The following is a 144,179-nucleotide window of genomic DNA, read 5'->3' on the forward strand; positions in this document are numbered from 1 at the left end:
CGACGGACGACGGACGACGGACGCCAAGTGATGAGAAAAGCTCACTTGGCCCTTCGGGCCAGGTGAGCTAAAAAGGATAACAAAATCATAAGACGTAACAGATCATACGAATTATTCGAATGATCACCTATGACTTACGCCAGAAGGCTACATGTAGGAATTCAGAAGGGACATATCGACAAATTTCGATATAGCCAGGTACATTACTATTGAGGCTATTTCTATCTTGATAAATTATGTTAAAGCATACGCCTCAAGAGCTGTCCTGTTTGGGTTGGTCATGAAAAGAAATTCATTCATAATGTAAGGTCCAAATGCATGGGAGATGTATTTTGTAGTATCATTTCGTCAGGAACAGATATTCACCATTTCCATTCTAAACTTCATTATGTAGCATTTTTTATAACAAAATTTCCAATGAAATTTCTTTTGTTAAGCAGAACAAATATACGTTTACAGGACCTGCAGTTGTAGACAATATTCATCGTTGGATACATATTCTGACCAAGTTGATTATTTGTTAATTTCCAAACCTATCAATAAAAAATAAATGTTTTTTCTGTACATAGATCACTATTTCAATGTCAAAGATGACAAGATAACAGCCTGGTAAGAAAGTAAAATTGCAGTACCGTATAAAAGCTGTTTGTATCAAACAGCTATATAAGAAATTATATTGCACGATACAGTACATGTATATCAATGACGAAAGGTGTGCATGCAACTTAATGTCTTACAAGATGGCTCATTTCCATGAATGTTGTTAGGCATAGAGGTAATGTTCAATTCCAAGATGGATTTTTCAAGTTTAAGTTATGCTTCAAGTTGCCATAAAAGCGTAAGGTTTGGATAGCCACAAAACCAGTTTCAACCCACTATTTTTTTTTCTAAAAACGCCTTGTACCAAGTCCGGAAAATGGCAGTTATTATCTTATAGTTCGTTTCTGTGTGTTTGATGCATGGTCGTTCACTTTTTGTTGCACTTCAGTATTTCTGTTTTTTCGTTGTTTTCCTCTTCTAGTTGACGTTTTACCCTCGGTTTTAGTTTGTAAACCGGATTTGTTTTCTCTTAATCAACTTAAAACTTTTGAACAGCGGTGTACTACTGTTGTCTTTATTTAGAGCTCGAACCAAAGTTCGGGTACCAACCTGAATGCTGACATAAATGTGAAATTGAAATGCCAAGAGAGAAATCTCAATACTTAAAATAACAATGATTCTAGAATAAATGAAATCCACATCAATGCCTATATAGAACAGTTTGTTGTTCTCATTTGCCATATCTTTATGTCCGTGTTATTTGACAAAAATGGAGTCATACGTTTTTTGATTGAGTTAAGTCTGCCAATTGATATTTTATCGTATGTTTTTCTATGTTGTGATGTTATGCTATTGTTTCAGAAAAAGGGAGAAGGTTTGGATCCATTAAAACGTTTAATCCCGCTGCAAATGTTTGCACCTGTCCTAAGTCAGGAATCTGATGTACAGTAGTTGTCGTTTGTTTATGTAATATATACGTGTTTCTCGTTTCTCGTTTTGTTTATATAGATTAGACCGTTGGTTTTCCCGTTTGAATGGTTTTATACTAGTAATTTTGTGGCCCTTTATAGCTTGTTGTTCGGTGTGAGCCAAGGCTCCGTGTCGAAGGCCGTACTTTAACCTATAATGGTTTACTTTTTTAAATTGTTATTTGGATGGAGAGTTGTCTCATTGGCACTCACACCACATCTGCCTTTATCTATTGATTATATATCTATAAGTATATGTTATATAAGTATTTCCTCTGATGGTTTACATCTTGACATAGTGTATGGACAATTATCTATCGCTGATGACCACATGTTGGGATATTGGTGCTTTTACGAGTGCTGACTGTTGTTTTAGTTGTTGTCTATAAAAGATGTAAACCCAACCTCATTTTTATTCATATACTTTATTCGAACTAGAGATAAAGGATACTACAGATACAGTTAAGTCGGTCTCATATCTTGACTTACATCTAGAAATTGACAATGAGGGTCGGTTGAAAACAAAACTTTACTACAAAAGAGATGATTTCAGCTTTCCTATTGTGAACTTTCCATTTTCCAGCAGCACCTGCATACGGGGTATATATCTCCCAATTGATACGATATTCCCGTGCTTGCATTTCCTATCATGATTTTCTTGATAGAGGGTTGCTGCTCACAAGGAATCAATTAAACCAAGAGTTCCAAATGGTGAAGTTGAAATCATCCATTCGTAAATTTTACGGACGCCATCACGAGCGGACGCCATCACGAGTTAGTTGACTGTTATGGAATAACCGTTTCACAAATGATATCGGATATGTTCCTTACGTCGTAACTACAATCCCTTTCCCTTTCATGGATGTGACCTACCGAATTAGACTATTTACCGGATTTGTTATCACATAAGCAACACGACGGGTGCCACAATGTGGAGCAGAATCTGATTACCCTTCCGGAGCACCTGAGATCACCCCTTGTTTTTGGTGGGGTTCGTGTTGTTTATTCTTTTGTTTTCTATGTTGTGTCATGTGTACTATTGTTTGTCTGTTTGTCTTTTTTCATTTTTAGCCATTTCGTTGTCAGTAATGTTTATTTTAGATTTATGAGTTTGACTGTCCCTTTGGTATCTTTCGTCCCTCTTTTATTTGAGTATTTAGATAATTATCAAAAATACCAGGATTATAATTTAATACGCCTAAAAGAGCAATTTTCCAGTGGATTACAAAATATGAAAATTAGGAAACAATTGTATTGTATTTTAAGCGCATTATCTTCAGCAACAAAACAATGTGACGCCATAAGTATACTCACGATACAAACATAAACGCGACGTTTTTTTTTTCTACCTTTCGTACGCTACAGAATGCATTCAATGTTGAAAAAAAGAACACTTTGAGGCTCAAAATGTGACTTTTATGTTTATTTTGTGAGAAATTACATACTTTAAAAAAATCGGAATTCAAAATGGTGGCTATTCATTTACTATTCTTCAAACTATGAATTAGAAGTCAAGTAGGCAGTTTACTGGTACCTTATACTGTGACTGCTGGTGGTTCCATTGTTCGACCTAACAAAAGTGGTATATATAATGATAAAATAAATGTCAGTTGGAACTAATATTATGTTGCCTTTATTTTGTGAGGAACCCATACTGTAATATTTTTTTCCAAGAATGTTTATTCTATTTTAAACTTATTAAAAAAGCATAGAAGTTTTAATATATAACATCCCGCATGTCGTATGCACCACATATATGGTTTAATTTTGTTATAATTATAGTTAGTCTTTTCATCCTAATTTTACTCTGACAACTCTAAAGCAAGCACTGTTATTACAATACCATAGAACACTAGACACAGTCCATTGTTTATTTGCGCTATTTATTTACACCCTAAAAACTTTGCTTGAACATGTTTCTTATTTATTTATTTAGTAGAATAAATACTAGTTTGACAATTCCTTGTGCAGATGAGAGTTGTCTATCAAATCTTATTTCACAAAGAATGAAACGCATAACAATGAACTGAGCTCAAAGCAAAGCACTTTAATAGTACACTTAGACAAAGAGCTTAATCCAGTGAAATACTTTGTACTACAGGTCCTTCACGAACATCCATCCGCCATAACCATATCCCACAAACACGCCATACCACATGGTTGGATCAGAAGTCCTGAAAAAGACAATTTCTATTATCATATTGTCAGTATATACACCGGTTAAAATTTTCACAAATTTGTGGTATAATCATTCGGTATCTAGAAAGTACCAATCGCTTCATGCACAAATTGATATACATGTAGGTTGAGTGCCCCTCTTTCGGAAATAAGAACATACCTCCCCCCCCCCCAATCTTAGTTAAACTGGTAAAGAAACATTCAAAACTGTAAAATATTCTAAGACTTCGTCAGAGTCTATTTAATAATAATAATAATAATAATAATAATAATAATAATAATAATAATAATAATAATATTAATAATAATAATAATGAAAATTTATAGAGCACCTATATAAAAAATAAAAATCACTCTAAGGCGCTGTACATTCAGCATGGTAATTAAAACAAAACACAGACAAAAACATAAAACATACACTGTGTACCATTAGCAATGAATCAATAATATGTGTATATATACATATATAAGACTAAAATTTACTTCTGGTCTTTACTTTATCTTCATTCCTCAAGTCGATTTTCAAATCTGACTTCATAATAAAATAAGATTCCAAATCTACGACCAATGCAATACCCCTCTAATAGACTAGTTACAATGAAATCACAGTTTTCTAAAATGGTAGGTGAAACCTAAAACTGAAAAAACAAATAAAATAACAAAATATTTTAAATCTTACAAATACATGTAATTATCATTAATCTCAATAATTCGCTGTATTTTTTTCTTATTTTGTCTATTGTTTGAGACTGTATATTGATCTCTAGATGTCTCTCATTTACATCCAGTTTTGTGTTGGGTTGATGTCTGATTGTTGTACATGTAAAATATCGACGTAGGATTTGCTTATATATGAGCCAGTACATGCGAAAAGGTACAAAAAGTCCTTTTGATAAACTTTACAGGACACGTTATCAAAGTTTGTTATAATATTTTTGAAAAACGATTTTATCCGAAAAAAAGTACATTTATGTAAACATTCATAAGATTGTCAATTCTATCCCGAATTTGTCAATCAAAACAGCAAAAGACGTAGAAATATCTGAATTTTTAGTATTTAAGCAAGTGTAAAATCATTTGTTCCCCGGACTAATGCTATACCGACCAGAAACTTAAAATTTTACGACACTAGAGAGACGAAAGTCAATAATTTTCTTCAGTTTTACCGGTTTAAGGAAAGTAAGACAATATTAAAACATGAGGGAAAATACAAAAAATATGACCTCTTGTGTTTTAGAAATTTAAGTTAAGTTAAGTCATTTAATATTATATTAATCAACCGTCGGTGCACGGGATTCGAACCGTTGTCCGATCTGATTGCATTGATTTCAGCATCGTAAGCGAGAGCCTTATATCCCCACTGCTACCGGGGTTAACAATAACATTTGGCAAATCAAGCCATTTAATCTGTACTTTGAAAATGATTGAAATATATGAAATAATTCATTAAAAATCTTGATAAAACTAAAAGGGGGGGGGTCTCAACACTTGCAGGTGCGTGTAGCTCACAGCTTAAGGATATGAGGAAAAGTAAATGTGTTTTATAAATCACAAGTCTACTACCAATAATTATGCACACTTTTTAAAATTTCGTAAAATTTTCGTTTTTGTACCTTTTTGCATGGACTGGCTGATATATAACAACTATCCCCTAATTAAAAAAAATGGAAGTTTAGAAATTATAAGCAACTATACCATCTTCAAAATTGAGAAAACCCCATACCGTATATTCGGCTGTAAAATAGCCCAAGATGTTTCTATTCAGTTGCGATATTGTTTTAAACTTTATATTGATAAGATTCAAGATTTATTCATTAAACAGCTGCGGCATGTGCCCGTTGCATTTTCAAAGAATAAAGTTCAATAACTTCTCAATGTCATATCAGAAATTGATCAAAAAAACTAAAGGGATGTTATCTTAATAGATATAAATCGGTCACCAAGGTTTATTGAAAACTGCTCAAGCATTTTAAGGATATTGTCAGAATATATACTTGAAAATCGCCCCTTTTTATGGATAAAATCCCACACCTCGGAAACTTATAATTACAACAATAGATATAAACAATTCACCTAAGTTTCAGGAAAACTGCTCTAAGCTTTTTGAGTTCTTGTCCGAAAACTGGAAATTCCCACTTTTTAATGAATAAAACCCCACAACTCAGCAACGTAAAATCTAAAATTTATAAAAATGGAAAGAGAGCTCATGTCAATACACATAAACTATTCACTAAAGTTTCTTACAAATTGGTGAAAGTGTTTTTATAAGTTATTGTCCGAAAACTGGAAATCCTCCCTTTTTGTATTAAATAAAACCCCAAAACTCGGTAACTTAAAATCTAAAATATAAATAAAAAAAAGATAGCTCACGATAAACTTTCACCAAAGTGTCATGTAAATTGGTTAATAAATATAAAACAGATGTTGCATGATTGCCAATGAGACAACTTCTCACAAGAGACCAAATGAGACAGAAATTAACAACTATATGTCACCGTACGGCCGTCAACAATGAGCAAATTTCTTTCCGCATAGTCAGCTATAAAAGACCCCGAAATGACAAATGTAAAATAATTAAAACGAGAAAAATAACTTATGAACACTAATAAATGAACGCATCAACAAACGTCAGACTTACGACAGACACATGCATGATAAAGCTGAATGTGCCAGAGATAAACATCTTAGCAGGATCCAAACCCATAAACATGGCCAATATCAGAACAGAGTTTACACACTACTTGTTAGTGGATCTTTAGTTTTAGTTTCCCACTGCCAAGAAAACTTATTATTATCATTATTTGAATAAACTTGAAGCACATATTTCAATCAAATTATGGATAATTCTGAGTCTAGATTTTATATATGTTCAGTACACATTATCATTTTGGTCATCCGTTAAAATTGATGCGGTGTATACGCATTGAGATAAAAATACCCAACGGCACGATTTAAAACAAACTGATGAGATATTCAGTCTTCAGAAATCATTAATAATCTGAGAAGTCTAAAATTTCAGTAACGTTCAATTTCTTATAATCGTCAAGGCAAAAGAATACAATATTTTTTTTATAGAGTTGATTTGAAGTTCTTTTGTGTTACCAATTCATGAATATCCACAACGACAGTGAATATTTTCTTTTTATTGTGGAACACTATGGTCATCGATATTAGTATATAAATAAGAGACCAGGGACTTTCTATACTATAGTGACTTCAATATTATACTATAGTATAGAAAGTCCTTGTAGGAGACATATAATTAAAAAAAATCAAATTCTTTAATTTCCTACTCACGAGGCTCTTTTGAGCATTACAAATTCAGAACGTTCATTCACTATTTCATCTTATTTTCTCACTCTGATTATGTTAATTAGGTACGGCACAATCAAACTTATAAGCAGTGGTCATATCAGCAGTTGGTGTGGAGGAGATATCTAAGTTTGTTGGATAAAGAGAGATAACTCTAATTTACAAAAAGGTATTCAGATATATCAGCGGAATCGTACTTTGAAATGGTCCCTTTGGGATACCGGAAGTTATTTATATCAATGAGTGGCCATTTTGCCGTATTTCGCCAGACAAGTGACACTTTAAACAGACGATAATATGTTATTTTCCCACTTATAATCAAATGACAGGTGTTTAACCGTTGAACAAAAGTTAGCAGAGGTATGCACATCATGCACAAATCCAATATCAAGTGAATTGTTAGTTTCAAGGGCAGAAAACTCGTACTCTGCCACCGGAACATCACAGTGTACATAGTGACATTTTCTTTACTTTAGTTTACTGTTCTATTCGTATCGTATATATTGCACTGATAGATTTATATTGTCAAGATGTTCAGCCGGTTTGGTCACAAAAGTAAAGATAAGGATCAAAAGGAAAAGAAGGAAAAAGATGAAAAGAAAAAGGAGAAAAAAGAGAAGAAGGAAAAAGAAAAAAAAGATAAGCAAAGAGAACCAATGACCCAGGAAGAAATGTCCCGACTTGATGAAGTTAAGAAGGGTATATTCAGGCGTGTAAGTGATCGTGATAAGAAAAGATCTATCCGTAAGAGCTCGCCCCAAGAGGAAGGCGTACCTAGAGATAGCAGTGATAGCAGCATAAGTTCTGGAGGTCATAAAAGTCCAAGTGTGGAAGAATTACCAAAACCGCAATCCGTTAGACCAGTTCCAGAACCTAGAAAGTTTCCACCAACAACAGCACCAAAACCAAAAAGTATTTTGAAAGCAAAAACAAGCAATCCACAGTCTATCACAGCTGACCCCCAGAAATTACAGGAGAATACACTCAGCAACTGTCTGAATGCTCATATTGTTGGGGAACAAAATGGAGAAATTAAGCATTCTGTAATTAATGGCACTGGTGAATCTTCACCACAGCTTCCAACATCACCACCTAAATCTCCGCCAGAAACTTCCCATGAAAAGTCTTTTAATGCCAAACTGAAGCTGCCCGATATTATTCCTCCAAAACCACCACGTATCCGTGAACTTATGTTACAGAGACAGCCAACAGGTGGGTTTGGATTCAGTCTGAGGAAAGGGATAATAACAGAAAAAGGAGGTGGCGATAGTGAGGAGACCAAACACTTTGTAATATTTGCTGAACCAGGCAGTGGTCCAAAGGCTCCACAAACTGGACTCATTCCTGGTGATCGTTTAGTAGAAGTGAATGGTGTCAATGTTCAGACCATGACAAGGGAAGAAGTTGTAGAAATCATCCAGAAGTCAGGTGATATATTGTGTATAAGTGTCCAACCCATACCAGAACTGATAGAACTGAGTGTGAGGCCAGCATCAGATGGCGGTAAAATAGAGATTCAAGATGAAGTTGTTAAAGGTGGAACCCTCAAGAGAAGTGTTAGTCTACGATATCAGAAAGGGGTTTGTATAATTTAGATATTGTCAAAATATAAACACACACATTTGTATTTTCAAAAAGTCAAAATGCATGTCATCATCAAGATGCAGTTTCATACACGTACATTGTATATATAAAAAGACATGCAAGTGTGGCCAAATTGTCTGTTTTGGAGTTCAGTCAGGTACAATGTAAATATACATGTATGTTTTATTTTAAAGGAGACTGAACACATAAGTCTATAAGATTTCGAATAGAAATGGGAAATATGACAAGTTGTAAGACAACATTTATCTATCAATTTATATTTACTAGGAACAGTTTTACATACATGTACATTGTGTAATATGTGATTTCAATAATTCATTGCTAAAGCTCTCAGTTTGAACAGCTTTGAACATTGTGGGTTATACATTCAATGTTACAGCTTTAAAAAACCAAAAACATGATAAATACAGAGATCAAACCACATCTTTTTTTTTTAATCACATTAAATTACTGTTAATTTAAAAAAAAATATGCATGTATATATTTACAAAGATGCATGTACATTTGATAAGTGTACAATTTTATAATTTTCTTGGTTCAAGGTGTACATTTATTTCTTTTCTTTGACGGTGATAAAATTAAATGTTGCAACTCAATTCTTTCTGTAAAAGTACATGTACAAAATGTAGTACACACACATGTAGGTGCTTTTTCCCCTGGTCTTTTTGCTTGTACAACTGGATGTTTTATATCTGACATATATTCAAATGACAAAAATAATGAAAAGAGAAGGACACAGTGTGTTATTTACCAGATCTGATTTAAGTAGCACAGACTTACTTTTTCATTTTTCAGACATACAATGTACATATACATGATATACATTTAGGTCTAACTAATAGCCCTAACCCTGAAGATAAAACATATAAAGTAAAAAGTACAACCAAATGTAGCTACATGTGAAAGAGACTAATGATCTCAAATGCTAATGATCCCAATAGGTTATAGAAACAATAATAGTTTATTCTTAAAACAGGATATTAAAACCGACATACTGGTTAATAATCAGGAAATCTTTAATTTTCCTGTTTAGTACAAAATACATGAACTTCTTTTAAGCAAGTGCAAAAATATATCCTTGAGAAAGAAAAAATTCTTATTTGATCTTAATTAATGAAAAAGATATCTGTTCGAGTTAAAATCACATCATAATTATGTAATCAGGAATGTTGGTTACATTTGTGTATTGATGATAAAATCAAAATTCATATTTTATCTCATTAAAATCAAAACGACTTATCAGTTTCAACTGTAGTAACATTGTCATTGATACAACCAGAAATGTGGGAAACAGATGTAAAATGTTGATTTACGTTAAATATTTTGTGTATTTAAGTGAGAAAAAAATTATATATGTATACATGTATAACGTTCAGATTTTAAATCATGTCATCAGACAGAAATGTTGTACTCTTTTCCGATATATATACAATATATATATATATATAGATATATATATGTGTGTAACATATACATGTACTTATCTTAAAATAAGAATATGTGATTTCATTGCCAATGAGAAAACTCACCATCAGAGACCCATGATGGAGAAATTAGAAACTATAGGTCACAGCAATGCAATCAACATAAGCAAAATCCCTAGCAAGTTTTAATAAGTCAGGAAATGTCAAAATAATGACATTTAAACAAGGAAAATTATAACCCTTGGACAGTGGTGTAACAGTACAAATAAAAATCAGATAGACTTCAATTTCACTTTAGTTCCTTTCATTGCAAATAGAATTTTAAGAATCAGCATTGTATTAATGATGTCCTTGAATTATGATAAGATAATTTGGTCATTTCAATGTGTTGTTAGGTTGCTGACGAAATGTCAATACATTTTACTTATCCAATAAATAAGATATATTGACAAACATAACCATGATAACTATGACCAAATGGGATCAAATGTTATACATGTACTGAAATGTTCATGACAAACAATTATGTTTTGGTGAAATTGTTTGCAGAACTTTGTCTTTACAGAATGTCAAGCTACAGTGTATTGCCTATTGGTTGGCAAAGTCTAAAACAAAACTGAATTTCTTACATTGAAACTTTCTAGAGCTCATATCTTGTTAACTGGATCTCCCTTGTTTGTCATTTGTCATCATACCTATAATGGACATTATGGCACAGATAATTGTTTTTTGTATCTACATTTATTGTCATTTGTCATACATGTACATGTACCTTAAGTCATAAAACAGTTGTATTTGTTTCTGGTTACATGTATTACTTAAAGCAGGTAGGGACAGTTTTTTTGAAAATCAATATTTATTATAGGATATATTTATATTTTAATTAAAATACATTATATCAAGATGGTTAAATTATTTCAAAAACAGTATTCCTCTATTCAATACATTTTTTATGACATTGAAGAACTTCTGAAGTGCTTGAAAATCATTTCAATATAACAATATATGAACTGAAGGTGATTTTGACCTTGACATATGGTAAAGAAACTGATCTTATTGAAGACTCATGTTGCCAGTGAGATTCTTTTTTGGGTAAGGGCTTCTATCATTGACACATACATTGTAACCCTCTTTTTATCCTTGAGTAAGATAATTGAATGACTTCTTTTTGGTTAAACTTTTTCAATTGATCTTTTAAATGGCTGTTTATATTCCCTGGGGTATTGCATTTGGATACCAAAACTTTGGAAGAAAATATCAAGAATTATTGCTATTCTGTAATTGTTTTGGCCAGAATAAATTTTGTAGTGTAAGCACAGATTTGTAATATCACGAATATAGAGTTTTTCTTTCATAAACATGTCTTTGTAATATAGATTTCTTAAATTCAAGAGTTTAAAAATATTAATTGGAAATCTTCACCTGCAGAAGATTGAAATTGAACTTAACTGGGAAGTTATATTTATTGTTAGTCCAATTATTTTGGAAATTCAAGTGTTTACTTCGATATCATACAATGACACCCAGATTAGATATCAGATTTACAATAGTAAAGGATCATATATCTATTTACAATTATATTACTTCCTTCTGGGTTTCATTTAAATTTTAAAATGTATTTTTACATCTGTGAATTTAATCCTATGTATGTCCTCACTTGTGAAACAATTTAAATTTTAGCCAAGATCTTAGTCATTTAGTCAAACAGTATATGTATCTCTCAAAATTTACATTATAATTTTCTGTAGTGACGAAATGAATTATTATTTTTATTTGGAACCCATTAATTTCACATTTGAACAGTATTTAATATGAAAAAGGTTTGATTTCAAACATGGATAACCTAGGAAGGGAGATAATTGAATGATTATATAATCTACAAAAAAACACAGAAAACAAAACAGATTTTAATTTAAAAAAAATTGTAAACATTTAGACCTGAACATTCAATGTATCAGCCTTATATTTCTTTCCAAAATTTTATAGTACATGATATGATTACATTTACATGTATATTCAAATGGTGAATGTTTAATCAATAAAAGTTTAATGTAAGTTTTATGACCACTACAAATTACTAGGTAGTACTAACATCAAAGGGTCTAAACAGATAACCAGGTCTTGACCATCATATATTACACAGATAACATACTATTATACAAAATTAAAGGATTTTATTTGTATTAGATTCCTTATTTGAAATTTGCAAATTGTTTTAAAGGGAATTCTTTCTTTCTTCAAATTCCAGATTTGAATAACATATCATATATCTATAATAATTATAATAGTCTATATACAAAATCTTATATCAAATAAGTGTAACTAAAGAAGGGGTCTATCAGTTTATATTTATTTAAAGAAATTTTAGATTTAAGAATTTCTTATAAATACCAACTCAAAATGTTCTACAATGTAGTGTTCTCCCCACAATTTTCCTAATATAACATCCTGGGAAACAGTGAATTTTGAAATATCTTGTGAACTAGAAAGCATAAATTCCATAAAAATAATGCTATAACATAATAATCTCAGATACTACCACAATGTAGCAATATAGCATCACATTACCATGATGGGAAAAGACCCTGGGGAGAACACTGGTACTAATTATTCATTTATTAGCGATCAGCCAGCATTTTTAGTTGATTATGTCTCAACTCGCATGATGGAACTCAATATTCCTACATGAAACATGTAATTATAATGTTCCACATTTGATTACATTTACATGTTATCATCTCTTACTTTACATAATGGGTTTTGCACATTGTTAAAGGGGGTATATTAATACAATTAACTGTTATTTTATTATCTTGGTTCTTTGGTCGTATTGGATATACATGTATGATGTAGTTGTCTCACTGACATTCAAACTTAAATACCAAATTCTTTTTATTTTTATGATTTTGCATTTAGATTTAGAATATTGTGGTTCAGCTAAAAAAAGATGTTCAGCTAAAAAAAGATAATTATTTTATAACTTGATATCTGTCTGAATAGAGTAATAACTCAGTATTGATCTAGAAATGATTTATCTTCATTTTGGAACCACAAAATTATTTTTTAACATATAAAGGGTGGTACACTAACTCAGTAAAAATGTCATTATTACTTATTAAGAAAACTTGATATCCTATATAAAGTTACATGGTAAAAAAAAATATTGATAGAGTACAATGTAAGTGAAGATAGGACAGACAAATTAAGGTATAACCATGGTTCATCTTGCATAAAAAAAAGTTTTTTCTTCAGAATATTAGTTCAAAGGAAAGTTTTTATAGATATAGGAATATGTGTTGTGAGTGCCAATGAGACAACTCTCCATCAAAATAACAATTTATAAAAGTAAACCATTATAAGTCAATGTACGGCCTTCAACAAGGAGCCTTGGCTCACACCGAACAACAAGCTATAAAGGGCCCAAAAATTACAAGTGTAAAACATGGATCTGCTTGTGGACAAAATAAAGCGGATGAATATATTTATGTTGTGACACTTTCCCTGTACTTATTATTGTTGAGTAATGTATCATAAAGGTGACATTCACAGGTGTGGAAGATGACACTTGTGACTTAATTTCATTCTAAATGAATTATTTAAATACCATACATAATAAACTAGCTTATCAAAAATATAGAAATGAAATGGTGATAAAAAAACTTTACTGCTTGTAAAAAGATTCAAGACCGACTTTTAATGTTGTATTTTCATCAATTTTGAGACGTCCCCCCCAAACTTTATAACATAAAAAGATTAAAAAAATGAAACTAGATCAGTTTTAAGAAGTTTATCTTTCCACCTGTTGGTTCAATACAGGTAGTTTACTACTTTAAAACTAGAGTGGTGTAGTGAATCCGATAAAACTTCATTCAAGCTTTAATTTTTGATAACATTGTTCTCTGGTTTTAGAACAACATTTATAAATAAATCTTAACGTTTACAAGGGAGAGCAAAACAATTGAAATCCAACTCCAGAATTTATTGTTCCGTGGCGGACTTGCAAGAGAAAACAAGCAATGATCCAGAATACTTTTAAACATGAAAATGATGTTTACTTTTTGAGTGAATTAATCAATAAACTGGAAATTTTTAACACTAGATTTTTGTTAATTTGGATTTTATGCTGTTCATTTTCAAAACGCTTCCCAAAATATTCAAGAATAAAAGACATGTACAAATTAACATTGTCTTGCAAATTTCTTATTACAAGTGAAGTTAAATAAAAGTGCATTGTAACACAGCTTTAGGCTATTGATTCTTCGCCCTTTCTTTCATTGTAACCTCTGGTCTCAAATTATTTAACCCTTACCTCCATAATGACGCCTTTTGACGCCACCCCCTTTACTCCATAATGACGCCATTTGACACCTGTGGATTGCCTCTGTTGAAAAGTCTTACCAAAGACAAATCTGAATCAAGACTTAAAAAAATTGTAACTCATATATAAAGGATATTCATGAGAATATCTGACTGGAATTTCATTGATGAAATATTCATTTTACCAATGCATTTTAATACTTTAAACCTGATGATTTTTTTTTATTGAAAAAATACTATGTGAATCAAGTATGTTAAAAAATAATTTCCAAGGAGGAAAGGGTTAAACAGAATATTAAGAAAGCAATCTATGGACACAAAAACAACTGAGGGGCATCTAGAGGTCAACACAGAGTTGTCAACTTTTCAGTCCAACTTCAAACTTCCTCAGTGATGGGATAGGGAACTTTGTAAACACAGGTTTTTGGAGGATCTAATGCTGCATACCCCCCCCCCTCCCCCCTCAAAAAAAGGAAAAATACTATTGGTATTTCTTGCTCCTTTGAATAGCACACAATTAAAGTGCAAAATATAAAAGACTGGTCAGCTAGGAGTTAAATAGTGTGTCTAGTTAAGGTGCAATTGCCAATGTCTTCCTGTGGTATGCTACCTTGTGAACAAACACTTTTAAAAATCATGCTTAGTTTGTTAGTCTAGTTCAAATTCATAGGATTCATATCTATATTACATTAAAATGTTGCATCCTAATGCATGTAAAATTTACCACTGTATGTTTTAAATACCAATCTTTTTTCATCATCACTATCAACCTTTTATAAACCTGTCCTTATGATAATTTCTGAAACAGCTTGAGGAACCCATGCATGTTGAATGACCTACTTTTAAATTTCAAATTTCTTTGAATAAGATGACAAAATAATAATGATTTTTCATGGAAGTATTAATACATGTAAATTTGTGAATTTGTGCATGCATCACAATGCTTGAAACATATTGGTCATCATCTGGTCAATGCAATTTTGAAGAAATTCAAAGAATTTTACATATTTTGCAGCTGTGATATCATTTAGAACACACTAGCGTTATGTAAATTGTAATTCGTAATACTCAGGCATACAGAAACATTAAATACTGGTAAACGAATTTAGATAGAGTTATCTCCCTTTTCCCAGTAAATATCTGTATTGGTTTATATGTCTTATTTGGACAGTCAAAGAATAAATGGCTATTTTTCACAGACTTGATATTGATTATTTTAAAAAAAAATATTGAAAGGATTACATTAAAAACACCACATTTATATGTAAATGAAATGTCCTGGAAAATTTGCGTTTGAAAATTATTACAAATGGAAAAAAGTTTATAAATTCCAATTATTTTCCTCTTAGAAAATTTTGATTAGGTATAAAAAAAAATAGTAATTTAAATTCGAAGTAAATGTTACATAAATAAGTAGTCTTAAAACACTTAAAAAAAAATATCATAGAATTAAGAATCACAAAAATAATGTACAGTTATACAGAGAACACCAAAAACCACCACATGACTCCTTTAGAAACATAGAAAAAGCCTGTCTAAGAATTTCTGAATTCAATACGGCTCAATTAGTTGCAACAGTATTGTTGGATTTATATTCTCCCCTTGAGACGGAAAGGGGCTTAATATTTCCCTGGTCTGTAACACCTTCATTCTTAATTCAGGTTAAAGTTTTGGGATATATGGTACAATAATGTATTGATCCAAGGTAATGTGTGGTCACTGGTCACCTCAACTTGAAATTAAGAGTGCAAGCTGATTAGGGAATAAACTTTTGAATATTTATACCAATAAGTGTTTTGCCTGGATGTTCACTGAACAAGGATATTGAGAGTATGGCATGGTGCCAGGGGTCGAAATTAGCGCTGGTCCGATGGTCCGGGACCAGTAGAATGTGCGTCGGACCAGTAGATTTTGTCAGCTGGTGGTCCGGCGGACCAGTAGAAATTTGTCGATAAAAATCACAAAACCCTTTGAAGGAGTTAAACCGCCAGACAAAAAAATTAAAAGAAGTGAAAACCAAAAGGAAGATCGAAATTAAGTATATGAAATTGACCAAAGGAAACGCAAATACCAAAAATCATGGGTAAAAGATTGCGAATGGTTGAATTATATAGTAGATCGGAATTTAATGAACTGTACAACATGTGGAAAAAGGACCAGTAGATTTGGAGCCGGACCAGTAGAGTTTTTATTCCACTGGTCCGTCTGGCCAGTACACAAAAAAGCTTAATTTCGACCCCTGCATGGTGCCTTGTGGACACATATTTTTGTTTAAGACCAGATTTATGACCTTTACCCATCAACTTTCCTTTTAAAGTGACAGTAAATTTGTTTATCTTACACCTCTCATATTTACTTATACATGTAAATTAAACTTCATTCCTATATAGACCACTGGCAGTTAAAAACACACAAATAGTTGAATAAAGGAGTTGGTAAAATATTTTGATAGAAGATATGTTTATTTCTGTCACAGTTAGAAGTATATATAGGTACTGTAAATTAAAAAAATATTGTGGGCATTAACAAAGCCTCGCAATAGATCTAAATTTACAGTACTTACAATGACCATTTTCACAAAGCCTTTTCTATTAGGACCTCCATTTTCATTTCCTTTTCCTAGAGAGATAATTTTAAGTGCTGTTGCTTTAGTTTTCATTTGCTGAACACAATGATTGTCTTATATTGTAGTGTGAAGTCTATATTATGCCCTTTATACCAAATGGGACTGATGGGGTTATGTCTGAGGCACTGAATTAAATAGATTTTACTGATATATAGTTTACCTTATTTGGCCTCTTGCAAGGGACTTAACATTACAGATGACAATTATTATACGACCGCAAAATTTGAAAAATTTTTCGTCGTATATTGCTATCACGTTGGCGTCGTCGTCGTCGTCCGAATACTTTTAGTTTTCGCACTCTAACTTTAGTAAAACTGAATAGAAATCTATGAAATTTTAACACAAGGTTTATGACCACAAAAGGAAGGTAGGGATTGATTTTGGGAGTTTTGGTCCCAACATTTTAGGAATTAGGGGCCAAAAAGGGCCCAAATAAGCATTTTCTTGGTTTTCGCACTATAACTTTAGTTTAAGTGAATAGAAATCTATGAAATTTTGACACAAAGTTTATGACCACAAAAGAAAAGTTGGGATTGATTTTGGGAGTTTTGGTTCCAACAGTTTAGGAATTAGGGGCCAAAAAAGGGCCCAAATAAGCATTATTCTTGGTTTTCGCACAACAACTTTAGTTTAAGTAAATAGAAATCAATGAAATTTAAACACAATGTTTATGACCACAAAGGGAAGGTTGGTATTGATTTTGGGAGTTGAGGTCCCAACAGTTTAGGAATTAGGGGCCAAAAAGGGACCCAAATAAGCATTTTTCTTGGTTTTCGCACCATAACTTTAGTATAAGTAAAAAGAAATGTATGAAATTTAAACACAAGGTTTATGACCATAAAAGGAAGGTTGGTATTGATTTTGGGAGTTTTGGTCCCAACAGTTTAGGAATAAAGGGCCCAAAGGGTCCAAAATTAAACTTTGTTTGATTTCATCAAAAATTGAATAATTGGGGTTCTTTGATATGCCGAATCTAACTGTGTATGTAGATTCTTAATTTTTGGTCCCGTTTTCAAATTGGTTTACATTAAGGTCCAAAGGGTCCAAAATTAAACTTAGTTTGATTTTAACAAAAATTGAATCCTTGGGGTTCTTTGATATGCTGAATCTAAAAATGTACTTAGATTTTTGATTATTGGACCAGTTTTCAAGTTGGTCCAAATCGGGGTCCAAAATTAAACTTTGTTTGATTTCATCAAAAATTGAATGATTGGGGTTCTTTGATATGCCAAATCTAACTGTGTATGTAGATTCTTAATTGTTGGTCCCGTTTTAAAATTGGTCTACATTAAAGTCCAAAGGGTCCAAAATTAAACTAAGTTTGATTTTAACAAAAATTGAATTCTTGGGCCTCTTTGACATGCTGAATCTAAACATGTACTTAGATTTTTGATTATGGGCCCAGTTTTCAAGTTGGTCCAAATCAGGATCCAAAATTATTATATTAAGTATTGTGCAATAGCAAGAAATTTTCAATTGCACAGTATTCAGCAATAGCAAGAAATCTTCAATTGCACAGTATTGTGCAATAGCAAGAAATATTCAGTTGCACAGTATTGTGCAATAGCAAATATTTTCAATTGCACAGTATTGCACAATAGCAAGAAATATCTAATTGCACAATATTGTGCAATAGCAAGAAATTCCAATTGGATTTCAATTGGAGTTATCTTTCTTTGTCCAGAATAGTAGTTGAATCAACTTAAATCATTGTTTTATACAATATACAATGTATATTCACTTTAACTACCAACTGATAGATTAAAACAATCTTTACCATTCAGTAATAACAAGCACTTTTTTTTACATTTTAATATTTTATGATGTATTTAAATGAGTAGTTATTGTTGCAAACTTCATTAGAAATTTGAATTGAGATCAGTTTTGAAATAAGGGAAAGGGGGATGTGAAAAAAAAATTGGGGGGTCAATTTTTTTCATTTCAGATTTCATAAATAAAAAGAAAATTTCTTCAAACATTTTTTTGAGAGGATTAATATTCAACAGCATAGTGAATTGCTCAAAGGCAAATTTTTTTGCTTAAGTTCATTAGACCACATTCATTCTGTGTCAGAAACCTATGCTGTGTCAACTATTTAATCACAATCCAAATTTAGATTGAATGTTGTGTCCATACTTGCCCCAACCGTTCAGGGTTCAACCTCTGCGGTCGTATAATGCTGCGCCCTGCGAAGCAACTGGTTTATATTGTAAACATAAAATGAATACTTCCTTAAAAACTTCTAAACCAACCCAAACCTTAGGTAAATATATTTTAAGAGATGGTATTTATCTTGATCATGAAATTGATATGTCGCTTTTAGTACTTCCATGACTACCTTGTTTCAGTTTCTTTGAAATACATGTATAATCATTAATGAAAGATAGCAAGTCATAACAATTATAGCCACAGTGATGCAATATTTTGCTTTGGGCCTATGTAAAAAAATTATAATGAACTAGTCAATCTATCAACATGTTTTGTACTGTTATATTTTATATATAAATCCCAGGTCCTGTAGTCAGGATGTCTCTCAGTGGGTTATTTTGGTGTTATTAGCTCTGACTGGGACTTCTTTCTGAATTTTGACTTTAATTGCCTCAAATAGTAGTAGATATATTTGTTTTCAGGCTGAGTTGGGTCCTCAGAACCCCCCACCCCCATTACCCTGGCTAATGGTGTGATTCCTTCCCCAGTATCACTTCTTTGATATTAAAGCATTATTAAGTATCAAAAATGTAAGCGTGGATACTTTGGGTGTAGCCTTTCCTTTTAGCAGTTGATGTACAAATGGCAGGTTGTTTTTATGCCCCACCTACGATAGTAGAGGGGCATTATGTTTTCTGGTCTATGCGTCCGTTCATCCGTCCGTCCGTCCCTCTGTCTGTCTGTCTGTCTGTCTGTCTGTCTGTCTGTCTGTTCGTTCGTTCGTCCGTCTGTCCCGCTTCAGGTTAAAGTTTTTGGTCAAGGTAGTTTTTGTTGAAGTTGAAGTCCAATCAACTTGAAACTTAGTATACATGTGCCCTATGATATGATCTTTCTAATTTAAATGCCAAATTATAGTTTTGACCCCAATTTTACGGTTCACTGAACATAGAAAATGATAGTGCAAATTTCAGGTTAAAGTTTTTGGTCAAGGTAGTTTTTGATGAAGTTGAAGTCCAATCAACTTGAAACTTAGTATACATGTGCCCTATGATATGATCTTTCTAATTTAAATGCCAAATTATAGTTTTGACCCCAATTTTATGGTTCACTGAACATAGAAAATGATAGTGCAAATTTCAGGTTAAAGTTTTTGGTCAAGGTAGTTTTTGATAAAGTAGAAGTCCAATCAACTTGAAACTTAGTATACATGTTCCCTTTGATTAGATCATTCTAATTTTAATGCCAAATTAGAGAATTTATTCCAATTTCACAGTCCACTAAACATAAAAAAATGATAGTGCGAGTGGGGCATCGTGTACTGTGGACACATTCTTGTTTTTAAGATTCAAGTTAGTGGGAGGGTGTTGTGTCTAAGACCAACAAAAATAAATAGTGAACTTTGAACTTTGAAGATTTTGCCATATGAAAAGGCAATGGAAAATGGCATAGGTGAACCTTTAATTCTATTCATATGATCAATTATTAGCTAATTTCATGAAATTGAAATTAATTTTATTGAATGATATTGCAGTAGATCTAGAGTTGTGAGTGTTTTAAAAAAGAGCTAGTACACAAAATTTCTAAAATGAGATATTTCACATAATTGCAATCCTCTGACAAAAAAATGATATCAAAAACTTTTTGAAAATGATGAAAAATGACAAGTTTGTTTCACAGCAGGTATATGGTAACACCTAGGTAGTTAATTTACAGGTATATTAATGTCAATTCACAATACACACCCAACCAGGTGTATAAAAACCCAGGGTATCAAGTGAATGAAAGCAATGCATTTTGTTACCTAATAGCATACATTTATAAAATTTTGTTAAAATAGTATTTCATACAATTCTAAATCACCATGATCACGATGGACTTTTAATATAGCTAAGTGTTATCTATGGATAAATATTTCCTTGCATGTGCAGTTTATAAGATAAAACGTAAATCGTCTGTTAATCGGTAAAGTACATTTTTGGTGATCAAGAGTTTTAAGAAAAGAAGCTTCAAAGACACATGTATCATGTTTCGTTCACACCTTTTATAAAGAACAAAAACTTGTATTAGTGATCACTGACCTTTATGGTTAAAGTTCTCAGGGAGTCTTATTGTCATTTCATTGAAGAAAATGAGAAAAAAGTGGGACAAGATAATAATGAAATATAGGTGAAATGAATCCAGGTATTCTATACATCTTATGATAATCAGTGAAGGGATAGTTATAATGATGGGATATTATTGACATTCTTGTGAATGGACAAATATCTGTGGTCAGTTTGATATATTTTGATAATGAGCACAGGTAGACATGATTATGACGAACATAGATAGTTCGTCAACAGGTGCTCCACTAATTGGTTGTTAATAGGACATAAGGGCAGTTATGTAAATATACACAGGAACCTAGTTTAATAGGGGGATACCAGATATTTGAATAAGATGGGATAAAATGTCACTTGACGATATCTGACATACAAAGATATAGCTTATTTGGATACATTCCGATTAAAAGAAATAATTATTTGTGTTACTCAAGGGTAAAATTATATTGTAATGGTATGCTGACTGGAATTAATTAAGGAATATATTAAATGTTTGTAAACAAATACACCTTATGGGATTACAAAGACTCATTTTGTGCTTGAATTCAACATTGACTAAAAGGGATAAGATTGAAAATTAAGTATGAAAACAAAATATTTGTATCAAATATTTTTGTGCAAATTAGTGATTTCATAAATTGGAGATATTTTAATTAGTTCTTTAACACACAAAAAAGTTATAATCTCTTACAGCTGGGTGACGAAATAGTGTGCAAAATAGTTGAAACAATTCTCAACTTAAAGAAGTGAAAACATCGAAAATTGAGGCTATATATCTTTTGAAGTTTGAATTGTGTACTTAGTGATGATGGATTAAGCATAGTATTTATCTGTGAGTGAAACCTCATGTTTAATCACTCTGATTTTACAAGGAACATGTCTAATAATTCATCACAACTTTATGGATGTAAGAATTTTTAAAAAGTGTAAAATATAAAAAAAATGTCAACAAAGATAGTCCGAAAACCAAGTCCAAGGCAGAAATCAACGCATGTTAACAATGTCAAAAAGTTACGCAGGGTAAGTCTTTACCATACGTGTTTTATGCAAATGAGGTTAAAGTAAAATGATTTATTATTTTATCACATCATAAATTCTCAGAGATCAAGACCCTCAGTATTCCGTTCAATAAGATTAAGATTTTTGTAGTGATTGTGTCCCCTGGATATAGATGTAATGATTTCTCAGTCAAATAAATTATTTGTGTTTTAAATAATGATTGTCATCTATGTATAAATAGGGCAATAATAGGTCGATTAGCCGTTGGCATGCTAGGCATAGGCATGTTGTTGTCTTTTTTATGAAAAAATTGTAGATCATTTAGTGATTAAATATTTTAATTGATATAAAGAGTTTTTATTTATCAAAGATTCAAATCAAGTGTAAAGGTGCAGGGTTTTCTTTTTAAAATCTCAAAGGATATGTCATTTCATATTTAACAAAATGATACCCTTTACATTTTTTTTTTCTAGAATCATTCAAAATATATAATGAAAGATTGTTAAGTATTCATCATTTAAAAGGCCAAGCTAAACATATATAAATATAAGTTGATGTGGTATGATTGCCAATGAGACAACTATCCACCTAATTACAAATAAAGTATAATGTAAGCAATTATCTTACAGCTTTCAGCAATGAGAAAAACTCTTATAGTATTGTCAGATATATCAATGTCTATTTAGGGGTTATACATGTACAAATGTATTAGAAATCAGAATAGGGTAGGATATTAAGCAAAAGTTCATTGGAAACTGAATGAGTTAGTATTGGCACTCAAATAAGAAGAGGTTGCAAGGGAAACCCTGAGTGTTTTATTTTGAGTATTTGTTAAGTCAATATCAGACAGAAATAAATTGTTAAATGCATGAATATTTTTCACTTATTCTGAATTTTTGCATTTTTAACTTGGTGATAAAGTTGTACATTGTGCATTTTACTTTTTAAAAATGGGGAGAGGGGGAGGGGGGATAACAAAGAGACAATTAGAATTCATAAATCAATGAGAGACACTCAAAACCTTGTCAAAAACAATATTAATAATTTCTTAAAGATAAACAACATGTAAAAAAACACTACATAGACAACTAAAGACTGAGCAACATGAACCCTTCCAAAAGCAAGGGGTGGTCTTGGGCACTCATGGAAGGGAAAGCATGGACTAAATTAATGCCCAACATATCGCATGTCTTATTATGATCAGATGTATCTCCAATATGAAACACTGTTTTAAAATAACACGGGCAGAAATACAATGTGGCTAAGCCATGATTTACAGTAATCAAAATTGTAAAAAAAAATGGCTCATATGTGATAGTTGTATTACAAATACAAAAGTTAAGCAAGGGAAAACTTAAAGTATAATTGATGTTCTCTATATCAGCAATGTAAAGTTATATCAAGTTGTCACATTTTACTTTTACAAAGCTGACTGATATTTGATGGCTTTTATCTCTCTATCAAACTGTCAAAGTTAGCATTGAAACTTTTTCATATACAATAATCTTGAATTCATTTGAAAAATATGGTATAAATCTCTGAAAGAACAAACTGTACTGTCTTCAAGACTTTTCGGAAATGTTATAAATAGGTTAAGAAAGAATATTATGCTTACCTGTATCTGTTCAAGACTGCTACCTGTAAGATAAATACCTTTATAATTGACATTATGTGATGGGAAAGTGCAATTTATGGTTGATATAATAGATATGTGAACAAAAAGCCTAATTTTCGTTTGAAAATAAAGTAGCATTGAAGTTTAAAGACTGACTATTCTCCTTGCGGCAGTTGAGTTTTAGAAGAGATAGTAATGTTATTGATCATTTAACTGTCTTTTTATGGTCGGGGTTAATTTGACATTTTGTCATGTGATTTTCTTTTATAGTTTCTAACATCCAGGTCTATATGAAAAGAAATTTGATTATATTAAACTTGATTTGGCTTTCTAGAGGTTGATAGTTCTGGAACTACAGTTGTTTAAATTTTCAAAAGTATTATTATTAAACACAACTGTTACACATTGTGGAATTGGCTGAAAGGTTACTAGTTATACATTTTTGGGTTGGAAAATGCTGTGTAGGTTGTTTGGAAAGTAATACATGTATCTGGAATCTTGTATGAAAAGCATTTTTCATTGTGGAAACTTATTTCATCTTGGATCTTGCTGAAGTGAATCAACAAAACATTAATCTCCTCTAGAAGACTAGAAGAAGGGCACATCTTGAATGAGAAAACTTCTGTAATATTAATGATGTGATGAACATATATACCTGTAGGGACACCAGCTGACTGTTGAATAATATGAATTATTTTTTAACGTTGACATGCATTCCTAATTGTTTTATCATTATCATATTTTGTGTAAAAAATGACATCTTCTTTGAAATTCGTAAGGGCAACATTTTTAATTAGGATGTGTTTGGATAAAAGTGATTTAGTTAAGAGAAAAATTTTATCCAGAAACAAGTCGTGTGAAAGTAAATGATCGATGTTCGCAAGTACAAATAAAGTACAGCAATAATCAGTTGTTTTATGCTTGGATATAAAAAGATGATTTCAATTGTGATTTAGTTGAGATGAAAACTTTTATCCAGCATCGAATGTAGTGAAAGTAAATGTTTGCTGCAACTACAGCATCATCACATATATGTGCTTGGATAGCAAGACATCCTTATTAGTCGATTTAGTTGAGATGAAAACTTTTTTCAGCCTCAAGTCTTGTGAAAATATAAAATGTTCGCTTTTAGTTTGATGTAAAGAATGAAGGGAAATGTAGGTTTCAAAGCAAGATAAAAAAGTGATATTTCATGCTTAAAACTAATGATCCTCATTATGAAATTAATACATACCTCAATTGATGTTCAAGCTGTAGTGATTGACAAGAGATGCAGGATTTTAGCATTAGTTAGCTGTGGTATTGTGTGGCCCTCATATCTGGATAGCATGGAAAACATATTCTTTATTTAGCCTGAAAAGTGAAAAGTTCATAAACATTTTTTAACAATGATAAGGAACAGGGAAAACTTAACAATGTTAAACATTGTATTGGTATTAATAGCAAATAATTGAAAGTCCACAGCATACAATGGCTTGTTTTGTAAACCCTATATTGACTCAGACTTTTAAACTTTGCTAAAGAAAATATAGTCTTCTTGTATACCAAAATTGTTTGAACTAAACGTAAAAAGTTGTTAAAGGATCGAATTGATTTCTGATCGTAGAAATAATCATTTCGTTATCACTGAAATAGTATGTCATAGTAGTTCGAAGTGATTTATTAAATGATTTGTTAGAACGAACTGACTGAAATTAAAGTTAATCCAGATTTATGTCCGAGCAGTACTAATCTGTTAACTTTTTAAAAAGGAACAAATCATTTTAATCCTTTAATTTATACCGTCAGCGAATGCCTTTTTAGGGAGACACTTCACCTGTGACAATGAAATTCCATATTGTTGCAATTTAATACAGTAGTTTAAATAATACATTAAAAAGTAATTAAGCAAACTATTTTTGCAAACGTTGCAGAACATTTTAAGTTGGATATTTATAATGGACACTAGGAATTAACATGGAATCAAAGTTCTTTAGACAGAGCTCAACGCCAAATCCAAACATTATAAAGTTAAACAAGAGGAGACGTGGAAGTGAAAGTGAGGCTGTTTCAGGAAATGTTAAAACAATACATAAAAGGAGGGGAAGTGTCAACGTTGAAATTAGTGATAAAAATAATATAAATCGGGAAGTAGGTGGTCGTCGAAGGAAACATTCTTCAGGGGCAGATAATTCAATTCCAAGAAGAAACAGTAGTGCATTTGATTTAGAAAAATTCATTTTAAATGCAAAAGTTATTCCAGAGGTAATGTATAAATTTAACAAACTTTTTTGTGTGCATTCTGGTAGCTCTAGACAGGAAAATACAGATCCACCAAAAGTTTTAAATGGGTTATTAGTGTCATAATTTTGGGGATTTTTACTGTAAAATGCTGTCCTTGAATACAGATAAAATTCAAAAAATTTGAAACAAAGACCACCCTGACCTATATATCATAATTTTGCATTTAAAAAGTACTATATTGTTTGTAATAGAATAGAGGTTTTAAAGTTTCTTTGAGAGATTGTAAAATGTATTTGGCAAGTTAAACAAAGGTACATAGTAACATTATTTTAACCTACTTTTCATAGATGACTGATCATTTTGTTAAAGATGCATAGTGGACAATAATTTAAAAATATGAAGGGATTTAATGACACTCTTGAGAGAAAAAAGTCTACCATGAAGTATACTTCACATTATTGATATACTTTTGAAATGGATATCTATATTTACATATGAATTCTACCACACCATCCTTTTATCCACTAGAGATGCTGGTAGTTTTACTGTGTATTTGAAAATTTAACTATCAATAATAAGAGTGGATAAATATTGTTGTCAACAGTAAAGTGGTAGAATCTGTTTCTCAAATGATTAATGGGAAAATACTGACTGTAACTTTTCAAATATAGATATCAGTGGCAGATCAAGAGGTGGGTGGGGGAGGGTTTTGGGGTTGCCCCCTTCTCTTTTAGATGATCAATGCATTTGAATGGGGACATATAGTTGGAATCCCCAACCCCATTTATCCTGGGTTGGGACTCCCCCTTTTTAGAAATAGCTGGATCCGCCCCTAGATATTTAGGAAATTTACATATGGCAGATTCCATGTCAGAAATGGAAATGTCTGTCAAAATGAATAAATAGATAAAAATAATAATTTCTGTTATTTGAAACATAATCTGTAAATGTTTTGATGAGTAATGATGTTAGATGAAATTATAAAAATAATTTTTGGATATGATTGTTTCTGTTTAAAGTAGAAATGATTAAAACAAGTTGAAAAAATGCAAAAATTTGACAGAATTAACTCCCATTTTTTTACACAATGTTTATGTGTCACAATGCTTTATGTTAACACTTGTATACTGGTATTTAATAGTGTAGTCAGGTTATTCAAACATCCCTGTTCCCAAATCTGTTACTTTTTTTAGTCAAAAACATCTGTGATATATATTTTTTTCACTTTCAAATATCTTGCTTTATAGCTCAGTGTCTGTCAATAAATCTTATGTCAGGAACATCGCTGTAAAATCTTTCAAAATCATTGTTGGTTCCAATTTCTTCCAGTTAAAACTGCAAATCATGATGTGCATAAGAAAAAACACATGTTGATTCTTTCATTTAACTTTATTCAAGCAATAGTTTAAACTTATATGTTTCCTACATAAGATCTGTCAAACTTGTTTTCTTATGTCTGAAACATTTGAATGTGCTAACATTTAGAATTATTTGACCTGAGGTGAAATCTTGTTAGATGTTAAGCTGCAGTATTTTCCAGGAGTTTTAAAAATGACTTTCAACAAGGATTTGATTTCCAATGTCCATGATGTCAGTAAAAAAAAACCAAATATATATTGTCTGTCAAAATATCTTATGTATGAAAAATCTTATGTCAGAATCAAGTCTGTCAAAATCTTATGTCAGAAACTCAATTTGTCTGTCAAATCTTATGTATGAAAAAATAAAGTCTGTCAAATCTTATGTATGAAAAAAATAAAGTCTGTCAAATCTTATGTATGAAAAAATAAAGTCTGTCAAATCTTATGTCAGAAATAATAAAATCTGTCAAATCTTATGTCAGAAATAATAAAGTCTGTCAAATCTTATGTCAGAAATAATAAAGTCTGTCAAATCTTATGTCAGAAATAATAAAGTCTGTCAAATCTTATGTCAGAAAAAATAAAGTCTGTCAAATCTTATGTCAGAAACATAACATTTAAGGCTTCGTTTATTGAAAAAGGATGATGCTCATAATTTTTTTGTTGGTCAAATTGTCTTTATCTTTATTAGTAAAGCATGTATTCAAAAACAGAAGTTCATTGCTTATGATTTTTGCCTAACATGCTTATGGGAGTTGTTTCACTTTCTTATATGGAATCTGCCATATTGTAAATTATACAACTGTGTGGTATATCAATATTTATCAAATTAGTCAGAACAGGTTTAGATGCATACAGAATTGGAGAAGTTACCATATTGTGTTACATACATCATGAGTACTTTTCATCCATGATACATAAATAAAATATACATTTATACAATGATATAATATGCATCTATATACCAAGTATCAAATATATATATATATATATATCATTTACATATTATAATTTTGATGAAAGCACTTACCTGAGTTAAAGTTGTAGACTTTTATATGGTGCAAAAACTTCCATAAAACATTGAAATTAATGTGTTTTCATACAGCCGTAACGTAGACAAATGTATCTGTCAACTTATATCTTGTCAACATCCAGATAGTTGTCATTCTCAAGGTCCAAGTAGTTGTTCCTCTCACTAAAATGGGTCTCATTTTCACTGGAATTTGAAGTGTAAGAGTAAATAGCAAAAATTGTTGATTTTGACTTGATGGGTGGAAGTGATCATCTCTTCTGTATATTATTCCTTATAGCCAAGTGCTCCAGGCTGTTACCCAGTTGATGAGTTGATTTAATAGCTGTGGAACAAAACTTATTTGTGTGCACTTGATAATGGCAAGGATTATCCATTTGATATACCCAATACGTCGTCTTACTTGCTATTTTGGCATCGCTCAAACTATTTTTTTCCATCTTATTTTGTTTTTTCTTGATACGAAATATTCTCTGTTCTCTGATAGAATGTTGATTTAAAAATTCACAAAAACAATGCACTGTTTACTTAACGATTTTTACAAGACACTCTACATTCCTCAAGTCCATGTTGTAAGAGTTGTATAATTAACTGTTATATCTCTAGCTATTTACGGAGAAACTGTCTGCTCACACATTTACATACAGATAGATAACCTTTACGATTCCCTAATTAAAACCTTGATTAAAACTTTGTTTAACTATCTCTGGTGAAAACTTCTGCTCGTTGAAAAACTTTCTCTGTCGACTTGTACAAGTGTTCCCCGGCAGAATAATTACATCCTAAGATTTGACACCATGTAACGACTAAGAGCACTTTAAGTGCCTCCTTTTGAAGATGGAGTTTCTCTAATTGAATATTTCAAGTTCTTGCACTGAGTGGATGTAAATTAATAAATCTGATTTTGCTGAATTTATGTTTTATCAATGGTCAACTTGTGAACTATATTCAATGTTAGAAAGATGAAAATGTGAATTTTATACAAATATAATGATGAGACCTTGCATTCTGTACTGTGTTAATGCAGGTCTATGATCTGTCACTGTTTGCTTAAAACATTTCTAAGCATTTTCATTGCATTGTGTTATTGAGAAGTTAGACCTCATTACAGGATAAAGGAATAAGTTTTATGAATAATCATGTAATGAAGTGAACTCACTGTTAATAAGATGAATTCATGCTGGATATTTAGAATATAAAACTGGACCTTTGCTTCTTCAGATATTCTCTTAAGTCTTGTGACCATGTGTCTTGACTTTCACTGTCATCTGGCCTGCTAACCTGTTCAGTATGGTTTTTCCTGTACCATATCTTTACGTAGAAAGTAGAAATAGCATACTTTCCTGAGATGTAACACGTTCATCCTGATACACAGTAAAAGGTATTCCGAAATATCTTGAAGATATGAGATTATCTTTGAATGAAATAGTATATATACCCGTATTTTCCTGGGGATTAGTTCCAGTTTTCGCTTCCTTTGAGCTGACTATTTATTGAAGTGAATGTCAATTGATAATTCAACGGCTTTTGAAAAAGTAAACTCTTCTTTGTCACTACGTTAAATAAGACGTCACGGAAAATGAATTCACATCAATTCTTCACATTAAGGTGTGAGAACATTAGGAACAGTTCTATTCAATAATGTTTAATGTAGATCATATGTATAAACATGATTTCTTCTTGTTCGGAAGTAAGCAGTCTCTACTTGTAGGATAGAAATCAATTATTACGGGACAGACCATGTAACTGTTTGAATTGGGAGGAGGTGTTTATTTTCTGTCACACCTGTAATTAGCACCTATAATTAACATAGATATCAATGGGATCTTTTATTCCAACAATTTGATCTTTAAAACAAATATATACACATCAGATTAGGACTTGTTTGTTGTAAACTTTTTTGCAAGTTGACGAATTTGTTATTTGGATAAATTGAACCTGTCATGACTTGGACTAACTTTTAAAATCTGGCTAATTGACCTGTGCCAATATCATGTCTTATGGAATTAGAAATAAGTCATTAAAACAAGGTTCTTTCAAGGTAAGCTAAGTTACACCTATTTAATTACCTGTGTCAATATCTATTCTGTCATGTAATATATGTATCCTAACTTGAAGGTTTTGGGTCAGGGTAAAAAGATAGTATGTAGGTAAAGAATGTCTTTGAAAATTGTACTTGACAGTTCAAACATTTCTTGTGGATTGTCTAAGAGAGGTCACTCTATATAAAAACAAAAAAGGGGTATGATTGTCAATGAAACAACTCTTCACCAGGCACCAAATGACACTGAAGTTGTATCTTAACTTTAAAAAAAAATGATATTGCAATTTTGTGTTTCTGTTCTATTAAATGGACAATGTCTTTTACAATATAGTCCCAAAATTGTGTTCTTCATAGACTTACAGAATAGAAGCATTGGAATGGCAAAATTATGCCATAAGATACTATTCAATTTTGAACAGATCATAAGGAGGAAACACTGGTCAATTTTGTCCTTATATATAATTTTAATGGTGTATAACTATGAAGTTTCTTGATTCACATGTATTTACGGTTTAGACTTCTGTCAAATTTCATTTACAACCCCAGCCTTTTTTCCCCTGAAAATGTTTGTCCACAATCTGGAAAGACAACTGACATTTTCCAACCTTTGTATTTGTACATTTGACCTTAACTGCTTCCCTTTTGCCCCAAAATAAACCCGCTGACCTTCATTCCTTTCCTAACCCCCTCCTCCATTTTGAATACATGTATAAATCTACTACATCTTTTTGCTAGTAAGTTACAAGTATAATAGATTTTAAACCTTATCAATAACAGAACTTGATCAGTGTTTACTTGTATGTTTACATTCCAAATAATCTACAATTGATAGGTTTACAAATTAAATATTTCTGACATAATATACTAGGGTAAATTAATATTATATCATAAAGTATATAATCTGTTGTGCCTAAGGTAGAGAAATTAAAAGGCCAGTTGTTTTCGTATAAAAGTAATACTTAATTTACAAGACCTAGCTGTTCAATAATACTACACAGTACTCCTTTTCCATTTCAATACAGCTAGTGTCTTACATTTTTCATTTTTGAGCCTTTCATAAGATTCTATGCTGTATGAGTTTTGCTTCTTATTGAAGGCTTAAAGTTGTTCACTTTTACTTCTATTCCCTTATGGTGGAGAGTTGTCTTATTGGCAATCATACCACATTTTCTTATTTTCATATTTCAGCCTTTTATTTTCAATGAGCAAAATTAGCTCTGCCATACATTGAGTCAAGCATAGAGTTAACAAAAAGTCTATATGTATAAAGGCCTCCAAATACAGATGGGTGAGCTTTCCTTAACTGCAGTCCATGTATAAGACAGATTAATATGGCTGAAACTGAGTTTTGATATCAATTTGACATCAGGTCATGGACATAAAATGTTAAATACATCCTTTGGAAGAGTAATTTGGTGCTATCAATCAATATTGCTTTGACAAAGAAACAAAATTTTGGATACCTGTTTTATTTTGATAAATCTTTTAGCATGTTACTGGTATGGATTCAAAGTCAACTTCTAGGTTTAAAATTGTTTATATAGCCCTTAATAGTGGGTCTCATTGGGGTCTAAGCGTGACGCGGGATTGCCGATTTTTTGTAAGCGTGACACGTGATTATTGTGTCGGGGAAAACGGGAAATGAGGTCTTAAGCGGGACCCGGGAAATGACAAAAGAATGAGAATTGCTTATGTACATAGTGTAAGCGGGATACAGGAATCTGACAAAACAGTAAGAGGGATCCGGGATCGGACCCCCCCAATGAGACCCCCTTAATATAATCATGTACATAAACAGTTTCGTTATAAGAAGCGTTTATGTGATCGATACACGGTTCCTCCACCATGTTATATACCTGACTTAGGTTTGGGAGACTAAAGAATAGTCTAATGTAAATAAAACGAAGAGCTTTCAATTATGATCCTTTTACTTTGGATTTAAACACAAAAAGAGGCTGATGCATGTAATAATCACAACAATCATGGTTAAAACAATACAGTTCTGGAAAATACAGATTCAACATACAGATATATAACACTAGAACCGAGTTGAAACTTAAGACAATATGAAATCTGTATATTATTTTTTTTGCGTATCTAATTTTTTTCTTTATTTCACCAGTTTACAATTCTCTTCCATTAATAAGCATATGATTTAAGAATTGACTCATGATGTTGTTTTATGTTGAGAAGTTAGTTCATTGAATGAAAGCTTTGTTTCTTAAAATAGACTGTTTAAAAAAATGCAAGGAATTGTCCAGCCAACATATTAAACAGTTATTATTACAAATGAGGATAATGTATTATAAGTCAGGATTAAGTGGACCATTAAAAGATTAAGATCATAAAGTTAACAAGTGCTCTTTGTATAATATATATATATTTGACACTGTTTTATAAATAGTGAATTGACTTAATATACGATGCATGATTAATGCATATAAATATAATGGCTTAATAAACAATAAGGTAGTACAAGAAAATGTATTCTGTGTGTTCCCTCTACCTTTGGCATAATTTTGCTGTTTTGTACTGTTTAAAAGTATGTAGATTTTCTAGTTGAAAACGATTCTCTCAATTTTGAGAGAGGAGTTTTCATGAGAAAAAGATGGTCCTTTTTTAGGCATTAACATTGCAATTTTACTCTTTTGCACCAAATTTTGCATGCATTTTTTTACTCTTTTGCACTAAATTTGACAAACAACTTTTGAAATGGAACAGTATTACTCAGGAAATTTACCCTATACCAAATGAGTCACACAAAGAAATATGAAGTCAAATCTAGCTTGCACAAAGTCATGCTTAAAAATAAATGCTTCTTAAAATTGAATATTCCAGCCTAGACATTTTGGTCAAGTAAATTATTGAAAGGAGCTTTTTCTTTATGGCAGATAAAAAAAAAAGGGGGGAGGGGGTGACACACCCATTTTTTTGGACGATCAATGCGTTTGAATGGGGACATATAGTTGGAACCCCCTCTCCCCCTTATACTGGGTTGGGAACCAATCAAAATGGCTGGATCCGCCCTTGGATACTTGACTATTTGTTGCAAGGTATTGGTTTCTGGCTAAAGTAACTTGAATATGATAAAGATTAAACACAAGTTTGTTTAAAAAGAATTAAAATAAAAAACACATTAGTAACAGAAATATGTATGATATGATATAACAGTGTGAAGTAGCAAATAATGATGTCAGATGAGCAGTTTATGATAAATTAGTTTTTGAGAATTTATCAAGGAAAGAAAAATATAAAACCTTTAGATGACAGGCATGATAGATAACTTTTTATTATTGATAGGATGAGCTTTTGATATAATGAAAAGAGTGAGAAATTTGTATCCTGTTGTATTTAAAGCAATATTATGTTGATTTTTCTGGAATTGATAGATTGAGCTTTACATTAACTAATACATGTTCATGTAATGGCTAATGCACTAAAGGACTACAGAATATTATTACCTACAGCACTTTTGTTTTTGTCTAAAATTTATCCTGATTTTATTCTTCACCTTTATTTAAAATCTTTTTTTATTTTGATTTTAGGCTCGTTCTGAAACTGAGGTCCAGACAGAAAAAGAATGGATGGAATCAGAGAAGGTATGGCTTGTCCACAAAGGTGGTTTTGCCTCAGCCTGTGTCCTCAAGGCCAATGGAATGTCTGTATTACCAGAGGGCCGTCTCAGAATCAAATTAGATCATGCTGGAGATACATTAGATGTGGATGAGGATGATGTAGAAAAGGTAATATGGTGATCCTTTATTTATTTTTATTTTATTTTTTTTGGGGGGGGGGGGGGGGGGGGCTACAAAAATGTACTTTAACTTTGTGGTTGCAATTCAAAGCACTTTCACAAGAACACATATAATGTAATAAGCAAAGAAAAACTCAAGGAGTACCATTGAAATAAAAAAAAATATACAGTATAGACCTCAACAAAAGCCAGGTGCTAATAAAGGCACTTCAGCAAGAGCAATGTGCCTTAACAGTGTGTTAAGCTCTTAAAATTGTAAGGTGTCTTAAAAAGTGGCAAATACATTTAATACTTTCAAAGATTTGCTGACAATGCCATTTTTCCCACATGAAAAAAAAACATTAACTGACAAGGTTCTTGATTCTGGACAGGCACATGCTGTTGTTGGTTGAAATTAGTTTCTTACAATCTCAACCCTCCTTGTACCGTATTGATCGGTGAAATGACCAAAGGTACAAGAAGGAACATGTAATGAAAAGTAGCTCAGGAAAAGCAGCTTTTGTTGTATAATTAATAAAAAAAAATACAAATTCAAGAACAACAAGAACAGCAATATGTAATCGGAAAAATGTGTTGGTGTAGTCTGTTATCATGTCAGTGTTCATCGTTGTTTCTATTTATGCATATTTTCTATTGATAATCTAGTAGTTGTGTATAATATTATGTTTTGTGTTGAATAAACTCTTGGCTATTGAAAAGTGGTTACTTGCATCAAGTTGAAGGCTAATGGTACCTCAAAATAATTTTTCCTTGATTCAATTGTTAGATTGCTGTCTCGTTAAACTTTAACCCACATTGTCTTTTAATTCATAAAATATTCACTAATATTCTTTTGTATCATATTTAACTGAAGACATTGTTTTATTTGCGGCAATGACCGATTGATTGTCTTGAGGACTGACTGAGTAATAGGCTTTATCGGTGTTGAAGCACTTATGTAGGTGTGTTATGATATCTACTATAGATACTATAATGTATAGGCACCTGGCTATTGTAGAAGACTCTATAGACACGAAACCCATTATTAGTTGTACCATATAGCAGTAAATTCTTCTTCTCTATACATACATTAAATTTCAAGAATACTTCAACTATCAAACCATATTTAACCAAGGATTTCTATAAGCTATACTTAATACAAGAGCAAACAAATATTAGTCACAAAGAAAAATATAAATTCACCAATGATAAAATTGGGCCTCAAAATAAATCTGACCTCATTCCGGTGATCCTCAGCGACTTTAAATTTATACTTTATAGTAGTTATTAAGGTTTAACGTATAGGGGGTCCTGTCAATCAAGGGGGACAACCCTTGTTTTTAGAGCCATAAACGACTAATTTATTGGTTACATATCATCACTTTGTTAACATTTTCCATTTCTGTTACTTTTATTTGACTTTAGTATTCTAATCCTGCAGCACCTGTCTTAAGATGGTATATGTTTGTTGTACCTGTATTTTTACCTGTTTAACATAAACATGTGATCCCTCAGGTGTGAATTGTACAATAGATAGAATAGATAAGATAGATAATTAATGTCTCAAGGAGAACCTAGATGGTTCATATACACTGTATTATAATTCATTGTAATCAGTCAGGCGTGACATTACCACAAATTATTGTTAGATGGCTATTTGTACCTAGTAATAGTAGACTATTTATTTTGATAAATTAGCTGAAGCTCAATTTATTCTGTTCATTTAAAACTTATGATTTCTTTGGACTTTTACCAACTTTATTTACATAACAGTATATGTATTATCAGACACTTAAAGGAGAAAATCACATGCAAATTCTTAATAAATAACTGAGAAGTTTGACAACACCACAAAAAGGGGCTGTAGATTTCTATAAGATAGAGCAATCAAAAATACATGCCAACATGTTTTAAATATAACTTTATTGAGTTTTTGTTTTTGTCAGTTTCTGGTTTACTTTAATGTTTTGAATTTAATGGGAGATTTATTAAAAGAAACTTATAATTGATTGGATTCAATAAAGAGAAGCATATAGTTGTTCTTTTCTTTTTATCGTCAATATATGGGTTATTGCAGATGATAGATAACCCATGTACAATAAGGAAATGTAGTTTCATTGCCAATTATATAATTTTCCTAACAAACCAATAGAAGGGGATGTAAAATACTATAGCACATGTTATGGCCTTCAACAATGAGCAAAACCGGTACGATACAATAAGTCATAACAAAATGTGAAATTATTCTTAAGAGAAAATCAACTGCCAGTTTCTCCCACATCTCATTATATTCATATACACTAATATTCTTATAAAATACTAGTCATCATATTAAACATTGAACACATTTCAGTCATATAGGTTTGAAAAAAAAGACTCATTATAATCATTATGATATTTCATGATCAGATGATACTAAAATGACTTGTTAGTTGAAACATCCATACTGATTGGAATCATTTAACCCAAGGCAATTAATTTAACAGAACAACACATTTCTATATTTCTTCAAATGCAACAGTGTTGTATTGCTTTATTTATGTATTAGTTATTATTTCTTTTGTAGGCTAACCCTCCTCAGTATGATAGAGCAGAGGACATTGCTGCACTACGTTTCCTCAATGAATCCAGTGCCTTACACATTTTACGTCAGAGATATGGAGCCAATCTTGTCCATACATACTGTGGACCGTCCTTGGCTGTTATCAACCCCATGCATCCTATATCAATTTACTCAGAGAAAGTCATGCAGATTTTCAAGGGATGTAAGCAGGAAGATATGCCGCCACACATCTACGCGATGGGACAGATGACGTACAGAGAAATGTTACAGTCACGCTCTGATCAGTCCGTAGTTTTTATGGGTAGAAGTGGTAGTGGGAAGACGTCAAATTCCAGACATGTTATGCAGTATTTGATCACAGCAGCTGGAAGTGTAGGAAATATATTTACAGGTTTGTTTATTTCTATGAAACATTTCTACAACCTGAGGGACCAAATATTTCTAAAGGAGCACATTAGAAATTATTTTCATATTAGTACTGACTTCTGGTGTTACGCTGAATTTCAATGGAAGCCTGAAATGATTTCAGTGTTCTGGAAAAGAGAGTTGAAAATACTTTAAGGATACTCAAACTCTTTAAGTTGATAACAAACTGACAAAATCATGGCATAAAACCAGTGAAAATGACCAATAGATAAACAACAATATATACCAAACACAACATAGAAAACTAATGACCAACCAAAACAAACCCTACCAAGGGGATTTATGGTAGATTTACATGTGGACTTAGTAAGTCTTCAAATCTACAAAAAATCCCCTTGAAAGGGGATGTAAAATACTATAGCACATGTTTATCAGAGGTTTCAATAGACCTGATAAAAATCTCTAAAACAATATATCCATGCTTACACTTATATAAAGGCATGTTTTGACATTGAAAAATTCTTTACTTATAGTTAAAGCAATATGAATATTAATTAGAAAAAAGTCCTTGAAGAATTAGATGTTTAAATGAATATACTGGTGTATCAATTTATTAAGACCACACCTTTTCCACAGCATAGAAACCAGAGCATAAAAATTTGATAAATAATTGTGTCGATATTTCTATACATACTAACCATCTAACAGAAAGTAGATTTAGATAAATGAAAAAAACAAAAAAAATTAGTTACTTTATCTAGAAAAAAACGTTGAAAACTGTAAATAATCAGTCTAACAGTAGATTTAGTAAGACCTTGTTTTATTATCAGATAATTAAATTAAGGGAAGTAGTAATTGACTTCAATCATGTTTTTTTTCTCTCTGCTGATAGCAGTGCAGTTAGTTGCATGTTATATGTAAATTATAAAGTAATCATTAGATAAATCATAACCTTGTTTTATTTTTACAACCCAAAAAATGTAATGAAATGTAAATGTATGCACTTACCTTTTTGGTTTGCATAAAGTTTGACCTTTTGTAATGACAAGGTCAACTTTTAATAAAATATGGCCTTGAATTTCAACTTATATCATAACTTATACATAAGGCCATAATTATGTTTATAATTTGAAATCTTTCAAGGCTCTGAATGCTAAGTAAAAAGAAATCTATTTATTAGAAAACATTGAGTACATTATAGCCTACTAAGTCAGCACATTTTGGAGATGTTAAAATGCAATTATTTTGTGCATTTAATGGACCTTAAAGCTTAAAGAAAACCTTTTCCACAACTAACGTTTCGAAAAAGTGCTATAAAGGTTTTAGATTAAATCCCTCGGTACACAAATTGTGTTGAGCAGGGTTTGTGGTGCAGTAAACTGGGCTAAAATCTGTTATAGATTATTAGAAAATTGTAACAAAACTGGCAATACAACACCAAAAAACATAATTATGGGGTCATAACTTCGTAAAATATTATGTGATGTGTTAAAATTAACTTCATTTGTATTTTAATATAGTTATTTCACTCCTATTTCTATATAACTAGTGTAGTATTTTAACTAGATTTATAAAAAAACACATAAAAAATCTTAGGCCAATTTTAATCTTTGTGAACAGTTTAAAGTTCTAATTCTTTCATTTTCACTGTATATTTAAGGAATGAATGTAATATTTTTTCTGTCTATGAAGAAATAACATTAAAAATTTGGTGCACACTGAATAACGCGTGTAGCAGGTTATTTAACAGTGTGCACCACATTTTTTATGTTATTTCGAATAGACAGAAAAAATATTACAGTCATTTCTTATAATTTAATTCTAAATTCCATTTTAAACCGTAGAAAACCATGAAAAAACGTTGATGACGTAACGGTCACATGACTAAATTATGTCTATGGGCTCATAACAAAATAAAGTCAGCCAATCAGAAGACGAGTTACATCCAAAATTAAATTATTTCATTATATTAGAAACTTTTATACAATTGATGTCTTTTTCAGTTGAGAAGTTAACAGCAGTAAGCACATTAATGGAGGCCTTTGGTAACAGTAGGACTATACTGAATACTAATGCTAGTCGGTATGCACAGCTGACCACATTAGATTTTGACCACTCAGGACAGATATCCTCAGCTTCAGTACAGGTAGGGGCTTTTAGCTGGCAGTATTGAAAATTCCTAAATGCATAATTTACCACTAAAAAGAAAAGCTATGGCGACAATATCTGTAAAGTCTTCAAATTCTATGACTCTTCAAAATTTTATTAAAAAATTGGTTTGCTCTACATTCAATGGCAAATGTATATATGTTCCAGACCATATGAGTATTTGGACCGTACGCGTACGGTCCGGACCGTATACGTATACTCGTACGGTCCGACCATACGCGTACGGTCGGACCGTATGAGTATACGCGTATGGTCCAGTACGAGCTGACCATACATGTTATTGGATCATATGGTTTAAATTTAAACAAACATTTATCACAATCTTTATCTTTAGTTTTACAAATTGCTATTATTTCAATTACTAGTAGATAGATAAAATGAACAAACGAACAATTGAAATTAAATATTTGTTTAATTGTATATCTGAATCCTGTTTTGGTACTCTCGCCCAAGGTGGCACTTGCTACCACAAGTAACGTAATATTGTTTTCGTTTACATGTTTGCAGTTCATGCATGTTCCTTTGCATTTGCATTTTTTTGTAAAGTTGCTAAATATTCTAAAACAATTGTCCTTCCACATTATGTTTACTTACGATATCTTCGATTTCAGTGATCAGAACTCAATTAATGTATTACTGATCGACATGCTAAATACAAGAGATTAACAGATTTAATTAGCGTGAATTTTTGAAATAGTTAAAATATAAAGTTTTTATTTCAATTACCATTGAACTTTTTTAAATTAATTTGAGCGTTAAGTTATGTTGATCTGCTATATGCATTTGTATCTAATAAACTTGACCAACTTCCTAATATCAGTCAGACCGTACGCGTACGGTCCGACCGTATGAGTATTTTGAAAAAGTACGCATACGGTCCAGACCGTACGCGTACGGTCCAAATACTCATACGGTCTGGAACATATATACATGTATATAATTAGGATGAGGACATATTAAACTATAAATGGGATGAAGGGAGCTGAATTATTACTGCCTCCTTTTGGCTGATTTCGACATTAAAAGGACAAACAAATATATGATACAAATAAAAATGATTGCTAATGAATACAATTTATAAGTGGTATTAAAGTTTAACTCAAAAATTAAATAAGAAAATATTACTGTGGTGTTATTTCAAGTTGATATATGAAATATAAGTTTTATCTAAATTTGTTTAAGTAGTAATGATTATTAAAATTAAATTGTAGGTTTTCATGTTTGAGAAATCCCGAGTAGTGAGAAGACCTGAAGGAGAACCTAGCTTCCATGTTTTCTACCAAATGTTGGCTGGTCTAGATTCTGCATTAAGGTATTTATTTACATTATTATCTTTAATGAAAACAAGATGTTCATCTTTCTAGATGTCTTATATTTTTTGTCTGACTTCCTCCACCTATAAAAATTGGCTGCCATGATGGAATGCTGAAAGTGGAGGACTGTTTTAAATTGTAGGATAAAAACAGCACATACATTGATGAAAAATGTATTTCATTTCTACTTCCTACAATTCGGTAGAAAACTTTGGAAAATCCCAATTGTTTACATGTTATTAAACCTAGTTTGATTTTACATTGCCTGACCATCAATGTATATTGAATAAATGTTAAATCTTCTTTATTTCCAGAACTGAGTTACAGTTAAATACTCTGAATGAACCAAATATGTTTATGACTCCATTACAGAGGGTATGTATATCCCTAATATTAGTTACAGGGAACCTGCTGTTATTATTTTTTGGCTGTTATCAATTTATGAATTAGTTTATTTTATAGTACAAGCATTTTTTTTATGAATTCCGACTAAAACTATTGACAAAGGAGATTGAAGGGAACACACTTTATTTAATATTTATATGCAGGTTCCCTTTAAAATGTGATACTGAGACATGTACTGATCTAATAATCAAACTTCTAACCTTATGAACTTAAATTGCATTTAGAAATATATGATTTGTTTCAGTTTGTTTTTAGTGTTATGAAACTTCTTCAAACTTAACATTAGACTTTGCTAAATAAGTTGCCATTACAACAATCTATTAGTTTCTTTAAGAAATAATTCATGTAAAGCATAGATTTGTTAAGAATTTTCACATCGCCTGGGCCACTTTATTTGGATTTTATCCTGAGCCTTAGTGAGTGATAACATTAACAATTATAACTAAGTACTTCAAATATAAGGCTTGCATGATCTACATATATTTGGATTTTAATAGGACAAATACAGTCAATTTAAATAAAAGAATTGAGGTTAAGTGTACTTTTTGTGTTCTTTTTTACACTCTGTTTTAAAGATAATGGGTAAAAATTCCAACAAATCTATGGCTTGCATGAATTGCCCCTCAAAAAAAAATATAATAGAAAGGCAAAAACTTTTTAAAATTACTTTTCAAAGGAAAAGGATTATTTTTAATCCCACATAGCTTGCTGTTTTAGCATGGTTTTGTTCCTTCCTTTGTAAGTACCAACAGCTTTTATACATTTTTTTTTTCATTTTTTTTTACTATGGATTCATTTCTTTTTCGTTGGTACCAATTTTCCTGGTGTGAAATAGTGTATTTGTGGATGTTTGATTTATTGATTCTGCTAAGTCTGCATATATTTAAAATTAAATTTGAGGTTCACCTTTAAATTTTGAAAATTGGTACCCAACAAATACAAATGAATCCACAGTATGCATATGGTGAAAGCTTAAACATCTTTTCAGTTTCTTGCTTTTCTTGGTTTTATTGCAGTTTTCTTTAAATTTGTTTTGCAAAACATTTTTTATGTTTATCTTTTAATGTGATCAACTTTTCTTAATTTTAAAAAACAGAAAATGACAATTGTCACAATAAAAAATTGTAATTGCATTATAAATTAAAACAAAATTTATGTATTCTTATGATGTTGATTCTTTTATATTGAAAGCATTATTTTATTTTGATTATGAATGGTTTGTTTCAGTATTCAGTTTTGAGTGTTAGAAAATTAAAAGCAGTAGTGTGGGTGTGGTAGGCAAGTGCTAGGGCTTCACTGTGTTTGTCAACAATAATTTTCAATAAATGAAATTTGCAAGATTGACAAAGTTTACTTTTTAATAAAAAAAAGAATGGTTTGATGATATTTTTCTCTACCATATTGTCTGTATAATTTATCTTTTAAACACACACATGCATACCAATGAGTTAAATAACAACCAGATAGTTCTATGAAAATATCAAACATATTCATGATATTAAAAACTGCAGACTTTCTAGAGAGTATAAATGTATGGATCAAAGGGGGAAATGCAACTTGATTTACAGAAAATGTGTTAAAAAAATCTTTGAAGAAAGCTGCAGAAATTTCTTATAGGTTGCATGTGTAAGGGAATAAATATCAAAAAATATATACTGACAGTGAGTCATGTATTTTAACAATATCAAAATATATATTTACAGACAGAAGATAAACAGAAAGCTATGATGCAGTGGGGCAAAATCTGTACTTCCATGGACCAAGTAGGCATGACTGAGGATGAAAAGAAATCTATATGTCATGTACTAGCAGCTATATATCACCTTGGTGTGGCTGGAGCCATCAAAGGTATGACAAATGATTTTTAAAAAGCCAATGTCATTTCCCGACAGTTTTGTACCAGGTTGAATAAGGATATTATGTCTTTCACTCACAAATTCTTAACGATGTGCATTTTGGTTATTCGTTAAACTTGCAGAAGGACTCACTTTCTCTCAGAATATGATAAAGTGGATGAATATTTTTCTCAACGAAGAGAAGATGATTCTGACAATAATAATATAAAATTGAAGCAAATATTTATAATAAAACTTAAAATGAAAAGAAAAGCTCCGGCAGTTGCAATGTTTTCAGTATGTTAATTAAAGTTTTAAAAGCTAAGTTTATAATTACATGTATTAAATTCTATATAATGTATTTGATGGAACTAAATGATTTTAACAAATCATGGTAAAGTGATTTTGTAACAATGCTGAGAATAAACCTCTTTTATTGCTCTATTTATCAGGGCAAAACAACAAGCCACAGTTTGCTAAGCCTGGTTCTGCACAAAAGGCAGCTTCGTTGCTTGGTTTATCAGCAGAAGAATTACTACGGCAAATATTCTCTTCTTCTGGATCATCTACATTGACACGAGGGGCCTCAACTAGGTTAGTGCTGATATTCCTGGAAATACAAGTTTTGTTCAAACTGTGTATTAAGTAAACAAACAAAAAAATCATTCTTTTTCTTGTCAGACTGCAAGCTTTATTATAAAAGTATCAGCATTCATTCATGAGGGAAGGTAGGAGGGGTCCTGATCCCGAAATCCTGGGCTTGAAAACATGAAATCCAGAGGTTCCGAAATAAGAAAAAAGAAATCCCAGATCCCGAAAGGGTAAATCAGGAAATCCTGAGCTTAAAAAATCTGATCCTGACGTCCCTAAAAAGATCCTGCCCCCCCCCCCCTCATTCATCTGTCAGCTGCTACTCATTGACAACGAAGTTGGAAGAAGAGGCTGATCACTTCCAATGTAGCAGACATTTTACCCAAACCCTCCTCTCTTGCGCAACTTTCGCGATTAGAAAAATAACACGAATATAAATCGTTGCGAAAATGTAAAACTTGGATCTTTCTTTCTCAAACTACATCATATAAATTTGAAAATTGCGAAACTAAATAGTCGTGAAGAGGACTAGAAAGGGTATAAACAAAAAACAAAAACTATTAAGATATAAAAATAAAGAGATGTTATCTCTAGAAAACAATAGAATAAGAAGATATGGTAGAATTGCCAATTTTAACATTTTAAGATATATATTGTAAACCAACTTATTTTCATGATTGATTTATTTGCGCAACTTTCGCGATTAGAAAAATAACACGAATATAAATCGTTGCGAAAATGTAAAACTTGGATCTTTCTTTCTCAAACTACATCATATAAATTTGAAAATTGCGAAACTAAATAGTCGTGAAGAGGACTAGAAAGGGTATAAACGCGAAATAAAGTATCCGGGAAAATAAGTTGGTTTACACTATAGGTTCCAGTTTGGACTCAAATTTCATTGTTCCCAAAATAAAAACCTGATAGCATGACATTATTACTTTCTCAAATTAAAGTATTTGGAATAGACAGATTTCCATGAAGTTTTAGTCACATCACATGAAAACACTTGTTCCATGTGTCAGAGGTAAACTTTTAAATTACCCTATAGCGTGTTATTTTCACAGAGTGCAAATTTTAGCTAATTTTCGCAGACAGAACAAAATCGACAAAATAAATTCTGCCAATTTAAAACTGCACATACAAAGATATTGATAAAAGTTTTAATCCGCCAAAGTAATAACCGTCAAAATTTTTCTTATACCTTAATCAATTAAAATCCTGAAATTTTACACCTGGGAAAAACAACCCGCTTTACTTTAATTGTGGCCCAAATTTCATAATATACTGAAAAAGGAAAAAATCAAAACAGTTTAACTTAATGTTATGTAGTTTGTTAAGTTTTATGACCAAATAACAGATGAATGCATAGTTTTAATGTTATTTCTTATTCAGTTGATTTCTTTTACATTTCAGGGGAAGTCCTGCTCACAAACAAGAGGAAGGACTTACAAATGCAATAGAAGCTTTAGAAGGATTTGTTATAGGGCTGTACTCAGATGTTTTTAATGCTGTTGTCTCACTCATTAACAGGTAAAATATAAAAAAGGATTGGATACAGGTCTATTTTCTTAGGTATCTGATACAATTATCTCCCTTCACAACTTGAAAAGTTGAAGATAGATTTCTTCAAAGTCTATATTCCTATATATCAAAAACTGTTGTCTGTATTTTAAAAAGCTAAATCGTCAGAACGATTTGAAATAGGCTCTAATAATGTTTATAGATTATTTGGTATGGTTTGAAAGCAGCCACTTTTTCAGCTTCTCAATTGTTGTTGTCAAACTTTGAAGGAGATGGTAAAGTGTTTATGAACATATAAGTGATACACAGAAGAGCATGTGCTGAGCTTGTAATGAGATATAAGCAAGATAAAATTGAGAATGGAAATTGGGAACCCTACAAAAGAGCAGAAAACAGCTGATGGCCACCTATGGGTCTTTAATACAGCCCGAAAAACCCACACCTGTAGGCGTGCTTCAGCTGGCCAGTAAACAAAAATATGTACTAGTTCAGCAATAATGGAACTCATGCTAAACTCTCAAATATATAAAAGAAACTAAAATTAAAAATCATACAAGACCAACAAGACTCCAGGTTAACCTTGAAACTAATATAAGTAGTATTTAGTGGTTGATGAAATTGTGTAAGAAAAGTTTTTTCAAATGTCAATGAATTTTGATGATGCAGGATTTCATTTCAATTACATAATTATTTTTTCCAGATCATTATCTTCCAATTATCGTACATCAACATCCATTTCAATCCTAGATACTCCAGGCTTCCAGAATCCCTCAACATGTGGCCGTCAGACGGGAGCGACGTTTGAAGATTTATGTCACAATTATTCACAAGAGAGATTACAACTGTTATTCCATGATATCACATTTACTATGCAACAAGACAAATACAGTCAGGTACTGTTGACTAAAATGATATCTTGGGGACGATGTCGAGTAGTTTCAAAGAGAACCACTTAAAAAACTATAGTTTGTACCAAATATACATTCTGATTCAAACAGAAGATTCTTTGAAACTGACATATTCAAAATTCTATTCTATTTCATCAATTTGGTGGATGGATATTATCATATTTTATCTTTGCCATGGATTCATTATTGTTCGTTAGGTAACAATTTTCCATGTTTTTTTAGTGTATCTTTGAAGCATAAATTCAAGTTTTCAATATATAATATATGACATATAGGCATAGAAATTGTTCAACCACAAAATGGATAGCAAGTACATGTATAGGCATCTAGGATTTCAAGTTTTTGATAATATTTGATCTTTTGGTAATACTGCAACTCATTGCATACTCTATATTTTTCCAACAGGAGGGTATAACATGTGATTTTGAATTTGTAACAAGTAGTCCTGCTTCAATGGTGTCATTGATAGATAAACCAGCACAGCAAAACTTGGTAAGATATCAGAATAGATATTACTCAATGTAATCAATATATGTCTATTTTATAACTACAATTTATAGAGCTACATGTCTAATCTTCTGTTTCTCAAAGAGATCCTGGGTGATTTGGGGTGATTTAGAAACGACTTAGGTGAACAGTTGGATTATAACATTAGGTATTTTTTATAGATCTGTGAATCTAATTTAGAATCTGCATTTTATCACTTAATAATTTAGTAATTCAGATGTTAAGCTTGCTTGCCTCATCTAATCAATGTGGTCAATATTTGTAAAAAAAAATGGAAAGTTAAAAGTATGCATGTAGATACAAAAGGATATTTACTAGTGAGACAGAACTTAACATTCTATGTAATTCTTAAAATAATAATAGTCCTATCAAAAGAGAACAGTGTCATAGCCTGGATTAAATCTTTACTTTAAAAATGATATTTCTATCTTAAGACAACTGTACGACAGCCAGGATTGACAAGACACACTCATGTCAATCATCATCATGATGGCGAAGAGGTATTTCTGATTTATAACATCACAAGTCTGTTTGACATTTCCAGATTGTCTCCCCTTGTATACTTCCTGTAGAATTGTAAATGTCTCAAAACACAAATTAATTGGGATAATTGAAGCACTTGATTTGTTCTTAGTATGGTTGTCTTGTAGAATTGATTCACCTGATCCCAACCTGTGTATGTCTTGTTCTAGCACACATTCTGTCCAATCAAATCTCTTATTATAAAATTGCATTTCTATGTATGGAAATTATAATTAGTATCGACAACTTTCAGAAAACTATTTTCAGTCTGCTTTACATAATTATAGCTTTACATAACAAGCAAGCACTTGATCTGAAATTTTTCATTAAAATTATTATAAAATATATATCTATATATTTCACATCTCTTTATATATGTATATCTTTCTATGTATTCTTTATATCATCTTTAAACATATACTTCAGACATATACACATGTATGTATGTATGTATAATAGGCTAAAAAATACTTGCTTTATGCTGTAAATTATAAAAAAAATATGTATATTGTCCAGAGAGTAGTTTTCACTAATTTATTTAAGATATATTCAGGCACACAAAATCTACTCCCATGCCAGTAATGATGTATGTCATATACGGCAAAAGTTAGAATATGAAAGCATGTTGATTTTAATATTTCATTTTTTATATTAGTATTTTTCATCGATACTTTCAAAATTCTAAAGCAAAGGGAGATTAAAATTATAAAACTGTTCAAATTAAAAGTATATAATGATTTCAAATTTGTTGACCATTAAGTTATTTCCAAAGCATGTAAAAGTTATATGTGATTCACTTGTAGTATATTGTTGCCAATTTTAAATGTATCAGGATAAACGCAGAAAGCTTGGGCTAACATTCTTGTTATAAAGTCCTTATTTGAATTTTCTTTCCTTAAGAATAACACAAAACAAGGTTTGACAAAACACCAAGGGACAGATCACCATCAGGTACCGGCTTATATCACAAAACACAAGTCTGTGGTGTGCTATCTAAACCAGAGCTTGCTTTTCACTGCTTCATGTCATAATACATTGTGTTTGGATTGTATTTGAGATAAATGTATGGAAGTTGTGTTGAGCTAGATAACTGAAAAGTTAAATTGTGTGATACCTTAATAAAATATATGGTAATATTAATCATTAAAAAGCTGCGTTAAAAATCACAAGTTAAAAAAAATTATAATTAGCAGCAGATTTTTTTTTTTAAAAAGGCTGACTTCTTTACATTTAAAACGATTCTCTGTTGGTGGCTAACAAGTATGGTGTTTCTAAAAGTTTACAATCAAAGCTAAAATCTGAAATTTTACTTTGAAAAATGAGGATATTTGCAACTCGAAGGCAACAAAGGTATGTAATTCATGATGCATCAGCCCTCCTCAAAAGCAACCCTATTAGTAGTTCCAAATCCAAATGAAGCTTCATATAATGAATCCATAAATTTCACATTCATCACAGTGCATACTTTTGCTGCAAACATGCACATTAAAATTTGTTACAATTGGAGTAAAATATCTTAGGGTGGAAGAGTAGTAGAATTAGTGACAAGAACTCAGAAATAGCAAACCTATCTTTTCACTATAACTTACATGCTTAGCTGGAAACTGATATTGATAAGGTAATTATTGTCATAATGGTGGGTATTTGGTATTAAGGGTTATGGTAACTTTTTGTTTGACATGCATCGTTAAAATTCATTGGAAATTGGAAATTTATAATTGCAATAGTGTGTTTCATTGGTTTGTTGGGCCTCCATCATAAAAGTTGCTTGTATGGATTTGTTTTGCTCAGAGGTCATTTTACCACAAACAAATTGGAATAAATACATATTGCTGGCAGTCTGTGGTAAAAAAAAAATACAATGATTTGGGAATTGTTAAAATCTTTGTTATGCACTTAGTAGAATGTTGGAAATTATTAAAAACAAGATAAATGAAATTGATATATGTAACATGCATATCAAATCCATCATTTTGAAGAATGATGAAAATTGTCATCAATTATAAATGCCATTTTATAAAATCTGACATGATTTACGACATATTATTACAATGTGAAGTTATTTCCTGATTATTCTTACTATTAAACAGCACAGGGGGTCTAAATTCCAATGCACCGTCATATTCCCTCTTGTTGCTTGTTATAAAATATTACAATCAGATATGCAATTTGTGGTATGGGTTTTGCTCATTGTTGAAGGACGTACTGTGACCTATAGTTGTTTAATTCTATGTCATTTTGGTCTCTGTTGGAGAGTTGTCTCATTGGCAATCACACCACATCTTCTTATTTTATATATAATGTAAAATCATGAATTGATACTTGTCTTGGGTCAAAGATCAAAGTTCAAAATGTCAGCAAGACATAACTTAATGGAAGTTTTTATCTGGAAAAATACTCTAATAAATTTATGAAATGAACCATTTACAACAGAATATTGAAAGCATTTTTTTTTAATATCGGCATTATATCCTTATAAAGTGAAATTGGTGTTAATTAATGGTGTTGGATTTTGTTTAATGGTTTATCAAGTGTCTTTTATTAATTTATGATTATTTTGTTAACAATTTCATTACACCATCACCATGATATCTACCAATCAATCAATCAATCAATCAATCAATCAACAATAAATCCATCAATCAAAGTATAGATACACATACAAATTTAAACTATGGCTTCCATTTTGTCTTTTTTGCTCTTTTCTTCATAGCCACCAGAACTGCATGAATTTGTAGAATAAACTGTTTTTGTTTTTCTTTCTGTTTATAACTATTAACGTTAAAGATCAGACAGGTTAAAAAAATATGCTGCTGAAATTAAATATGCATGAATTTTCATGTTGCTTTATTTTTTTGTTTTTTGTATATGTTCTTATAAAAAAGCCCTTTTTATAGATCATAATTGAATTTGAGACTCAATAAAAGTTTAATTGATTTGATTTATTATTCATTAGATAAAGAACACATCACAAGAGATGAAGGACAGTGAAAGAAAAGGGTTACTATGGATACTTGACGAAGAGAGTATGTTTCCAGGGGCAACAGAGGACTCATTCATGGACAGATTCTTTACACATCATGGAGAACAGAAAGTTAGAAGTAAGAATAACTGGGGAAACTGATTTTCTATTGTACTCTTTTTGATATTACTTGATAAAGGAAGAAGATTTTGTACATATTTTGAGGTAAATAATATGTGTTTTCCACAAGTCTGATAAAGCATGCATGTTACATTTAATACGTATTTAAGTACCCCAGGTTAAAGATACATATACTCTCATTGAAAACAGAAGAACTTAATGAAATCTAGTAATTTAAACTGCCGTACAAGGGAAATGTTTTTATTCATTGTGTTTGAATCCAAATTATTTGTTAAAGAGAGGTAACTCTTGCTAGCATCATGATACAAGTCTTTGCTATATATCAATATTTACAATTTTATCATTATAGGAGATAGTTTACTGAGGAAAGCATCTACACTAGGCAACACATTTATTCTGAACCATTTCCAAGGAACCAACCCTGTACAGTATAATGCTAGTGGTTGGCTGAGGGGCTGTAGGGATAATCCAAATATGAAAGTAGCAACTCAAGTCCTACAGGACTCTAAAAGGTCAGTACAAACCATAAGCCACTCAAGTCCTACAGGACTCTAAAAGGTCAGTACAAACCATAAGCCACTCAAGTCCTACAGGACTCTAAAAGGTCAGTACAAACCATAAGCCACTCAAGTCCTACAGGACTCTAAAAGGTCAGTACAAAACATAAGCCACTCAAGTCCTACAGGACTCTAAAAGGTCAGTACAAACCATAAGCCACTCAAGTCCTACAGGACTCTAAAAGGTCAGTACAAACCATAAGCCACTCAAGTCCTACAGGACTCTAAAAGGTCAGTACAAACCATAAGCCACTCAAGTCTTACAGGACTCTAAAAGGTCAGTACAAAACATAAGCCACTCAAGTCCTACAGGACTCTAAAAGGTCAGTACAAACCATAAGCCACTCAAGTCCTACAGGACTCTAAAAGGTCAGTACAAACCATAAGCCACTCAAGTCCTACAGGACTCTAAAAGGTCAGTACAAACCATAAGCCACTCAAGTCCTACAGGACTCTAAAAGGTCAGTACAAACCATAAGCCACTCAAGTCCTACAGGACTCTAAAAGGTCAGTACAAACCATAAGCCACTCAAGTCCTACAGGACTCTAAAAGGTCAGTACAAACCATAAGCCACTCAAGTCCTACAGGACTCTAAAAGGTCAGTACAAACCATAAGCCACTCAAGTCCTACAGGACTCTAAAAGGTCAGTACAAACCATAAGCCACTCAAGTCCTACAGGACTCTAAAAGGTCAGTACAAACCATAAGCCACTCAAGTCCTACAGGACTCTAAAAGGTCAGTACAAAACTAAAGCCACTCAAGTCCTACAGGACTCTAAAAGGTCAGTACAAAACATAAGCCACTCAAGTCCTACAGGACTCTAAAAGGTCAGTACAAACCATAAGCCACTCAAGTCCTACAGGACTCTAAAAGGTCAGTACAAACCATAAGCCACTCAAGTCCTACAGGACTCTAAAAGGTCAGTACAAACCATAAGCCACTCAAGTCCTACAGGACTCTAAAAGGTCAGTACAAAACATAAGCCACTCAAGTCCTACAGGACTCTAAAAACAATGAGAAAACCCTTACACTTTAAAGTAATAGCCGACAGACTCCCTTTTAACAAAGAAACCTAGCTGCTTTATTAACAAAACAACATTGAAGAAGAAGACAAGAAAAAATAAATATATGGATATAAATAAGAAGATGTGGTATTATTTCCAATGAAACAACTCTCCACAAGAGACCTAATGACACTGAAATTAACAACTATAGGTCACCTATAGGTACCGCCTTTAACAATGAGCAAAGTTAATATCGCATAGTAAGCTAAAAAAGCCCAGAAATGACAAATGTGAAACATTTCAAACGCCAAAACTAACCTCCTAATTTATGTACATAAATAAGCATGTTTTAAAAACAGATGTGACATGTCAAGTATCTTGATAGTTATCTAGAATTAATTGAGTAATGGTGTTTTCAATCATTGGACATTGTGATATCTTTTTAATTTTATTGTCATCTATTTCAGGCAAAATATAAATGAGTTATTTAACAGTGTAAAAGCTCCAGTGGCTGGGATGGTGAGTGGATCTATAGTTGGAATGGAAGGATCAGCTTCATTACGGCGAGTTGGTAGTATGAGACGGACATTTATGTCAGGAACTGCAGGACTTAAAAAACGTTCAATGTGTTTACAAGTTAAATTCCAAGTGGACTCAATTATTGAGACTGTGCGGAAAACTAAATGTCATTTTGTACATTGTATTCTTCCTCAGCATAATGCAGGACTCTGGGAATTGAAAACCCCATCCGTACCTCAGGATAAACCTGGAGCGACAGAGGAAGTACTTATGAATGTAACACTCGTCAGATCTCAAATTAGGGGCAGCGAACTCTTAGACTCAGTCAGGATATTTAGACAAGGTAAGAAACTCTTTGAATCAAATATTTGAAACCATGATGATCTAAATTTTTGAAAGGTTTTACAAATATTAAGATGATTGATTTTCTACAGCTGCTAATCGAAATATTCATTAATATGAAAGTTGATATACATGTAGTAGGTCACATATAGTTAGAGGTTATTGGTATTGAGGCAACATTTTCAAAGGTCATATTTTAAGTTTCTATATATATAGACAGATTTTTTGCAAAAAGAAGTTTATGATGCAAATGAAGAATTACAAATTGGATTGTATCTATACATAAAATTGAGAATGGAAATGGGGAATGTGTCAAAGAGACAACAACCCGACCAAATAAAAAACACAACAGCAGAGGGTCACCAACAGGTCTTCAATGTAGCGAGAATTTTCTGCACCTGGAGGCGTCCTTCAGCTGGCCCCAAAACAAATATATACTAGTCCAGTGATAATGAACGCCATACTAATTTCCAAATTGTACACAAGAAACTAAAATTAGAATAACACAAGACTAACAAAGGCCAGAGGCTCCTGACTTGGGACAGGCGCAAAAATGCGGCGGGGTTAAACATGTTTGTGAGATCTCAACCCTCCCCCTATACCTTATGGATACATCCTTAAACTTTATGAGAGAATATGATCAATTGGATTTGAGGTCATTGTGTCTGAGCTCAAGGTCATAGTATCAGAAAAAAAATAAAAATTTGAAAAGTGGTTTCAGGTTGTACAATGTTGCAGGAAATTGCAATTTTACTTGGATATGTGTATATTAAGAGTACATGTATGCAGAGAAATATTCCTGTTGACCCCAGGTCAAGGTCGTACTTACTTAATAGTTATTGGCAAAATACAGTATCAAATGTACTGTCATAAATCATAATTTATTTGTGGACAATGGATATGAAAGCTTGGTTCTTTTATTTCTTAGGCTTTCCTGATAATATGGGTTTTGGAGAGTTTCGACAGAGATTTGAAGGATTACTATCACCAAATAATAAACCAGCCAAAGATTTACCAGAAAAACAAGCAATATTACATATACTGGATAATCTGGATCTAGATAAACTTAATTACAGAGTGGGACTTAGTCAGGTTAGTAACGGGTTAGACAATATATTTGAATACTGTGGATTCATTTATTTTCGTGGGTACCAATTTTCGTGGATTGGTGAAAACTTGCATATTTCGTGGATATTTGATTTCTTGGTTTTGGCAAAGTCTGCATATTTTTCTGTAGAAAATTTGTATTTCGTTGAACATTTAAATTCGTGGTTCCCATGTACCCATGAAATCCTCGAAAATTGGTATCCAACAAATATTAGTGAATCCACAGTAACTTGTAAGTAGATTTAAATGAGTTGCGTTGGATAAATCGATTTTATGCAAATCAACATCAATACATCTGTTAACCTATTTAGGTTTTGAAAAAAATGTTAACGGAAAGTCTGGAAGACTGTTTGCAATTTTTGAATTGTTAATTGAATGCTACATACAGGAAAAAATTTCATCTTTTATTTCATTGTATTTCGTATATCAATGTTCCAAAATTAATCAAAGTCTTATACATGTAAAATTGAGAAAGGAAATGGTGAATATGTCAAAGCGACAACCACCCGACCATAGAGCAAACAACAGCCGAAGGCAACCAATGGGTCTTCAATGTAGCGAGAATTCCCGCACCCGTAGGTGTCCTTCAGCTGGCCCCTAACGGAAAGTCTGGCCCCTAACGGAAAGTCTGGAAGACTGTTTGCAATTTTTGAACATATTTATGTACGCTTGTATAAGGTCCATTCCTATCCAATGCATCTCAAATTTGCCTAGTGAGATAATTGATCTGTGACATACTGTAAATTCAGATATTATTGCGAGGTTTTTATTATTGCGAAAATTATGATATAGTTGTAAACCTAAAAATTAAACTCACATTTTAAAATATTTTATTTATGAATTAAGCAGGATTTATCTCAAAATAGTAAAAATTAAAATCGCTTTTTATTCTAAAATGACAAAATTGAAATAATAAATGCAAGCAATAATTTCTGAATTTACAGTATACAGAATAACCAGGAACTAAATTATGCTTAAACTAAAAGCTTGGTTTTAAGTATGGTGAGAAAATATGTTATACCTATTTAAAGGTAAACAGAATTTCAGGTAGAATCAAGTCAGGTGAGAAAATGTCACATTTTATAATATGTGACTAAGAAACTTGGAACTGGTCTGTTAAGAAACGGCTTTATGTCTTGTTAAACAGATACTCCGTTTGGTGAGACTTTTTTCTCAGTAACTGTACATGGACTGCGTTCGATAGAAATCGACCTTATGCAAATAATTATCAATACATCTGTTAACCTATTCCGAATTGAAATTATCGCTTTAGAAAGTGTGTAACTTTTTGAAAAGTGAGTTGTTATAAGAACCCTACTAATTTCACCAACATTCAGTTTTCATTTCTCATTTGAATGTTAAAAAAAACAAAACAAATAGTTATTTATGTATATGTATACGTGCATTTGCATAAGGTGGATTTCTATCAGATGCAGCTCACATGATAGGCATCACATAATTATACCCCCATTTAAAAAAGTAGGTGTATACCAATTCACCTCTGTCTGTCAGTCCGTGCATCAGTCCGTAGGTCACATGAATGTTTACGTCCCATTTTTCTCAGGAACTACATTACAGGGATTTCTAAAATTTGGTTTCAGGGTTTATATAAATCAGTTATATCGTGTGATGCATTTTCAAATTCATCATTCAACAACTTGTATCATTTTACACATGATATCCAAGTTATAAAGTTTCGTCACTTAAGTGCTTCCTGTTTACTCAAACATTTGGGGGGGGGGGGGGGGGGGGTATTCATCAGTGAGCAGTAGCACACAGTTTCACATGTTTTGACTCCTTTGATCAAAAATCTGTTTTACTTTTGTAGACATATTTCTTTGTAAACTTTTTTTACAAAATTTTACTTTGTAAAACAATTTCTGAAAAACTTTTCTTTCACATTTTACTTTGTATACATTTATTTTTCTGTAAACTTTTCTTACAAATTTTTTACTTTCATGTACCTTATGATTAATGAACCATTTCTTTGGTGCAGTTTTCAATTCTTAGGTGAATGAAAAAATAAAAAACTAGAAAAGTTAAAAGAAATCTTAAAATAGAGAATCAAGTTTTGGACCAGAGTCAATATATTTTTACCACATCCAATAAATTACCTTCTGGGCAATTTAATTAGATTAGTGGTTAATAATGTACATGTTCAATAAAAACTTTCAGCTTTTTCCTGTATATCAAGATTAATTATTAATAAACAGTAAAACATAACAGACATATAAGATTTGTATTGATTTTATATCTTGTCAGACAGGTTAGAAAAAAAACCTTATTTACTGGTAAATTGTTTCCTTTATCTTTCTTTGATAATAAGCAGAAAGTAAATGTTTTAAGAAGCAGAAATGTGGTATTAAGTAATTGTTAAGTTTTATGTGGATTAGAAAGCAGATTGGTAGTGATATGCAGTAGAGTAAGTATAGTTTCATTTATCTCACAATACATGTATAAAATTGGATATTGAACTTTAATAGTTTGGGGAAAGATGTTCCCACAGTGAACACTTAGTACTCTAACTGATGATAAAGTACCATTGCTGGGAATATGTTTTTTTTTTATACAAGTTGAACAGATGTATTTTCATGACAGAAATTTTCTTTTTCAGGTATTTTTCCGAGCTGGTGCACTGAGCCAGTTAGAAGCAGCTAGAGATGAAAAAATTACGGGAACAATTGTAGCATTCCAAGCTCGTTGTCGAGGAACCTTAGGCAGGAAGAAGCTAAAAGAATTACGGGTAGGTTATAACATCCCTGTGTTTTAAAATGGTTTCAGATACTGTGGACTCATTTATTTTGTGGGTATTATTGCTGAAAACTTGCATTTTAGTTGATATTTGATTTTGTGGTTTTGCCAATTGCTGTATACAAAGTCTATTGAAAAGATGTTATTCTTGAACATTTGAATTCGTGGTTGACATCGAATAATGATGAATCCACCGTATGTAATTCTTTGATTAAAGAGAAGCATTTTCATGAACGAATGATAATAGCAATGTAGGCATGCTTTTGAAAATATGACCATTTAAAACTATAATATGATATAATCATGCCACAAGTATATGTACATTTGCTAAGTCATAAGAAGCTATATTTTACTGTCTTACTTAAGTTTACTTTTCAGAATCTAAAGGACAATTAGCAGTTTCACTATTCCTTCATTGATATAAAAGAACTTCCGTCCATTAGTAATCCACTTTTTAACCAATCGCAAGGCTTGATGAACATGTTTTTATTAATTGGTTGAATGATCACTTTCTTCAAATAAAGGCCAAGAAAGCGCTTTAAGGGAGACCATACAAAGGCTGTATAGGTAGTGAAAGAGCGTTAAAAATCTCCCATCATCAAGGGAGACAATTTTTCTCAGATATTGTGATATTATTTTATTGTTATTTTAAATTATTTTACAGGTTAAACATATAGCAATCAGCTGTATACAGAAGAATGTAAAGAAATTTATGTTGATACGAGATTGGTCATGGTGGAGGCTGTTTACCAAAGTACAACCAATGTTAAATGTTCATAGAACAGAGGAACAACTTCAAGAAAGGGAGGTAAGCCATTAATTTAAAATTCATTCATAGGAAAAAGGGGTACCTTATGGATTTGCTTATGTTTGTATTATTTTATGTGAACCGAATCAATATAAAACTTTCATGTTTATATTTGTATTGGACTGGGAGGTAAGGTATATAGAAAATAGAAGGGAGATAACTGGAGGTAAGGTATATAGAAGATAGAAGGGAGATAACTGGAGGTAAGGTATATAGAAGATAGAAGGGAGATAACTGGAGGTAAGGTATATAGAAAATAAAGGAAAGATAACTAAGTAATCATATTTTAAGGATGTTCGCTACTCTGTTAAAAAATAACAAGCTTTTTAAAAGACTATTATGAATTGATAGTATATTAATAAAGAAACTCAAAAAGTAGAAAAAAATGGAAGGTCCGTGTGCTCATTTTCGAGATATAAGCCATTGAAAATTTGGCGGGAATAATTCTCTTTAGATTTTTCATATATTTAACATTGGCACCTTATTTGTTTCAAAAACTATGAAAAAATAACAAGAATTTTATAAAATTTTGAAATATGGCTTTTTAAACTTTATGTAATAAAATTATGAAAAGAAAAGTAGGGGTTAGTGGGCAAAATTTTATAATGACAATACATGGATAAAACCAGAGGATTCTGAAAATCAGGCAAAAAATCAAAAAATGGAGGAGCCAACATCCTTAAATGTTACAAATTAAAAATGTTATGGAAAACAATACTCAAGCATGAAAATGTCTGGAATTATTATAAAGTATCAACATTGCGTGTAAATTTCTGACTAGACGTCAGAATCTAACTATTGGTGTGACCTACAAAAAGCTTGTAACTGGTTTTTTTTAAACATGTATCATGTATTCATATGTATAATTTGGTTGCTGTAAATTCATTTTGAATAGTTAGTTTTTAAAAGTGAGCAGTAATATTGAAGTTATACTACATACATTGTTAATTACAGATTGAAGTGGAGCATTTAAAAAGCAAATTAGAGAAGATTGAAAGAGAAAGAAATGAATATAAACAACTGTATGAAAAGACAGACAGCAGGGTGAGTAAACATGCATAACAAAAAAGAATTTATGTCGTAAATTTTTATAGGAAAAATAAAAAAATCCCACGATAATTTGAAAATGATCAGAAATAAGTTTTATATTGGAAGGAGAATTTCAGTAAACATATACATGTTGTCTGTTAATCATTTCACTAATAGGAATAACAGAAGATGTAGATTAAACTTAAATCTGACAGCAACTGAACAATACAAAAAAAACATCTACATCTTCAGTTTAGCATTTGGTACTCACAATTTTTCTTATGTGAAAGTTTAATAGACAAATCTAAATTATGGTTAGAAAAAGTGAATTTATCTAAAATCTGAAATAATTTAATCAGTTTGACTATCCTGAATTATTTGGGTCCTTTTGTAAAGGAAATATAAGAAAAGCTTTCAGTTTGTATTGTACATATAAAAAAGAAGATGTGGTATGATTGCCAATGAGACAGCTATCCACAAAAGACCAAAATGACACAGACATTAACAACTATAGATCACTGTACGGCCTTCAACAATGAGCAAAGCCCATACCACATAGTCAGCTATGAAGGCCCCAATAAGACAATGTAAAACAATTCAAAGGAGAAAACTAATGGCCTTATTTATGTAAAAAAAATGAACGAAAAACAAATATGTAACACATAAACAAACGACAACCACTGAATTACAGGCTCCTGACTTGGGACAGGCACATACATAAATAATGTGGCGGGGTTAAACATGTTAGCAGGATCCCAACCCTTCCCTAATCTGGGACAGTGGTATAACAGTACAACATACATGAATGTATAAGTATGAAACATGTGAAATAGTATGTGATATGATTATATAGATGTCAGAAGTGCAGGCTGACCTGATAGAGGAGCATTCTACAGCTACACATGCTTCTGAGATGTTGGAATCAGAAACAGCTGAGAGAATGCAGCTTAGTAAAGAACATAAAGATTTACAGGTATATAACAAATACTATTGGCAAATTATAATGAAAGGAAATAGCCGAGTTAGTGTATTCTATATAACAAATACTATTGTCAAATTAGAATGAAAGGAGATAGTATTCTATGGGTAAAAATAAAAATTGGACTAACTAGAAAATAAACCATGATTTCCAATAATTTTTTACTGTTGTTCCATCTTGGTAATTTTTTAAAGGCCTCAATGAATCAAATATACTCATAATTTATGTTCAATTTAATCCAATTTGAATTAAAAGTTTTTCCAGAGATAATAAAAACAAAACATTATGAATATCAGTAAAGTTCCATAATAATGCAGATAAAATCATTAATGAAAGATGGCAGATTTTGAAGAAAAAGATGTGATAACATTGGATGTTACAGTTGTAGATATTTAAAATTAACTAGTTTACAAATTTTTATGGTAAAAAAAATATGTTTTTTTTTTTAGATTTTCGGAGTTTTTAGCATATTAATCTTCTACCTTTATCAGTAGAAACTGTCTCTATTCAAGTTCTTTCAGTTAAAAGTAAATTACATTCAGTTTACAATTTAACAGTTACTTAGTGGATTTTTGTTTAAACAAAAAAAGATTTTATTTTTCTCAAATAAACAGTAGACTTTGCTTATCTTAATTTGACCCATGAATATTTCATAAATTTTAGGGAAAATATAATGCCTTGAAGAGACAAGCTGAGAAGATAGAGATGGAGTTAACCCAAGTACATCTATGGCATGCTGAGGCTTTAGATTTCAATGATGAGGATGCTGATGGTAGGTGGATATAGTTTTTTAAAAAATATGTAGACATTTTACACACTAATACGTGACTAAAATGGATGCAGAAGGTAGCATCATATTAGGCATATATCATTGTCTTTGTAGACAAATTTGGCTTCTTATGATTATGATTGATTGTTACTTAAGAGATAGCTGTATTGTATTTTAAGCTTGGCCTTCGTAAAAAGTAGATTGTACCTATCATCACATAGGGGAGCTAGGTAATGGATTTGAGACTATAATATCAAGCTTTACAAAGCCCAAGCTTAAAATACAATACAGATATCTCCATTCTTAAGCCACATATTGAAAACAATCAATTTAATAAATATTTTAGCTTGAAAATGCCATATATGAAAAAGTGGTTTCAAATTGATACATCTTACACAACCAACATGACACAGGTTTTACTTCTTGTCATATTTCTTTACTCCAGATACCCTTTGGGTCACATGATTTTGAAATTTGAGTGATGATTCATGAAAGTAATGAGGATAAAGTAAAAATCTGTGTGAATTTAAATTTTTCAAAACATCTAAATTCTTGCTGATGTCTTCTATGTTAGCATAGTAGATGGTAAAAATTTCTTCCTTTTTGCTGTTAAATATTTATGGACATTCAAATAATATATGATTTAAGGAACATAATTTGTTGAAATTTGCATCCAGTACAGTATAACGGTACCAGCATAACTGGCATTTTTAATGGTATTGAGTCTTGAGAATTGTTTTTAACCTATATTTTGAAGAAGTAGAACAACACGAAAATAAAAGATGTGTAAATAAAATGAATTAAATAGACTGTTGTTAATTTTAGGAAATGATTCTGTATACAAGGACAGATATGAGAGAGTTTTAAGAGAACTTGATATTACCAAGAAACGTCTCCAGAAACAACATGAAGAAGAGTTAGAAACAGAACAACACTCTAAAAAAGCAGTAGAAAAAAGGGTAGGTAACGTTTCTATCAATTATGTATTTTTGAACAGTGAAGATGTTGTGTCTAAGGATTTTCATTTTGCAGTGAACAGTAAACGCATATTGTTCAAGTTGAACAATGTATAAATGGAGTAACTTAATGTTCTAGTTATTTAATGCTGTTAATAATTAACAAATGGTATGATTTGATGTATAGGTTATTTGAAAAACAAAGTAAAAACAAAATGCCATAAAGTAGATTCAAAAAATGGTTTAGTTTGTTATTTATGTTATTTGAATATCAACAGAAGACGTTCTAAATTTGTTACCAGCAGTGCCTAAGACAGAAGCAGGTCTAGAAGCCACATGAATTTTGGTTCTTCAAAGTTTTCTTAGTTTAAGAAAGGGAATAATTTAATATTTGGTCTACAGTTTGTAGCAGGCTTTAAGTAAGCAATTTTTACAACTGCTGTGTAGCCACATTCAGTTTAAAATTCTACAACAAAGAACATTTTAGTAAAAAATCTTGCTTCAAAGGATCTGGTTTTATATTTGACCTGCAGCTTGATTATGTTGAGTTGTAACAAGTTAGCATTTTTGCATCTGTTTTGTAGCCAATTTCTGTTTGGTGATACTTTTTTTCAAAATTATATGCAAAATGTCTACATAGAGAATCCAATATTATGTTGATGTTGATATTCTTTGAGAACCACTGACCTTCAGGGAGAAAATTGCCAATCCTAGTCGATTATGGTTGGAGCCAAACTTTGAATTACTTTTATAGACTATAAAAAATTTCTACTGCTGTTACCAAATCACAAAGTATGTTCATTAAAAGAAAAAGTTGAAAGTAAAGCCTTGAAAATTTTGCTTACAATTGAACATAAAGAATAGTTTATATTCAATTGTCATCAAAGAAGTTGTTGTTATTCTGAATATATTGTTCTTGGTGATTGAAAAAATCAGTTAAATGAATACTATCCAAATAGTCGAAGATGAATATATTTCTGAATATTTTGTCTTGAAACCAGCATTCATAAAGTACAAAAATGTATTTATCTAGTTAGGTTTTCAACATTTCCATTGTTATTGTTATGCCCCACCTACGATAGTAGAGGGGCATTATGTTTTCTGGTCTGTGCCTCCGTTCGTCTGTGCGTCCGTCCTTCCGTTCAGGTTCAAGTTTTTGGTCAAGGTAGTTTTTGATGAAGCTGAAGTCCAATCAACTTGAAACTTAGTACACTTGTTGCTTATGGTATGATCTTTATAATTTAAAAGCAAATTAGACTTTTGACCCCAATTTTACGGTCCACTGAACATAGAAAATGAAAGTGGGAGTTTAAGGTTAAACTTTTTGGTCAAGGTAGTTTTTGATGAAGTTGAAGTTCAATCAACTTGAAACTTAGTACACATGTTCCATATGATATGATCTTTTTAATTTAAAAGCCAAATTAGTCTTTTGACCCCAATTTCATGGTCTACTGAACATAATAAATGAAAGTTGGAGTTTCAGGTTAAAGTTTTTGGTCAAGGTAGTTTTTGATGAAGTTGAAGTTCAATCAACTTGAAACTTAGTACACATGTTCCATATGATATGATCTTTTTAATTTAAAAGCCAAATTAGTCTTTTGACCCCAATTTCATGGTCTACTGAACATAATAAATGAAAGTTGGAGTTTCAGGTTAAAGTTTTTGGTCAAGGTAGTTTTTGATGAAGTTGAAGTTCAATCAACTTGAAACTTAGTACACATGTTCCATATGATATGATCTTTATAATTTTAATGCCAAATTAGATTTTTTACCCAATTTCACAGTCCATTGAACATAAAAAATGGCAGTGCGAGTGGGGCATCCGTGTACTTTGGACACATTCTTGTTTTTGAAGTGTTCTGATTGAAAAGTGAATTTCTACTTCTTTTTTTAGTAATTTTCGGTTTCTTTTAAAAGGTTAAAACCAGTTTCATTTAGAAAATCTGTAAGTTTTAATTACCAAGTTTCATCAGTTGAACATTGCAAAGTCTCCCAATTTAGAATATTATAGCAGTTTTGACAATACATGTATTAGTTTTCTATTTTAGTCTTCTCTAGAAACAGATGTACATAATTCTTAAAACGTGTGTTATAGATTATAAATCACACATCTACATGTATGTGTACTTGTGCAACTCATAAATAAATGTATATTATTTCCGGTGTCATGTTCATTGGTTTGACCTCCTGACCTTCTTACAAGTTGTTAACTTCATTGAACATCTTGATGAACAGACAACTGAAACAAGCAGCCCCACAAATGGTGATAGTCTGTAGAATTAGAATAATTATTTAATCTTTTTTTGTTGTTCCTGAACAGGCATGAAATATTTGCCCCTGGAAGTTAAGCAACCAACAATCAATTAATTAATCATTGTAAATAGGCACTTAATTTTAAAGTCTCATGCCAGTTTTTTCATTCCCTTTCATATGGGAATTCCCAAAAAAAAAAATGCAAAATGTCAGTTGAATTGTTATTTCAACAAATCGTTACACAAGAAAGCTGTTATGTATGCTGTTGTTTTGTTCTCGTATTGGAAAGCAGATTTATATTGATTTGGATTTTAACAATTAAGTGAAGGCTTATTGTCTTTCGTAGATAAGTTCACAAAGGAGAGTTTTTGGTGTGCTGTTTCTGTTGGTGGTGGCAAAAATTTGTAAGATTTGATTAGGTCAGTTTAAGAGGAACCCCTATTGATTAGTCAATGATATTTAAGTTATTGTGGACCCACTAATAGTAAATCATTCATATTTGGTTTGAAGTTAAAAAAAGCTGAAACATTTCGTTTCCATGGAGATTATTGTTAGTTATGGTCTATTGGCTTTAAAACACCTTATGGTACATCATTGATATTTGGTCTGTAGTAGTAGCAGCAATAGCAGTCATTGATATTTGGTCTGTAGTAGTACCAGCAATAGCAGTCATTGATATTTGGTCTGTAGTAGTACCAGCAATAGCAGTCATTGATATTTGGTCTGTAGTAGTAGCAGCAATAGCAGTCATTGATATTTGGTCTGTAGTAGTACCAGCAATAGCAGTCATTGATATTTGGTCTGTAGTAGTACCAGCAATAGCAGTCATTGATATTTGGTCTGTAGTAGTACCAGCAATAGCAGTCATTGATATTTGGTCTGTAGTAGTACCAGCAATAGCAGTCATTGATATTTGGTCTGTAGTAGTACCAGCAATAGCAGTCATTGATATTTGGTCTGTAGTAGTACCAGCAATAGCAGTCATTGATATTTGGTCTGTAGTAGTACCAGCAATAGCAGTCATTGATATTTGGTCTGTAGTAGTACCAGCAATAGCAGTCATTGATATTTGGTCTGTAGTAGTACCAGCAATAGCAGTCATTGATATTTGGTCTGTAGTAGTACCAGCAATAGCAGTCATTGATATTTGGTCTGTAGTAGTACCAGCAATAGCAGTCATTGATATTTGGTCTGTAGTAGTACCAGCAATAGCAGTCATTGATATTTGGTCTGTAGTAGTACCAGCAATAGCAGTCATTGATATTTGGTCTGTAGTAGTAGCAGCAATAGCACATTTCATATCCTTGGAGATAATATGGCATAAAACCAATAGAGGCGAGAAACATCTCTGCATTAACAGTTCATTCTAGCCTTTTTTCTAGGTATGCTTTGAAATTCCCCCTCCTTCCCCTGGTAAATAATAAGGAAATTCAATATCATGAGAATTTTTACACTTGATATTATTTCATTTGATATGCCGATGGTTTACATTAGTGTTATCGCAGTGGTTGAAATAGTATTAGAGTTGTGTCCCTTGGAAATATAAATAATTTGGAAAATTAGTTTTGTAAGCAATCTTGCATCAGCATTACTCATTGGAATTATATTAAATGTATGTCAAAGTTTTACTAGAATATCTTGGATAAGTTTCAATATCAATTTATTTTTATGGAAAAGTCCAGTATACTAGCATAAGACATTGGCTGCGTAATATAATTAGAGGGTGTTTAAATATTTTTATTTTCAGTTTTGTATAATGCAAACAACTTTTGAAAAATGATTTTTACAGATCTTTTTTCACTGAATTTGAATGCAATATTGATTATAAGCTGTTTGAAAAGCAAAAGCAAATATTTGTTAACCTTTTTCTATTATATCTGTTTGAGTATAAGATAAGACTAAAATTATGTAGTTAACTATGATCAGCTGTTTTTCTTGACATTAAATTTTCTGCTGTTTGTAATATTACATAAAACACTGATAATTCGTGTATCATACCTGTAATATACCTGTATGATAGGTAATTAATTAGCCAGGGGTGATGATACTAGGCAATTATTTATACCATTGGACAGCTTAATTATATGTTATGTAACGATTTGTTACAAGAAATAAGATGTTTGGTCAATAAGTCGAGATAAAGAAAACTTTTTTTAAATCTAAAAATAGTTTAACTTTCAGAGTGAAGTTTATGACTTAAAAATGGTTAGCTTCTCTGCATGATTTCTGTGCGTTTTTCTGTGTGATGTAATGGCTACATCCTTCAGTTACAATTCTTCCCTATTGAGGGCCTCAGTATAGGTTAATTACACACCTTAGATGATGTTGGATTCATGTGATTATACTCTAACTGACCTTAAAATGAAGACGGAACAAATTATAATCAAACCATCTAAGGTAAAAAAACTTATTTAAAAAATTTATGTACGGGGTAGATTATTTTTAAACTTTGAATTTATTTTTTTTGTGTTAAATTCTGTTGAAAATTATCTGAAAATTTCACTTTTGATCAGTAGGAAAAGGGTTGATTCCCCTTATCAATAAGCTAGATCATTTTATAGTGAGATTCTAATAGCACTTTTGTCCATGGAATATAAAATTGCAAAATCTTAAAATGAAAAAAATTTGCAAACTTTTTTGCATTGTAAATTTCAACAGAAATATTTGTTTTTAAGTAAATATTGAATCATTGAAAATGATAATTAGTTTTGATATTGAGTTTGATATGCTGTATAAGATTATGAAATAATGTATCAATTAAACATGAAATAATGGCATTATATTGAGGGAGGAAAAATGGTGGTCCCATTATCATTATAAAAAAATTGCAACTAAAAGTTACAGAAAATTCATTTTTAAGGACCAAGAAATTATGAAAGAGGAACATTATTTACTTAATTTGTGATGCATATCTGATAGTTTCATAATAGAGGAAATGTTATATTACAAGAGATTTTTAAAAGTGAGTTTGCTGGACGTATGTTATAGTGATTAGGAGATAATTAAAACACATGTTAAAGTCTGTGTTAACATTGAGGGCAGATGTTTGGTGAATGTTTATACCTATCTATCATAAAAAAATTCTCTGGCTTGAGGGTTAAAGTTGTGTTTGTTATGATATTGATGCATTTTATTGATTTAGGCTAATGTCTCATAGGAACTGATTCAACCTTCACCTGTGGTGTTGAAAACTAATACTTGCATTTAAATTATTTTGACTTATAAATCTATGAAAAGATTTTTTTTCATATGTAGAAAAGTGTCTAAATGGCAGGTTTCGAGATCTAGGAATTTTACAAGGGGGAACCTGCCATCAAGGCTACATTCGTTAGGAGTAGGTCTTGTAAACAGTCTATGCATTAACTATATGTGTAACGCCATAAGGTTTGACCCTGGTCCTCACATTTACTTTTAATGTCTTATTCAGAAAAAAATATACTTTGCCTTATTTTGAATAACAGCATTAATATTGTTTAATAAAGAATGATAGCATGGTATTATTGCCATCTGTTTTAATTGATTATTGACATTGAAATATTAGCCTTGATCTGTTAATGTTAAATGTGGGATTTTTACTATAGAATTTTGAATCTCAAAAAATGATAACGTCCAGTAAATCCAGATAATTTTTTGTCAGATATGTTCTGCTTATTTGCATTTTAAGAACATTTTATAAAAGATTTCATCATACAATTTTAGAAATGAATGTATTGAGAATAAAACAAAAGTAAAAAATTATGTTAAAAAAAAATTTCAATACCAGAAGATAATTGGAAGGTTTCATCAGTGTTTAGAAGTATAACTTATTACTTAGCTCTTAGGATTTCCGTTTTATTTATTTGCTGCATGTCAGCTGCTGTTAAACGAAAGTTATCCAGATAATTTAAGATAATAGAAAAATTGAAGAAGAAAAAAATGATTGCGTAATCTCAAGGACAGTTCTGGCTTCTGTAGATAAAAGTGATTAAACGATGTCAGAGCACCTGGCCCTCAGTTTATTATGTTTATAATGAATACACATAATAGAATTCTTCAATTTTCATCTTAATGATTTGATTTATCATGAGTAGAAAAAGAGAAACTTATTATTTTCTATACAATATCATTGGCAATAGTGGCAGATTGAAAAAAATGCAGATTTGTGTATACTTCCCTGTCCTATGGTACATGAAGCTTCTGGAAACCACATTGACCCTATACAGATTTGTGTATACTTCCCCTGTCCTATGGTACATGAAGCTGCAGATTTGTGTATACTTCCCCTGTCCTATGGTACATGAAGCTGCAGATTTGTGTTTACTTCCCTGTCCTATGGTACATGAAGCTTCTGGAAACCACATTGACCCCTATATACTAAGTACAATAAGAAAAATATTATTCATGATACTTAACCTCACATCCAAAAAACAGTGTGGGGAGGGGGATGGGGCGGATATCGATGAATCTTATTTAAAATGACCAAAAAAAATGGGGATGAGTTGCATCATTTTTGTGCTTTTGTTGTAAATTTTGGTTAAGAGACATTTATATTGGCATCATCATACATAAATACTGAGTAGATGATAGTAGGCTTGTAGGGATTATGGATTTATGTGTTAGTCACAATATAAATGAATTTGAAAACAGAATTTTAACAGCATGTTTTAGTTTCATGACTTTACAAAAGGAAAAGATAATTAATTCAGTATAGAAAGATCATTTGACCTCATTTATATTTTTTAGTTGAAACCTCATGTTATAAATTTTGAAATGTAATTTGGCACCTAACTTGAGTTCAAATACATTAGAAGTATGTGAAAATCATCAAAAATAATTAGTAAAGTGTTAATCTACCTCTGGCAGGGAAAACACAGCTTTGTAATTAATTGTTTGACGAAATAATGAGATCATCTCTGACATCAGTACGATAAAAGGTTTAAAAGGGGTGTTTCCAATCAAATGGGGAAAAAATATAAAGAGAGAGAAAAATTAAAGAAAAAAAAAATATATAAGGATATGTCTGGTACTAGAAAGGATTATTGTATGATGTCAATGGATGAAGTGTTGCAAAATCTCTGGTCAGATTCCCAAATAATGGTAAGTATAAAGATAAGAAGATGTGGTACGATTTGCAATGAGACAATTAGTTCAAACGACAAAGAGAGAAGCATTTAAATGTCACTGTATAGACTTCAACATTGAGAAAAATACTGCATAGTCAGCTATAAAAGGCCCAATATGCAAAATGTAAAACAATTCAAACTAACTGCCTAATTTATTCTATTGAAGTCCTATTTCAATTCCCCATGTTGTACTGTAATTTCATAAATTTTTGCCATGTTTTTATAATTGGCCATATAAATTGGTTTCGGCAAAACAAAAAAAAGTGAATTTCAAATTTTGATAACATTATTTGTATGCAGTACCTGTATATCATGTGATTGCAATAATTAATTCAGCATGTGTGTCCATTGTTCAACAATACCTTCAATAAATGCACATGATAATTTCTCAATTTACAGTATTTGAAAAACTTTGGGAGAATACTGCTAATACCCCATACAGAGCCTCTCTTTTTTTTTTTTGAAAGAATAGAGTAATAAAACAAAATTTCAGAAAAAGCACTAGATTGTGTTAAGAGGAATAGCTAATTTTTAAAGAGAATGGCAAAAACTGAATTCAAATATTGATATATAGATTTCAAAACAACCAAAAGGATTTATTTCTGTTTGATAAATTCTAGAATCTTTTGAATTTTTGCATTTATTATCTTGGTATAAGATTTCTGTAATGCAAGTGAATAAAATGTATCATTAAGTAGCAATAAATGGTTTAGCTACCTAAATTATAAAGGTGCGTTTGATTGGCCTATTTGATTCACCTGCTGACCATTTGGTTTGTGTCAGATGTGGATTTGTATACAGCAATGTTAAATATGAGGAATAAAGTGTGAAGATGATTTAAAGATGGTAAAAACTTTGTTTATATTACTGTAAATAAATGAGTTCAAGGTGATTAGATGCGCTTTTAATTAAACCTGCAAGTTTATGGATACTGATGGTTTTGAAATATAAGAAAGTTTTTATAAGTGTTTTTTTAAGCATTTAGACGTAATGTTGGATGTTAATGAGATGTCAAGACCAAAACTTCTAAGTCAAGTAAGAAGAATTTAAGCTTTTTTTAAATAGGATTTCTATAATAGTACGACAAGCATTTTAGTTTTGAAGCACTTAATTTTATTACTCCCTGGAACATTGATATTTTCTCTTGCTGCATTTAAATCTTCATCTTATTGTATTGAATTTCATAATGTGTAGAATATGAAGAGATGAAAATTGCAGAGAAATGTGAATCTATCTTAATGATTCAATGCAAAATGCTGAGTCAATATTCCAAAAGAATATTGAGTGGATATTATATGAGACATATTTAACAATATGTTGTTTATCAAATTTTATTGAACTGGTAAGAACAGATTTGAATGAATACAGAATTAAAAAAATTCTTATAAAACACCTTTGCAACTAAAAAGATAAAGCTTTTAAATGTCAGGTAGTATGAGGAGACTCAAGTGACTGGTCATCATTTTTGGTATTTTTAAGTTATACTGAAGACAATATGCTGTTTATTTCACTTTATACTCAGTCTTCAAAATTATTTCTTTACAGCTCCATGATGCAATTGAGGATGGAGAAGATCAGAGAAGACTTTTGGCTGCCTCTAAAAAGAAGGCTTCACGACTGGCGGCAGAGATGCAGGATACCAAACTACATCTAGAGGAACAAATGACAAGGAACAATGAACTAGAGAGGAAACAGAGGAGGTCAGATATTATGGGATGTATATAGATACAGTGAAACCTGGGTAAACCGAACCCTGATAAAACCGAATTTCAGTTTAAACCAAACAATTTTCAAAGTCCCACAAAATTTCCCTATCAATTAACGTTAATTTAACCTGAAAAAAACGAACCCTGTCAACACCGAATTCCGAACGCTTTTTGAAGGCTCGTTAGAAAATTTGTATCTAAAAATTACCTGTCAAAATCGATCAATACCAATCAAAACAATAAAATATAATTAATTATTTGCATGATTTAATTAAACAAACACAGGATGGCAGAGTATTCCCGAAGGTATTTGAGGTTTAATGAACTTGTGAGTTGTTATTACAAACTAATTAGCATGTCTGTGTCCATGTATAAAGTTATTTTTTTGTAAAGAAACGTTAAACTGGTCAGCTACCCCCATCGCCGATAATGACAAGAAAGGAACTTTCCCTCAGATCAATTAAATGCACCTTACTCAAATAATTACGGCCACAAAATCGAAACTGCCATTCTGTAGCTAAACTGTTTAATCAAATAATAGTTTTAAAGCCTTTCACCGGATTAAGAAGTCGTGCAACACAACAAAGTCAATGTATTTCGATTGCTGGATTCCCTTTAGAGGCCCTATATATTTGATTCAATTTCTCCCGAAGACTTCCGTTAGCTATTTAGCAACGATAAAGTGCGAGAATAAACTGGACCCCTGCTGTTGTTTCACTGTTATCGTTTGCCGAAGTATCAACCAGCGGGTGACCAGTTTAGTCCGAGAACTCGTGTGTACAATGACATTCCCGATTCAACTACGGAATCGTCATATGACAGTGACTGTGAATCTGAATTGGTCAGTGAATTAACGGATGAGAAAATAATTATAAAAAGCAAAATCGCTCCACGTCGGACATCTCCCAACGACGACCGTGATTGACAGAGTGGCGTTTGATTTATAAACAAAAATGTAGCAAAACGTCTATCTTTTATCTTTTTTTACATTTACATCTAAATCAACACAAAAATAAACTGTCGGCTGTTGTGTCACCTATTATTGCTGCCAAAATTATTTTGGTGTCGACTTCCGTCTACCTCTACAATCCGAACACCTGTGAAAACCGAACATAACGCAAAGTCCCGTGGGTGTTCGGTTTGGACTGGTTTCACTGTATAAGAAGATGGGTATGAGTGCCAATGAGACAACTCTCCATTTAGGTCACAATAAGGTCTTCAAGACAGAGCAAATTGCTCATATTGAACAATCTATAAAGGGCCACAAAAGGACTAGTGTAAATCCACTCAAACAGGAAATATATAAATGATTTTCATATGCATTTCCTGTACAATTCCTAAGTCACTATTTAATGCTTATGTTAAAACATGACAGTAAAAATACAATGTTCAATGATGTTATTTAAACTGATTGACTACAGACTACAGGTCAGCCTGTGCAACTCCAGAGGCGGATTTAGGGGGGCAGGGGGCCAAGGGGCCCAGGCTCCCCCTTTTTGGGGAAAAATTTGGTTGCTTATATAGGGAATCACTGAAGCGTGACTAAAGTGGGCCCTCTATTAGGCAGTCAGTGGGCCCCCACTTATGAAAATTTCTAGATCCGCCACTGAACTCATTCATAAAAAAACAACTGAAGATTGATCTGTTGGATAAAAGAGGGAAAGTGAAGATTTTGTGGTTTGATTCACACAGTAGAGAATGGTCTGGCTAAATCATGAAGGAATAGAACTAACTCTGAAAAAATAAAATAAAATAAGACTGAAAATAGCAAGTCATCAAACAATAGTACTGTAACAAACCGTATTTTCACAGATAATTGTGTCACCTGTTGTCCTCTGTAGCCAACTTTTCTGTCAATTATTTTCAGTCTTCTTAGAATGTTGATGTATTTATAAAAGGAAAGTTTATAAGTGCAGTATATGTAGAATCAGTTGTGATTAGATAAATAAAGGTGATAGTAGTATACCACTGTACAACAGTCATACATGGATTTAACTGAAACAAATCCAGGTCACAAACCATAATCAAAGTAAACATCAGCTATAAGAGAAAAACAACAGAACGACAAAAACACTGAACTGCAACAAAATCTTTTGCCAACATATATTGAAACTGCCTATTTAATATTCTAATGCAACAACGTTTGCAACGTTCATTTTGATTGGATAACGTCACTTTCTTACATGGTATCAATTGACAATTGATGCTATGGGACGTACGTGCAAGCGCAGACGACATATGACAGATTTTAAATACATTTTTAGCTCACCTGGCCCGAAGGGCCAAGTGAGCTTTTCTCATGACTTGGCGTCCGGCGTCCGGCGTCGTTAACTTTTACAAAAATCTTCTCCTCTGAAACTACTAGGCCAAATTTATCCAAACTTGACCACAATTATCTTTGGGGTATCTAGTTTAAAAAATGTGTCCGGTGACCCGGCCAACCAACCAAGATGGCCGCCATGGCTAAAAATAGAACATAGGGGTAAAATGCAGTTTTTGGCTTATAACTTAAAAACCAAAGCATTTAGAGCAAATCTGACAATTGGTAAAATTGTTTATCAGGTCAAGATCTATTTACCCTGAAATTTTCAGATGAATCTGACAACCTGTTGTTGGGTTGCTGCCCCTGAATTGGTAATTTTAAGGAAATTTTACTGTTTTTGGTTATTATCTTGAAAATTATTATAGATAAAAATAAACTGTAAACAGCAATAATGTTCAGCAAAGTAAGATTTACAAATAAGTCAACATGACCGAAATGGTCAGTTGACCAATATAGGAGTTATTGCCCTTTATAGTCAATTTTTAACCATTTTTCGTAAATCTTAGTAATCTTTTACAAAAATCTTCTCCTCTGAAACTACTGGGCCAAATTAATCCAAACTTATCCACAATCATCTTTTGGTTATCTAGTTTAAAAAATGTGTCTGATGACCCGGCCATCCAACCAAGATGGCCGCCATGGCTAAAAATAGAACATAGGGGTAAAATGCAGTTTTTGGCTTATAACTCAAAAACCAAAGCCTTTAGAGCAAATCTGACAAGGGGGTCAAATTGTTTATCAGGTCAAGATCTATCTGCCCTGAAATTTTCAGATAAATCGGACAACCCGTTGTTGGGTTGCTGCCCCTGAATTGGTAATTTTAAGGAAATTTTACTGTTTTTGGTTATTATCTTGAAAATTATTATAGATAGAAATAAACTGTAAACAGCAATAATGTTCAGCAAAGTAAGATTTACAAATAAGTCAACATGACCGAAATGGTCAGTTGACCCATATAGGAGTTATTGCCCTTTATAGTCAATTTTTAACCATTTTTCGTAAATCTTAGTAATCTTTTACAAAAATCTTCTCCTCTGAAACTGATGGGCCAAATTAATCCAAACTTATCCACAATCATCTTTGGGGTATCTAGTTTAAAAAATGTGTCCGATGACCTGGCCATCCAACCAAGATGGCCGCCATGGCTAAAAATAGAACATAGGGGTAAAATGCAGTTTTTGGCTTATAACTCAAAAACCAAAGCGTTTAGAGCAAATCTGACAGGGGTTAAATTGTTTATCAGGTCAAGATCTATCTGCCCCGAAATTTTCAAATGAATCGGACAACCTGTTGTTGGGTTGCTGCCCCTGAATTGGTAATTTTAAGGAAATTTTGCTGTTTTTGGTTATTGTCTTGAATATTATTATAGATAGAGATAAACTGTAAACAGCAATAATGTTCAGCAAAGTAAGATTAACAAATAAGTCAACATGACCGAAATGGTCAATTGACCCCCTAAGGAGTTATTGTCCTTTATAGTCAATTTTCAACAATTTTTATAAAATTGTAAATTTTTACTAAAATTTTCCACTGAAACTACTGGGCCAAGTTCATTATAGATAGAGATAATTGTAAGCTGCAAGGATGTTCAGTAAAGTAAGATGTACAAACACATCACCCTCACCAAAATACAATTTTGTCATGAATCCATCTGCTTCCTTTGTTTAATAGTCACATAGACCAAGGTGAGCGACACAGGCTCTAAAGAGCCTCTAGTTTAACGTTGTTTTCTGTCAGTTTCATTAGAATGGAGATAACAATATTGTATTTTAAGCTCCGACAGCATCAATTTGGGATTTGATGGTTGCAAATACCCGTTTACTGTCTCCGCTAACATGTCGCCAGTAAACTTAATTTGTGAACATCAAATCTCCAATTGATGCCGTCGGAGCTTAAAATACAATACTGTTATCTCCCAAATGAATAGAAGTAAACATACATGCATGTTTCCTGTTAAATTTTAATACTGGTTTTGTATTTTAGGTTTGACTCTGAATTGTCCAAGATTCAAGAGGAGGTGAAGAGTGAAAAAAGTATGAGAGAAAGATTACAGAGGGAGAAAGATGAATTCATGTCAAAGAACTTTACATTAGATCAAGAGCTCACAGTACGTTAAGTTGCAGTTAAATTAATGAAATACAGCTATTGTGATGTGCGTTTCAGTTACAAAAATGGATATGCTTCAAATGTTATAGCTAGATAGAACAGTATCTTGTTATACGGTTTAGTAGTAAGATGTTCAAATTTATAGACTCAATTTATTTGAAGGCTATTTATTTATCCAAGGTCTTTTTTGTTGAAATTGAAGATTACTTACTATTTCTTGAACCAACAAACAAGGTTATCATAATACAGCCATATTTTCTTGATTGTTAAACTAATGCGTCCACTGAGATGTGAGGTTTAATGTTTTCACATTGTAAGACTGGCTTTTCTCAGTCATAGGATTAGGATTACGGAAATTTCGTTATTTGCATTTTTTTTTACATCTTTCATCAAAATTACAAGCCTTTTTCACAGTCTTGCTCTTAAAAACTCTAATTTTAATATTTTTATATAGAGATTGAAAGGAGATTTAGAATCTATAACAGAAAAGGCTGATCGTTTAGATAGAGAGATGATTGATGTCACATTAGCTGGCTCTTTGTCCGGTGGTAATGAAGTTATGTCCCTTAAGAAAGCTAAGAATGATTTGGATGCCAAGTGCAAAGATCAGGAGGAAGAATTGGATGAACAAGCTGGACAAATACAACAGTTAGAACAGGTTGGTATTTTTAGATTATAGAAATTAGTAGAATACTGACTAGGGTCCTTGGTCATAAAATTTAATTTGATATACAGAGTACAAATTTGTTCTTGAAACACCAAATCTAGTTTATTGATTGGTTGATTTCTAAGTCTAAGTATGACAATCATACTCCAGATTTTATGCCGGGAAGGCCAGAAATGTATGTAGCATTCTACAATTAATACAGGATACAATTTGGTAGGAGTGCCAATGAGACAACTCTCCATCCAAGTCACAATTTGTAAAAGTAAACCGTTATAGGCCAAAGTACGGTCTTTAACGCGGAACCTTGGCTCACACCACACAGCAAGCTATAAAGTGCCCCAAAAATGACGAGTGTAGAACCATTCAAACATGAAAACCAATGGTCTTATCTATGTAAAAAATGAGAAACACACCAACAAACAGCAACTACTGAACATCAGATTCCTGACTTAGGATGTTTATTTTTATATATTGAGAAAAAAATGTAGTTTCCTAGATATTTGATTTTGTCCATTTGCAAAAGTCTGTATGTATAGCTTAGGCCAATTAAAATTAATTGATAGATTTTCATCCCCGTCCGCCCCTCTGAAATCGTCCCGCCCCGATATTTTTTATTTTATAAAATTTACGATTTACGGATTTTGTTGGTTTCCGTTACCGATAACCGTTAAAAATTTCGTTTCAATTATGACTTCCTGTCTCAAATTTCGGTTTTGTACCTCGAGTAAATCTATTCAAAATGATTGTCGACATATTCTCTGCTTTATGATGACAACATCATCTTCTGAGAGTAAAAACTGATAACGATAATGACGTTAAATATTCGTGTTACGAGAAAATTGCTGTGTCCTAGACCACAAATCGCGGTATGTCACAAATTTCTGTGATTAGAAAACTGAATTTTTTTTATGCAATGACTTTGTGTCAGGAAGTTTAAATGAGAAATATATCCCAAGCGCTTAACTCGTGGTACCCATTGATACAGAAACATGACTGGATTAAGGATATTGAAACACAAACACAAACTTGTATATTGAGTTTAAAAAGTCGACTAACATACGCTTTTTATTTACACGTGCCCTTAGATTTTACCCATGACTGTCTTTTCTTGTTGATTAATAGAAATTGTCCCAATACCCAAAAAGGGTAATTAAACAACAACTTCTTTTTTTATTATTAAGTTCACATGTGTTTTACATGGTAATTATATTTTCATTTTGCATAAATGCATAAGTACCAACCCTATTATTTTCAACACTGTTTGATTTTTCTAGTTCTGTACTCATAATAATTGTGTTGCATACCAATGCATTTGCTTCATTTTATGGGGACTAAAAACCATCGTTTACGAACCCAAATTCATTTGGTGTAGAAAGTCCAACTGAAGAGATCATTTCTACACGTTTTTGTTGTTTAGCCGCAATTATATATATATATATATATATATAGAGACATTTATTTTAGGATTTGAAAAATAACGTAAGATTCCTCATACCTGTGTATACATGATATAAGCTTATTATTACACTTGCATATACAAAGAGCTCGTCACAAAATGGTTTCATATGAAATAAAATTTAAAAAATAAAATCCTCCCACCCGCCCCATTTTTTGAAAAAAATTGGATGAAAATCTACTAATTAATTTTAGTTGGCCTTATAGAAAAAGTATACTTTGTGGAATGTTTAAATTGGTGCACAAATTCCATGAACATTGATATCTCACTAAAAAATGAATACACATTATCATATAAAATCCAGAACTAAACATATATGTTTCTAGAAAGTCAATTATCATTTAAATAAAAGTCAGCATTCATCTGTGAATTATTTATATCTAGACTAAGATTCGACTAGAAATGAATTATGAAAGAACAAGACAACAACATCAGAAGGAATTGGAGGAGAAAGAGGAAGAGATGGAAGAAATGAGATATGCCACTCAGAAAAAGGTAAATATACAATTCAGGATTACCCACTTTCATTTCATCCAGGAAAATAATGTTCTTTATATAACTTTCCTTTGGAAAACAAATTTTAAATCACTTTTAATGTGTTGTTAATCTACTGTTTGAATTGAACTCAAATATTAAGTTTGATATTTTTCCCTGTCAAATATCTCCTATAAGCACATCTTATAGATTTAAAATATCATGTATTCATCTTGAAGAGGTCATATTTAATGATTATCTGTATTTAATTGTAGGTAAAACATTACGAAAGTCAATTGGAAGAGGAATATGATGAAAAGAAGAAATTAATGCAAGAGAAGAAAGAACTAGAGAGACAAATACAGGAACTAGGAGCAGTAACCAACAATAGAGATAGAGGTAAGGGGATGTAACTCTGTAACAGAAGGCAGGAGCAGTAACCAACAATAGAGATAGAGGTAAGGGGATGTAACTCTGTAACAGAAGGCAGGAGCAGTAACCAACAATAGAGATAGAGGTAAGGGGATGTAACTCTGTAAGAGAAGGCAGGAGCAGTAACCAACAATAGAGATAGAGGTAAGGGGATGTAACTCTGTAAGAGAAGGCAGGAGCAGTAACCAACAATAGAGATAGAGGTAAGGGGATGTAACTCTGTAACAGAAGGCAGGAGCAGTAACCAACAATAGAGATGGAGGTAAGGGGATGTAACTCTGTAACAGAAGGCAGGAGCAGTAACCAACAATAGAGATAGAGGTAAGGGGATGTAACTCTGTAACAGAAGGCAGGAGCAGTAACCAACAATAGAGATAGAGGTAAGGGGATGTAACTCTGTAACAGAAGGCAGGAGCAGTAACCAACAATAGAGATAGAGGTAAGGGGATGTAACTCTGTAAGAGAAGGCAGGAGCAGTAACCAACAATAGAGATAGAGGTAAGGGGATGTAACTCTGTAACAGAAGGCAGGAGCAGTAACCAACAATAGAGATAGAGGTAAGGGGATGTAACTCTGTAACAGAAGGCAGGAGCAGTAACCAACAATAGAGATAGAGGTAAGGGGATGTAACTCTGTAACAGAAGGCAGGAGCAGTAACCAACAATAGAGATAGAGGTAAGGGGATGTAACTCTGTAAGAGAAGGCAGGAGCAGTAACCAACAATAGAGATAGAGGTAAGGGGATGTAACTCTGTCAACAGAAGGCAGGAGCAGTAACCAACAATAGAGATAGAGGTAAGGGGATGTAACTCTGTAACAGAAGGCAGGAGCAGTAACCAACAATAGAGATAGAGGTAAGGGGATGTAACTCTGTAACAGAAGGCAGGAGCAGTAACCAACAATAGCAGACCTGCCAACTATCCCGATTTTCGCGGTATCATCCCGATTTTCATCCCTCAACCCGAATCCTGATATCGTGATTCTAAAACAAGTCAAAATCCTGATTTTCACAAAATATACCCGAAAAAATTATTTGGTTTCCGATTTTGAAGTTTTTCTGATAATTAATCTATAATTTTACCTGGGGACATATTATGACAAGTTTACAATACTACGCTAATCAACGGTCACAACAGGTGTCATAATTTGTTGTTGCAAGTAATCGGATTACCTGATGGGTCATAACAATCCTCAAATTAATTAATATTATTTGTAAACAGAAAGTCGGTCAGTTGGCCTTTCATTTTTAATCAATTTATCATACGAGCACAATTTGCAATGTTTACCGTATTTCCATAACGAAATCATAATTAACTTAAAGATGAGAACTGTAATGAACTCTTAAAAAAACATCGTTTATCTTGAAATCCATTTAATTTTTGAAATCCGACATGTGTCTGTTGATTTAAAATCGACCCCATTTTGTATTATTCTACTGTGAATAAACCTCCGCCAGTAAGAGCACCTCCGAACACAAAGAAAGATAACTCAACTTTTATCCATTTTCTCATTAATACTGACAGACTTAATCAAAATCTTCTAGGTTTAGGTCTTTTGAAGCATGGTCCAAAGATAAGAAGGTTTTTGGAGGGGAAAAAGTGGGGGTTTCACTAAGTATCCTTTATTTTTTAATGCCATTTTTTTTCTATTCTTATTTAAAGTTATTTTGTTAATTTTAAAATAAGTGCAAGAATCATGCAAATAAAAGAAATCAAGGCTTATAAGATCATCATCAGTATACCAAAAGAAAAAAGAAGAGACATGAGATTATTTTAAGAGTAAAAAGCAGTGCACACAGAAACACGGCAAAAATTGTCCCTTAAAAATCTGGTCGCGCACTAAATCCCCCATGGAGATTTTCAAAAGTTGGCAGATCTGCAATAGAGATAGAGGTAAGGGGATGTAACTCTGTAACAGAAGGCAGGAGCAGTAACCAACAATAGAGATAGAGGTAAGGGGATGTAACTCTGTAACAGAAGGCAGGAGCAGTAACCAACAATAGAGATAGAGGTAAGGGGATGTAACTCTGTCAACAGAAGGCAGGAGCAGTAACCAACAATAGAGATAGAGGTAAGGGGATGTAACTCTGTAAGAGAAGGCAGGAGCAGTAACCAACAATAGAGATAGAGGTAAGGGGATGTAACTCTGTAACAGAAGGCAGGAGCAGTAACCAACAATAGAGATAGAGGTAAGGGGATGTAACTCTGTAACAGAAGGCAGGAGCAGTAACCAACAATAGAGATAGAGGTAAGGGGATGTAACTCTGTAACAGAAGGCAGGAGCAGTAACCAACAATAGAGATAGAGGTAAGGGGATGTAACTCTGCAAGAGAAGGCAGGAGCAGTAACCAACAATAGAGATAGAGGTAAGGGGATGTAACTCTGTCAACAGAAGGCAGGAGCAGTAACCAACAATAGAGATAGAGGTAAGGGGATGTAACTCTGTAACAGAAGGCAGGAGCAGTAACCAACAATAGAGATAGAGGTAAGGGGATGTAACTCTGTAACAGAAGGCAGGAGCAGTAACCAACAATAGAGATAGAGGTAAGGGGATGTAACTCTGTAAGAGAAGGCAGGAGCAGTAACCAACAATAGAGATAGAGGTAAGGGGATGTAACTCTGTAAGAGAAGGCAGGAGCAGTAACCAACAATAGAGATAGAGGTAAGGGGATGTAACTCTGTAAGAGAAGGCAGGAGCAGTAACCAACAATAGAGATAGAGGTAAGGGGATGTAACTCTGTAAGAGAAGGCAGGAGCAGTAACCAACAATAGAGATAGAGGTAAGGGGATGTAACTCTGTAAGAGAAGGCAGGAGCAGTAACCAACAATAGAGATAGAGGTAAGGGGATGTAACTCTGTCAACAGAAGGCAGGAGATTCACAAATTGGTTGAAGAGTAGAAAATAACCCATGTAATATTAGAAATTTATTATGATGATTTGATAATTTAATATACAACATGATTCATTTATTAAAAAAAGAAAAGTTTTCAAATAATACCTAGTAATCATGGTAATGAAATGAATCTTTTTTGCCACTGGACTTCAAACAACAGTTCATCATCGTCTATAATTTAAAATGAATTCAATTTGAAAACTGTAAGAATTTATGAATGGATTTGTGAACTTGTGAAATTTATTTTTATCATATATATGTCTTAACAAATATAACTTGTTTTGCTGAAACAAGGATTGTTCACTATAACAGTCTGCACCAAAAACTTTTTCAACTACTTGTCAGAAGACCAATATTCTGACATTTTTCTTATTGGTCAAAACAAAGTTTTGCAAAAATTTACTAGTCCGATTTAAATTTTACTAGTCTGGGGCATCGGACTAGTGGCTAAATGTGCAGACTGCTATAATATACAATTTTTTTATACAGAAAGTGAAAAGAGAATAAGAAGAGATCTAAGGAAAACCAAAGCTTTACTAAAGGATGCTGAGATAGTGATACAGAAACAGACAGGAGCAGAAGGAATGAAAGCTACAATACGACAACTTAGAAATACTGTACGTTTTTAACATTTTCTTTCCAAGACCAACAATTATTTTAAAGAGACAGTGTATTAGCCATAGACTTAATTACAATAGTTCAAATGTCTCATAGCCATGTTTTGAAATTAATATTTTCACATATCTATTTTTACGAATTAAGACTTGATTAGATAAATTGAAATGATATGTAAAATATTCTAATATGAAGTCCTTATTATGCTTTGTGAAGAAGGCCATGCTTTAATTAGCAAAAAATATGATTGAGACATGCACAAATTTACTGTTTATATTCTCGTTATTTTCATTGTTATTCTAATAAAATATATTCTTTTTAGCAGCTTACACAAACTTTTATTATATATTGTTGATCAAACAACATATATTTACCCTGCTTTTAGTTTTTAAACTTATTAAATATGATAATGTAATGTAATGACTACACAGGGAGAAAACTAGAATAGCCAAACATTTTTAAAGTGTTTTCGTACGCTTTGACCTACAAAAATACTGTATTTGTCCTAATAGAACTGAAATACTTCCTTCATGTCATGTTCTATGCATTGTTTAACCATATTTTATACCTCACTACCACACAGTGTAAAATACCGACAAATAAAAGCCTACCTATGTTAAAATAAGCATAGAGCATGACATGAAGGAATGATTTCTTAATTTCAAAAATATTATTTCTTCCTGAATAAACTAGATGTAAAAGCATTGAAATTCATCCATACAAAATATATCATTATCTGTATGTATAAAATTATGATGAAATGTTGACAATGTTTATTTACAGTTAGATGACAAGGAATTTGCTTGTTCTGCTGCTGTTAAAGCCAAGAAATCAATGGAACTAGAGATAGAAGACCTTCAACAACAACTGGATGACATCTCTAAAGCTAAAACAGAGGTCATTTACTCACTCTATATTGTTATATTATTTTATAGTCTCTTCTTTTCTTCTTTTCTTCTTTTTTTCAATGGGGGAGGGAGGCTGATTTATGGGTATAATGGTGACTTTTTTAGATACCAGGTCAACAAAGGAAAAGGATTTATGCTTATAAAAAATGTATAGGTTTTTCCTCTTATTTTAAATGAGAACAGGTTCTAATGACTTAACACTCTTGCTGTTTTAGTTAATTCTAGATGTGAATAATATTGTCATAGAGTTGTGGGTTTGCTACCCTTAAATTCCCAGTTTCAGTTTTCTATATTTCTTGTTACAAGGGATATTAGATTGTTAAGATAAATACACAGGAGTAGGTGCTTGTTAGACACCATGCCCATGTCCTAGGCAGGCTATAAAAGAATAACTTGTAATGCTCAAGGTAGTTTAGGAAAGTTATCAATAATAACATAGAAAACTTTCAATTACAATATTTCATTTTCATTTTCAGGCTGAAAGTAAGAGTTTAGGATTAATGAGAGAGAAGGCAGAATTACAGAGTCAAGTGGAGGAGAATGAAGAAGACTTAAATGATGTGATGAGGAAATACAAAGCTGTAGTACAACAGGTATAGATTGTTATGCCCCACCTACGATAGTAGAGGGGCATTATGTTTTCTGGTCTGTGCCTCCATTCGTCCGTCCGTCCGTCTGTGCCTCCGTTCGTCCGTCCGGTTAAAGTTTTTGGTCGAGGTAGTTTTTGATGAAGCTGAAGTCCAATCAACTTGAAACTTAATACACATGTTCTCCATGATATGATCTTTCTAATTGTAATGCTAAATTATAGTTTTGACCCCAATTTCATGGTCCACTGAACATAGAAAATGATAGTGCAAAGTTCAGGTTAAAGTTTTTGGTCAAGGTAGTTTTTGATGAAGTTAAAGTTACATCAACATGAAACTTAGTACACATGTTCCCTATGATATGATCTTTCTAATTTTAATTCCAAATTAAAGTTTTGACCCCAATTTCACGGTCCACTGCACATAGAAAATGATAGTGGGAGAGGGGCATCCGTGTACTATGGACACATTCTTGTTCATTGTAATTTTATTTACCACCTTTTAATCTTTGTTTGGACGTTTTAAGCAAGACACAATCAATCTCTAATCTTTATAGGTTTATACTGTAGTTTTCATGAGCAATTCATTTGTTACAACTACTTGTTGCAATTAGAAAAATTATGAGAATATAAATCATCCCAAATATGTAAAACTTGGATCTTCCATTATTTAACTACATCAAGCAAATTTGAAAATCACATATTGGGCTAGTAAGGGCTTAATGCGAAATAAAGAATCCGCCAAAATAAATTGATTTTTACAGTATTCAATCTTTAAGGGAGTTCGCTTCTCAGTTTCAAAGTAATAAACTTTTCAAAACACTAGTTTATATTGATAGGGGATTAATAAAGGAATCCAAAGGGCAAAAAAAATATATTAGTCACCGTGCTTGTTTTCGAGATATTAGCCATTGAAATTTTGGCCGGAAAATATTCTCTCTTGACTTTTCATAGATATATCATTGACAAGTTGAAGTTCTAAAAAACTGTTAAAAAGTAATTAAAATTTTATAAGACTTTTACAGATGGCTTATCATTATACAAGTAAAAGATTTACAAAAAGAAAAATGGGGGTTGCCGGGCAAATTTTTTCAAGGCATTCAAATGGATAAAACCAGATGATTCCGAAAATCTGACAAAAAATCCAAAACAGGACAAGCCAGCTTCCTTTAACAGATTAATTTACCTTCTTTGCAAACCATGAAGGAAGGTTTTTGTAATTGCTCAGCTTCTTGTTTTTGTCGAACGTTTTAAAGGAGTAGGTTTCGGTTCGATCAGGCCCTCTTTTTTACCTCAAATTTTAAATTAGGATTTTGTGACCAATATCGCAAGGAATCATAGCTAATACATTGACTAGATTGGAAATAAGCCTTTTTGTTGCTGCGTTCTACTGATGACGTCACAAACAGTACTCATTTTCATTTTCCCTGAAAAATCAATGAAAATTTGTTAATTTTACATTGATTATTGGACAGAAAACAGAGAGCAAACGTCGACAAAAAAGATCTTTGAACACAATTTTTTTAATGACATTGTACATGTTTAAGTTGAATATTTAGTTTGTCGACGCCTGCACTCTATGTTTCCTGGTCCTTAATTTGGTTGAAATCCGGCAAATTTGTCAAATTTTGTCAAAATCTCTTATTTTTACCTATTACCTATTGGATGTAGTAATAAATGCTTTAGAATAAAACTTTAACACAAATAGTTCTATTTTACTTTCTCACATGTCTTTTTGGCAACTTGAACCATTCAATTTTATAATCGGTGCCAAATAAGGCCCATACTGAACTTACTCCTTTCAATCAATCTAACCCAGTGTGGCAGGTCAAGACCTGATCTATGTCTTGTTACTTAATCACAATGAATTTAACCAATTTTTTGTGTGAACCTTTCTCATTAAATAAATGCTTCAACTGACATGGGATCATTTCTCTATAGAAGGAAGAAAAAAAATGATAAAACAAGATAACACACTTAACCTTGTGTTGATGTATATTTTCAGCAATCTGTAGACCAGATTACCATGGCAGATAATCTCAAACAGATAGAAGAACTTACAAATGAGAAAGATAAATACAGATCAGAGGTAGGTCTTATATAGAAGGATGGCCATGTATGTCTATATATTTTAAGAGCAAAAAAACACTATTGAACAATTCTAAATTTTAAGGAAGTAGTGCATTGTTCATAAATCTTATTATGGACAAAGGGAGATAATTTTATTACAATTATGTCTGCATATCTATTTTATCTAAGTCCATGTGAACTCAACCAATCCAGCAAAACCAAAATGGCCACCTTGTTTCAACTTGACAACAACAAAAACATTTAAACGCTCACCAAACGCCAATCTATCACCCTTCTGTTAATTCTTCACATTTTGATTTGACTTTTTGCAAACAACTGAACAGAATGAAACCAACCTTGATACACCTGAGATGGTGAAGGTTCTTTTTATTTAGATTTGCTTGTTGGCAAGATTTACCTGTGTCATTATATTATAGTATTCTTGATTTATCTCAGCTTATAACTTTGAAGAGTTTTTCTGTTAATTTAATTATGTATAAATCATTGCAGGTTGATCTTTTACAAACCAGATTAAAAGACTTAGAAGAAAATTATATTGAAAAGACCGTGAAATTACGATTAGAGGGTAGAATTAGGGAGTTAGAAAATAAACTTGAATTAGAAACAACCTCTAAACATCGTATAGAGGTAAGTTGTACAATTATTGTAGCAATATTTCATATATTTCAAAATAGTTTTGAGGTACCCATTAGGAATTTTGTATATGTACTGGCATTTTGAGTGATGCAAAGTTTTTTTTATGCCCCCATCGTAGCAGAGGGAGCATTAAGTTTTACCCTTATCCGTCTGTGCGAACATACATCCTAAAGTTGGTTTCCATTCTCTTACTTAAGTTTGCCTCTACCAAATGTTATGAAACTTAATAACAATGCTTATTACCTCATAACACAGATCAAGTTTGAATTTTGGTGGCTTCACTATTACAGCTCTATAGAAATGCCCCGTTATAAGTGGAAATAATGCTAAACTATAAAAATTTTAGTTTCTGTTCTCTGACTTCAGTTTGCCTTAACCAAATGTAATGAAACCTATACACAATGATTATTACCACATAACACAGATCAAGTTTGAATGTTGGTGGGGTCACTTTAACTGAACTAGAGTTATGCCCATTTATAAATGGAAAAATTGCTGAATTTTTAGTTAGCAGTGGCATCATCTATGTCCCTATGAACACATTCCCCATTTAGTTTAGAAATAGCCTTATTAGGTTACAAATAAGTTTTGAATGTGAACATTGATCATTTCAGGTTACTCTTAACAGAATTAAAGAGCAAGTAGACAAATTAAGTGAGGAAAGAGATTCTATGAAATTTTCTAAAACTCAAGCGGAAGAAAATCTTAAACGTTCACAAAGACAGTTACGTGAATTGAGAGAAGAATTTTCAGATGTACAAAAGAAAGAATTAGAATGTAGTCATAAAAATACTGAATTAGTAAGTACATGTACCAGAATATAGGCGTAAAAAAAAATGAATTAGAAAGCATTTAACCAAAAAACATAACAGTTAGAATATGGTGGTGAAAATACGGAATTAGTAAGTACTTAAACTTAAATATAGTCACAAAAATACTGAACTAGTACGTACTTAACTAAAAAACAGAATAGTAATGCAGCCATTTACAAAATGGTGCATTCTATCAACATTTGTAAAAGACATTGTTTGAAAAATTTAGTGGTAGGTTAGTTTATTTTATGTAGTTTACACCATGACAAGTTATAGATCAAGTTAGAATTTCGTTTCATTATAATGTATTTTCATTCGACAGGGGACTATGTATTTTCCATGCAATACTCACAGAATGCTTGTTATTTATATTAAATCTTTTGTTATATTTTTAACATTTCAGGAAACTAAAATAGTAGAATTAGAAACAGATTACCAACAAAATCATTCGGACCTCAAGTTAGCATTTAAACGTATTTCTGATCTCCAGGCAGCATTACAAGAAGATATAGATAGTGACGATAGTTTAATATCTGACAGGTATGTAGGAACTGGGTTACCTCCCCTTTAAACATATTTCTGATCTCCAGGCAGCATTACAAGAAGATATAGATAGTGACGATAGTTTATTATCTGACAGGTATGTAGGAACTGGGTTACCTCCCCTTTAAACATATTTCTGACCCCAGGCAGCATTACAAGAAGATATAGATAGTGACGATAGTTTATTATCTGACAGGTATGTAGGAACTGGGTTACCTCCCTTTTAAACATATTTCTGATCTCCAGGCAGCATTACAAGAAGATATAGATAGTGACGATAGCTTATTATCTGACAGGTATGTAGGATATCAAATTATCTCCCCTCTTTATAAGTCTTATAGAACAAGGCAATATGGCAAAAAAATACATCTTTCCACAAATATTTCAAAAGTAGATTGTAAGATTTTTTAAAAAGCTTGCTATAAGTTACTAATAAATATATTTTAGATATATGGACTTAAAAAGGGAATTTAGCTCAGAATTTATAAATCTGCATTATGATGTTTTCCCTGTTGAAATTCTATTGACCATTATGGAATGATGTTGTGTATTTTCCAATTCCAAATTCACCTATTTGTCCTAGCATTATTTATTCCTCACAAAGTATGTTTGATTATGCAAATATTACACGTTGTGGATGCATTTTATGTGACTGTGCATTTTGTGTTCTGAATGTGGAACTGTTTCTGGTTGCATGATATCTATCTGATTCTGTTTTGAAAGTTTGATGTTTATCTGTTTAACTAATGTCCAACCTTTTTGTCAGAGATGTACAAAAGGAATATATTTTAAAAGGAAAAATTACCGAATAAAGGCCTATATAGTTCACGGTTTTATTTTCCAAAATTGAACAAGGCAGACATGGGTGCAGACTTTAGAGAACAATAAGCAAGGAGTAGGAGAAAGAAAATCAATTTTGTGAGGTGGTTTGTTTACTTTTCATCATGTTCCTAATTAATATTGTAGGGGGCGCTCTTATTATTTTCATTATCATAAGGCTTTTTTTATCTACAGGAAGGTTGTTGTTCTCTCCTGGTACTCCCAACTTTCTCAATTAATTAGTAATTGGTCTCAATGATATAGCTATAGAAAGGGACCAACTATCAATTAATCAATCTAACTTATTCAGAGCTTGACCTTACTTAAGAATTAGAATGCATAGTTAGTCTCATTGAGGATTCTTTTTGGCAAGTTATTGTGATGGAAAAAAATTGATTGATTGTTGTTTGCTAAACATCCAGTATTAAATGTTTCATGGTTCAGGACAAGATGTTTCAAACAAAAAAGGGAATATTTATTAGGAACAGAAATTTAATCATGTTTGAATTGTTTTACAGTTGTGAATTTGGGGCATCTTATAGCTCACTATGAGGTACAGGCTTTGCTTATAATTGAAGGTTGTATGGTGACCTATAGCTGTTCATTTCTGTGTCATTTGATCTCTTGTCGAGAGTTGTCTTATTGGCAATCATACCCCATTTTCTATTTTATATTTGACAATATGAAGATCAAATATTCTCGAAATTACAAATCATGCAAATTGGTATCCAGGAAAATGAATAAATTCACAGTAGCTCAGTTTCAGTGGTAGAAATTCATATAGTAAAAAGAAGCAGCAGCAGTTTCAACTTACTCAACAACAGTCAATTTATTTTATAGTTAAAATGTACTGTTAATTTTCAGTGATGCAGACTCAGATGATGGATTAGATTTGACCGATCTCCACTTAACTCCACAGAAATCCTATCAATCACCACGAACAACGTCATTATCGTCCACAAGTTCACATGAAGTCACTAGTCCTCGCTTATCTAATTTAGAAGAATCTAGTAAGTCACATGACACATACATAGTTATAATAATCAAAATACATGTTATAGTATGCGATTGATAATCAAAATAGCACTCATAAACTCATGTTTATAAACTTTAAGCTAAACTCTGGTATATAGTTTAAGAATTTGGTAGAATTTGTTTCACAGAGATTTTGAATTTCAAAATTTATAAAAGATATATTTTACCACTCAACCAATGGAACCTTTATAACTTCTACAAGTTACTTTCAGAACGAAGTCAAAATAAAAAAAATAGTTTATAGGTTATTATATAGCAGGATGCAAATTTCATGTTTGTGGTCCTTAATGCATTTATGGATTGTCAAAAATATCACTTTAATACATGTGTAGCTATATGATCAAAAGGGACATAATAGAAGAGCCATATCACCAAGGCTAACTTTACATGGGGAGTTAGACATTAGTTGATTTCCAAATTAATCATGTAGAATTTAATTATTTTTACAACCGTATAATTTATATTTTTGTTATCACAGTTGAGTGATGTTAAGTAAGTTTTTCAATGACATCTAAAGCTTTCTATTTACAACAGTTAGCAATTCATCTAACCTGTGTGTGTTTTCTGTTTTTGTTTGAATCCTTATTTTAGTTTTATAGAACCTACATAGCATTAACATGGATCAAAACTTGTATAATATTCTTGCCTTAGAATTTAATTTTGAATGTCAATAGCCATGTTATATTAATGATTTGTTTTGCATAAAAAATGCTTAGTTATTTTATTTGCATAAAAATGCTTGAAATTATTTTATATGCATAAAAGTGCTTGAATTATGTTGTTTTTGCATAAAATGCATAGCATTATTTTTATTTGAAATAAAAATGCTTAGAACTATTTAATTTGCATAAAAATTCATAGAATTATTTTATTTGCATAAAAATGCATAGAATTATTTTATTTGCTGAGATCTTCATTATATGAGTCTTGTTTAGATTGCATGAAAACCTCATCTTAAACATTTGAATTCATTAGACAATAACACATTTTGTTTCTTACTTTGTGATATTCCAGAATTGGGTATTTGATTGATATATACTATCTTGTAATATTTCAGTATTTGGGATATATGTTTGATAAATTCCAGGTATTTTTTATGGGCAAACTGTATAGGTTTCCTTTAGTTGATATTTATGGTTAGAACATTGATGCATGCACATTATATACTGGGTTTGTTATGCGTTTTAAATATATATATTGTTTTTATCCTGGTTTGGTTTAAATTTTTGAGTAATGGAATCATGTTGATGCACTAATTGTATCCCTGTGTTTTGAGGTTTTTTATGGGTTTTTTTTTCAGCTATTGGTTATTTGTTAATAAGAAAATGTTGTTGCAATTCTACATCTCAAAACATAATTAACAATTTTATTTGTCCTCATCAATTTTAATAACCTTAATTTTGTCTCCTTAGAATTTGCTTGAGTCTTGGGGTTGTCTTAACCTATCAGTGATATACTAGGTTTTCTTTTTAATTTTTCATTAAAATATATTCATCATATGTATCTTTAACAACAACGACATACTACCGTAAACCCAGAAAATGTTGGAAAAATATTTTGCAATTCCAGGTCTGAAAATCGTATAAATCTGAGACTTTTGTAAAATAAAGAACTATTGAGATGATAATAAGTTTTTATTCATGACTAATCTTGTTTTCCATAACTAACTGCTGCTTTTCAAGTTAGAACTGTCAATTGCTTGTTTATTTGTAATGTAAATTGGTGCAAGTCTTTATTCAGTACATGGTAGTGAATGCTTTAAACCACTTCTAAATTAGAACTTTAGATACAACTTTTTCTTTTGTTTATATGTAATCTGAGCAGCTGTACATTTTTTTTTTTTTAATCAAAATCATAGTTTTACTAGGTCTTTCCCCTCTTCTGTGGAAAGACCTATTGTATTTTTCCTGATTATTATTAATATGCTGCCTAATGCTATCAAAACAGATATGTTAAAGTTTCGCAATAATACAGACATTACAGAAAATTATGAATTTACTATATATTAATATCATTAACAAATAAAGACAGTCAATTTGTCCTACACATTTGGTTAATGATCTTCATCTGAATGTACGGAAAGTTTGATACAGATAGCCTCATCCTTCTTAAAATATGTCTGCGACTGTAGTCACACAGTCATAAAAAGAACTCCCCACTCATGAAAAAGTAACAATAAATAAAACTGACAAGATACATTAGTGACTACAATACAAAATGATTTAGTATTAAGTAATACATGTATAATTTCAAAGATAGAGCAGAATTTTAAAAGTTATTTTATTTATTTTTCAGGTTTTGCTTGACACAAATGGACTTTCGTTATTAATCAAAACAATGGGCAATGTGCAAAATAAAGTATATCCAAGTGGACCGCCCTAGCTGACAGAACAAAGAAGATGATAGTGTCTAAATGATTGAAGGGAATTAATTGTCCGTCTTACTTGGAAGTCTCCTGCCACAAATGGTGCTCTTAACTTTGTATTTAAGATAAATCTAGATAGACCAAGACCTATGTGATTACGGAAGTAGAGGTCAAGAGTTTAAAATGGACATACAGACACATTATTGTTATTAGGGATCTTTCCATATGCATGTATATGTAGTTGGGGATAAAACGTCGATTGTAGATGTATCTATTTTTAGATTATGGATTCATACTTAAACCAATGGGACATAAATTTTCATACCGACCTTGGAAGGGCTGTAAAGCCAGTCAAGGTCGTTTAAATCTTCCATCATCATTTTCACCTGTTTTGTATAGACACTGTTTATTATGCATACCTTAGCTTTATTCTCAAAGAAATTACATGTGTATGTATGATTGGTTACTCATGAATAGTGCAAATTAATATATCTTACAAAATTTTAGCACATTTTAGCAAAGATAGTACATTAAGTGATCATGTTTGTTTGATTATAAAAAAATGAAAGTTAGCCTTTATAAAACAACAAATTGTCTTAATTTAAGGATGTAAAACTATATTTAATTGAAAAATAGTTATAATATTAAAAGACGTTGGGTAATTTGCATGTTTGATTAAAATAATTTAAGTTCAGCATCATGTATAATTACCAATACCTTTGTTTTAAATTGTCCTATGATAAACACTTTCTGCAATAGATTATAAAAACTAATGACATGTACACCATGCACTCATTTTGATTTCGAGAATCTGATGGAAAAAATCATTTATGACAACAACAAAAAATCATGGTTTTATAGTAAATCAAAATAATATAAAATAAAGAATTTTTTCATCTTTTTTAAATCATGGAAATATTTGACAAATATTAAATCAATCTTTAAACAATTGCATGAAGTTTCATATACACATGTACCAGCTACTAATTTCACAAAAATAATCATTTCCACATAACTTACTATCAATTTAAATTGCAAGACTATTTATAAAAAAGAGCCACTGCACTTAGTATGTAAAATAATAAACCAAAAATTTTGTACTCTAAATGTGTTTTCATTGTTTATTTTAATTGATTGTTAAAGCTTTCTTGTTATTTTTGTTCTATGCAAATTTGCTTCAAGTTCGTTGTTTCTTTTTTCCATTTGGCCAGTGTTTTTGTTAATGTTAATTTTAAACATGTTCATATCACACATGAAAACAATAAAAATCACCTCATTGCATTTAAAATGATTGATTCAGGGATAGAGTAGACACATTGTTCATTTTACACGCAGAGAACATTCTGTATCTACGGCAAGCACGGAATAATTGATGGTATCTACATATCATAAATACAGTTAAATCACTAGGAATTCTAGTATGAAAGTTATAATTTGGGCTTCCCTTATAATGAAAATATTGATTTTTTTTTATGTATTATTTATTCATGTATTTTATTATGAAACAGCTAAATTTTCACAGATATAACAAGCTTTTCTTTAAAGCTTGCCCTGCCCTAAAATGTGATATATGTTTTTAAAAGTGTCATGATAATTACACCTCAAAATAGATATTGCAGGAAATTAAACGAACGTGTGGTGTATCAAAATTTACCAAATAAAGAAAATATTAGAAAAAAGAATATTATTTTCAAACCTCTTGTCATACAACAAAACTTAATTTGATTACCATAAAAAAAAAAAAGACAAAAATGAACAAAATCAGTGTGTATATTGATTGAATCTAACGCTTATGATATAATTTTATTTTTAGCAGCTTATAATTCTTTTATTTTACCCTCAAGCACTTCAAAATGATTGATATATTTGCTACTTGTAACTATTAGTCCCAATCAAATATTATGAATATATTGTGTATAATACCTCAATGTAAAAACCTATAAGCAATTTGCTTAAATAATAACACTATCATATTCCTAATTCATTTATGCAAAAGTTGTCGACTTTAAAAAAAAAGAATTTATGCATTTCTGAGGACAAATTATTTAAGATGGGTCTTATAAAAAAAGGGTTATATTTTGAAGAGGGAACATGTACCCTATGATAATTACTTGAAATTTTTAATAACAGAATAAGACCAGAGTCCTACATAATAGCTGAATGAAAATATTTACTCTAGTAGAAAAACATTTTAAATAGCAGATCCATTTTTTTGCTCTTGAAAGTGATGTTTATGCAGGGAAGAAATAACGAACAAGCCTAGTGGGAATGTTGCTTCTTAATTGACAAGTAACCTCAATGACGTTTTCTGACTCTGAAAATAGTGTAAATAAATGAAGTTAGCAGTTCAACTTCAGTTGATATTACCAAATATAAAATATGCTTGTTTTGACTATTGACTTAAAAGGCTTTTATTTCTTCCCCTGAGTTAAAATTAGATGTGTACAAAACAAGTAAAACACATTTTGTTTTGTTTGACGTAAGGCTTTTGTCTTTAATTTCTGTGATATCTTTTACTTTTATACCAATTATTTATAGCTTATTTTTTTCAGTTGCAGCTGATTATTTTATTTGTTTTGTTCTATTACTCTGCACTATTATAATAACTGGTATTTTAAATATGCTTAGAAAAGGGCAAGGCTATTTGAAAGGGTTAAGGACTCAATATCAATTTAAATATTACTTAGTACAGATCAACAAGGATTTTATGCAGTATTTTGAAAATTATTCTAAACCTGAAAGTGCAGCACTGAATAGAACTGCATTTAAAAAATACAGACTAAAACAATTCCTGAACAAGAACCATAATCTTATGTGACCAATTTTTTCAACCTGTTTTAACCTAATAGATTATAATATATACTATACTTTGTTTTTTCCACAAATATTTATAAAGTGATCATTTATTTTGAGCTTTTTAAACTTCATTCTTGCTCATAAGTGTACCAAAATCCTATCATACACAATCATATTTAAATGCAACTTATTTGAATATTCTTATGTCTGATTTGCATCAAAGACAACAATATTTATTTGTAGCTTATTTATCTATAAGAAATATGTTTTTACAGAGAGATAAATATACTATTTAAAGATTTAGTTTTTTTCATTTTTATGCAACTCTGAAGGCAACTCCCACAACAAGTGTTTTGAATGCCCAAGAGGCATCTCTCCTCCAGAGATCAAATGACCAAAAATTTAAGCAAGTATACAGTTTGAACAATGAGCAAAAGTTGAAATTCAAGCATACATGATTGAGATTATTCCAGAAACCAAATGTTTGCACAAAATCAGAAGTGTAAGATTTTATGTCCTCGCCGTAGTAAAGGGGGCATTAAGTTTTACCCTTGTCCCCCTGTATGTCTCAAATTCGGTTTCTGTTCTCTAACTTTAGTTTGCCTCAACCAAATGTATGAAACTTATACACAGTGCTTATTACCACCCAACACAGATCAAGTTTGAACTTTGGTGGTGTCACTTTTACTGTTCTAGAGTTATGCCCCTTTAAAAGTGAAAAAAAAAATGCAGAATTTTGTTTCTGTTCTCTAACTTTAGTTTGCCTCAACCAAATATTATAAATCTCATACACAATGCTTATTACCACAAAACACTATTTGTTTTAAATTTTGGTGGCATCACTTAAACAGTTTTAGATTTATGGTCCTGTACAAATGAAAAAATTGCTGATTTTTTTGTTTCTGTTCTCTAACTTTAGATTGCCTCAACCAAATGTTATGAAACTTATACACAATGCTTATAACCACACAAAACAGATCGAGTTTGAATCTTGGTTTGAATTTTGGCAGTGTCACTTTTATCGTTCTTGAGTTATTCTTTACAAATAGAAAAATTGATGAAATTTTCTTTTCAGTTCTCTAACTTTAGTTTGCCTCAACCAAATGTTATGAAACTCATACACAATGCTTGTTTTCACAAAAAACAGATCAGGTTTAAAATTTGGTGGCATCATTTTAATCAACGAAGTTGCGGAGGGTATAATGTTTTTGACCCATCCGTCTGGCAGTCCTGTTCTTTTCATTCCAACTCCTCTAACACCACACAAAAGAATTGCATGAAACCTCTTTAGATAATAAGGCCATACTATGTAGATGTGCATATCTACAGGAAATTATGATTCAATTACTTTTCTAGGAGTTATGCCCCTTTGAACTTTTTTGCCCCAATATACTACTGCAACAGTTTATCGTGGCAACTCCTCTGAAACCACACAACAGAATTTCATGAAACTTTGTAGATAATAAGGACATACTATTTAGATGTGCATATCGACAGGAAATTACGATTCAATTTTTATCTAGGAGTTATGCCCCTTTGAACCTTTATGCTTCAATATATATACAAACACATCACCATCACCAAAACACAATTTTGTCATGAATCAATCTGTGTCCTTTGCTTAATATGCACATAGACCAAGGTGAGCAACACAGCCTCTTCAGAGCCTCTAGTTTTATGTACAATTCATAGGAAATAACCCTTATTAACAACATAATTGGTACATTCCTGAAATATCAGCCTATCCGGTATATAACTTTAAACTTGAGGGGGTTTCTTCTATTTCACTAGATCAGAGCCAAAGGTTGAGTAAACACACAACTTTTCAAATGAAGAATTTTACAAGTGGAAGTAGCTAAATGAAGTGTATTTTATATTGAAAAATGTGTTGGTTTTGGATCATTGGGTATCTTGGTTTTTATTCTTTCCATTCTTTGTGCGTTTTAGAACATTGATGTACAAATTTGGCATTTGTCCCTTGTTGAAGTATGTATATATACTGATATAGCTTGCTGTTTGTTGTGAGCCAAGGCTCCGTGTTGAAAATCGTACTTTGAGCTATAATGGTTTACTTTTACAAATTGTGTCTTGGATGGAGAGTTGTCTCATAGGCACTCATACAACATCTTCCTATATCTGTATACAGTGACATCAGCTGTGAGGTACATGTCAACAAGACAGCAACCCATTGACAAAAATAACCAATCTTCAACAAATGAAGGGTGTCTATATACAATATGTCAAGCTCTTAATCATTCCAAGTCTAGGACTCTACATGGTCTAAGACAATTAAATGAACCTGTGATGTTATGTTCCACTCACAGTATCTATTATCCATTCTTGGACATACTATATATCATGTTATCAGGCATGTCTTGTCAGCAAAATTGAATGCATTTATCTTTTTATCAATTTCTGTAAAGTGTCTGTTGGCATATGAATAAAAGGAGATATAGGATATACATTGTACATCAAAAAGGCGGAAACCCAATGACACAAAAAAAACAAGAATACCCCAACTATAAGTAACAGCAAACAGGAGGATGATGACTGATGAATTTAAAAAAATTCACACAATATAGCATGCACACGCACAGGTTGATTTTAAATTTTAAAAAGCCTGGATTATTGTGTAATTCTTGACTGAGAAAATGTGACAAAAATTTCATACATGTATAAGAAGATGTTGTATGAGTGCCAATGAGACAACTCTCCATGCAAGTCATAATTTGAAAAAGTAAATCATTATAGGTCAAAATACAATCTTCAACAGGGAGTCATTATGTAAAAGAAAACAAATATTTAACACAAAGTATTTGAGCTTTGAATCTGCAAATGCAAAGAACAGTATAAAATGATCACATAAAGCCAGATACCTAATTCCAGGAAGCACTGATTTGCAGTTCCTGTGAAAATATTACAGAAAACTTCATAAATTGCCATGAAGTATTGGGTAAACCAGATGTTGAAGAGCAATGAATCTGAAAATGCATCTAACAGTAAAACATGCTTGCATCAAGCTTGATAACAAATTTTAGGAAGCTTTGATATAGAGTTTTTAAGAATATTTGTTTCAAATGCAACCAAAATGTGGAAGATTACTAACAGACATAAACCAGTAAACCAGTACCCCTTTGTTTGGAGCGTGGTAACATATGTCAATAGGCAGTCGCACAATGACCACACAAATTCACAAATATGTCGTATAGTTCAAAGGGAAAATAAAAACTCAATTCTCTTTTTACAATTTTATTATATGATACAATTGCAATAACAAACAGTAGTATCAATAAACATGTGATAAACAAGAAAAGTTTTTTTTTTTTTTTTACTTTAACATACAAGCTTACTCAAACAAATAATGTTACAGATTCTGATTCTGAAGGTACAGGTTATTATTATTTACAAGCTGGAAATGCTTTGTACATGTATACAAATAATTGTTAGAAGAAAAAAAGAAAGGGGTATCACATCCATACCACAAATATCTGTGATTGATTTATATTAAATGTGACATAAAAAAAGATAAACTTGACTTAATATAAGAAAATCTATACACTTTTTTTAGTTTATTTCCTTAAGAATGATTGATTTATAAATAACCAATTAACAATTAGCTAAAATTTGCAAATACTGTTACATACATTTGCAAAACAGAGTTTCTTTGTAATATGAAATCGCATGTTATAATAAAGTGGGTCTCATTGGGGTCTAAGTGTGACTAGAGATTGCTGATTTCTTGTAAGCGTGACCCGTAAAAGTCAAGTTATTGTGCCATGAAAACAGGAAATGAAGTCTAGCGGGACACAGGAAATAACATAAAAATGAGAATTGCTTACTTACATAGTGTAAGCTGGATAGGGGAATCTGACAAAACAGTAAGCAGGATCTGGGATCAGAACCCCCCAAAGAGATCCCCAAAAAAGATTCATTTAATACAAAATTCATAAGTTATTCCTATGTGTAGTGCATCACTAGATCTGGAGGCTAGATGTATCATGCTACATATACATATCATTAAAAAAAAAATCTAGATAATGTACACATAAATTGTAAAATGAATAGAAATGATTTATAAATAACGATCACTGCTATGCTAAGAAAATGTACATATATATATATATACTAGAACACACCCGTGATATCACGGGTCCGTGACTGAATTAAAGTATATAACTATGCGCAAGCCTTATTTTAGTATTAGTATTGTCATCTGATAAAGTCATGCCGATTATAAGATACACAGTTTTTCTCTGCTTTCAAGTCTTTCTGTTTGAACCCGTCGAACTGGAACTTATAAATTATTGGTAATATTAATTATTTGGAAAACAAAAGGTACTGGAATGGAGTATTTTTTAATCAACAGCATTGTCCTATATAAGTTATAAATAAAGTTGAATTCTTTGCTTCGCTGTTTTACGTCATGCCCACTAACAAATTGAAAACTGTACCTATACGCCTTATTTTTAGTCCAGATTTTTAGTATTCGTATTGTTATCTTAGAAAGTCTTACTGATTAAAATACTACAATAGGTAACAATTTGACAATTTAGTAGTGTCAACCCTGTGGTTATGACCCGTGTATATAGCATATTTATCCTGAATACAACGTTTGGTGGTGCGCCTGTCAGATGCGGAACGTACATATAAGGTAATAGGTAACAGGTGAATATACTATTGGTATCGGTAGCGGACTCGACCCGGAACTTCTTAATTATTGGCAATATTAATTACGTGGAAAACAAAAGGGCCTGGAGTGGTGTAATTTTTAATCTACACCTTTGTTCTATATTAGTTATATATAAAGTTGAATTCTGTGATTTGTCGTTTTTACGTGATGACGGCTGACAAATTGGACCTCGTAATTTTAGTATTATAGATATATATATATATATATGAGTCTGAAAGATTGTGTAACAATACCGATAAATAGATGGAAAACAAAACACTAAAAAGTGTTGAATATCATTGCACAAAGATGGAAAAACTGAACAGATGATATAAATTATACTATAATTGCAAATATTTCGGCTCAACAAATGGCCTTCTTCGGTGACAAAAGTTTTAACATATATATATATATAATGATCAATGTACAACCATGACTGATTACACTTATTTAAATCTTACTATGTACAGTGAACATAGTAAGATTTAAATAAGTGTAATCAGTCATGGTTGTAATAAGATTTAGATGTGTATGTCCAAATATATGAGTTTGGTTAAAAAATGCCAGGTTTACACTTGGGTTTTGTTAAGCCAAGGTTCATTGTACAATTGTAACTAATAAATTACTCTCAACATGATTAAAATATTTTTCATTCTGACAAACAAAATATACTTAACATAGCCTTCTACATGAATCTACAAAATTTTCAATACATGAATCAAACCAAGTCAACAAACTGATTTTGATTGGTATATATAGCAGGCATATACTCTGTTAACTACACCTCTATAAATGATCAACACATTCAAAAATATGCAATGAAATCTTAATAGCAGCCTACTTCAAAGATATGACAGAATTCCCTAACTAATCATATTCCACATGAGTCCCTCGTGTTTTGAAGCAATGACACAATAATGAAGCAGTATGGAATTATAATTTTAACTACAGTATTCTACCAATCAGTCAATGTACATTTGGTCACCGCTAACAGGAAAATGTGATTCACATGACAACCATGCAAACCATACCAACAGAATAAAAAGTTGTTGGCGGGCGTTTACAAACTGTGTACATTTTAGAACATTTAGCTTAAGCTTAAGCTTATTCAAACAATTCCAATACTGTCAAAGTAATTTTCTTTATGAGTTACAGTTACTAATTATTTGCCATCATTTCATGGATTTTTAAAATTACCTCATCACCCTATGACAACAAAAATTAAAACTATTTAAAAAATTAAAAACAAAAACTTCAATGCAAATCAAATGAACCAGTTATTCTAGATCTCCACAGTCAATATATTTATATGTATGCATATAAAATAAAAACAAAACTAACAAATCTACTATTTTCCACACATCTTAAAAATAAACCTTGTCCCAGAAATTTCATTTGAAGCTGTTGCAGTGGGTTTGACTAAAAGTGGCCTCTTGATTTCATTAAAATTAGATGTACAGTTTCATAGTACTACAGTTTAGTTTATGAATGAAAAAAGAATACAACTATTTTCTATGACAAATGAAATCTGCAATCTATTACTTCAACAGAACCTTGTGATGATAATGTTACTCTCCGGAGGTAGGATTTATACAGTAAGACTTTTTAGCATCCAACTGTTACCTATTTTCCCTTTGGTCTCTACTGGATAGATGTTTCACTGGTTATCATACCACATCTCCTACCTTTTTTTTTTATTACAAAATCCAATCTTTTCATTCCATTCTTGAACTATCAGCATCTTAATTTACGATTTTTCATTTTTTTTGTAATCTTAAACTTTTTCAAAGATAAGTCCTGGAAATTGTCCAATTTCCTTTGAGGTTAGGTTTAGACAAGTTATGTCTGTAACAAAATCTATCTGAAGGCCATTTTTCAAAACAGGTGAAACGCCTTTTACCCCATAGAAACTAGCTTGCCCTTTAAATAATGCTCTAATAGTATAGACTTTCGCAGACTCAATCATTACTGCTGGGCTCACAATAAGTTCATAAACTTTTGTAGCGCCATCTGAACTCATGCTTGTTTTCAATGCATAAACTCTTTGTAGATCAGAACCTCTAATTCCAGTATCTACTAGGATTTCTAGCTCTATTTCATAAGATCCTGGCCTCTGGTGACTTCCATAGATCAGCATTCCATGTAATTTTAGATTTTCGGAGGATATGAATGATACGCCATCTTTGTTATCTCTGGTATATGCTTTCCCGCTCTGAGTTGCTTCAAATCTTTCTACGATAATGCGCTGCTCCCTCTCAATAAAGTATCCCAATCTAACTCTTTCCCTGTGTTCCAAAGAATACCTCTGTACTGCTTCAACAGGCCGTATACAATCAGTAACTTCAGGAATATCTTGTGATGATCGTGAAGAATTTGAGGTTTCCATTGGATTGGAACGAGGATGCAGCACTCTGGTATTATTGCTTTGCATTGGAAATGATGTAAATGAACTAGGAAGACCTTGGGTGGCTCCATACGAAGTGCTGCTTGCCCCATGATCAAATACACGACTGTTACTATTCGATGTCAATGTACTTGACACTGAATTTGAATCATCTGGAGTAGCGACCAATCCACGCTTTTTCTTGATAAGTCCGGAGTTATTGCCTAACTCAGCTAATTCTTCCATTATATCAACATAACTTTCACTACTAAGAAATTTTTTACACTTTTCTTTCACATACTTGTGTTCCATTAAACCAAACCGCACAAGTTTTACGATATCTCCAAGTACTTGGTTCTGATGTGGTAAATTTATACTCAAATTTTGACGAATACACTCTTTTTCTGACCACTTGACCAAAGTCTCAAAGATAAGTTCTTCTTTTACATTAAAACGGTCATCTGCAATTATTGCTAGCAAATGCTGTGGTTGCAATTGTAAGAAACCACTGGTTTCAATCACCTGCTGTGGGAATTTAAATATAAATTCTACACATTTGTCTTTCAGTTGACTATCAGCAGCATGGTTCAGGACGATACATACACTCTCTATGGACACACCAGTTTTCATCTTCTGCATACACAGAGCCTCTAAACCAGATATCTTGTATTTCTTGGCTGCGGCCAGTAAACCTGCAGCATCACTATCATCAACATCAACACTGTCACAATAAATGAAGCTGAAATAAAATAAATAAAGGATAAAATACTTGTGTCAACTTAAATTATACTAAAATTTCCACAGAATAGGGCTTATAGATTTTTGTCCTACAATTTATAAATCAAACAGTTAACAATTTCATAGAGAAAATTTTAAAGCAAGAAAAAGCTATGATTCATTTTTATCATCTTATTTTATTCCTGCAGACCTTTCTGCCAGAAGTTAAATTTACCTGTGTTACAAAAATCAATAAAAAAGATGGTTTTCAAATTATCTTCATAATATGTCTCACAATGTAAATTGCACAATTTTCATAGAATATCATTTTACCTCAAGAATTTTTTACAAAATATTATATATATATATATCATATATATGTAACACTCCCAAACGTGTCCTTCCCCCTAAACGTGTCCAATTCCCCCAAACGTGTCTATTTTCCCCAAAAGTGTCCGATTTCATAACCCCCAAACGTGTCCGATAATTGTAATTCACCAAAACATGTCCACTGTTAAACTCCAGAACGCTCACATCTTTTAGCGCTAACACATGTATGTCCTAAATGAAATCGATAACGTTTACGAAACAGTTGATGAGCAACAGCCATTTATTAGAATTAGTTTGTTCAATGCCGGTTTATAATGTTTATCATAATTGCAAATTAAATCTGTATCATATGAATTAACTTTTGACTGAAATTGCTTATTGTCCAGTTGCAAGTATTTCATGCTCATTAAGAGAGAACATACAAAAAGTCATAGGTAGTGCATTTGAATTAATCGTTTACTGTGTAAATTATTTGTTTATTAAAAACTCCAGTGATGTCTTTTATATTAATCCAACGGCAATCTTTCAGCAAAATTTACTTCCATTTTTTCAACAGTTCTGATATTTTAAAAGCTCATCAAATTATAAACTGTTCATCAGTTGTTTTTAATAAATTTTGGGTTTCGAGCATGTTAAGACACACGATCAAGAACATAACGTCCACTGCCAAATATTTCATGCATTATTTGAACGACATCATGTTAACAATACATACACTGTAGATAGGTTCTATAAATGTATTATCATACCGGGATATAAACAGACACCAGGTAAGAATGGCACAATAAAAATGTATTTTTACTAGCAATGGTTTTATAGATTTATTTTATCAAGATGATTATTATATGATCCACACTGGTTGTTAATTATCGTATTAATTGCAAATTTGATTTGTACTGTATCTATTAACCGTTTAGACTGTTGATTGCGTATTGTCCAGTTGCAAGTACTTCATGCATATTACGAGGGAACATACAAGTTTAAATGTTTTTACAGTTGTACTGAATAAATTAACTTTAAACTGATGATTGTGTATTGTCCAGTTGCAAGTATTTCATGCATATTTAGAGAGAACATACAAGTTTTAATGATTTTACATTCCTAGTGTATAAATTAACTTTAGACTGTTGATTGCGTATTGTTTCATGCATATTTATAGAGAAAATAAAAGCTTTAATTTCGCAGAGAAAGGGACATTTTGACCAGGTATATGTACAGTTTAAATAAAAAATATTTGCTCACAATTTACATACCACATAACCAAAATGACGCCCCCACTTTTACCCAGTTTTAATTCCGGTTTAAATAAGACCTTACGACTTTATCTTTATTCTTTTTAACGAAATGGTATAATTATTATACGTTATTAATGAAATAGCAAGAAACCAAATAACGCTTGATATGGACACGTTTGGGGGATTGGACACGTTTGGGGGTTAGTTGAAAAAATGGACACGTTTGGGCGTTTTTACAATTGGCACGCTGTGGCGCCCATACATTTTTTGCAGTTCAGTGACGTCGATGTTGGACACGTTTGGGGGGAAGGCACGTTTCTGAGTGTTACATATATATGATATATATAGTGTCTAAAAATAGCAACAATCAACATTCAATCTATCTAGGTGTGGATCAGTTTGTAAATAACTGATGCAGTTACTAAATTAAATTATATAAGTGTCTTAGACACTTTTATCATATATATATATGATATATATATAATATTTCGTTAAAAATTCTTGAGGTAAAAAAATATTCTATGAAAATTGTGCAATTTACATTGTGAGACATATTATGATATATATATATATGAAACTACTATTAGAATGAATAAAAAAAAATATATATTATAAAAACATTTAACAACACACTTTATAAGAAAAATTTCATTGAATATATAGCAGTTTGACAAACACTTATTTTGATCATTGAGAAGCTTAATATTTCCTTATCAACATGATCAATACAGTGAAATTAAAACGTTCAGATGATTTATACAGAGTTATCTCCCGACTCCCTGCACATGTTATGAACCCCTTAAACCTGCTGTATTTCTTTGTCCTGTCCTAAGTTATGAACCTGTTGTTCAAAAGTGTTTTTTGGTTATTTATATAGATTAGGCCGTTGGTTTTCCTGTTTGAATGGTTTTACCCTAGTCATTTTGGGGCCTTTTAGAGCTTGCCATTTGGTGTGAGCCAAGGCTCCATGTTAAAGACCGTTCTTATACCTACAAGTATAATGGTTTACTTTTTAAAATTATGACTTGGATGGAGAGTTGTCTCATTGACACACTTTTTAATTATAGGTATATGATGTACTTAATACTACTTGTTGTATATGATTGATCAATTTTCCTATTTTGCATAACCAACATGCGACTGTCATACAAAAGTGAGAGGTTTAGCTAGCTATAAAACCAGGTTTAATCCACAACTTTCTACATCAGAAAATGCCTGTACCAAGTCAGGATTATGACAGATGTTATCAATTCATTTGATGTGTTTGAGCTTTTGATTTTGCCATTGGACTTTCGGTTTTGAATTTCGCCTGAATTCAATATTTTTGTGATTTTACTTTCTACATAGCCTACCTCAACATTTTACCAAAGACAGCAGGTTCAATATCAGGTATACTGATTACACCTGACGATGCTTGGCTGGTTAACAAACTCTCAAAAACCTGACTGCGACTGATTAGAATTGTCCTATGCGCCAACAACATCGTTGATTTGACATTGAAGGTCACATCAGTGTGTACAGAGTTGTCAAGCATGTAACGATTGCATTCTATAATAGACTTTCCTGTCCTCCAGTCTTCACCAGCACTAGCCATTCTGGCAACCTTGACCTCTGTTTCTTCTGTTATGTTGGCTGCTGCAATTAAGGAATTAAATGCATCAGTATTTTTTTATTTGCTTAAATTTTTATGAAAATATCTGTTACATAATAAATAGTATTTTTAGTGCCAATTTCTAAATAAAAAACTTACATAGTTGCATCCTACTAAGGGTGTCGATTAGGCCAAATAAAATAATATGTGTGTTTCCTATTACATCTTTGAAAAAAATAGGGTAGGTAGGTAGGGAAATCTTTTTATTTTACAATTTATTTTTACATTGAGTCAATGGGAGAGAGATTCTGACTTTATCCGTGCTGATTGAAAAATGACAAAAAAACAATTTAAAGTAGGCTATTTTTAAGCTTAAAATATCAGGTAGGTAGGGAAATAGGAAACACACCTATAATTTTATATGGCCTTTAGGTTTGTAACCTTTGTAATTCCAAAATTCTTAAGGGACCTTGATATATAAAATTATATACAAGTTATTGTACATGTGCATTACAGTGCATATAAGAATATTCATGAAGACATATAAAGGCTTATAATAAATGTTGTGAACTGTATTGATTTACAATAGATATCTGCACACCAATAGGTGATTTAAACTAAGAAACTGAGTTGATTGATTTAGATGAAACTCCTGTGTTAATTTGTTTAGTTTTTTTCTGTTGTCTTCTGATGTCTGAACACTTGAAAAAATGTACATAAAAATTAAGGTAAGTTTGTAATTGTGTGCACATAAATATTAACTTTTCTAGTTTAATATGTACTCAAGAGTAGAGTTTTCAGGTGTAAACACAGCCATGTTTGTCAATTTTTTTATGAGCTCTGAGTATTTCCCTTGATATATATTGGATATATCATAACAGGACAGCAACCCAACATAAAAATAACCAAACCTAATAACTTTAGAGTCATAAATTATTTCTCCAAAAGTAAAATTATTTTATCATGTTTATGGACTACCTACCCATTTTTTTTATTGAGGGATACTGCAAGAAGACAGGGAATAACTTGTTTTCTGTTTTGTTGTTGAGGGGATGTAGGTTAGTATTATGATGCACTGAACACGATTACGAGACTGCTCACATCTAACAATGTCTAAATATTGAAATAAAAGATGCAAATACAAGGAAGTAAAAAAGAATTTACATGAAATTTGAGATGAGTTAAGCAGATGTAGTGTCGTGTGAAGATAAATTTGATTCTAAAATGTATTTTCTCTTTACTGTCAGGTCTTAGAACTTATAGCATTTTGCATTCTACAAAATGTTTCTGATTTACAACACAGCGGAAAGAGAGATACTTACTTCCCCTTTTCATGAGTGGTCTCATGAGGTGTCCCCTAAGACCACTAAACCGAGATAAACCAAAACGATCATAAACAGTTTAGACATATTGAATTTGAAAAAAAATCATCAAACACACCTTGGACTTTTATACTAACGTTAGTATAATATCCTTGAAAACATATAGATTTAGTTAAAAATACAGCTGTAGATCAATTATTCCATTATGATAATAAATTAAACCGTGGCTTCTTTTTAAGGTAGATTCATGGTATACCGCCATCTTGGATTGAACAATATTGCCTAAATCTGCAAATTTGGAGACAGATTTGCAATTTGATGGTTAGATTGTTTAATAATATAAAGAAAACTCGGCAATTTATTGTATAATTCAAAATAATTAAACAAATATCATTTTATTTTGCTTTTTGAATTATTTTTTTCAAATGAGCCATTTAAGGGAAGATAACTCTTTTAGTAAAAAAAATTATACTGGACAGATAGGGAATTTTTTTCTTTTTACTTGTAGCAAGAAAACAAGTTCGGTGACTCCATTTTTTCTTTTTATTTTCTTAAAATATATTACAAAACCTATCTTTTCACAATTTATTTCAAAATTCTATCTCATAGATTATTTTTTATGCACACAATTGTGTTTTTCCATTAACAATCTAACCAAATTTAGGCAATTTTCAACGACTCATAGCTTGAAAAATAGCACGGTGACCCCTACTTTTTATTATATTTTTGAAAAGAGCATATTAAAATCTTCATTCTGGCTAAGTATAAGAAAATTCTGTCTCAAAAAAGATTTACTTATGATCTACCTTAAGAGTGCATAAAAAGTCTTTAGATAAACTCAGAAGATGTAGTTTGAGACGATGAGAGACATGAGACAACTCTCCATCCAAGTCACAATTTATGAAGGATAAATTGTTTCGCTGAGCGCAAATGGATACGACCGCAGATGTCCAACCATGAAAAGTTGGGGTCAAAATGGACATAGTATTCACGCTTGATACAGGCCGTCTGAATTGGGATTGAAATTAAATTTTTGACACATTTATAATAGGTTTCTGACACAGATTAACTGTAGTCAAAGAACTTCAAATTGGTTATATGATTTAAATTTATATTTGCAATACACTATGCTGTTGCGAATTACCCCCCCCCCCCCAAAAAAAAGTCTTTGTGCAATACACTATGCTGTTGAATATTAACCCCACCACCCCCAAAAAAAAATATTTGAAAAAATTTTCTTTTTATTTCTGAAATCTGAAATGAGAAAAATTGCCCCCCCCCCTTCCATTTTTATTCACCTCCCCCTTTCTCTTATTAAAAAAAAATAATTTCCCTCGAGAAATGGTCAGTATCTCATTTCAAATTACTAATGGAGTTTGTAACCATAATTACCCAGTTGAATACATCATAAAAGTCTTAAAATATAAAATGACATACATAGTCATGGCTAAAATTGATATTAATCAATAGTAACTGCTAAAAATAAATTGACAGCTAATCACCTCAAGACAATCATCATCACTTAAAACATAATTTACAAGCAGTGTAAGGGAGGTAGTCAGAAATTGTTCTTTAAAATTGATTTGGATTACCTCTCTTACACTGCTTTTAAATTGTCTCAATTGTCCTTTTACAAGAAAAAAATTCTTTTATTTCCCCCTTTTTTGCCAATAATTCCTAAATGGTTTAAGCCATAACCCCTCAAATTAAATCCTAACCATCCCTACGCAAGTTATTGTCTTGAAACTACAAAAATGCTTATTTGAGCCCCTTTTTTACCCCTAATTCCTTAACGTTTGGGACCATTTCCCCAAAAATCAATCCTAACCTTCCTTTAGTTGTTATAAACCTTGTGTTAAAAGTTATTGATTTCTATTTACTTTTACTAAAGTTATTATCAGGAAATCATGTGTCTAACAAAAGTGCAAACAAATGTAGCAGGTTTGGACGTTTAAATATAGGTACAAACCTTCAGCCATACCTGAAACATAAGTGTAACATCACAAGTTAACATAGAAAGACACACTATGAAATATCAATTGAAATAACTTAACTCTTTCAAAAGACATATTAACACAAGTGAACATACACTGAACGAATACATTCGATATATGGCACAATGTAAATACAAAATTTTTAAAATAAGGGGAGAATAAATAAAGGCAAACAGCTAGTAGCATAAAAATTCCAGAAAGTCAACCATAACCTTGAACAAATAACATTATTAATTTTAATACTTCGTCTACTGTACAGTGAGCCAGGATCCCAGGCTAAATTTGGACCATGCAGTGCTTGCGTATAGTGTGTTATTCCTCTGCTTTTTATTTCATGTGTCACTTTTTTATTTGTTTAGCGTTTTTGGTTGCTTATACCTGCTGTTCTTATCATTCCAACTTGTGCTATGTTTTAAGATATGCTTTATTTTCCATACTACGCTTTTTTAAATATTTCATCTATGGTATTTTAATTACAATGCACATTATGTTGAAAATTATCGTTTTCCTGACTTTTGCATATGTGTATTTTTTTTAATTTTTTTTTTTGGTTTTTCAGTCGATTTGAAGAGCACGCTTAGAGTTTCGTGTTAATAAAGTTTATTGAATATCGACTTAAGTAAGTTAAAAATTTGAATTTGAACTTTGAATGGTTTTGATAAACTTATATTTATATTATCTACATCTATTTCTTTGATGGTCAAGTATATTTAGATTATTTTTTTATTTCGATCTAAATACAGAAAAATGTTAATAACATTTTACTAGCGAAATCTTGCAAAACCACCTGAAACGATTCAATTCGGAGTGAAAAATGCCGTCTTCAAATTCCATCCCGTAATTAGTAAATTTATAAACATAAATTCATAAAAACACAAACAGCACTCTGTGATGAAGATATACAAGCAGACGAAAAGAAGAATAATTGGAATTACACAAGTTCACGTTGTACTTTTCACTATTAATGACGTCTGTGCACAAATCCAATGGATTTTGGATGTTTTCCGATTGATTTCTTAGTCTTAAATACATGATTTTTTTATAAGTTGTTATTGGCTTTCAGAACTATTTTTCAGTAACTACGAGTACACTCAGATCTCTATTTTGTTTCTCAGTTAGAATTTTTATTTGTTGTTTTGTGCTTTGCAATTTCAACTGTGTTTAATAGATTGTTGTCATGATCTGCTGTTATACAGCGTACTGTCCCAGACGAGGGGAGGGTTGCAAGCCCGCAATGTGTTTACACCCGCAACATTATATAATAGCATATCGTTTGTTGCAGTTTATTATATTATTGTTTTTCGTTTATCATTTAATATAGTTTGTTATTGTGTTGTGCTTTTTTACCAGGTTAGGACGAGGTTGGGCGCCTTCTAACATGTCCAATACCGTTTCACTCTGTATGTATATATATACATGTACCTATCCCAAGCCAAAAACCTGTAATTCAGTTGGTTGTCGTTTGTTGCTGTATGTCATTTTTGTTTTGTTTTGCTTTTGTTTTATTGTTTTGTATAATATAAATCAGGACGTTAGTTCTCTCGTATATATGAACTGTTTTTCACTTGTCACGGAAGGTATATTCTTTATTACATATTTGATTTAATCAGGTAAAAAATAGTCTATATAGAAATATTTATCAAAATGTAAACACAGGATCAAAACTGTATCGTATGCCCTTATGGCTTGATATGCAGTTGTGTGATTAGCTCATTGTAGAGGAAGCAACACAGTGATCTATAACTACGTCTTGTTGTCTCTGGTGGAGAGTAGTCGCATTATTAATCACGGCCACATCTTATCTTTATATTGAAATTAAACTCAATATTTGTTGAATTAACATGGCAGATGTAAGATGAATCCAAATGCTTAAAGTCTTTTCTCTTTTCAGTAACTGAGAGGATATGTTTTGTTTTTTTAGTTCTTACTCGGTGTTTTTTTTTCGGAATGCTTTTCATGTATACTTCTTTGTCTAATCTCAACGCGTTTTGTTAATTTAAGAAATTTTGATTTTGGTTTTGATGGAAGATCTCTTTCATACAGTACTTAGATATATAACTGCAAGATTTAAATAGACTATTTATTGTTGGTCCATGTGTTTGCCTGGTCTGTTTACGACATCGGGTTGCTGTCTCATGGAGATATACCAATCATATTATGACATTTTTCTTCAAGTCTCGTTTATTGATGACTCGGTACGGGGCGCCGAATGGGACTCTTGTGGTTTTGTACAAAATTCAATTCTGTCATAACAAAATCATTTTTGTCTTACAAAACTATGTGCTACAGACTTGTTTTGTGAGAACTTCAATTTTGTGATGAAAAAATTCATTTGTGTAGACAAAATTAATTTTTGTCATGACAAAATTCATTTTTGTAGACAAAATTCATATTTGTCATGACAAAAGTCAATTTTGTCTAAAAGGTATGCAAATATAAACATATTTGCATAAAATATAAACATATTTGCATACAAAATTGACTTTTGTTACCTGATATGGAAATTAAATCACAAAAGTCAATTGTGTGAGGTAAGATTCAATTTTGTGAGACAAAATTGACTTTTGTGAGACAAAATTAACTTTTGTGAGACAAAATTGACTTTTGTGAGACAAAATTGATTTTTGTGAGACAAAATTCAATTTTGTGAGACAAATTCAATTTTGTGAGACCAAATTCAATTTTGTGAGACAAAATTCAATTTTGTGAGACAAAATTTAATTTTGTGAGACAAAATTCAATTTTGTCAATTTTGTTGAGACAAAAGTCAATTTTGTTAATTTTGTTGAGACAAAAGTCAATTCTGTCAATTTTGTTGAGACAAAAATCAATTTTGTTGAGACAAAAGTCAATTTTGTTAATTTTGTTGAGACAAAAGTCAATTTTGTCAATTTTGTTGAGACAAAATTCATTTTTGTCAATTTTGTGTAACAAAAGTCGATTTTGTATGCAAATTAGTTCACAGAAACCAAACTAAACTAATTTGAATACAAAATTGACTTTTGTCGCCCAATTTTCAAATTAGGTAACAAAATTCAAGTCTGTGTAACAAAAATGAATTTTGTCATGACAAAAGTGACTTTTGTCCGCTGATAGATAATTTTGTATGACAAAATTTTACATTTGTAGTATGATACAAATTTTGTTAAACTGAACTTATTTTTATTGAACAAAAGTCACTTTTGTCCGTACAAAATTGAATTTTGAGTACAAAACCACAAGAGTCCCATTCGGCGCCCCGTACTCGGTTCATTTTAGCTATACGGTAGTGTTTAACAAACCATGCTTCTCTTTCATGCGACAGATTCCTTTATTGGTAATTCGTTATAAGGCTCTAGACCTCAATAATAAAAAGCAACTAAATTTAAAGTTGAATCATTGTTTTCTTCTACTTATACAGAATATATGGTTTATATAGCTCAGTCTAGTTTTCTATGTTTTGTTTTGTGTACTGTTGTTGTGGTCTTAAGATGGGTTGTTTTGTCATGGCGTATTGTTCAATATTGAATATCCCGTTAGAATTTTCCGCTTATCTTTCTTCTTCACAACTTTCTTTTGTTTGCATAGTATAATTTTACCCTGGTGGGGTTCGTGTTGCTCAGTCTAGTTTTCTATGTTGTGTTTTGTATACTGTTGTTGTCTGAAGATGTTGTTTTTTTGTCATATCGTTTGTTTGTCATGGACTTATGCACGACTTTGAATATCCCTTTGGGATTTTCCGCTTATCTTTTTTCTTCATTATTTTGAATATGGTATACTACTCTGGTGCATCCTCTGTTGCGCTTCCAATTGTTTCTCAAATTCTTATCTCTTAACCATTTCCTCCATTCTTGGCGTTTAACGGGTTCGTGGTCTTTTCTAGCTTAAAGTTTGTATCCTCAGTGTATTTCCTTACACTTTCCCATATACTATGGTATTTTACATACACCTTAACCTTACTTAATAAAATACTCAATTGAAATATTTGACTCATAAGCTAATAATGGAGTGTTTTATATTAAATATGATTGAAAATCAAATGGTCGTACCCTAAAAACGATATAATAATAATAAACTACAACAAATAACTACTGAAGCACGGAATATCATGGTTACAAAAAAATAAATTGCTCACCTTCAACTTATTTTACAGAAATAGCATAGCGCTGATTTTTGTTTTTTTATTAAGATGTTACAAAGAAGTTTTATTTACATATATAATGTCTTTCGTCTTTTCACAATTTCATGCATACTTATAATTTATACAATTTTACATTATATATAAAGTTATACATAGTAAATATTTTGTTTTTCTTTTCACTACTCGTATATAATCTTTGTTTTTGATATTCGCTTGAATTAATTCTATTAGATCAACTATTGTTCATTGCGTTTGATATTACTCACAAGCTTGCAGTTGTAAAATCTAGTCTGAATCTTTCAATTATGCTTTATTTTCCTCGTTATTTTCACTCTTGAATCGAATTATTAATGCCATCTTTTATCTGAACATACTATCTATCCGTCTTCTCAAAAATCATTCGCTTTCGATACTCGCATCTGTTTAATGCTTTCGAGTTGGTATTACCGCGTGTTATAAAATGTTGACCGGCGGGTTCTTTGTGATTTTGACAAATTTATCATTTTAATCGGACTTCATTCCAGACACCTTGACGCCAAAGTTCACAGCCCTTAATTTTGGAATTAAACACGGAACTATTTCAACTTTTTCAAAATAAATTTTACTCAGATTTCTTATTTGCTACTACTAGAAGTAATGTTTTGACAATGAGCTATATGCAAGAAACTTGAAAAAACCAAATATGCCCCATAAATGTAGAAATTAAAAAACAACAACATCACATCACCATATTGTGTAATTCGGAGGGTTAAGATGAATTCCATTTGATTATAATATGTACCCAACTAAAAAACCAACGGAAGACTATTTTAATAGAATATTTATTTTTTTCTAACTTCTTTTTCTCTTTTTATTTTGAGTTAATCTAAATTTGGAGTAATGAGTAATGACTAAGATGTATGTAAAATACGTATTTTAGGTTTGAACAAGATGTTTGTTACCAATCGGTCTTTAAAACAAGACGTATATAGTTATACTAATCACTTACTTTTTTATAAATTTTCTACTCAATTACGGTACATTTTTTAGTTGAATGTGTAATAAGGGAGATAGCCTGTAAATTCTTTGAAATAACCATGATATACACTGATATACGTATAAATATAACATGAACTTAATTCTAATTTACTCAGCATTGGTATCAGTTCTGTTCATGTGTTGTTTTAAAATTTCGCTCCATTTTATATTTTACAAACAGATGTATATGTTCATTTTGTAATTGTTGTTATTAATGATAGTCCAAATTTCTGGACTTTATTTTAAAAAAACTTGCTTTAAGACTTTCTTATTGATTATTACAATTTGATTGTGATCACCGAGATATGAGGCTTAATGAAATAGACAGTCCCCGTCCGTCGAACCACACCTACAACTCTAAAAGTTTACAACCTTAGTGAGTAATATACCCAGCCATTCCTCAACAACTAACCAAGGTTCAACTGCAAGGTCAGGTCAGGCGCCAAGAACGTACGCATCTTACTTGAATGCATAGAACGATTTCTTTGAGAGGATCCTAGTGTGTTGGTTTATTTAGGGTTATCATGTTTGTTCTTCTTTTTACCAGATTTGCAATCGGTGCCTGCGTTCGCTCTTGGTGCCTTTGTGACTACCTTTCAAACAGTAGTCCTGGGAATTGACCACCTTCTGATGTTGTTAAATTCAAACCTAATTCGTCATTTGTAATAAAATATACCGATACTCCATTTTTAGACACATTTGAAATACCGTTTGTACCAAAATAACTGGGAGGTCCCTCAAATAATGCTCTTATTGTGTAGACCCTTTCACTTTGTATTCTAATAGAAGGTTCAAGATCGAATTCGTATGGTGTTGTGGAACCGTTTGTTGTTATATCTCTTTCTGACGAATGCATTAGAGATAACTGACCACCTAGATCTTCGAATATTTCTAAATGTATATGATAATCCCCCTCCCCCTCACAGCTTCCATAAAGATATATGGAACGAAGATTTACATTTTGTAAAGTCAAAAACGAAATTGATTCAGGTGTATGAATATCGTATGTTTTGCCTCTAACATACGAGTTATTAGCAAACCGACATATTTTAAATCGATCTGATCGACGAGTGAATACAGATGGAATTTGCTCCATTTCTGGAACATTGTGATCAGATTCTGGTACAGGTTCGGGTTCGCCATCAACAGAAAGGTTTGTACCGTCTAGAACTTCAACGTGAGGTCTTAAATATTCTATTGGTCGAGCCTCGGCTCCACATGTCTTATGCGAATGCACACCTCTGGAATTTTGAAATGGTCTTGGTAAGTTCAAAGATTCCGAACCGCGATGCATATTCTCGTCAATATGCGATGCTATATTTTCTACTATATCAATATATTGTTCTTGCGGTAAAAACTTTTTACAAATGTTTAATAAATACGCTCTATCCATTCTACCATAACGAATTAATGTTAATATATCGCCTAAAACTTTCCACTGATTTTCCAGAAGTATATCAATTCCTTGTCTTTGACATTCTCGTTCAGACCACAACACAACAGCGTCAAATATGTTTTCTTCTCGAGCACCTAGTCTATTATCGGATATAATCAATTTAATATTATCTGGCGACAGTTCCTTGAAGCCATCTGATTCCAATACCTCTAGCGAATACCGAAATATATAATCCAAGCAAAGTTTTACTGTCCCGTCGTCGTCGGCATAACTAAGTATAATACACACGTTATCTATGGACATTTTTGTTTTTAATCTCTGTAAGCAACGTCTAACTAAGTCGGTCACTAAGTATTTTCGGGCGGCATACAGAAGTTCGTAAGCGTCTTCTTCATTGAGCCTGGTTTGATCATAATACATATACCTAAAATATAAAAAAGAAGTACAAAATTCAACCGTAATACTATGAATCAGAAATCGGAATATTTCGTTAATTTAATTTGGTATAGATTATAACAAATCTGTTCAACCACCATTCTTAAAATTGATACACCCTAAATTAATTGATATAGCAATATGTCTACAGTTTAACCTTAGGTTATGCTTTTATTATTAACGTGACTGTCCCATGCATGTTAGCAGAATAGATCGGCGCTCACAAACTTGTTTAACCCCGATATATATAAATGTCTGTCCCATGCATGCAATTTAGTGGAATGTGATTCAGTGGTTGTTACTGGTTGCTGTTTGTCATTTTAGATTTGTTAATAATGTTTTAACCTAAATCTAAATCGAGTAGATGGTTCTCATTTGTAATTGTTGACCATTGTTCAAGTTGGGGTCTAAAAAAATGATAAAAGTAGTACTCACTCTAATAGCTTCCGGAAAGAATTTGGGTTTACATCAGGTATTTCAATCGTATCTGAATGTTCATGTAACGGACCAACTATCATAGCTTCAAACACCTCACTACGCGTTATAAGTATGTATTTATGAGCCGAGAATTCCTGCTTCTCATCTCCAGAACCCACGATGAACGCTATATCACAATGAAGTTGGTGTTCAAGCATATATCTGTTGCATTCAGCTGTACTCTTTCCTTTTCTCCAATCAAAATTATCTGGAGCTTGAATCCCATCATCCATGGTTAACTGATGTAATTTAGTTTCTTATCTGGAAGAAAAGCAAATCTAGCAATCAAATACAGTACATGTAATGATAATAAACATATTTAAGCAACATCGATGCTATGAACCAACCAACCTGACTTTGATTTCAAAAAGTATAGTTTTCCTATTTATAAATTATTACATTAAACACTTCTTATTTTTCAGTTTAATCCAGTTGAAAGCTCTCTTTAATAACCAGGCCATACTGTTCAAGGGGGTTAGTAAAAGTACATGCACTAGTGTCTTATTTTGAAGATCCTTTTCTAACAGGTTGTTGTTATTTAAAAACTATAATCAGCAGTTAAGTAATTAAACTGAAAAGTATTCTTTTTTTTAGAAAATTTCAATAACCGAAATAAAATCATGTATCTTTGAATAAAGGACATCAGTGTATTTACGTCAATGACACAACAACCAAACGACAAAAACTTTCGTGTTGGCAAAAAGTCTATTTAAGAATAGCTGGCTAAAAAATTACGAAAATTAACATTAATTGTCAACGGATTAAAATAAATTCAACTATTTAAAATGAATAGACAGCATACAATGCAATGACTAAACATTTTATTGGCAATAAATCCTGGGTCTGTTTGTCGTTTTTGTAGATCTGGTACTGCTGATATTTTTTTTTTTATGTACAGCTTCTGCCTATATACATACCAGGTATATCATTCTTTTCGAGATAGTTGGCAAAAACAAGAAAAATTTTCAACATTGTAATTTAAGGGCTTTTTAAACTCATTAAGAAAAAATAACTGGACAAAGATCCTCTGGCATATATATATATATAAATATATAAAAAGTTCTATGGGAAGTTGAAACAGAAAACCGACAGTGAGAAAATATGAATGGCAAATGTATTAAACTTCCTAAAGTATACTTCCTGTTGGCATCTTTATTAAAACTGGGTTTAACTTTAATTAATAATAGTTCAACATATTCTTGGTTAATACAGAACAGTCTACACAACAAAAACTTTAAAAGTATAGAAATTACCCATGCATGCATTACCGTAGTGTAATACAGTTGAAAATTACATCTACAACATACTAGTATATAAACATGACTTACTACACCAAGTAGATTTTGAAATATTTATAAACCAAGAATCAAGAGATGTGTTGGTGCATGGTTCACATTATAACATAACATATATATGACCAAATGATGACCATAATATATAACAACGGACGGTCGTGTTCGTGAAAAAAAAGTTTATTTGTCAAATGCAGCATCTATTTCATATTTTGAAATGAACGTTTCAAAACCCTCTGAATCTGATTGTTGATAAATACGTCAAATAAATAACCAGATGATTGAATCCACCCCACTGCTATCTACTAAGTTCCTCAAGTGGATAGTGGGGGCTGGTTTTAATCAAACTGAAAAATAACTAACAAATAAATACTTTTGAAATTAAACAAAATAAGAATACACGATAATCAAGCAAATCATTAAATGACTACTTTTTAAATAAATGTACAAATCTGAGTACAGATTAACCGCGGTTCAGAAGAGCGACAATTTGATCAATAGGCATACCCGTAGCCAGGGGGTCGGGGTTCGGATGACCCCCCCCCCCCCCCTTGAAAACAAATAATGACTGTTAAAGTCAACGTTCTGTTCGAATTGTAACTGTTAAAGTCGAGTTTTTGAGGCCAAATATTAACCCCCCTTTGGAAATTCCTGGCTACTGGCCTGCTAGGTATGTTTTTTGTATGATACATGTTTAAATTTTAAGTGAAAGCAAGTTAATGCTGTTTAAAAAACTTTTAAACAAATTAATCATGTTAACAGGATACAGATGTAAACTTGAGGGAGAAAGTTTGTATACGACATGTATATCTAGTAAATAATGCATATTTGATAAAAGTTAATTTTGGATGATTTTATGCTGCCTCTCAGATACTTTTAGATTATATTGAATATTTAATTATCTATTGAATTTGCCTTACAATTTACCCCCAAAAAATCGATCAAACACAGAACTTACCAATCAAAGCAACTTTCCCAGTTTCCGGCTTCTGTCCGCACGGTTTTAGGCTTCTGTCAGTTTTAATGTGTTTAAATAGTTCATGAAATCATTTATATATAATATATTTTGAATAGGAATTATATAATAAACTTTCTAAAAAAGTGACACATGTACGCCTTGAATTACATGACGACACAGATCAACTGCGTACTTTTTAGAGTTGAATATATACGCAAGGAGTGGTTCGCTTTGTTTGACTGCTGTTATATCATATATAAACAATCGCAATGATATTAAAGTGGATCTCTTTTTACGTTGTAAAACGAGTCATTATACACTCAAGAATAGTCCAACTATGTATTGAAAGAATACGAAGAAGAACGAATACATTGTGTCATCGCTATATTTGAAGCTTACCATGGGTTTTAATAATTAATACAAATAAATGGATTTTTTTTTAAATATTGGCGTTTATATTGAATACAGACAGGCATTTTTATAAATAAATTCCTTATTTAGTTTTGGAATCATTGATTGTTTGTTTGAAAATTTTTATATTTCTAGCAATATTCAAAAGTAAAACCGAATGTGTAAACTTCCGCAATTTATATGAACTTGACGGAAAATTTACACGCTTTGTTCTTGTATCAATCCCTTGTTCAAAAATATGACACTAAGTTAGTTCCGTTATACTGTTTAAGATATTGAAAAGGAAACTTAATTACGTATCGGATTTACCTTTTTGATGAGTATTCCAAAACATTCCTAAATAATATGTAATTTTTGTTTTAATTTATTTTTAGCAAAGGGGATTTTCTTTTTCAAAGCGAGGCCAGATACATCTAAAACCCGATTAATTGCAACAAACAAATACTAGGTAAATGAAAATAATTTTATTGAATTTTTTGAAATACTTAAGGCTTTTCTACCTCAGACATAGATTACATTAGCTGTATTTGGCAAAACTTTTAGGAATTTTGGTCCTAAATGCTCTTCAACTTCGTACTTTATTTGGCCTTTTTAACTTTTTTTGGATTCGAGCGTGCCGTCACTGATGAGTCTTTTGTAGACGAACTTGACGCGCGTCTGGCGTATACTAAATTTAGTCCTGGTATCTATGATGAGTTTATTTATTATTAGGTATACAATTTATAGTGTGCGATAATATTTTACATTTACATTTTTTACCCTCTCTGCCGTGGTATTTGCCAAAAAAAATACTCCTTCTCAACATGATATATCTCTTCAATATCCCAGTCAGCAGACTAACAGTGGGCCAACGTTGGCAAATGGTCGGCCCGTTGGTCGACCGTTGGTGTTGGCTTCACAACATTGGCCCAACGTTGGCAAATTGTCGGTCCGTTGGTCGCAAGTTTATGTTGGCTGCACAACATTGGCCCAACGTTGGCAAATTGTCGGTCCGTTGGTCACAAGTTTATGTTGGCTGCACAACATTGGCCCAACGTTGGCAAATTGTCGGTACATTGGTCGCACGTTGGTGTCGGCTGCACAACATTGGCCCAACGTTGGTCTGTTGTTGTAAATTCATATTATTATCTCATGTTGGTTATAAATAATCGGGCAAATGTTGGCATTATGTTAGTAGCAACATAGGGCCGATATGAAATTTTGTTAATAGAATTGATAATATAATATTTTACGCTTTATTTCTCTTGGGAGGCGGATAATTTCGATTGCAGCAGGCTTTATGAAAAGTTAATGTTATACCGAAAGTGTTTATCAACTGAAATTACATTTACAACTCTATGTTGGGCCAATGCTGGCCCAACGTTGCGTGATTATATATTATACTCTATATATAAGTCAGGTAAAATTTATACTGGAATATCATTACTGTAATAAAAAAATATGTATATCGTAAACATAGATTGCCTGGTTAAAAATTAAAATTTATTGCAATCATTATTTATAATAGCTTTATTCATTAAACTTTGTGAAACATAATACATGTAATAGCAATTATATGCAGAGTGATATTTGATACAGCCAGTCTGTTAATCAAGCCCATTCTGATAGAAGGTTGACCATATGTTCGACAAATTTCAAAGATAGTTGCTATGGTAATTAAGTTTATAGGAAATCTGAATGTAATGGGATGGTCACTTTTGTGATTATTTTCTGTTGTGTATTTGTAAGAGAGCAGCGATACGAAGAAAACAAAAAGAGAAAATCATGTCATCTGAGATTCAAAGAGAAAGATAGTAACATGTAAGTTGTAACTTTAAAAAATCTGATATATACGATTCAGAATGACAATACAATATGATTTTTGAATCTGAGGGATGTTGTTAAAAATCAAAACATATATTAATTTCTATCATTTTATAATGCTGATCTTGAAGTTTATACGTTTCGGCGAAATATTTTCTAGATTTTAAATCATTTCAATCCTATTAATTATCATGAAATATTTGCCACTGAACATTAGTATCTTCAAACAAATGGTAAAATATATAAATCTATAACCACAACATGTATGATCATTACTGAAGTTAATGGAATAAAATTGTCTTAAGATGTACCTTATTCCGTAATTTTTTTCAAAAACGTGGTATAATGATTTCTACTTCATTAAAATATAAATGAATTTGTTAGTTTTATTGTATTTCTAAATCGCATGCAAACAGATACGATATATTTGTGAAACCTAATCATATACACACTTGAATGTGTAACAATGTTTTTATATATCAAATATATAACTGTTCATTAATACACATCTAAATTATTCTTTATATATCATGTATATTACGAATATATAAAGCATGATACCGAATTCTGAAATAATAGTAATAAGGGTTTGTTATACCCACAAATCCGTCTAATACTAATGAATTTCTGACCATTAGACAAATAACCAATATAAAACAAAATGGTTATTTAAGATTTTATTTTGTATTAAATAGTGTTTAAACTATTTAGAATATACATTAATTCATATTACATATCTAGAAGGGAGATCACGCATGCATTAGGCAAATACGCAATTCAAGTTTACTTATAACTTTATTACAGAGTCGGTTAGAAAAAAAAACATAGCTGTAAAGAGTCTTCGGATAAGGAAATAGATGATGCAGCTAAAGATTGGCGGCGCTTAAGCCTTGACAGAGAAGGTGGCAAGAAACAGAGAAGAGAAAAAAAGAATAACAATTATAAATAATAATGACACTGTTGAAGTTCAAATTGAGGAGGACACTAATAGTGGTGACGACCAATGATATTAAATTTAAAATAAATAAAGTTTCATCTTCTGAATTATTTAATTTTCATTCTGGATCTGGAACCAATACAACTAAAATTACATCTCCGAAAAAACTATTTGTTTGATCGCCTAACCATAAGCCATACGTCATTTGTTCTGTTAAAGAAATAAATGAAATTGATATGAAAAAAGAAGATGTGGTATGATTGCTAATGAGACAACTCTTTACAAGACACCAAATGACACAGAGTTTATCTGGTCGATCCATCAAACATTGCCAAAGAAATATCTTAGCGTCACACAATAAATAAAATTAAAGAGGCAAAGTTCATGAAAAAAACAAGGACAGTAACAACAATGGGTAATACAAAAATACAGAATTGCTACCTTAAACTTTGGCAGTTTGGATTACAAAAAAAGATCAAATGCTCTCCGGGATATTTATCATATACAGCTCCTCATGCAGCATCCATTGTAATTTGGTTGAAACAATAGACCAACGTATTGCCAACATAAAAATGAGAAATACCTACCTTGGACCAACATAGTGCCAACATAAGAAAAGATATTTCTACGTTGGTCCAACGTTGTGCCAACATGGATTTCGTTTTTCATACAATGGGCCAACGTTGGCTCTATGTATTGCATATAACCGTACAACGTTGGGCCAACATGAAGCCATCATGTTGGGCCAACGTAGGCCCACTTTGCACTTATACGTTGGGCCAACGTTAAAATACAACGATGGGCCAATGCAATGATATACGTTGTGCCAATGTTGGGCCAACATACTCATGAAATGATTTTACTTTGTAGTCGCGTATTATTTTTGAAACATTCACTGTTTAAAAGGGTGAATTTTCTGTGTAAAGTCAATAATTATGTAGACTTTTGAAGCCCAAACTTTCTAAAGCCTTAAATACGCAAATGAAAGATCTAAACACTATAACAATACAGAACGACATGCTTATGAAATTATATTAAATCTTTTGGTTTACAAATTTTTATTCGTTATTGCAAAATAATGAACTTAAGATATCTGACATTTTCTCCCTACCCAGTCTACTATTATTTTTTATAATGTGGACTGGTCATTGTTATAGAATCGTAGGCAATTTGATTGGATTAAGTTGTTATCAGTTTACTTTTAATTGTTTAAATTATGCTTTTCATACATGACTATTGATTAATAAGAACGTGCATGAATGTGTACTGTAACTAAAATATTTCTAAAATGACCTCAGATCTGTTCCTAGTGTTTTTGTTTGTTGATGGGATGTACAAGTTCCCGGCTGATGCGTAAAGCCTTTTTCAACTGATTTTTATAGTTCGTTCTTCTGCTGTAACTTTGTTCCAGGTTAGGGGGAGGGTTGGGATCCCGCGAACATGTTAAACCCCGCCACATTTTGTATGTATATGTCTGTCCCAAGCCATGTAGCAGCCTGTAATTCAGTGGTTGTATGTTTATGTGTTATACATGTTTGTTTTTCGTTAATTTTTTTGTATATAAATAAGGCCGTTAGTTTTCTCGTTTGAATTGTTTTACATTATCATTTCTGGGCCTTTATAGCTGACTACGCGGTATGGGCTTTGCTCATTGTTGAAGGCCGTGCGGTGACCTATAGTTGTTAATTGCTGTGTCATTTTGGTTTCTTGTGGAGAATTGTCTCATTGGCAATCATACCACATCTTCTTCAGTTTTATATTCAAACTGGACACTGCACGGACGCGTCAATATTATGTTTTATCAATGAAAGTTAAGGTATGAAAGGTAAGATTGCAACTTCTTCTATTTTCACAAAATTTTCCGAATACACAGTTGATAGATTATTTTTTAAAAGCCTACTGTGGAGAGAAAAGAGAAAGTTTACAAATAAGACGTTTTTTTCCATTAAACAAGTCATTTTTATAAGAGAAATGCCGAAATACATTTTACGCACGGCTACGGCAGGTAAAATCATTATCATTAAAGCAATTTTCAGTCTCATTGGAATATATAAATTACAATTAATCCCAAATTTATGTAGTAAGTAAATAAAGGATCAGCCTATTTTTAGAATGCAATCTTAGTTTTTTTTCTTAGTCAAAAAACCAATGCCAACTTGTTCCAACAATCCCCTTCCCTTTCATGAATGTGACCTACCGAATTAGACTATTTACCGGATTTGTAATCACATAAGCAACACGACGGGTGCCACATGTGGAGCAGGATCTGCTTACCCTTCCGGAGCACCTGAGATCACCCCTAGTTTTTGGTGGGGTTCGTGTTGTTTATTCTTTAGTTTTCTATGTTGTGTCATGTGTACTATTGTTTTTCTGTTTGTCTTTTTCATTTTTAGCCATGGCGCTGACAGTTTGTTTTAGATTTATGAGTTTGACTGTCCCTTTGGTATCTTTCGTCCCTCTTTTAAAGAATTTGTGAAAATTGTAAATCAGCGATACTTTTAACTTGACGACGTCAACGTAGCACCGTCTCTAATAGTATCCTATTGTTCTGAGGATTGTTTTAAATATCTTTGGAAACAAAGCATGGACCACCTGGTAGAAAAAATTCAGGGCGGATCAGAAAGAGTCATATGTATTAAACTGAAAGTTAAACCAAAACCAATTTTATTAATATGCGCGTACATGTCATGTAATGGATCAAAACAAGCAACCGACCATTTCAAAGAGTGTTTAAATCAGCTTCTTGAGATAATGATCAACTATTCAGATACATGTACCCCAGTTTTGTTTGGCGACTGGAACTGTGATTTGATGAAATCCCCAAAACAAGCCGTCAGGATCAATCTGGATGGAAGACTTTCTAAACTCTAAGAAACTCACATTAAAATGTACTTCTTTAACATTTATTCATCCAAACGGCAATGAGTAATCTACAATTGATTACATCTTTGTGCATAACAACTTGGCCGTCAAAGTCTATAATACCTTTAGACTAGATATGTTACCAAACAACACATCCGACACATGCAATAACTAAACTAATGGAAACCATCGTAGCTACTCAAGAAAGTATTGTACCAACACCCAAACAATCATTATAACGTAACAAACGTATCTGGAATGATGAGATATAAAATTCACTAAAACTGAATAAGATAGCACTCTATGAATAGAGAATGGAGGGAAACCACAGATTGGCAGAACTATGCAAGTTAGAAAAAGAACCAAGAAACAACTGCGATAAAGCAAGAAGACAAGATATATATTGCACGGCAAAGAGACGAATCATTACTGACAATTGTGAACTCAAAACAAAGAGATAGTACAATCTTTCACAAGCTAGTTAATGCGCAGAGGAAGTCGAAAGCAAATGGCATCTCAGATCTATGTTTAGAAGATAAACCCTATTCTACAAGAGAAGAGATATTCCAAGGCTGGAATGAGCATTTTAGCAACCTCGCAACACCCGAAGCTGCTGATCTCAAATCTAACCATACCAACAAAAATACTGATATTGATATCATTGAAGAAATCTGCAAAGAAAATGCGGAACCCCTGGTCTTTACCTCAAAGCTATAAACAAACTAAACACCAGCAAAACGCCAGATTTATATGGCATAATGGCAGAACACATTATATATGGCGTTGATGCTTTACTACAAGGAACTACCTCTATAATTTATAACATATGCAAGGAAGTGTTAGTTCCAGATTGCCTAACACATGGATTTCTAAACCCAATCTTTAAAAATAAAGAATTACCAACAGATGCAACAAATTACCGTGTTATCACTGTACTCACAATCATTGGGAAATACTAAAATACTTCTTAGACAGCTGATCAGAGATATTATTGAAATTCTTTAAAATCGTCTTTAAGAGTCTTCCCCCAGGAGTTTCTCCACTATACAGTGCTCTCATACTATTAAAATCAATTGCAGAATCCATGGTCCCAAAATTGCCGGTCTCCGTAGCACTACTGGATGCTATGGCTGCTTTTGATGTAGTCAACCATTATAGCTTATATCGTAAACTCTTCTTCCAGTAGTAGGTTGACCCTCTGGCTCTTAATACGCCAACTGGGTACTTATGCTATAACCTCCATCAAATGAAATGGTTCAATATCAAATCCATTCCCTGTTCACCAAGGAGTATGACAAGGTGGAATACTCGGCACCGAACTCTACAATGTATATATAAATGACATTCTAGACCAACTAGAAAATAGCGGTCTTGGTTCTTACATTTGGAATATATATTGTGGTTCGACAACCTGTGCTGATGATGTTGGCCAGGTTGCCAACTCACATTCAGATCTCCAGACAATGATAAGTACAGTCGAAAACTACAGTATTCATGAGAATACAAGCTCCAACCCACCAAAAGCCTTGCACTAAACAATGAGCCCTCCACAAAAAATAGTCACTTCGGATTTGTGATCAACGATACCGCAATGCTTCAGCAAATATAAAAAAGAAGATGTGGTATGATTGCCAATGAGACAACTATCCACAAAAGACCAAAATGACACAGACATTAACAACTATAGGTCACCGTACGGCCTTCAACAATGAGCAAAGCCCATACCGCATAGTCAGCTATAAAAGGCCCCGATAAGACAATGTAAAACAATTCAAACGAGAAAACTAACGGCCTTATTTATGTAAAAAAAAATGAACGAAAAACAAATATGTAACACATAAATAAACGACAACCACTGAATATACAGGCTCCTGACTTGGGACAGGCACATACATAAATAATGTGGCGGGGTTAAACATGTTAGCGGGATCCCAACCCTCCCCCTAACCTGGGACAGTGGTATAACAGTACAACATAAGAACGAACTATAAAAATCAGTTGAAAAAGGCTTACAGTAGTTGTCGTTTGTTTATGTAATATATACGTGTTTCTCGTTTCTCGTTTTGTTAATATAGATTAGACCGTTGGTTTTCCCGTTTGAATGGTTTTACACTAGTAATTTTGGGGCCCTTTATAGCTTGTTGTTCGGTGTGAGCTAAGGCTCCGTGTTGAAGGCCGTACTTTAACCTATAATGGTTTACTTTTTAAATTGTTATTTGTATGGAGAGTTGTCTCATTGGCACTCACACCACATCTTCCTATATCTATTAACTCATCAGAAGCAAAGTTCAGCTCCCCATAAAGGAATTAAACACAGCTCTGACTTAAAGAAAACAATTAACATACATATTAAAGGAAGTATCTTCAAAGCTTGACGGACAATGTATAGCCTGATGGGTGCTGGACTTCATGGGAAGAATGGGTTCAACCCAATTACTTGTCTACACATCTTTCAAATATATATCCTACCTGTTCTTATTTATGGATTAGATATTACTTCCAGACAAAAAACACTTGCAATATTCTATGGGAAAGCAATCAAACAAATCCTATCATTGCCAAACATCACTACAGACGCAGCTGTCTATACTATGACAGGAGTCATTCCAATATAAGGAGCTATACCTAAAGCTTTCATAAATATCTACAACAAAATATGTGGAATGGAATCCTCAATAGAAAAGGATCTAGCTAAATTACTTGTGTCTTGTTTCAACTCTAAAATCTGGTTCTCAAAAGCAAGATGCATTCTAGCGCAATATAATCTACCCTCAGCTCATGATCTAATGCTCAATCCGGCCAATAAAAATCGATGGGAAAAACAAACTCAAAAGAGCAGCGGATAAAACACATCCTAGGGATTTTAACGTAATGGACATTCAAAGAAGACAATGGCAAAAATAAATATATCGACAGGCAGTGGAGGAGTTCAGCTCTTTATAACAATGATCTTGCGTGTATCTTTATACAACTAGATGAGTTTACACGAATCACATGGTGATTTCGGCGCTTTTAGTACAATTTTACCGTAAAAAAGATGTGACAAGTTTTTTTATCAAATTGGTGTATCTTTGAAAGAATTTAGTAAAGGTTTTAACTAATTTATGGTAACGAAATCCCTGACTCAATAATTTACCAGTGATGTATTGATTGGATTCGTTAAAATCTATGACATCATTACACACATGGGCAAAACAAACGAGTTGGAATATATATAACACCGTATAATGGACCCAAAGGAACATCCTCGTCTTAAAAAGGAAAATTAACAACAGGGAATGAAAAATCGTCTCTTTTGTCCATTTCAGTTCTATTAATCACCAAAAATCAAATTTCAAATGTGACAGCAAATTTTATGTTTTTATTTTTATTCGTGTTGTACGAACATTTTTGTTCGAAATCGGATTTATATTAATCACATTGCTCCTAATTGTGTATTTACAGAAGCCAGTTATCAAACATTTTGCAAATTATTCTTGACATTGGGATTTTAAATCAATATATTAATGCATTTATTTAAACTATATAATTTGAAATGGATATCGCTAGGAAAAAATCTCTTTTGATTTAAACATTTTTTTTTTTTTAAATGTGACGAGCATATTATGATCAGTTGTTGCAACTGTTAATATTTGTTATTTGTCTTGTGAATAAGCTAACTTTGCTATTACACATGTTGCACCCGATGTGCAATCTTTGAAACAACTGTTCAGAAATTAAGTACCAGAGCTCTAATACTAATTAGAATATAATACATTGCTCTTGACCAATGAAACTGTAGGGTTTTGTATTTTCTTAATGTAAAGAATGAATGATATCATGTTGTTTAGGCCTACTTATAGTCCAAAACATAGATTTCTATAAATGCATTACAAAGCACAGAAGCATATTTATCAGCTTGATTATAACAGACTAAAAGTTGAATTTTAAAACAAACAAAAATAAACAAAACCAGACGAAGAATACTGGTGCTGTGACATCGGTACCGTTAACGTTATCATGAAAAAAAAAATTATTTCAAATTACGAAAAAGAATACACAACATCAAAGTAATGTAAGAAATAAAGTTTTGAATAAAACATAACCCTTTAGTTTATACTCTATAAACATTTCAGATTACTGGATCGTCGTCAGTGAGAATATGAATTTCCAATATTCTTATAGCATTCTAATAGAAGGAATTTAGTTTAACTTTTGAATCTATTTTATTCTTTTAAAGGCATTGACTTTAAACATTTTCCTGACATATTGAAGTAGTATCTGATGTAGAAGACTGGACTTACATATTGGCTGTAAATATAAAATGCAGTTGTATCCTCGCTTATATATTACATGATTTACATTCAAACTCACAATCTGGAAACATTTTTTACTATTGCAGATTCAAATTCAGATTAAGATTGCATTGTACTGTTTGTCATATAATGTCTAAAACGGAATCAACTACATTTTCCAAATTCCTTCAATAACTAAAGCTGATCCGCAAATGAAATTCCTTTAAGTCATGCATTACGTCTAGGTTAGTCTATGAAAATGTATATACTATAAAATTTAAAGCGAGGGGCTTGCCTAAAGATCTTAATTTCATAGTATATACCTTTTCATAGACTTTTCAATGTAGCAAATATTTACAAGTTTTTACTGTTTTTTAATAATTATTTATTTTGGCTGACTACATTTGTACTAACAAAATTTAGTTTATCGGCTCCTTTGTATCATTGTAAAACATTTGATTTCAAAACGCTTTTGACTCAAGAATGAAAAGATGGTAGCTTATGGTGTTAGTATGTTAATTGTTATACAAATGTGTTTTACTGTACATGTATTTCTTTACATGGTAAGATTCATGACAAAATAAGTTTGAAACATATATAAGTATGCATTAATTTGCCCTGTTGATACAATTTGTAATCCCTTTTTGTCATTTATTGTCCCTTTGGTATCTTTCGTCCCTCTTTTATTGTTTACTTATTTAAAGTTATATCTCGTCTCTCTATTCTAAATATATATCAGTTTTTAATAATTGTTTGTATGGCTATTAACTTTCACTCCTATTATCGTACTATGAACCACAAAATTATTTTGTAAAAACAATTTCCGTTCTCCATTAATATACAAAATTATTTTTATTTACCTGTGTAACTATTAAAACGTTTAAACCCGCTACAATTTATTTGTCCCTGTCCTAATAGTTATCAAAGGTACCACGATTATAATTTAGTACGCCAGACGCGCGTTTCGTCTACTTAAGACTCCTAAGTCAGGAACCTGATGTTCAGTGGTTGTCGTTTGTTGATGTGGTTCATAAATGTTTTCGTTTTTTCTTTTTTTCTAAACAAAAAACCGTTGCTTTTCCCGTTTGAATGGTTTTGTACTAGTATTTTCGGGGCTTCGTGTTGAAGACCGTATGGTGGTTTACTTTTATAAATTGTGACTTGGATAGAGAGTGTTCTTATTGGTACTCATACCACATATTCTTATAGCTATTGGCATATCCAGTGGTCTCCGGGTGTTGGGGAAAAACCCTTTCGGACGACCAACGATTCTGAAAAGGAACGCATGGTTGGAAACCCTCCTTCTTTTGTCTTGAATTGGAGCCCCTTTTAAAATGGCTGGATTTGCCCCTGGCATGTTCCAATAGATAGTCTCGCGAATAGTAATTCAAAAGAACTACCAATAGATCAAAGACACTTCGATTTATATGTTTTTTTTCTTCTTTTCAAGGTGACAACTATTAGATTTATACATATAAATAAAGATAATAATTATAGTCTCATCAGACATTATCTCAGTTTAATTATTTCAAAATAATTGATGGCATTTTTTGTTTTAAAACTTGATAATGATACAAGGAAATGTTTTCCTTGTGGTCATTCATGTGTAATTACTTAGTACACAGAAAAAGTATGTACTATGAAAGTTAGAAGACCAATTCAAGAAATTTGATTCGACGAGAAGCTGCAAGTATGTGCTAATTGCTAACATTGCACTGACAATGAAACTAATTTTTAATACAACTTATCAAGATACCATATGAGCCTTGAGCACTTAAAAATGTTTGTAAGAGAATTATAATCCCTTACTTCATGATAAGTACTCCCTAACGCTCGTATTATTTTTGTTTGAAGATTTATAGAACACAAACGGACTGCTGGTCTTTAATCCAACTTTCATTAACTACCAGAACTCTGCGATGGCAAGTTTCTGCCTTTTTGTCAGTTGTCTTGTGCAGATTTAATGATTTTACACTTTTCAATTTATTTATATTGTTTGTTCCAATGTTGTAAATGCTTTAACATCACGGAACCAACGTAGGTAACGTTTGAGAGCTCATAATAATAATTATGTAATCTTTGCTCATTGTTCATGTCCTATGCCAAAAACTGTAGTCGATTTATTATTGTTGACTACCGACTGCTATTTTGTTTTTCGTTAAAGTCATATGAAACCTCAAATTAAAAAAAAATATGCATATGTTTTTTTAAAACTAAATGGATAGCTTTCATTATACAACTTATGTACATATACTTTTTTCTGTGGAAAATTCTTTAATTTGTCCACATTTAGAAGAAGTTTACTTATTTTTAATTGCTTGCTGCCAGGAAGCAATTCGCCGACATATTTTCCGTATGCATAGTGACCTAAGGGTGACCCTCCTCGTAAAAATCCGGTGATAGCAATACGCATGAATCTGTCATTAAAATAAACAATTACCTGATTGTATTTGTTAAACACGTGCTAAATACCCATGCTTTTTGTTGATTATTTACTTTAAGGTGACAATCGGTAAACTTCGGCTTCAAAACACGGCATTCAATGAGTAGCCATATTTGTTCAATCATAACAGACAGATAGAAACCAAATTGACGATTATACGATATATTTGCGTAAAAAATGATAAAATCGTGCACAGAGGACTAAGTTTATGATATATACATGCATTAGTTCGAGAATTGGATGAACAATATTTTTCACCAGTCACTCGTTTCTTATGACTTTAAATATATTTGCTTGAACGAGGCTTTTACTTTTCTCTTTCGAATGGTTTCTCAATTTATTACATCGGAGCCTTTTATAGCTTACTGTACGAAAGTAAGGGTATTGCTCATGTACATCGATGTACCAACAGTACGGTTATATCGTAGTAGTTTGCATCGTTGTCCTTTTGTAATTGTTGAACAGTGAATAAACTCAATATGAAACTAAGGTTACAACTTTTGTCGCAAGTTTACCTTTTTCCTTTCTTCATTGTCAATTTCAAGTTAAACATCGAATGTATAAAGTAGAAAAAAGGTGTGTGGTATTCTGTTTTTATCATGCTAGAAATTAAAAGCACATGAATGTATCTGTAGCTAAACAAAAAAAATGCAATAAAGGATTCAAGGTGAAGTTGTCTCTGTATACTAAATAAAACTTAATACTACTCGAGACTCGGGACTATATCTATTCTGTTCTGTCAATGAAGTCAATGAGGGAACTTATCCAAATCACAAAAAGAACACTGGTTTTTTTTTTGTTAACAGGTCAATAGATGTCTTTATCTAATCTATAGTACCTTCAAAGTGTAAAACATATCAGTAAACATTAAATAGAAAATAATACATGGCAAAATCCGTATCATATGTTGTATCATCCCGAGACATTAATATCAGCCCAAGGGCCTTTAGGACCGAGGGATGATATTGGTCGAGGGTGATACGGCATGTGATACGGATTTTGCCATGTATTATACGCTTTATCATATATTTCAACAGAAGAGTATTATTTTATATGAACTGTTTTCTGATCCATAGCACTGGGTTACCTTCAGTTCTACTTTTGTCTTGTTTCAAAGGCCTTAAAAGAACTGCTCAATACTTATCCGAAGCACCTGGGTTACCTTATAATTTGCGTGCTGTTGTTTTAAAAATATTTTGTTTATTATTGTATTTATTTGTGTGTTTTGTATTTTTTATAGTTGCATTTAGTGTGCCAAAAAATATGAAAACTTGACGTTCGTGACGTCGCATACCAAACACTGACGTCATTAAAAAAAATTGACCTATTTTGAGGAAAGTTTTTCTTAAGCAAAAAAAGAAAAAAAAACCAAAACTGACTTTATGTAAAAAAAAAAAAAAAAAAAATTAGGGGTGTGATAAAGGGTATGCGAAAAAGGGTGCGCATCAAAGTTGCGCGATATTGATTAAACAGTAGGCTATTTATCAAATATGCAAAACTACTGTATTTACTACTAAACATATGATAAAAATAAATAATATTGGGATGATACCATTAACGGTACTAATATTACTTTATTACACATACTTTATGTGATGCTCTGTGATGCTGGATGTAAAAATATTTTAATTTCTAAAAATTATAAAAGGTTTTGAAGATCTAATACATATAAATAAAGATAATAATTATAGTCTCATCAGACATTATCTCAGTTTAATTATTTCAAAATAATCGATGGCATTTTTTGTTTTAAAACTTGATTATGATACAAGGAAAATGTTTTCCTTGTGGTCATTCATTTGTAATTACTTAGTACACAGAAAAAGTATGTACTATGAAAGTTAGAAGACCAATTCAAGAAATTTGATTCGACGAGAAGTTGTAAGTATGTGCTAATTGCTAACATTGCACTGACAATGAAACTAATTTTTAATACAACTTATCAAGATACCATATGAGCCTTGAGCACTTAAAAATGTTTGTACGAGAATGATAATCCCTTACTTTATGATAAGTACTCCCTAACGCTCGTATTATTTTTGTTTGAAGATTTATAGAACACAAACGGACTGCTGGTCTTTAATCCAACTTTCATTAACTACCAGTACTCTGCGATGGCAAGTTTTTGCCTTTTTGTCAGTTGTTTTGTGCAGATTTAATGACTTTACACTTATAATTACTTTATATTACGTTATAACACATACTTTGTGTGATGCTCTGTGATGCTCGATGTAAAAATATTTAAATTTCTAAAAATAATAAAAGGTTTTGAAGATCTTATAAAACCAATATGGACCAAAATTAACGCTGGACAAGCAATCGGAGCTATGCAAAATAAAGCTACATTCCTTTATCAAAACTTGTTTCGAAATTTTGTATCCGTATTGTCTGCTAGTACATGGTATAATTAAAAATATAAATATCGTAATTTGGAGAGGATACAAAAAAATATTCAGTCAGAGGTACATTTTCATTCTACTGATCCGATAAAACAATTTCGTATTTTATGATTTAAAAAATACCATTGGAATGTTTCAGGCTAAACGTATGCCATATTTGAAGAGTAAAACTAAAATCTAAGAAATGAAAAAAAGAGAGAGAATTTTATTTTAATAAATGATGTATGAAAATTACCCTTAATAACCATTCGGAACGATCAAATACACACTTTCTAGTTTACTTTGCAATACAATTTCAGTGAGTTGATTAAAAGAAAACTTTAATTAATTTACACAATTTACACTCATGAGTTTACGTAGATTCCAAAGACTAAATCCTTTTTCCCAGCTAACATTTTGTTCGATAGTAGTAAATACAATCTACAGTTTAGTCAGAAATTTTAGCTGGGAATATATTAGAAAGAACATGTTAAAAATCAGACAATTATGGTGAGTCTAATGTCTACAAAGTTTGCGATTCCTTTCTTGCACACAATAATTTTATAAATAAAAGCAACAGTAGTATACCGGTGTTAAAAAGGTTTTAATCGATTGAGAGAAAACATATCTGGGCTACAAACCAAAAACCAAAGGAACTTTTGCAAACAGTAAGACAGTAAGTTTTAAAAAAAACATGTAGTTGATATTCATGTCAACACCGAAGTGCTGACTACTGGGCTGGTGATACTCTCGTAATGTGTATTTCATTAAAAAAAAAATGCAATTGCCTTTTTATCTTACATACACAATTACACATACGCATGCATATCCGTATTTAGACTACATATTGTGCCATTTGTCAATTTACACAGACATAGACAAATATTTACAAGGAAAGACATAAATGGTCTCATAAAGTTCTATTATATCGGCCTTAGGGTTTTGAAAAAAATTGCTTCTTTTATAGTGCTAGATTTTCGAAACGTTCTAAAGTATTGATTTACGTAAGACTAGTGCCTATCATGGATAACGTACCTCTAAATACATCTTGCATACTTTTGAATTATGTCTTTCAAATCTGTTGAAAGTTAAAAAGAAATACCCATCATGCAATATTAATGTTGAAGGGAATCCCCTACCTCAAAGATAAACTAAAACAAGTAAATATAGTGACGGTTATTCCCAACTTTTTTTTTATCTAATGCATCATAAGATCAAAATGATTAAACTGTAAACCTACTTTTAAGTTCCTTTATCACTTGACTTGATTGTAAATTATAATTTTTCATAGTATCATAGCTTTATTTGTCCCGATCAAACATGCTTTTAAAATATTTAAACGTTTATGTCCTACTTAAACAACTTTTTAGAAACTATAAAGTAGAATACGCGGCAATAGAAACCATAACTCGTTTCTGATGAATTGCTTTGAATTTTCAGAATAGTGACTACTTGTATTTATTTGCAACTCATACGTTACTTGGCTGCTGCTTGAACATCAATTCCCGAGGACAAAACATGCTCAGGAGTCAAACTTTGCTTCGGTACTATCATCTTTTAAATAGATTTGGTTTTAAAATGTCAAGATAATTTTTTCAGCGATACTTTCTAAGCAAAGTTACAACTACCCTGTACCTTAGTTCATGGTATTTTATAAGGTAAAACAGTGTATATCCGTTTCTTCAAAAAATGCATGTATTTCGTCAGCAGTATGACAGTTGTTATCCATTCGATCCGTTGATTAATAAAGTATTAGTTTGTTTTTGTCAAGTCTTATTGACTTCCGCCGTTTTGAATGAACAAGAAATCCACATATGTGAATGCCACCATGCAGTTTAACAGTGTAAAATTATTTAGGTAATCACTCCAAAACATGGATATAGTTATCAAAGGTATTCAGGATTGTAATTCAGTACGCCAGAAGCGCGTCTCGTCTACATAAGACTCATCACTGACGCTCATATCAAACTAGTTATAAACCAAAAAAGTGCAAAGTTGAAGAGCATTAAGGATCCAAAATTCCAAAAAGTTGTGCCAATTACGACTTAGGTAATCTATGCCGGGGATAAGGAAATCCTAAGTTTTTCGAAAAATTTAAAATTTTGTAAACAAGAAATTTATAAAGATGACCATATAATTAAAATTCATGTCAACACCGAAATGCTGACTACTGACCTGGTGATACACTCGGGGACGAAACTTCCACCTGCAGTGGCATCAACCCAGTGGTGTAAATAGTTATCAAAGGTACCAGGATTATAATTCAGTACGCCAGACGCGCGTTTCGTCTACACAAGACTCATCAGTAGTACTAGTTTTAAAGCCAAAAAAGTACAAAGTTGAAGAGCATTAAAGATCCAAAATTCCAAAAAGTTGTGCCAAATACAACTAAGGTAATCTATGCCTGAGATAGAAAATCCTTAGTTTTTCGAAAAATTCAAAGTTTTGTTAACAGGAAATTTATAAAAAATTATCATATAATTGATATTCATGTCTACATCGAAGTGCTGACTACTGGGCTGGTGATACCCTTGGTTAATCTGACGAACAGTTGGGACACTTTTGTTTTATTTGGTAAGCTGTAAATTGTATATTTATGGTATTTATGCAATTGAAATTACAGTCGGTATGTTAAATAATATACTGATATGAAAACTGTTGCTATGGTCTTGGTATTAAATGAAAATGCTTGGTTACTGATCTTTTCGACTCCATATTTCAAGTTAAACCTTGCGGCAACTGTTCCTCATGTAACACTGCAAACTATGATTAGCATTATTTTGATATGTCGTAATTTAATGACGCCATATTACGTGTGATGTCACAATGTTTCCTTTAAAACCTGATGTGGATTTCTCACTGATAAAAGATTTTCAATGAAATACATGTAAAAAACATTTTTTCTCAAATAGAATTATGTGAAAAAACAAGTTTTGAAAATTTGTACTTCATTGCACTCTAATTATATGATTCAAATGACTTTTACAGTAGTTTATAGTGGTTTCTACAGTATAAAATACCAGGTTTCCACTGGCTAGAATAATTAAGTATTTTGGTGGGTTTTTTTTTATGAAATCTTCATTTTTGCATAATTTCTCTGTCAAAATGCACTTTTCGGCACCAGAAAATTTTATTGAATGCTTTAACAAGGTCTGTGCATTGTAATTTGAGGTTAAATTCAGATGTTTTGTCATTCTTTTGACTAGTGAAGGTATACTGGTAGAAATTAATTATGCATTCACATTGTATTCAAAATAAATAAATATAGCGATAAAAGTGTCATTGCCTTATAGTGCTGAAACAACTTTATTTTTTTTTCAGAAATGGACAAAAATACACAGATTTATTCAGAATGTCATACCGATGAAGATCACATAAAAATATGTGGAAAAATCAGAACTATGGATTTCAATATGGGACAACATCCCTAATGCGCCTCGAAATGAGGAACTCAAGTCATGTGTAAAGAAAAAATCTCTGAGGAGTGATATTGGACATGTTTCTATTTTTAACAAATGACTGAACTTAATTATTTGTGGTGATTAGGAAAGTAGAGGAACATAGAATAAATGTGTAAAAACTATGGAGCTATTGAATGTGTTCAAAGTATTAAATTTTCGAAGAACTTATTGTGATAAAAAGGGGATATTTTACCACAAGGAGCCGCATCACAAAAGGATGTTCGGGGTTTGCTAATTTACAGAAAAAGAAATCTCACTTCGTACCCCGAAAATTTAACCACATATGTGAAAATGTCACAGCTTCGAAACGAGCTATCATACATATCCAAGTTTACGATATGGACTGAGCTACAGGAAAAAAACGTTACCATTACCGCCCATGTAAAAACAATTAAAGATTTTGACCCAATTTACAAGAAGATTATCAGAAGTTTTCAGTGTGATCTATGGATGATTTCACCTTGTACACCAGAGAAAATTGTGAAAATGATGGTTAGTACTTTTTTATTTATACCTAGATATCCCAGATGTTTTTAGATAAACACTATTGGTAAATACCAGCAAATACTCAATGAAATTTTCGCTTTTAAAATGCATTGCTGGCACGGAGCTGAACAATTTTTTTAGGCACAATTCTAACTTTGTTTACCCCCGAGAGATCCGAAAGGAATTTGTTTATTAATTGAAAAAGGCATGAACTAACATAATAGTTTTAGCTGTAAGTAAACATGACACAATACAGTCTTTGTTATGTAATTATCACTCCGGTTTACAGGAATAACTGATAATCAAGGGAGATAACACACTTCATACGAGTAAAGTGAGATACATCATCACACGTGCTTTTATCCAATAATTTGACCCCTGGTCAGTAGATATCTTATGCAAATAAATAAACAGACAAACATGTACATGTATTAAGAAAATCATGAATTATTATTTCTAATGCACACTAGCAAATCACAAGATATTGTCTTTTCTCAGCGAAAAAGGGGGAGGGTCAAACTCTTTGAAAACAATATTGCTGCACCTTTTCAACTATAAAGCTATTTACATGTAGTTACCACTCATTGCTTCTAATATAACAGATTTAAATGAAAGTTAATAAGCCACAAGGGAGAAGCATTTTTCTTTCTTTACAATAAAACTTTCAAGAATTTGATTTTTGTTCTCTCAATAATACTTATGTATCTTTTAAAACCAAATAATAACACAGCCTGAGTATTTTTTTTTTGTCTTATTTCAGTTCCAGACATATCATTACTTTTTAACCTGAGATGGCAAACTAGAGGTTTTAAAAAGTCCTGAATAACTGGTAAGCATTTTGTTTTATTTGGTAAGCTGTAAATTGTATATTTATGGTATTTATGCAATTGAAATAACAGTCGGTATGTTAAATAATATACTGATATGAAAACTGTTGCTATGGTCTTGGTATTAAATGAAAATGCTTGGTTACTGATCTTTTCGACTCCATATTTCAAGTTAAACCTTGCGGCAACTGTTCCTCATGTAACACTGCAAACTATGATTAGCATTATTTTAATTTAATGACGCCATATTACGTGTGATGTCACAATGTTTCCTTTAAAACCTGATGTGGATTTCTCACTGATAAAAGATTTTCAATGAAATACATGTAAAAAACATTTTTTCTCAAAAAGAATTATGTGAAAAAACAAGTTTTGAAAATTTGTACTTCATTGCACTCTAATTATATGATTCAAATGACTTTTACAGTAGTTTATAGTGGTTTCTACAGTATAAAATACCAGGTTTCCACTGGCTAGAATAATTAAGTATTTTGGTGGGTTTTTTTTATGAAATCTTCATTTTTGCATAATTTCTCTGTCAAAATGCACTTTTCGGCACCAGAAAATTTTATTGAATGCTTTAACAAGGTCTGTGCATTGTAATTTGAGGTTAAATTCAGATGTTTTGTAGTTCTTTTGACTAGTGAAGGTATACTGGTAGAAATTAATTATGCATTCACATTGTATTCAAAATAAATAAATATAGCGATAAAAGTGTCATTGCCTTATAGTGCTGAAACAACTTTATTTTTTTTCAGAAATGGACAAAAATACACAGATTTATTCAGAATGTCATACCGATGAAGATCACATAAAAATATTTGGAAAAATCAGAACTATGGATTTTAATATGGGACAACATCCCTAATGCGCCTCGAAATGAGGAACTCAAGTCATGTGTAAAGAAAAAATCTCTGAGGAGTGATATTGGACATGTTTCTATTTTTAACAAATGACTGAACTTAATTATTTGTGGTGATTAGGAAAGTAGAGGAACATAGAATAAATGTGTAAAAACTATGGAGCTATTGAATGTGTTCAAAGTATTAAATTTTCAAAGAACTTATTGTGATAAAAAGGGGATATTTTACCACAAGGAGCCGCATCACAAAAGGATGTTCGGGGTTTGCTAATTTACAGAAAAAGAAATCTCACTTCGTAACCCGAAAATTTAACCACATATGTGAAAATGTCACAGCTTCGAAACGAGCTATCATACATATCCAGGTTTACGATATGGACTGAGCTACAGGAAAAAAACGTTACCATTATCGTCTATGTAAAAACAATTAAAGATTTTGACCCAATTTACAAGAAGATTATCAGAAGTTTTCAGTGTGATCTATGGATGATTTCACCTTGTACACCAGAGAAAATTGTGAAAATGATGGTTAGTACTTTTTTATTTATACCTAGATATCCCAGATGTTTTTAGATAAACACTATTGGTAAATACCAGCAAATACTCAATGAAAAACAATTAAAGATTTTGACCAAGTTCATTATAAAAACAGGCAGATGAGCTGGCAATATAACGTTTTTCTACGGAGATTTGTGAAGTTAAGGTATCCAATACACACAGATTAGGTCCTCAGATTTGTTGCTCATTGAAATATTACATGAGGACAAGAAAAACCTTTGGTTCGCCAAGATCTTATTCTTATGAAAAATTACTTTTTTTTGTAATGAAATAACTGAGTGTTCATTCATTCCTATTTCTTTGAAGAGACAGTCGTAGTAATATGATTAACAGACAAGAAAACTATGTGAGGCCATGTACGCAGAAAAACAATTTTTGTACCTCCTTTGTCTCTGAATACCGACAAAGGTCGACGATTTACACAGTGTTTTTACTTGTTGATTCTACACATTATCAGCGACATAATTACTATAACCGACGTCTGATAGAGTACCTATTTTAATCTATGTTTTGTTTTCCCGATGCTGTGGTGTAATCCTCAACGGAATCCATGATTATTAAAATTATGATTCAAATTGATGCGTTGGGGCTCTCCAAAGTTTACACGAAGTTAGAAGATAATGATACACATTTAATTTAACGTAATCCGAGCTAATGATGTAGAGAAAGAAAGTAATAAAACGCCAAGTAAGGAATCTAGGACTTTTCACCTTTGGACTTTTTTAACACGACTTTGCTTAGATCTTAAGCTTGTATTGAATGAACTTATTACGTTAAAAGAGGGACGAAAGATACCAGAGGGAGAGTCCAAACTCATAATTTGAAAATAAACTGACAACGCCATGGCTAAAAATAAAAAGACAAAGACAAACAGACAAATAAAAGTACAGAAGACAAAACATAGAAAACTAAAGACTAAGCAACACGAACCCCATAAGAAAACTTGATGTATCTCAGGTGCCCCGGAAGGGTAAGCATATCGTGCTCCACATGTGGCACCCGTCGTGTTGCTTATGTTATTACAAATCCGGTAAATATTCTAATTCGGTAGGTCACATTCGTAAAAAGGGAAAGGGTATTGTAGTTACGACATAAAGAACATATCCGATATCATCTGTGAAACGGTTATTCCATAATGGTCAACCAAATCGTAATGGCGTCCATAAAATTTACGAAGGGGTGATTTCAACTTCACCATTTGGAACTCTTGGTTTAATAGCTTCCTTGTGAGTATCAATCCTCTATCACGTTCACTTAAGGCTGTACTCAATCCAACTTATAGCCGGGAGTGTTTTTATGCTGTCCTGAAGAATGACAGAATCTTGCTCCCCATGAGACACTCGTCGTGTTGATCATGTGTGTAAAGACCCGGTGATTATTATAGTTGGTTTCATTTTCTGAAAAGTACAGGATTTTACTTGTTTCAATTAAAACAATTATGTCGTCAAACTTGTGATAGCGTCTGTAAAATTTCGAAATGATCAGTTCAACTTCACCGCTTGAATTGGTTCTCTAGGTTTGATTTGTTTTCTTGTGAGCAGCAACCCTCATAAATTGAGAGATATATACTCCATATGCAGCTTATCCTTGATTGATGCTACATAGAAATAGGGAGCTCTCAAGAAGCTGATATCATCCCTATTTTGTTTTCAACCGACCCTCATTATCAATTTCTAGATGCAAGTTAATATATAATATATAAGGCAGGCTGTATCTGTTGTTCCCTCTCAGAAGCTCAATTTTTTTGTACTAGTGATAGGTTTTACCTGCTAAATTGCTTATGAATGCAGGCGTATTGCATGTTTTACATCTTGTATTTCGTTTTTGTTCGAAAATTAAAATAATAACAGCCCATTAACTAGTATCAACTATTATTTAAGTAATTTAAATGACCTTGACAATTGATTCCAAATTTCAGAGATAAATTTGTATTCAGCTTATTTACATTTTAAATGTTAGAAAATATAACAGTGATTTAAGTACTAGTATGTATTTCCGTTGTTGGCTGTTGTTATTAGTAGAAAAGATCGGAAAACCAAGAGGGATCTCAGACCTTTAGAAGAAAACCCTATATTGGTTTATTTAAACAAATGAAAATATGGTTCAATATAAGCATTTTCATTGCTCTTCAACATCGTAATTGATCTTGACGTCATAACTTATTGACTTGAGTGTCACAGATAATTCTTATTCACTTTAGTCTGGCATAATAAATATGTTGTGTTTTTTTTTTATATTGAAAATGGAATGAGATGACTCTCCCCCAGAGACAAAATGAGTTACCTATAGGTACCATACGGACTTTGACAATGCGCAAATCTCTAAAATATATAACGAATTAAATGACCCCGAAATGGCACAAATAAGAAAACTAACGGTCTGATTCCTATTCAAAACAATAAACGAAAAATAAATATGATATACAGCATTATAATATATAAATATGTATAGTTTAAAAAAAAGGAATATTTATTTGTTCTTTTTCTCGGATTTTGCACCTTTTCGCAACTTTCTTGATTTTCTCCAACTTGAAAATGTAAAATACTAAGTACGCAAAATAATTAAGCATACTTGATGTTTCCCAATTTGCTTCGTATCGGTTACTGTTGGCACGTAACTCAAACCGTTAATGTTGTTTTGGAGTAACAATTTAATGCATAAATTTTTTGTTCATCATGATACAATTTTAAATCTGAAACTGCATATCAGCTATAACTTGATGATTTTATTTTTATTTCACGGTTTCTGGAATACTTCGTTTTTGAATCTATTGGTTATATAGGTTAACATATAAAAATTGAGTTGGTTCCAATTTGTTGCTTGATTTTGCAAATATGTTACTCTTATTAAATTGTTTCGACAATTACAGCTTTGTATTTATTGAAAAAAAGTGAGAGCTAAGATTATATTTTCACTGAACACAAGGCTTGGATAAAAATGCAATGAATAAATCAAATACAAACAAAGAATGCAAGAGTGTATTAATTCTGTACTTCCGGAGTATTTTACAAATCACTTGTTTGTCAGCATATTCAAGCTGATTTCCATTTTCCGTGGATAAAGTGTTGTTTTAGTCCAAATATTTATGACCTCGTCACACCATTCATTTAAAATAGACTTTCCAGACTGTCATAATCATGATAATTATTTGGACTAGCTAGATTAAGAATTGTGAAAATATTTGTAAATTTGTGGATCTCGATTCATATAATTGTATGAATTTCAAGATCATATATATATATATATATCTCAAAAATACATAAGTGTTTGTGCTGTGCTGTGCTGTTGTTAAAAAATATGCCCGTGGTTATTCAGCGGTTTACATCTAAATGTACTACTAGTATGCTATTATTGATTTATGCGTTTCTCTGTGTTGAGTGTTTTTATGTTTGTTTGTACTGTATTCCTGTTGCATAGTGTTGTCATTTTAGAGATATCTTTTAACATTGCCATATAAGTGGGAGGTTTGGCTAACCATAAAACAAGGTTCAACCAATCAGTTATTTTTGAATGTCCTGTAACAATTGAGAAATATGGCAGTTCTTATAAAATAGGCCGTATCTATGTATGTTTGCATTTATTTTTGTTGCACATCAGTGCTTCTGTTATTCTCTTGTTTTCATCTTGTAGCTGACATGTTTTCATGGGTTTAAGATTGTAACCCAGATTTGTTTTCTCTTAATCGATTGACAACTTTTGAACAGCGGTATAGCTTTGTCTTTAATTATGTTCTTAATATTTGTACTACTATGCATAACGAAATAATTGGGTCATGCAAAACGGAAAGACCCAGTTTTTGGACCTCCTTACAAGAAAATGACCGATTTGTTCATGTAAAAGCGCGAATTCATGAAAGTTTGTAGATGTAAACAATTTTGTAGGTCAGATAATAAGCTAGTTCCAAGTCATATAAACCATGAAAAACAGATATAAACACATACAACTGCTTTTAACAAAAAAAACATAGTAATTGACCTCTGGACGACGCTACCGGTTGGGCATTGTTATGTCTTACAGTCCAGACAAACAAAACCTCAATGCACAAATTATTTTTAAGTATTGTAAAGACGGATTGTCATACACCCTCCAAGGAAGAATGTAATATTTACATTCTGTCCAAAAACAAAATCAAAATGGGCATATTATGATTTACATACCGTTCTCGATGCAATGAATTTAAATTATTTCTATTGAAAAAACATTTTAAAAGGTTAAGAGATTCTAAATCTCCTAAATCGTCACTTGCTTGCATTTTGCAGTAAAATGATTTATTTGCTAATATTGTAATTTTTTAAAACTAATTCAATAAAGACAAAATTCGAGAAAATGTAAAATAAAATAAAAAAAGGTATCATAATAACAAAACTCATATTTCCGAGAAAAAAAATCGAGATTGAAATTCATAATACAAAATCTTCTAATCAATTTAAATTATTATCTCTAACATATTGCAATACTTACAAATTAATCCTTGTGACCAACTTTCTATTATTGTTTGCAAACATAACCTAACAAATCAAACAAAATACATTTGTGAGTCTCATATCAAATTACACTAATAAAGCTGCGTATATAATTGACTAAAATACCCAGGTAGCTTGTTATGGATAAACTCCAATGTACAGTCTCCTTCTTTTAAATAATTAGCGGAAAACGTTTCATTTTCTTAAAAATAAACTTGTTTTAAGAAAGTAAAGGTCAAGACGTTTTGAAAATACAGTTTGTACACAAGTGAACGTATGTTCAAAGGTTGTTATTTGCATGAGATCATTTAAATCATAGATAAGTAATGTTAATAAAATTGAGAATGGAAATGGGGAATGTGTCAAAGAGACAACAACCCGACCAAATAAAAAACAACAGCAGAGGGTCACCAACAGGTCTTCAATGTAGCGAGAAATTCCCGCACCCGGAGGTGTCCTTCAGCTGGCCCCTAAAGAAATATATACTAGTCCAGTGATAATGAACGCCATACTAATTTCCAAATTGTACACAAGAAACTAAAATTAAAATAATACAAGACTAACAAAGGCCAGAGGCTCCTGACTTGGGACAGGCGCAAAAATGCGGTGGGGTTAAACATGTTTGTGAGATCTCAACCCTCCCCCTATACCTCTAACCAATGTAGTAAAGTAAACGCATAACAATACGCACATTAAAATTCAGTTCAAGAGAAATCCGAGTCTGATGTCAGAAGATGTAACCAAAGAAAATAAACAAAATGACAATAATACATAAATAACAACAGACTACTAGCAGTTAACTGACATGCCAGCTCCAGACTTCAATTAAACTGACTGAAAGATTATGATTTCATCATATGAACATCAGGCACAATCCTTCCCGTTAGGGGTTTAGTATCATACCATCATAACATATATGAGAAGAACATAACCCGTGTCATGCCAACAACTGTTTTTAGAATAAATGTGTTTAGTTCCGATGCAAAGACCTTATCAGTGACTCAATA

At 31.7% G+C, this 144,179-nt stretch overlaps 2 protein-coding genes and 4 long non-coding RNA genes across 13 annotated transcripts; 3 read left to right on the forward strand and 3 right to left on the reverse strand.

Moving 5' to 3' along the window:
- Positions 1–2,860: 2,860 nt before the first annotated feature.
- On the reverse strand, positions 2,861–30,260 carry LOC143075213 (uncharacterized). The gene is made up of 4 exons (XR_012978259.1): positions 28,449–30,260; positions 25,069–25,187; positions 23,835–23,857; positions 2,861–3,682 (listed from the first exon to the last, which is right to left on the reverse strand). It is a non-coding gene; the product is annotated as an uncharacterized LOC143075213 (long non-coding RNA).
- On the forward strand, positions 7,212–93,774 carry LOC143075212 (unconventional myosin-XVIIIa-like). 5 transcript variants are annotated; one of them, XM_076250554.1, is made up of 38 exons: positions 7,212–8,578; positions 34,038–34,235; positions 36,792–37,179; positions 39,158–39,300; positions 40,535–40,635; positions 40,951–41,011; positions 41,759–41,779; positions 42,745–42,889; positions 43,329–43,470; positions 44,884–45,000; positions 45,692–45,884; positions 46,305–46,391; positions 46,841–46,906; positions 47,829–47,879; positions 49,885–50,029; positions 50,381–50,543; positions 52,062–52,456; positions 53,384–53,547; positions 56,177–56,305; positions 56,978–57,121; positions 58,076–58,165; positions 59,004–59,123; positions 59,793–59,901; positions 60,724–60,857; positions 69,755–69,909; positions 74,222–74,345; positions 74,799–75,002; positions 76,852–76,962; positions 77,217–77,340; positions 80,755–80,882; positions 81,664–81,777; positions 82,265–82,381; positions 84,380–84,463; positions 84,955–85,092; positions 85,716–85,901; positions 86,317–86,453; positions 88,140–88,285; positions 90,606–93,774. In XM_076250554.1, the coding sequence occupies exons 1-38, from the start codon at positions 7,529–7,531 to the stop codon at positions 90,614–90,616; spliced, it is 6,135 nt and encodes a 2,044-aa protein (XP_076106669.1). In that variant the 5' UTR covers positions 7,212–7,528; the 3' UTR covers positions 90,617–93,774. The 5 variants fall into 5 exon arrangements, with proteins under 5 accessions (XP_076106669.1, XP_076106670.1, XP_076106671.1 ...); XM_076250555.1 differs by lacking the exon at positions 47,829–47,879 and adding an exon at positions 89,368–89,397; XM_076250556.1 differs by lacking the exon at positions 46,841–46,906 and adding an exon at positions 89,368–89,397.
- A 5,651-nt stretch (positions 93,775–99,425) lies between these two features.
- On the reverse strand, positions 99,426–105,752 carry LOC143075214 (BTB/POZ domain-containing protein 2-like). 3 transcript variants are annotated; one of them, XM_076250559.1, is made up of 3 exons: positions 105,719–105,752; positions 104,158–104,440; positions 99,426–101,262 (listed from the first exon to the last, which is right to left on the reverse strand). In XM_076250559.1, exons 1-3 carry the CDS (start codon positions 105,741–105,743, stop codon positions 99,915–99,917), a joined length of 1,656 nt encoding a protein of 551 aa, XP_076106674.1. In that variant the 5' UTR covers positions 105,744–105,752; the 3' UTR covers positions 99,426–99,914. The 3 variants fall into 3 exon arrangements, with proteins under 3 accessions (XP_076106674.1, XP_076106677.1, XP_076106676.1); XM_076250562.1 differs by lacking the exon at positions 105,719–105,752 and adding an exon at positions 105,561–105,707; XM_076250561.1 differs by lacking the exon at positions 105,719–105,752 and adding an exon at positions 105,379–105,527.
- Positions 105,753–111,857: 6,105 nt separating this feature from the next.
- LOC143075216 (uncharacterized) lies at positions 111,858–118,186 on the reverse strand. 2 transcript variants are annotated; one of them, XR_012978260.1, is made up of 3 exons: positions 118,128–118,186; positions 115,116–115,418; positions 111,858–114,669 (listed from the first exon to the last, which is right to left on the reverse strand). It is a non-coding gene; the product is annotated as an uncharacterized LOC143075216 (long non-coding RNA). The 2 variants fall into 2 exon arrangements; XR_012978261.1 differs by lacking the exon at positions 118,128–118,186 and adding an exon at positions 117,408–117,536.
- A 1,188-nt stretch (positions 118,187–119,374) lies between these two features.
- Positions 119,375–120,665, forward strand: LOC143074337 (uncharacterized). The gene is made up of 2 exons (XR_012977805.1): positions 119,375–119,618; positions 120,426–120,665. It is a non-coding gene; the product is annotated as an uncharacterized LOC143074337 (long non-coding RNA).
- A 15,968-nt stretch (positions 120,666–136,633) lies between these two features.
- LOC143074338 (uncharacterized) lies at positions 136,634–138,147 on the forward strand. The gene is made up of 3 exons (XR_012977806.1): positions 136,634–136,694; positions 137,223–137,291; positions 138,048–138,147. It is a non-coding gene; the product is annotated as an uncharacterized LOC143074338 (long non-coding RNA).
- Positions 138,148–144,179: the final 6,032 nt, after the last annotated feature.

Source organism: Mytilus galloprovincialis, chromosome 5 (assembly GCF_965363235.1).
Source record: "Mytilus galloprovincialis chromosome 5, xbMytGall1.hap1.1, whole genome shotgun sequence".
Lineage (NCBI taxonomy): Eukaryota > Metazoa > Mollusca > Bivalvia > Mytilida > Mytilidae > Mytilus > Mytilus galloprovincialis.

Coding starts and splice junctions, on each gene's coding strand:
- LOC143075212 (XM_076250554.1), top strand. CDS start 7,529: ATGTTCAGCCGGTTTGGTCACAAAAGTAAAGATAAGGATCAAAAGGAA. Junction 47,880..49,884: donor AAGGGACAGATCACCATCAG/GTACCGGCTTAT, acceptor ATTATTCATTAG/ATAAAGAACACATCACAAGA. Junction 74,346..74,798: donor CATTAGATCAAGAGCTCACA/GTACGTTAAGTT, acceptor ATTTTTATATAG/AGATTGAAAGGAGATTTAGA.
- LOC143075214 (XM_076250559.1), bottom strand. CDS start 105,743: ATGAGACCACTCATGAAAAGGGGAA. Junction 104,441..105,718: donor ACCACTCATGAAAAGGGGAA/GTAAGTATCTCT, acceptor CCTTAATTGCAG/CAGCCAACATAACAGAAGAA. Junction 101,263..104,157: donor GTCTTTGGTAAAATGTTGAG/GTAGGCTATGTA, acceptor ATTTTATTTCAG/CTTCATTTATTGTGACAGTG.